At 44.4% G+C, this 118,839-nt stretch overlaps 2 protein-coding genes across 13 annotated transcripts; both read left to right on the top strand.

Moving 5' to 3' along the window:
• The first annotated feature begins 12,915 nt into the window (after positions 1-12,915).
• Positions 12,916-68,121, top strand: sh3kbp1 (SH3-domain kinase binding protein 1). Of its 6 annotated transcripts, none has more exons than XM_072711430.1 (18): positions 12,916-13,298; positions 18,874-19,031; positions 39,285-39,396; positions 41,776-41,882; positions 44,406-44,538; positions 44,668-44,864; positions 45,661-45,733; positions 45,890-45,984; positions 46,059-46,160; positions 46,246-46,297; positions 46,585-46,680; positions 46,770-46,935; positions 50,655-50,728; positions 50,929-51,038; positions 53,634-53,777; positions 54,076-54,248; positions 54,405-54,468; positions 67,472-68,121. In XM_072711430.1, the coding sequence occupies exons 1-18, from the start codon at positions 13,295-13,297 to the stop codon at positions 67,508-67,510; spliced, it is 1,899 nt and encodes a 632-aa protein (XP_072567531.1). In that variant the 5' UTR covers positions 12,916-13,294; the 3' UTR covers positions 67,511-68,121. The 6 variants fall into 6 exon arrangements, with proteins under 6 accessions (XP_072567531.1, XP_023654092.2, XP_023654093.2 ...); XM_023798324.2 differs by having other exon boundaries at positions 45,658-45,733; XM_023798325.2 differs by having other exon boundaries at positions 41,773-41,882.
• Positions 68,122-70,338: 2,217 nt separating this feature from the next.
• On the top strand, positions 70,339-94,765 carry map3k15 (mitogen-activated protein kinase kinase kinase 15). Of its 7 annotated transcripts, XM_072711426.1 has the most exons (32): positions 70,339-70,587; positions 70,755-71,034; positions 71,409-71,694; positions 72,882-73,021; positions 78,161-78,184; positions 79,462-79,539; positions 80,496-80,689; positions 81,090-81,258; positions 81,332-81,438; positions 81,591-81,761; positions 81,860-81,972; positions 82,066-82,225; positions 82,583-82,733; positions 82,957-83,064; positions 83,359-83,408; positions 84,446-84,541; positions 84,900-84,987; positions 85,073-85,206; positions 85,369-85,496; positions 85,676-85,806; positions 85,986-86,091; positions 87,173-87,330; positions 87,577-87,760; positions 88,523-88,700; positions 89,325-89,499; positions 89,598-89,783; positions 90,275-90,380; positions 90,888-91,125; positions 91,292-91,404; positions 91,528-91,661; positions 92,802-92,878; positions 93,030-94,765. In XM_072711426.1, the coding sequence occupies exons 3-32, from the start codon at positions 71,451-71,453 to the stop codon at positions 93,124-93,126; spliced, it is 4,038 nt and encodes a 1,345-aa protein (XP_072567527.1). In that variant the 5' UTR covers positions 70,339-70,587; positions 70,755-71,034; positions 71,409-71,450; the 3' UTR covers positions 93,127-94,765. The 7 variants fall into 7 exon arrangements, with proteins under 7 accessions (XP_072567527.1, XP_072567528.1, XP_072567525.1 ...); XM_072711427.1 differs by having other exon boundaries at positions 70,339-71,034; XM_072711424.1 differs by lacking the exons at positions 70,339-70,587; positions 70,755-71,034 and having other exon boundaries at positions 71,091-71,694; positions 83,362-83,408.
• The last annotated feature ends 24,074 nt before the right edge of the window (positions 94,766-118,839 follow it).

Genomic DNA, 118,839 nt, shown 5'->3' with positions numbered 1-118,839 from the left:
TCTTCTTAGATAGCAGGCTCATTACTGCTTTAAATAGTACCTAGTTCAATATTTCATTGCTGTTTGTAGCTAATTGTACTCTGATAACAGCTTTTGGCCCCAACATATTTGAGAAAGCTGTACACATAACAAAGTTGACGCCAAATAGCAAGTTTATGTAAATGGTTTTGTCTGTTTTAGCAGCGTTATGAATATTGTCATTCTTTCTCCGGTGTCTTCATGCTAAAACCTAAGATTTTAGATTTTTACTTTCATGCTAAAACAAGAATACATTTAACCTCGGATCTTTCAGGACATTTTGGAAAACCTTGTAGCTCTTTGTTGAAAGTTGCTGTAATATGATGAATTGTTGTGTAGAAAATCTGATAGGTATTCTTCTATTGGAGATGAAGATTTGGATGCAATAGTGCTGGATATTCAGCATCGTCACCCAAATGCTGGCTGCAGAATGATGATGGGACATCTATGATCCAGAGACATACACATTCAAAGTAAGGTGATATTATTTGGATATCTAAACACCAGTTTCAGGCTTGGGTAGCAGGTGTCAGTGTAACCATGATGTGATATTTTACTTTCCATCAAAAATGACTAGCATGTCCTTATCACTGGTTTGGACACACATTGCAGTTATGTTCCTGTTCTCTTCCTGTTTTAACCAGTCAGTACACGATTCTCTCTTCTCAATAAACCTGTAAAACACCTGGATACCTACCTGAAGCAGTGATGATCTGTCCCATGTGCAGTGTTGATAATATGACCTTTTTGTGGTTGCTAAACAGGATTTCGACTGATGGATTCAATGAGATGAGTCAATCCAGGAATGGTCATGATGCGACAGTTTTCTATTCAGACTGCAAGGCGCCGTCAGTACAGTGTGCCAGCACCAAATCACCTTTGGCATATAGATGGAAATCATAAACTAATTCGGTCAGTACTTACCATCACTTCTTTCCTATTCCATGTAAGTATTAGGATGCATGTATTGAATTGTAAAATTAAGTCTTGAGTTGGTAAATGTCATCTTAAATGTATTGTGGTATAAGGCCATTTATAGGATAAGCTGTAGTCATGTCTTAGGCTGTAACATTGTGCATATTAATGCACAGTTATATACAATGTATGGGATTCCTAGCACTACAGATCTTTCTGTAAACCGTTTAAGTCACTCTGCTATTATTTCTTTTGCATCCCTGTTTTATAACATATTGTCACCACTTGTATACACAACTCAAATTTTAGTCTTATTATTTTAACGGTAATATTTTTCTGTAGAAATTAAAAATGTAACTGTGGTGACATGACACTAACGATCCTTTTCTATTCCTGTATATTTTTGCCTTGACAGATGGTTCATGGTGGGATAGATGTTTTTTCTAGGTTAACTGTCAACCTTAAAGCTGCCACCAACAACAAAGCCACAACAGTTTTTGATGGTTTCGGTTTCCTATCAGTAATCAGACACTATGGCATAACATCACGAGTCCGGTAAGTAGTGTTACAAATACAGCATGCCTGAAATTCTGTATTGGAAAGTAGATATATTCAGAATGTTACTCTAACTCAGATCAAAACTTTTTTTTTCCAGGTCAGACAAAGGGGGGGGGGGATGTGAAGGTTGCACATTTCATGGTCCAGACAATGGGGGAGAACTGGAACTCTCACATTACAGGCAGACGTGTTCACAAACAGCGGTATGGACAAGTAAATTGATGGCCTGTTTTACATTGTTTCACACATGCACTTGTAATAAAACAAAAATGGCTTATGAGCATAATTGATTGGTTTCATAACACATGGGTTAACACTACACTAATCATTGCCTCAGAAGGCTGGTGACCTAGAAATACCTGTTATGAAAACCTGTAAATGAACAATTTCCTTCACTGTGTATCTTTACAGCATTGAGCACCTGTGATGTGTATGAAAATGTCCTTGACCTTTTCTACACAATGTTCACCCAGCTGGAGATTCAAGGACTGCACCTCTTCAGCTTATGTTTAAGACGTGTGGATGCTCTTTCAGTTTGAGACGGACTATGATGTGGACTGGACAGGACCATATAATCACCGCCTATCAAATGAGATCACCATTCCTGAGATTCAGCTCCCACATGCACTGAATGATCAAGAGCTTTCTGTGGTACCAAACACCAACGTTTCACTCAGTCAAGCTTTGGACGCCTACTGTGAAACTGTTCACACACTTAAACTTATGTTTGATACCACACCTTAAGTCTTCAAACTATGTGGGTGCAATGTGTTCTCACCCTTTTCCTTAGTGCATAAACATTCATAAATATACTTCAAAATCACTTAAAGACACTATCACGTTTAATCAATTTCTGTGTCAGGAATATTTTTTATTTCTACATCTATGGCTACAGTGCAGACGGGAACCTTTGTAGCTAATACTGACTCTCAAAACAGCATCACCAAGTTCATTTTCAACAAAAGAAAACCAGTTAGTGACTAAATAAACTTTGTTTTAAACAGCTGTCATTTATCACTGTCAGATGTATTAAAAGGAACTAGAACTCACTAGGCTGTCAGTGTCTTTGCACATTGAATAAAGTAATGCACACCAAAAACAGTAATGTGCTGCAAGAAAAGACCTTACTACGTGGTTATGGAATCGGTACAAAACGTAGAATCAGTCCTAAATCAAACCATAACCTGAGTCAGTAGATTTGAGACACACCTGAATCAAAAATGACTCATAGTTACAGTAGTGTGCAGGAAGACGTAGTATTTCAAAACAGGCAGAAGACTTTGGAAGATTGCCATTGACCACTTCCACAGTCATTTCTCTTGGCAGGACTTGCCATCCTGTCCAAAACTTGAGGAAGGCTTTTTGTTGTGCACAAGATGCTGCAACAAAACATTGTTTTGAACAATAGTGACATCCTATATTCATTATTTTGTCTAAGAAATACCATGAAAGATGACCGCTTACATACAGATATAAAAACACAGGGCACCAGACATTTTTGCCCCACTCTAATCCACATAATGCAATATTATGGAAGTAAATCTGTCATCCCAATTTGAATTTTATATGCCACTGAAATTCTAACATTGAATATTTACGCACTGGAAATATGCATCGGAAATTCGATGGTCTGGCAGTGCGGCCATTGCAGTCAGGTCTTGCACACTATGAGGAGTAGAAGTTGTCTGACTTGGCTGCAGTCAGTTTATACTCCACCCCTGCAGCCGCAGCCAGATGCTCTTGTCACGTCAGCCGCAGACAGACCTAAGCCCAAGTCGAACGCAGCCGCAGATTCGATTGTTTAGCCTTGGTATCCCGGATGTATAACTCGTATTTTTAACCTCGTATTTTTGCATGTGAATTTGGATCGTCGAATTGGAGCAACTTTGAAATGTTGTCTTTGTATTTTTAACCTCGTATTTCTGCATGTGAATTTGACCATCGAATTGGAGCAACTTTGAAATGTTGTCTTTGTATTTTTAACCTCGAATTTTTGCATGTGAATTTGGACCATTGAACTTCCGATGCATATTTCCAATGCAAAAATATTCAATGTTAGAATTTCAGTGGCATATAAAATTCAAATTGTGATGACACAGATTTACTTCCATACAATATATTTCATAATAATGAGCTTCAATTTCAAAATATGTTCAATTATTTCACAATTTTATTGTTATATTATACAGTGGTACCTCAGAACTCAAATTTAATCCATTCAGAACTCCGGATCGAATCCTAAAAAGTTTGAGTTGTGATCGAATTTTCCCCATAAGAAATAATGGAAGACCAATAAATTGGTTCCTGGCCCCAAAATAATTACACCTAAATATGTTTTTTTTAGCATTTAAACACAAAATGAACCAGATAAAACAAGAAGAGCATATACTGTACTAAACACATCTAAGCACATTTATCAAAACAGTAATTTGTAAAGTAAGAAAATAAATGTATCCAAACAATGTGTAAAGTTAAAAAAAACAATGTGTCCTGCTCCGATCGTACGCTCCTTCCGTGTGCCACGCCCCCTCGTTAACCCCGTGTGGAATCCCCGTGTGATCAGCTGTTTCTGGTTGTTGTCATTAGTCCTCTGTATTTAGTCCGCGTTTCAGTTTATTTCCCCAGTCCGGTCATTGTATTGTCCGTCTGCGTTTTGCCTGCCTTACCTGTAATTAAACCCCATATTCCCCGATACCCTGACGTCTGCGCCTTTGTCTCTGTTCCGTCCCTGCTTGGCACGACAATATTATTATAATTAAATGTATTAATGGTTATTATTAATATTAAATTAATGAATAAGAAATCTTTATTTTTAAATGTATTTTATTATATAATAATTACTGTTACTGTCTATCATTGTCTAAATGTATTTTTGCTGTCTAAATATATGTATTCAGCTAGTGTAAACATGCATGATGCTATCACAGCGCATGCGAGGCTTAGACTGAAGCGTTACCCTATGTTTCAGCTGAGAGACATGCGGCGTGACTCATTTCCCCGAGCGTACAAGTTATCTTAGGTCGGCGTTCACGGTTTGACTTCTGAGATTCAGATCGAGTTCTAGGTAATTTTTTTTCGAACTGGTTGGTTCGACTTATAAGAAATTCGAGTTCTAATGAGTTCGAGAACTGAGGTACCACTGTATATCTGTCTCTTATTTATTCATATATTAATTTATTTCATTATGTCATATTTATTTATTTAATTTTGAACATTTTGGAGTTCCACAGTTACTGAGAAAATTTGCAAATTTTGCTATCGACACGCTTTGCATTGACACCAATGCATACAAATTCTAAATGATTTAAATATTGTAATTTTTACAGTTTCAGAATCCAATTCAACCCAGAACACTTTTATAACTTCTAATTGTTAAATTGTATGTGAGTGTTGTCTTTACAGTGTTAACCTTTATTAACCCTAATAGTGTTCAATTTACACCATAGGGTGTAGTCAATGACTCTCCACCTCCACATATCTGCCCCATTGTAATATGCACACAAGACGTCATGAGGATCAGAAGAGCCACCCCAGATTTACCCACCATCATGAGAAAGACTCTGACCAAAAAGGACCATACAGCTTTTTCTTGTTTTATATTGAAGCTTTACAGGCTCAGTTCTGACTTTACCTTGACCTGACTTGAACCAACATCCTAAATAAAGATTAACACTGTAAAGTGTTAAAGGTAACACTCAATGTGGAGCCATACACTAGAACTATACTATCCTGCGCAAATTTGCATGAATTCCCTAGAACTCCCTACAGCTCTTCCTAAGCCTGCGCAGGCCTTCAACCCCATTGTCCTCCTGCTTTTGTTGTGCAAACACACCAATTACCTGTGAACCCTGGCACATTTGCACTTGTGTACTCAGACTGCTAGCTGAAATCCAAGGCAGCCCGAACCTGTGTGTGTGACATGGGAACCTTCACTGAAGCCTGTCATATCTATTCAAAATATCCAACACACTGACTGACCTGCAAAATGAAAGACACACATTCACAAAGTATATGGAAACAAGGTGTTTTATTTATAAGAAATTAGTGAAAATAGAATGTTTCAAGGCCTGTGTTTGCAGTGTTTGCAGCCCCAGTATCCATCGTCCCTGCATTTGGCGCACGTGAATCTGTGACACTTCGCGCAGGCAAACTTGCTGCGATTTCTGTTGCAGCTCTCCTGTACCTGGCACTGAGTCGTCTGTACAGGCCTTGGCACAGGGCAGAGGGCAGCTGCAGCGGCGTCTCTCTCTTTCTTCATTGCCTTTTACTGCATGAATCGGCAATGGAGTTCCTTGGCTAGAAGACTGAGGAAGAGTCTCCTTTTGCCATTCCACCCTGTGCACGCCTTGTACAGTACGTAGGCACTGACTGCCGCCAGGTCCAGCATGTTATACAAGACAGGCACTGGCCACCTGCGTGTTGCTGCTCGCACTGAATACATGCACGCCATTTGGTCCAACACATCTACACCACACTGTAAAAAGAGAGAGAGAGAGAAACAAGAGTGTTTGTGCTTTTTCTCTCCCGACATAGGCCTATGCTACACCATTGTGGCACTGGCGTAAAATTATATACACATTCACATACCTTCATGTTGTTGTAGTCTGTTATCGTGTTGGGTTTCCTCTTTCTGCCGTCCCCGATTGCCACGACTGGATGTAAGGAACTCAGCAGACACACAGTTTTCTTTTTTTTGGCACATAGATTGTCAAGGACACACTGCCACTTCTGAGCACTGACGTGGAGAATTTGTCTCGCTGTGCAGTGTCCTTCGCTGAAGGAGGAAGTTCACGACGAACTTTATTCACTGTGCCCAGACTTTGAAACAGACAGATAGACAGACAGACTGTGTGGGAGAGTGGCCACTGGAACTGAGTGTACGGGCATGTCATCAACCATGGACCATGACTTCACGCAGCTTATGACATTTGTGTACAAACATACTGTACATTGGAGACTGAAGTGTTAGCATGTTTTCATTCTATTCATTTCATTCTATTAGCAACTTTTCATTCTATTTTCACTCTATTTTCATTCTATTTTTACAATAAAACAGACTTGTGTTTCCATATACTTAGTGTCTTTCATTTTGCAGGTCAGTCAGCATGTGGGATATTTTGTATAGATATGACAGGCTTCAGTGAAGGTTCCCATGTCACACACATAGGTTCGGGCTGCCCTGGATTTGAGCTAGCAGTTTGAGTACACAAATACAAATGTGCCAGGGTTCACAGGTAATTGGTGTGTTTGCACAACAAAAGCAGGAGGACAATGGGGCTGAAGGCCTGCAGAGGTTTCGGAGTATTAAATCATGCAATATTAATTCAACATTGGTACATTTGCTGTGTAAGGTTTAAGGCAATGAGTTTCCTTAAATGAACTGAGTAGCCACAGCTAGTTTAAAAGTTGTCACAACTAGAATGTAATAATAAATCTTAAAGGAAGAAAACAGAGTAAATAAAACTTAAATAGCAGCATTTGCTACGGAAGAGGATTAGGGCCACCATGAAAATATTATTTGAATTCTGACTTTAATCTCAGAATTCTGACTTTTTTTTCTCAGAATTCTGACTTTAATCTCAGAATTCTGACTTTTTTTCTAAACTGAGATTAAAATCAGAATTCTGAGGAAAAAAGTCAGAATTCTGAGAAAAAAGTCAGAATTCTGAGAAAAAAGTCAGAATTCTGACATTAAAGTCAGAATTCAAATAATATTTTCATGGTGGCCCTAATCCTCTTCCGTAATTTGGATAAGGAGGATGCATTTAAGTTATTGTTACTCAAGTCATTTAAATCAAACTAATGAATGCAGCTGATGCTCTTAGAGTTACTAATCAAACAATTAATTTTTGAGTAAAGTCAAATTTGTGGAAATGAGTGAATTCAACTTATTAAAATTAAGTTATATTAACTTCTTTTATTAAGAAGTACTGTTAGGTTTTACAGTGTAAGCTTATATTTTAAAGCCGACGGTCACACGGGGAGCCAATTGAATAGAGCGGGTGCAGCTCCGCAAAGTGTCACCATTACACACATATAACGCAGTGGTCAGTTGTTGCGGACGGGCGGCTCTGGGAGCTTAAGTCCGCAAAGAACACAAAGCCTGCAAGTCTCATCTGGGTGCAAGCGACGCTTAAGAGGATACCGAACTTACGGGAGAGATTTTAACACCATGCTGACGAGCTTAATTAATTTATTTTAACTAATTTTTTTAAACTGGGACACACACTTTGTACTTCTTAAATATAATGACGGCGTTCCCTAAGGCATCAAGTATAAAATTAAATATTATAATAGGTAATTACATCTGTCATGTTATATAAAATATGCCTTACATGCTTCCAAGGAAGGCTGTATCACTGCTACAAAATTCTGCATATTTTAACACAGAAGTTATGAAGGACAACTGTATAAGTAGCATTTTTGGTAGGGAAATTAATATAACAGAACATAAATGTCCTAATAGGTACATCAAACATAAAATTAAACCCAGTCCGACTATTTCTGTCAGGATCAGTTCCTGGCTGGTCCTGTCTGTTTCCCTGTTTGGACAACTGATGTTGCTGGCCATCCCATTCCGTTTCCCCTAGTCTTGTGCGTTTCACAGGTCCTAGTGTGTTACCCTATGAACTGGGCCACCGTGTGGCTGAATGGGGTGAGCCTGCGGCTGACCAGTTAGCATTTTGTGTATACAAACACCATACCAACAAGACCACAGATAGCGGTTGGACAATACTGTGCATGACCGATTTAATGAGCCACAAATAAGACATCAGTGCGAATAAACAGTATTAAATTACACTGTTCACATCAGTTGATAAAGGGCGCAACCATGTTGAATTCTGAGGTCGGAGTTGACTCAGAACTCCAACTTCAAAGGACATTCCAGTTTAAATTTCAGAGGAACTGGAAACTCTAACATCTGAGTTCAAATTGAACACAACATGAAATTCAAGCATCTCTTACCATTGTAGGCTGGGCTTTTGAGTTTTGATTTCCCCTTGTTTTTTATCTTGTGTTGTAATTCCTGATTATTCCCGTTTCTCCTGTGCCAGCATTTTCTGGTGTTTGATTCTTTAATGCCTTATGATTGTTAATGACCCTCAACTATTCATTGTTGCCCCTAGTCCTTAGTGATTGGTTAACTGGTTATGGCATTTGGAACACAAATTGTGGACAGTAAAGTTTGTTCTGTAGCACAGCTTTTTATGATACTGGGTAAATTTTATTCATATTCTCAAGATAAAATGGTCTAGAGGTAAGCCAAACTGGTTCCATTGTATTAATATGTTTAAACTACAGTATATAGCACCACTTTAATGATTTACTTCTTAGTTATAAATTATTATAACTACCAGTGAGAGGTGGAGTGGTGGCGCAGTGGTTAGCATCTGCCCAGGGTTGGTTCCCACCTATGCCCATTGTTCCCAGGATAAGCTCTGATCCCCCCCCCCACAACCCCAGTTGGGATTAAGCAGTTTCAGGAAATGGATGGATTGATGGATAATTATCAGTAAGTAATTAGCATAGTAATATTCTTTCCTTGTTTTTTGGTATTATGCTGGTTTATATATGTATTGTACTTCATTGTTTGAAATATATTATTGCTTGTTAATTAAAATGTTTCTTGGGGAAAAAAAAGCTGTATACTGTATGTATCACAATTAAGCTTTTTCCTGTTAGACGTGCTTGCCGTAATTTTTGCCAATAACTAAATTTTGAGTTTCATTAGGGTGATATTTACAAAGATTTAAGTTCCAACAGGTTATCAGATTAGCTCAAAGGGTTGTGTGAGTGGTTCAGAACCTGACACCCCTCCCGGTAGAGCAGCAAGGCTGGCCTGTGGCCTGTATCATTTTTGGTAGTGAGTGGCTCAGTCTTTATGCCTCTGGTCAGAAGATTGCTGGTTTGAGCCCTGCCTTGGTAGAACAGCCACATGTCCATAGGCCCTTGAGGAAGGCCTTTAACCCCCCAGCTCCAGGGGGTGCTGCACTGTGACCCCCAAGCTAAGGAAAGCAAGATGGGGTCAGTGAAAAAAAGAATTCCAATGTACCTATACTTGTGCAAATGGCAAATAAAGCATGTTTGTTTGTTGTATATTTCCCTTTGGTGGATATTCGGTGGAGCTCAAAGTAATTTCCAAATCCGATTTGTATATTAAGTCCAAACATGACCCTAGCCTTAACCGTAATGCCAATCCTAACCCCAATCCTGATGCTGAATCTAACCCTATCCGAGCCCTAACCCTGACCCTAATGCCAAGCTACAGTATTGCAATAGTAGACACCCCACTCTGTGGCATTCTCTAAATGCCAATGTTGGTGCCTAATGAAGACTAGGAGTAATGTATTCATATATGCAAACATGTATTTACACGAGCGTCTGTACATATATGAGCATATTACACACACTATGTACAGAATAAGCTATGTATATACACACAATATCCTCCTGAGACCCCACCCATTCATTTATGTCCATTGTAGTGGACATTTTATTTTTGCATTTATCTTTTCACTCATGTAAGGAAACGTATTTATTCATGTTGTACACTAAAGAGGACATGCTGTGAAATTAAAAATAAAAATAAATTTGAAAAAATCTAAATTGTAAGATGTCTTATTTCCTCCAAAGACAAATAACCTAAAATTTAAGGACACTTTTTCCCTTGGGTCTCAGGAGGATATACCATGTTGTAGTACTGCATGTATTTTCTTGGTTCTTTAGTGATTTTTTTTTTGCTGCTGCTCTCATAATTCATCGTAGATTCCATTTTTATTGTTATTAGTTTATGATCATTAATTGATTTTGTCAGTATTGGCCTCTTGTTTTGGAAATAGCACCAGCTGCACTGCCTTACTGATAAATCATCCTTGTATTAAATTGAGCAACAAACACAGAGAGATGTAAAGTCCAGGACCTGGGCAGGTGATTTTTGGCAGGTGAGCAGGGATACAGATTAGGCTCAGCCTCCACCTCACTGCAGCACTTCACAAATAACCTCTCACTTGGCAGGCTTGAATGTAAACTAGACACACACATTTAATGCAATGGTTCTTTAGCATTACCTCTAGTCTAGATGATGAGGGAGTACCCTGATTTTCACTTTTGGCAAGGCTATAATGCCCCCTTGTGGCCACTCTGAGATACAAACTGTGCAGGTTTGACTAAATTCTCTGACTTTGAATTTGTGATAGAATGCAGCTTATTTACCCTACAATAGCCCACTTACAATAAGTACATGACTGCCGTCTTCTATGATTTGTATCCCACCACTAATTTCAGCAATGGCTTCCTCACACGGAATCTCCCTTGAATATGCTGCCTTACCCAGTCTGACTGCAGGGGGCAGCACAGTGTTTTGCTCTGTGTGGTTTTTTTCTTTCGCCTTTTGCAGATAAGATGTAACTGATTAAAGTGCACAGATGTCTGAGCAGAGCTGTGTGATTGAGGGGCTTGATTCTTAACCCAGCTCCTTATGTCCGCATGTAAAGTTCGCATTTAAGATCCCCATGGGCTTGTGCAACTTTCTTTTGGGGGATCTGGTTTAGATGAAGCAGTGTCTCCGAATTGCACTTATTGCTTGTGAGCCCTGTGATGCACTGGCATCTAGTCCCCAGTGATCCCTGACTGGTGTCTTTTGTTTCCTGGGACAGACTTGCAGTGTTTCAACAAGTGGTTATGTGGAATGGATGCCCCGTGAGTCTTACTAATCATGCCCTCCGTTCCCCTCCTCATTAAAGAGCTCCCTTATCATTGGTGATGGGACAGGGCTTACCGCTTGATTGACACGGATGTAGCATGCCCACAGTCCACCTGCTGCCCTGCTGCTTCAGCGAATTCAAGGCACAGCAGCCCCTCACCCCCCTCCACACACACACACAATCTCTCCAATTGCCTCCAGCAATTTCCATCTGGCATGCGTTGCTAACGCCGTTGACAAAAATGAGGGGATTACCAGTAAAAACAACAGAGCGGCTGTGTCTGTGTGGCTCTATCTGCCATCTGCACACACACACACACAGACAGCCTTGGGCCTGGTCAGCCAGGACTCTCTCATGCTAGTAGCAGTTTTGAATTTTGTCTATTTTCGGAAATTTTACGAAAGCCAGTGAGACATGACTGTTCTTTTACTCCGGGTTGCTCACTATTTACTTATTGCAGACCATCTTAGCGTACCACCTGCAGGGATGCTGGTACATCTCCCATCTTCTTAAGCAAACCGGCTTTTCTGGGTCATGATGGCAACCAGAAGCACAAACAGAGCATTACCATGCAGCAGACAAAACTCTGGCAACAGTGAGAATCAGGGGTATAAAATGTGCTTGTTTTCTTTTGCAGAAATAACCTACCTGTGACGGTGTGCTCTTATCAGTATGAAGAGACACCCCTGTAGACTTTGGTGCTGTCCATGCAGACTGTAAATTTTGGCAAAAGAATACAGGGGTGCAGCAGAACTGGGAATCGAGGGGTTACCTGTTTTTTTGGAATTCTGTCTCATACGAGATCAGCTTGCTCTGTGCGTCACAGGCACTGCCAGGTGTCTGGTGAAATGCAGGTTTGCAGCATGCATTTCCGCTGTGCTCTTCTGCTTTGTAAGTTGGAAGAAGAAAAAAACAAAAATTGAAAGTGAGGAAATGGTTTTCCTTTGTTTGAGAAAGTAGTGTCACAAAGTGTGTATCAGACAGAGCCAAGATGTGTGATAAACCACCCACTAACTAACAGCAAAGCCTGCATGTCACAATGCTAATTTAGAGGTGTGTGATTATGAAATGCACACTGTTAAAAAGCTGTGTTTAGTCCTGGGGAGGGTCTGATCAAAGTCTCCCTCCAAAGGGTCCTGGCTCATCACAGGACAACCAGCTGAGGTCACTCTGCAGCCCACCTTGAGGTGGCCTCTGAGAATATGCTGACTGGCCAGAGGGGGCAGCACAGAGCGTTAAACCTGTGGGATTGAAGAATTTTCTATCTTTAGCCTTACAGGTGACAAAACGCCACAATATATTACTGGCGTTACAACACCGGGTGAATAACAGTGTGCATAAAGTGGTTGATGCCGCTCTTGTTAGTTTTGTTAATGTTGTTCTTGTCATTTTACACTAATACTGATGTTATTTGAATTTAACCCCAAAAGAAAAGGCGTATTTCATTCTGTACCTAAGTCACACTGGGAATGTTTCCTACAGTGTGGAGTACTGTATAGCTGGGTTCTTCTGGGACTATTTATTCAGCCCGCTGCTCCCTCAAAGCGTCTCTGGCAATTAAAACTCCGTTATTAACTCACAGAATACGTTATTCAGCGAAAAACTGTCTCTTCTCCATCTCCTTCCAGATGACCGGCCACTTGCGTCTCGTGCAGCCCTGACGCGCGCGGGACTTCCTCGGCTGCTCTCGCGAGACTCTATTTCTCCCCCCTTTTCTTTCTTTCCTTTTCTTTTTTTCACGCGCATCTCCGTGGGGGGGCAGGAGGGGTAGGCGAGCTGCGCTCCTGCTTACGTGCATAGCGGTACACATCCGCTGCGCTGTCTCCCCTGGTATACGTCTGTTCACGCTGCACCCTCGCAGGGTGACACGGTCTATGTCGGACGGCTGTAGTGCAGGGCTGCCCCGCCACTCGCCGGCAAGATAGCGGTACAATCTCCCTCCGCCGAGCCAGGGCTGGGTCTCAGAGTTCGTTCCCTCGGTGCGAAGTAACGCATACCTGCCAGTTTACATTTTTCTTTCATTTGCAAAGCATCGCATTGTGAAAAATAGGAAAACGAAGTTCATCCGGGCGAGGATTTGAAGGCTGCAGTGAACATAAATGGGTAAGTTTTAAATTCCACCTTTCTGTAAATCTGGATTTAAGCCCATAAATTCGTGAATATTTGTGCTTTTTCCGTGTTGCGGACGTGATGGAGGCATGTTAATAAGCGAGCATTTTATAGTGGCCGCAGATGGGTAATGAGAGGCGCTCCCCCGTTTAGGCTGAGCGCTTCGCTGATCAGTTCAAGATGTTGACACGTTTGCATTTTCACGTTGCGGCCGGGACGCTGCGAAGCGTTGGGAGGAAGGGGATACGCCGGGTTTGCACACGCCGACCTTGCATACGGCCATTAGCTATTTTCTCTCGTCTAATCACGCTATTTAATGCATTAATTTCATTTATTGGTCGTACGGGTATGCATGATTTCCGCTCCATCACCGTGCATCTTGGGCTGGCAGGGCACAGGGGCGCCTGTCACTCTTTTTTTCCTTTTGGGTGGCATCGTCGCTTGTTATTTCCTCTCACGCGAGGTAACTGTGGTGACTATAATTAAGCCCCCGGAGCTGCGTTGCCCACGTACAATAAGTGTATTCCTGCTTTTTCCCCCCACGTCTGATTACCTGGTGAAGCCCCCCTAGGCTCTCTCTCTGCTTTGTCGCCCCTCGGACATTTTTTTTCTGGGACAAACCTCAGGGAGGAAATATGTCCCGCATCGACGGGGAAATGCACATCCATGACACCGTGTTTACATTATTAATGTGCCCCAGCTGGTCTGCAGGATGCCCGTAAGTGCTTATCTGCGTGTGAACCTGCATCCTCCCCGCCTCCTGTATTTTTAGGTGGCAGCGCCGTGCGCTCGGTGACCCGCTTAGCCTGTGTCGTGCCTGTTGCGGTTGATGCTGCACAGAGCCACGGCATCGCACGCTTCCCGGTACATGCACAGGTCCGTCTGTTCTCCCACGCTCGTGTACCCTTAGTAGTTAAATTCTGTTGTGGTGGCTACACAACGCGAGCCCTGGAAACCCCTCCCAGCCCGCTTGCTGGGTTTGCTTTGGCTGAAGGCTTATTTTGCAGGGACGGACACTGCGGTACATGGCTGAGCATGGAGGGGAAGGTCCCTTATTGTGTGCTATCGCTGCTGGGGCTACCCGGAGCTCTTTTCGTCTTCACACAGAAAGGCTGCATGCCCGTTAACGCGATAGGCTGGCAGCAATGGGTCTCCGTGGGGGAGTCTCTCTGCACGTCACCGACCCATCCTGCCTCTCTCCGGGGGGTCCCAGCACCCCCGTTGCCATTGTCCTGGTGTGGGGGGTGTCACTTCTTCACATTTGCAGAGGAAGGGCACACTAGCCCCCTGGGTGATCTCACACCTCCAGGGGTCTGGCCACTGGATTTGTGCATGTCAAGGCTGAATGTTCTCCTGGTGTTTCCTTCAGAATCCTACAAATACACGAGGGGTGTCTGTCTGTGCATGTGCAGATCTGTATGTGTTTCTGTATGTGTAGGTCTATGTGTGTGTGTCTCTCTCTGTCTGTCTCGTGGGGTGTATGTGTTTGTATATAGTAGGGGCAGTGGTGGGTAGGGGCAGTGGTGGCTTAATGGTTAGGGAAGCGCACTCGTAATCAGAAGATTGCAGGTTCAAATCCCCAACCAGCAAGACACCACTGAGGTACCCTGAGCAAGGTACCGTCCCCAAGCACTGCTCCCCGGGCACTGAATTAGCTGCCAACTGCTTTGTCACGAAAGTCACATATGGGTTAAATGCAGAGGACACATTTCGTTGTTGTGTGCTGTGGTGTGTCAACAATGACAAATAATCACTAATAAAAATAAAATAAAAATCTCTGTGTCGTTATGTCTGTCTCGGTGTCTCTGTATCTCTGTGTCTCTCTGTCTCTGGGTGTGTGTGTGGGTGAGCCCTGTGATGGACTATCATCCCCAGTCTTGTGCCCTTGGCTTCCTGGAATGGATTCCAGTCTCACCGCAATACTATACTGAATAAGTGGTTATGAAAGATGGATGGATGGCTAACAATTTAAACAAATCTGCTCTTAGTCTTGAACTGGATTTAATAATATTAATAAGGACAGAAATTACCTCAGTGGGTGGATTAGCCAGGGTTGAAAAGTGAAGCTCAGAGTGTAATGTAACTGACCACACATTGCTGTGTGGGGATTCAGGATGGTCTGAATCAATTCTGTGAAGCTGTATTCTCATTGGTTAATGTGGACGCCCTGATTCAGTCCCGTCTGAAGAAGTGAGGTGCTGAAGGTGAAGTCGGTGTGCGTGTGTGTGTATCTGTGTGTGTGTGTGTTTTCACCATCATGGGCTGCTCTCATCACGAGCATCATCAGCTCAATAAACAAGGCTCCTGATTGTAGTGTTGGCACAAGGTCCCAGCACAAGGCGCATGCTTGTTGTGCGCCGTAACGGTTTTTGGTGTAAAATTCAGTCCTGCCCTGAAGGTCACTTCAAGCTAGAGCTCGCAGCCTCTGCCGCTGAGCAGGGATGCAGGGCCTGTTTTTGCCAGAGGATGTTGTAGAGCAGACTTCCCCTTTCCATAAAAAACTCTCCCCTGCACTTCTGCATTTCGTAGTCATTTCCTCTTTATTTTGTTCTTCTACATCTGATAATTGTGCGGCCTGAGTGGCTGTAGGTCCGCATTACTCAGGCAGCCAATCAGGTGACTATACTGCTCTCTCTGATTGTTTGTGAGAGTGTCCGTTTTCCGCAAATGCTGAGGGTTTGCGGTGGCCTTTAGATTCCCGGAAGAGTGGTGTGGGGTTATTCAGTGAGAATTTATCTGTGTAAACCCTGACCCTAAATGCAGTGGAAGGAGGGGACAAGGAATTGAGACAGCGTGGTTATCTTGGGCCAGCTGGCCTGTGACTCACGCCAGAGGGATGTTCCTTTGAGAGTACTGTAGGGTGTAGGCTCTAACCCACGATGTCATGATCCTCTTCCTGGGTTACAGACTGCATCCCTGCTGAAACGTACGTACACGGTGTAGAGTCGCCGCTCATTGCCTCTTGGACCGCGAAGCTTGAGATGGTGGCCTTTCGCTTCCTGCCCCCCGACTCACTGAGCCACCTGATACCTCTGCTCCTTGGTGACTGTGCGAGGGCGTCATTGGGGTCTGTGCTTGCGGAGAGGCAGACCATGCAAAAGGTTAGGCCCTGTCAGTCTGGTTACCTCAGATGGGTGCGTATTCAGCATGGCGTCATGGAGAACCTGGAACCTGTCCCAGCAACTGCTGGGGACACCCTGGGCAGGATTTGAAGTTGTTTGGAAGATTAATATGGTAAATGGTGAATAGGTGCTCATCACTCAGAATGCTTGCGTTGTCATGGTGATGTTTCCATGACAACTTTCCATCTGCTGGGAGAGGACTGGCTTTAATGGTCATCTGTAAGACCAGACCAGGGGGTCACCAGAATACGCCATGGCGTGTCCCTATGAGGGGAAAGGCCCCCGTTATATGTCCGCAGGAAGGCCGGCTCACGTGATGGCCTGAGTGTGAAGGAGCAATCGCAGGAGCTTAGTGTGTTGAGATTTGTTGGGAGGGAGGGGCTGGTTTGGCATCTCTTAGATGACGGAGGACCTGCTGTGTGTCCTGACAGCTGTCGCTGGTGGGGTCACTGCGGTGAGAGGTGGAGCTTGCCTGCAGTCCCATCACTTCCTGGGAGGGTGGCATCGCGGGGAACAGTGGGGGCCTGTGCAGCGTGAAAAGGCAGCTGGCAACACTGTGGCAGTGTGCTCTTGTACAAGGGAGGCGCTCATCCCGCAGCGGCTGGGGGCAGGTGGGCGCTGCACCTCTGCATGGCGACCCGCGACAGGGAGCCCCACATTCCAGGCTGCAGATGCATCACCCCCCCCATGGTTAAATGTGTCTTTCTTTAGCTCACACTCTGTATCTGTATGCCTCCACAATGAGCCGGCGAGGCTCGCAGACGCCCCCAGAGAGAGGAGCAGTGTCCGTGAGGCAAGAGCAGGGGGTTGGACAGAGTGCCCAGTGACGGGATCTGGCAGGGTGTGCGGTGATGAGGCCTCGTGCAGCACTGTTCACCGTCACTGAGTGCTGGGCCCCGCAGGTCGGAGGGTCATGGAGCACAGAGCAGCAGACCTGAAGGGTTCAGCCTGAGTGTCAATTTGAAGCCGAACCGCATCAGGCTTGGCGGCCCCCTTGTGTTTCTGTAGGGAGGGTGCCAGATCTTTGCACGGGTGGGTTGGGTTTGCCGACCTCAGATTCCTGCTGATAGAGGATTTATAGCCTCTGGAGCTTCCGCAGGGAGCTGGCTTCTCATAAGAGGAGCAGGAAGAGGAAGTGAGGACGCAGGAAGAGGAAGTGAGGACGCAGGAAGAGGAAGTGAGGATGCAGGAAGAGGAAGTGAGGATGCAGGAAGCTCTGGACTGCTGAGATTTATTACGGGTGGATCAGCTCCTCACTTGCCTTTGGGGGGTTGAGGTGGCACCATCATACCCTCACACACCCCCCCCCCCCCCACCCCCTATGCAGTGCACTGTGTATAAACCAACATGCCCTTCTCCGGGCTATGTAAATCCCCAGGGGAGGTGCCATGCTGGACAGTCTGTGGTCTGATGGGGGGGAGGGGGGTGACACAGCATACAGGGGGGGGGGGAGTCTGTAAACACTGGCCATCTGCAGGACACTTCCTGTTTGTTACTGAGACTGGCCTCGTTTCAGCTGCAGGCCATCTGAGAACCTTTCTGGGAAGAAGGCCTGTGCCTATGTTTGTGCCTGTGTGTCTGTCTGTCTGCCTATCTATCTATCTATTGGTGGTTTTCCACTGCCACCAAGAGCCAAGCCGTGCCTGCACTGGGACAGCCCAGCTTACTATCAGGGTCGAAAGCGTGACCAAACTGAGCTGGTTGTGTGACCACCATCTGATTGATTGCATGGATTATTTGAAGGCAAAAGCATATATTCTATGTATCATTCAATATTAATAGTATTGCGCATGTATTGTACTGATACATTCCCAATAATTCAGATCTTTAGAATTTCCAACTTCCTACTTAAAAAGTACTATGGAACAGCTGAACAGAATGGATTTGTAATGCAAATTTACGCAAGGGAATGCTAATTCCATTAGTGTTTGATGCTAACATAAGACAGTGATTCTCACTGACAGTTCTAAGGGAAATTAGCACACAATAAAAAAAATATTATTAATAATAATTGCACATAGTATGATCATGATGTACACCGTATGAATAGTACACAAGTGTCTCTTAGGCTTTATGTCACTGTCACTCTCCAGTCCAGGCAACACCATTACCAAGCCGAGCCTTCTGCAATGGAAACCCAAAGCGAGCTGGAACCATGGTGTAACTAGTCTCTCTTTGCGGTACGGCTCGGGTACAGGTCGGTTCCTTTATGCCGTGTGTGTGTGTGTGTGTGTGTGTGTGTGTGTGTGTGTGTGTGTGTGTGAGGTGAGAAAGTGTGCGTTTTCTTAGAACCGTCTGAGCTGAACACGGGACCAGAACCGGATGGGTTTACGAGAGCCATGGAGCTTTGTTGGGGTTCCTGTGATGGTTGGGGTTGGGTGTCGGGCAGGCGCTAGTTAGGTAAATCTCAGTAAATAAGCTGCTCTGTTCCTGACGTCCCCCTCCAGTGGAGGCCATTGTGGAATTCGACTACAGGGCCCAGCACGATGACGAGTTGACCATCGCCGTCGGCGACATCATCAGCAACATCCGCAAGGATGACGGCGGCTGGTGGGAGGGAGAGCTGGCTGGCCGCAGGGGCTTCTTCCCGGATAACTTCGTCAGGGTGAGTCCTGTGACCTGTGACGACCTTGACCGGACTGAGGGCAGTTCATCATGGAGCTGGTAACCCAGTGTGCTGCTTGACCACATTCTCAGGTGCTCATTGAATCTCTTAGATTTGTGAAATATCTGAGCAGCAAGGAGGCGATAATGAGACTCTCTTTGCACGCACCCACCTCACCCCCCGCGTGCTTGTGTGGCCGATGGCTCGCTAACACTGCCGTCACAAAGCCCTCCGGCTCTGAGGCCCCAGGCGTCCTCACTGTGGTGCCACCCTGCATTTGGTGCGGTGGCAGCTTGCTGTGTTTGGTCCTGGTTCTGAATTAACCAAGCCTTGGTCTGGTCTTAGTCTGGGTCTGGAGACAGTTCTCAGTATGTGTTGCGTAAGATGCGCCTCCCCCCTCACGAGCCGGAGGCCGGACGCCAGCCTAGGGTCGATGTAAGGCCGCACTGTGCTGATCTGGCTCCACCCCCCTGCAGTCGTGTCTCTGCCTGGGCCATGTGGGAGGTGTCAGTTCTTAGTGAGGAACCTGCTTCACAGACTGTCCCTGACCCCCCCCCGAGCCCACAGTGCCCCCCCAGCCATCCTGTTCCCCCATTAAATGGGCCTGTGGAGTCGTCTGGGCCTTGGCCCACCTGTGCAGTTCATGGGACTATGAGTTTCAGGGCGTCATCAGCCCGGGAAGGATGCTACCCCCCCCCCGAAATCACCGAGCCGGGGGCTTCTGTTCCTGTTAGGGGTGTGACAGTACACAAAATTCACGGTTCGGTACCAACCTTGTTTTTGGGTTTATGGCTCATTGCAATTTTAGTACACCATTAAAAATGATTTTTTTTTTAAACTGCAGCAACAATTAGGAACAGTTGTTGTACAAAGACAATGTGTCTCTCGACGTGTGTGAATAAAAAAAAGCTGCGACACTTATCTGCACATTGAAAAAATAATGTAAAATAAATATCATAATATCATATCGTAGAATTAAGGCAGTTCTGAAGGCGAAAGGGGGTCAAACAACGTATTAGTATGGTGTTCCTAATAATCCTTTAGGTGAGTGTGTGTGTGTGTGTGTATATGTGTGTGTGTGTATATGTGTGTGTGTGTGTGTATGTATATATATATATATATATATATATACACACACACACACACACACACACACACACACACACACACACACACACACACACACATATATATATATATTGCACTGCGGTCTCAAGAGGAAACGCAGCTTTTTGATATAAAGTATTTCTTGTTCCCGAATACAAATATTTTTTAAAGTATTTGTTCGAAATAAGTATTCGTAAAAAACACATTATTTGTGCCTTTCCGAATACCGTATTCGGGTTCGGCTCCACTCCTACTGTATATCTATACTGATATGGACTGGGTAATGTGTTAGGAACGAAAGGATGCCACATTGTTTGATGGAAATGAAAATGATAACAGAGGGCTGAATTCAAAGACACCCCAAAAATCAAAGTGAAAAAATGATCCGGTAGGCTGGTCCATTTTGCCGAAATTTCATTGCAGCAACTCAAAATCGTACTCAGTAGTTTGTATGGTCCCCACGTGTTTGTAGGCATGCCTGATAATGTCGGAGTATGCTCCTAATGAGATGACGGATGGTGTCCTGGGTGATCTCCTCCCAGATCTGAACCAGGGCATCACTGAGCTCCTGGACAGTCTGAAGTGCAACCTGGTGGCGTAGTATGGACTGAAACATAATGTCCCAGAGGTGTTCCATTGGATTTAGGTCAGGTGAGCATGGGGGCCAGTCAACGGTATCCATTCCTTCATCCTCCAGGAACTGCCTGCATACTCTTGCCACATGAGGCCGGGCATTGTCGTGCACCAGGAGGAACCCAGGACCCAACGCACCAGTGTAGGGTCTGACAATGGGTCCAAGGATTTCATCCTGATACCTAATGGCAATCAAGGTGTCGTTGTCTAGCCTGTAGAGGTCTGTGTGTCCCTCCATGGATATGCCACCCCAGACCATCACTGACCCACCACCAAAATGGTCTTGCTGAACAATGTCACAGGAAGCATAATGTTCTCCGCAGTTTCTCCAGACCCTTTCACTTCTGTCACATGTGCTCAGGGTGAACCTGCTCTTATCTGTGAAAAGCACAGGGCATCAGTGGTGGAAATGCCAATTCTGGTATTCTATGGCAAATGCCCATCGAGCTCCACGGTCCTGGGCAGTGAACACAGGGCCCACTGGAGGATGTCGGGCCCTCAGGCCACCCTCATGAAGTCTGTTTCTGATTGTTTGCTCAGAGACATGCACACCAGTGGCCTGCTGGAGGTCATTCTGTAGGGCTCTGCCAGTGCTCTTCCTGTTCCTCCTTGCACAAAGAAGCAGATACTGGTCCTACTTATGGGTTAAGGACCTTCTACGGCCCTGTCCATCTCTCCTAGAGTAACTGCCTATCTCCTGGAATGTCCTCCATGGCCTTGAGACTGGGCTGGGAGACACAGTAAACCTTCTGGCAATGGCACATATTGATGCACCATCCTGGAAGAGTTGGACTACCTGTGCAACCTCTGTAGGGTCTAGGTATCACCTCATGCTACCAGTAGTGAGGTTCGTTGTTTTGTCTGATATGCTGAATATTATGTCTAAATTGGAAGAAGTGAAGTATACAGTAATGATATGTGTAAATTTATCATTATGTTGTAAAAGTTTAAGACAGATTATTTATGCATGCAGTTATGTCTGCACTAACGTGACGTAAGCGCAATATATGGTATTCCTAATAATCCTTTAGGTGAGTGTGTGTGTGTGTGTGTATATGTGTGTGTGTGTATATGTGTGTGTGTGTGTATATATATACAGGTCGGGGCCGGGAGGACATTTTCCACTTTTTTTCCCGCTCCGGCAGTAGCCTGCTTTGAGAGGGTTTTTGTGGTTTTTTGGCCTCCCTAGAGCAACTTCGCTTTAGTTTAAGCTAAACGTGGTTCAGCAGGAAGTTAATCTCGGGTAAGTAATTGTAAATTTGGTTATTTTAAAAGTTAAATTTAAAGGTTGTTATCGCTGACGCTGCTGGATAATTTATAATAAAGTACCGATTTAACGCAAGTGTTAATTTAGTGTTTTAGTGTACTCGGCACTTTGTTTTAACTATACGTTAATTAGATCAACTAAAAGTTTAAATATTCTCTTAATATACTGGGCTGGGAGTAAAGGACGGGGACATAGTGAGTTAGGTAATTATGGGGCCAGCTCAGTGTTGTGTTTGCAAGATGTTTGCCCTTCTGGATGCTTGCGTCCAGTCGGACTTCGTCTGCGAGCGATGTGGGTTAGTTGACTCACTCATGGTCCAGGTTCGTGACCTAGAGGAGCGACTGGCTCTCATCCAGCATAGCAATGAGTTAAAGGAGAGAGTTAATACGCCTTCTAGGGAGACTATGTGTACGTCACAAGCGGGGAGGGGGGAGAATGATGAACAGGTAGGTCGAGAGAGCTGGGTGAACGTAGGTCCTAGACGTAGAAAAGGGCGTACACAGTTCACAGAGGCGGCATCACCTGAAGTAACGGTTTCTAACCGCTTTCAGGTGCTTCCAGCTTTAGAGCCGGAAGAGACTGGGGAGGCAGGTGGGCCCTTGGGCACCAAGGAGCCACCTAACCCCAGTAGGAGGGAGGTTGTGGTAGTAGGGGATTCAATTATAAGAGGTGTAGATAGTTATGTGTGCACCCGTGATAGAGGGTCCCGTACGGTGTCTTGCCTGCCTGGTGCCCAGGTAGGGGACCTTCCAGATCGAGTGGACAGGCTTTTGGCCCCAGCCGGGGTGGATCCAGTGGTCGTGGTGCATGTTGGCACCAATGACATAGGAAAGGGCAGAAGGGCTGTTCTGCAAGATAAATTTATAGAAGTCGCGGATAAGCTTAGAAGCAGAACATCCACGGTGGTATTCTCTGGAATACTTCCCGTGCCACGTGCAAGTCAGGCAAAATTAGCTGAGATAAGGGGATTAAATGCGTGGCTAAAATGGTGGTGTAGGAAAGAGGGGTTCAGGTTTATGGGGCACTGGAAGACCTTCTGGAACAGGTGGGACCTGTTCAAGCCGGACGGGTTGCATCTGAACCATAGGGGAACCAGTGTATTGGGGAGGCGTATGTGCAGAATAGTTGAGGAATGTTTAAACTAGGGACTGGGGGGGCAGGGAGGTCAGTTAAGAATTTATGTGGGGAGAGACGGAAAGCCCAATTAAATATTAAAAGTAGACACTGTAAAAGGCCTACCATTAGTGGACTGTATTTGAATGCTAGGAGTATTAGAAACAAAATTAATAACTTAGAGGCTTTAATTTCTTCAGACAATTACGACATTATAGGAATAACTGAAACATGGATGAGTGACAATGATGGTGATGAATATAATATGGATGGTTATACGTTGTTCCGTAGAGACCGGATAGGCAAGAAGGGAGGTGGTGTTGCAGTATACGTAAAAGAAAACTTGCAGGCAAGGGATCTCACTGATAAAAATAAAAATTCAGAAGCTGTATGGATCAAACTTGATGCTAAAGATTCAAATGGCCTAATTGTCGGGGTTTGTTATAGGGCACCTAATGTAGCTGTAGAGGAAAGCAGAATATTATATGATGATATCAGGATTATGAGTAATAAAAATGATGTGGTGGTTATGGGTGATTTTAATTTACCTGGGATACAGTGGGACACAGTCTCTGGCTCTTCTGTAAATGAACTTGAGATGGTGGAATTAGTACAGGATTGTTTTTTTACTCAGTTTGTTAATACTCCTACCAGGGGAGAAGCCCTTCTTGATCTCGTTTTTTGTAATAACCAGGATAGGATTGGAAAATTAGAGGTTTTAGACCCATTGTACGGTAGTGATCATAACATGGTTAAATTCGAGGTTAATTTTAGTGTACGAAGAGCAAAGTCTAAATTAAAAGTATACAATGTTAGGAAGGCTAACTTTAATGGTATGAGACGGAAATTAGAAACTGTAAACTGGACAGAGTTAAATAGCAAAACAGTTGAAGAGGCATGGGAATTTTTCAAAAGCACATTGTTGCAAGTGCAAGAGGACTTCATACCTGTTTCCAGCAAAACTAAATCTAGGAAACGACAACCAAGGTGGTTTACTAAGGAAATTAAGAATAAAGTCAGGAGGAAAAGGGCTCTGTTCCACAACTGGAAAATAACTAATGATTTCAAAATCAAGCAGGAGTATCTAAGTCTACAGGCAGAGTTAAAAAATGACATTAGGCTATCAAAGAGGGATGTAGAAAGAAAAATTGCATTGGAGGCTAAGCATGACAGTAAAGGTTTCTTCCAATATTTTAACTCCAAGAGAGCACTAAAAGCTGAAATCACTAATTTGCAGGATAGTAAGGGCCTTATAATTGATAACGAAATTGATATGGTAAACGAGTTTAATGATTATTTTTCAAGGGTGTTCACAATAGAGAACACAAGTAACTTGCCACCAATTAATACAAATACAGCATCGTCTATGACCAATATATGTATAACTGAGGTTGATGTGATACTAAGCCTAGCTAAACTCAAAATAAATAAATCGCAGGGGCCTGATGGCATCTTACCTATAGTCTTGAAAGAGATGAGGGATATTATTAGCCAACCTTTGACTTTAATATTCCAGAAATCGTTATCTGCCGGTGTGGTACCATCAGATTGGAAGCATGCTAATATAACACCCATATTCAAAAAAGGGGATAGAAGTAATCCAGCAAACTATAGGCCAATCAGTTTAACTAGCATTACTGGAAAAATAATGGAAGCTATAATTCAAGTGAAAATGGTAGATTACCTAGATGCAAATAACATTATAAAGGATAGCCAACATGGATTTAGGAGAGGTAGATCCTGCTTAACGAATCTGCTTGAATTCTTTGAGGAAGCTACAAGTGAAATTGATCACAAAAAGGCCTATGATGTGATTTACTTAGATTTCCAGAAAGCCTTTGATGTTGTCCCCCACAAACGGCTCTTGTTAAAGCTTAAAGCTGCAGGAATTTTAGGAACTGTGGCAGCTTGGATCAAAAACTGGCTAACTGATAGGAAGCAGCGAGTAGTTATTAGAGGCACTATGTCACAGTGGGCCTCCGTTTATAGTGGGGTACCGCAGGGTTCAATTTTAGGACCACTATTGTTCCTAATTTACATTAATGATATTGACACGAATACATACAGTAAACTGGTTAAATTTGCAGACGACACTAAGGTGGGCGGGGTAGCAGATACTAATCTAGCAGCAGAGAGGCTTCAACGGGATCTGGATTTAATTAGCGAATGGGCTGATACTTGGCAGATGAAATTTAACACAGATAAATGTAAGGTAATCCATGCAGGGAGCAGAAATATACAGTACAGATATTTTATGGGTTCCACTGAAATAAAGGTAGCTGATTACGAGAAAGATCTCGGTATGTATGTTGATGCTTCCATGTCCCACTCTCGCCAATGTGGGGAAGCAATAAAAAAGGCGAACAGAATGTTGGGTTATATCTCTAGATGTGTGGAGTTTAAGTCAAGGGAGGTGATGTTACACTTATATAATTCCTTGGTAAGACCCCACCTAGAATACTGTGTGCAGGTTTGGTCACCACACCTCAAGAAGGACATTGCTGCCTTAGAAAAGGTGCAACGAAGAGCTACGAGAATGATTCCTGGTCTTAGAGGAATGTCTTACGAGGAGAGGTTAGCGGAACTGAATCTGTTCAGCCTTGAGCAAAGGAGACTAAGGGGGGATATGATTCAGGTCTATAAGATTCTAACGGGTCTGGATGCTGTTCAGCCAAATGACTATTTCAATATTAGTCTAAATACTAGAACTCGTGGCCATAAGTGGAAATTAGCGGGAGAACATTTTAAAACAAATTTGAGGAAGCACTTCTTTACACAGCGTGTAGTCAGAGTATGGAATAGTCTTCCTGCTATTGTAGTGGAAGCTAAAACCATGGGTTCCTTTAAATCAGAGCTGGATAAGATTTTAACAACTCTGAGCTATTAGCTAAGTTCTCCCCAAACGAGCTTGATGGGCCGAATGGCCTCCTCTCGTTTGTAAATTTCTTATGTTCTTATGTTCTTATATGCATTATAAATGTGTCACAAAAGGATGAAATAAAATGTCACGTTGAAGTGTACCCAACCTGTTATAAGAATGTGTAAAGTTAAAATATTAGATGCTATAAACAAATAAAAGGGGTGTGTGTGTGTGTGTGTGTTAACATCATTTAGTGTGGTGTTGTGGACAATGCTAAAAGAAATATCTGTTAACTTGAGTACAATGTGTACAATGTGTAAATACCATATGAAGTCCAAATATCAGATGGTACAACCTGTACAAAAGAAAGATGTGAGCAAGCATGTGTGCAATTGTGTGTGGTCTTTTGAGACACCACAGTGCACTTTGCATATAAAGACTTAGTGTGATACCTGTGAAAAAGATTGCTCTTCTGTGAGTACAAGCTAGCAGAGAAATTTAGATACAGATTGTGTAAAGTTCAATTTTGAGTATCCGACAGTATGAAAATAAAGTTGTGTGTGTCTGTGTGTGTGAGAGAGAGAGTGAGTCGTGTCATTCAAGTGGTTACTGGAAGGAACACATTTAATATATAAAATAAACACTTTCACAATGGTATGGAGTCTTTTCTAGCTTATAATTCCAAGCAGATGCTAACACACATCCAAGGACCTACCATATTTATAACCACAGCAACAATAATAACAACGATAATAATAATGTTATGTCTTATATTTCAACTTTACCTAACATGCTATAGACTGTGTATACGTCAAGTTAACATTATGCAGACCCTATGCTGTAGCCAAGCATAGAGCCTACAAACAACTATAAGTTTGCATGTTGCTTGCATGTTGTGTGGAGTTTGCATGTTGTGTAAATATTAGGGGTGTAACAATATACTCAGCCCACGAGATGAGACGACACACGATATTGGGTTCACGAGAACAAGACGATATTTTAACTATTTTAAGGAAAGCTTCAAAGAGGAAATATATTACTGGAAAGCAGCCTTTTATTTGATTAATTTGAAAGACAAATAATGCAGATGTACAGTATGGTGAAATGTGTTAAATAATCACCATCATCATATGCAGTAAAGAACAGAACAAATATCTAGCACCATAAAATATTTCACCACAAACTCAAATGACAGGCTTCTCTCGTATTACTCAATTGAACATAAAATAGAATATAAATAAAACAATATAAATAACAAACATAAAACATTTTTAATGTTTTCTTCACCGGTGCAGTGCATTTAAGTAAATGATGGTGCTGCAAATGGCTTAGCATTGTAGTAGCGTTAGGCGCTGTGTACGGCATTAATTTCCTGCAATGCTTACAGATCACGAGGTCATACCTAGACCCTACAGAGGTTGCACAGGTAGTCCAACTCTTCCAGGATGGTGCATCAATATGTCTTGTCTGTCACTATCTCGCTGTTTATATTTTCTGCCGGGTACGCAAAATGCTGCCACACAAAAGATTTAAAAGTGTCTGGGGCATCTACTGTGGTAATTTCGTCAGATGCCGACATGCTTATGTCAGCTGATGCTTATGCAGCGCCTTCGCGAGACCGTTTTTCACTCAGACGAGAAATCTCATGTCGTAATATCGCGAGATCTCGTGACATGAGATCCTGTTACACCCCTAGTAAATATAGATGTTTTATATAAAAAACAAATAAATAGAAATTAACAGTTCAGATGTGTCATAAATAACCTATTAATGAATCCTACTGATTAATCTTCATAAGGGAGATATCGCTTAAGCCTGTTGCCAAATTATTCCTGTACCTGCGCTAACAAGATCATTGGGCCTCATTCACCAACCGTTCTTATGAACAAATTTGTTCTTAAACCCCACGTGCGCACTTTTTTACGAAGATTCTGACTTTCACCAATGTTTTCTTATCTGAATTTGTTCTTAGCTAAGAACAGAATCTACGCACACTCAAGACCATTCGTACGCACATTTCAGTAATGATAGTTTGTTCAAAATAATCGGTTATAGCAGTTTTGTTCATTCTACAGTTCATAAAATGATAGTATTTGAATAATTTATAGAAGTAAAATGTAAAAAATCATTTTAAAGTGTAAAAATTATTTTCATGGTAGTAACGGCGATCATGCGGAATAGGTCTGTTTCTGTGCATTGGCCTTGCTATCAAAATGGCATTTCTGTTACTTCTTGAAGAGCTTGCCAATCACGCTCTGAGAAGGGAACGCATGTTTGAAGATCATTTGGCACACAGCGTTCACAGAGAAGGTGATATCTTTCCATGTATCAGCTTTCTTGGGGGCCTGCATGTCCGTTATAGCGAACAAAACTACAGTTAAAAGTGGCCCTGGGGACGAAATTGTTTGCCTGTTATAAGCGAAATTCCATTATATGTGAGTCTGCTATATCCAATGCTTTTTCTGCATGTTCTTAAAGGCGCACGCCCGGGACCAGCGGACCTCGTCCGTTATAGACGATATTCTGTTATAAGCGAGCACGCTATAGCGGGATTTTACTGTATTAATACTTCTACTTCAGCATTACTGAAGTTTTTTTTCCTCTTAGTGCCAAGCGGCTCACAGCCTGTGCGCCTCTTCGCCATTCCTTGCACATGACCCTACAGTCTCATGCGCTTTTATGGGAAATTGCAGGGCGTTTCCCTATGCTAATTAGGACAAACTGGCACGAGCTTTCAGTTACGAAGACGTGGGATTCACCATTCTTAAGAACATGTCATGAATCCGACGTAGGTTGTTCTTAACAAATTTCGCAGGAACACATTTAAGAGAGTTCTTAAGAAAATATTGGTGAATGAGACCCATTGTTAGTAAGTATTTGTTCAACAAAGTCACTTATTGTGGAATGTATTACTTGCATATTTGACATGGTGTGTGTGTGTGGTGACTGTTGATCAAGAACATCCATTTAAATTTCCAACTTTTGTTGGTACATTGAATGTGTTTCCAGCAAATATATCCAATTTCAGACAGACAGTCTCAATAACTAATCTCTCTCCGGTGCTGATGTAATTTATTGGGAAATCGAAATGTTCTCAAACCGCCTGTAACCACTCAGAGAGCATTAGCCATAACCAACTCAGCCACAATTAGCATAATGTGTTCTATGTTGAACATCGACTTGTGAATTTAGGTTCCATCTGTGTCAGTAAATGTATTAATTCATTTTATTGTGCATACCGAACAGAAAATGGTGTACTGAACCTCACACGATGAATATGTGTACGATTACAGCTAGAGATGCAACAATTGCAATTTTCTTGACCGATTCCGATGTTTTTTTGCAAGTGTGACTTGCTGATATTATTTTTTTCTTTCTAAGTACTGTAATTGACATGCAATGCAAAATTTAATTTTCATAATAAAATAAATTGTTAATGCAGTTTCCCCCAAACTGCATTAAGTTACAGGATCTTCTCTAACTTAAACAAGTCGCAAAATAAAGTGCTCTGTGACTGGAAAGAGTCACAATTAACTGAAGTTAACTGAAAATGAGTTGCTGTACACCCAACTTTATCTAACATATTTTACTTTAACAAACAAGAGCAGGTGCAACGGTTTTAAATAACAAAACAAAAGTCAGTTACCTATATAATTTTCCAGCATGTTCAAATTCACATTGATATATATTTTTTTATTTGTCTTAAAATAAACAAGTTCGTAAGTTACAAACTTCCAAATAAAACTGAAGTGTACTATACTCTTCCAAATAATTGATACAGGGTAATATTAATATCAACAACGCATGTTATGTACATACAATTCTTACATTGCTAGTAAGCTAGATTAAGATCAGGCTTTTTCATACCTTCAATTTTGTATGGACATTATAGCACAGGGGGTTAAAGTTTCGCTAAAACATTTTTACTCTTAGGAAAAAAACTTTAGCTAGCTTTGCAATTTTAATGAATATTCCTTTTCGGGATTATGTAGTATATTTAATAATCAGTTTAAAGTTTACCTCCAATGTTTCACCACGTTATCGTGGTGGTTCCCCCACGGTTTGCTTTGGCTTTATATGTATTAAAAATTGCAAACTTTCTGTCATCTTCACTCACAGTGAAGAGCGTCCAGACAAACGACATGTTAGCGTCTGGCTCTGAGTGTGCAGACAACTGTAAGGCTATTGCCTGCACCGCTGTGTGTATGATGTGTGGTGTATGCATAAAACGGACTGGTTTGGAATTGGAAATGGATGATACTGACCGGCTGGTCTCTAGTCCAAGCGGAGGGCTCTGAAAATTGGCTGATTTCGGTCCTTGGCTGGTCATTTGGTGAGTCTCTGATTACAGCCCTAGGTCCTGTTTGATCAGGCCCTCCAATGTGGATGGAAGGGGGTGGGGGGGGTTGCCCAGCCTGCTTTTATGAACTGGTATTATGAATGAATGCAGGCATGGTCTGGGCCCCTGCCTCTGGCTGTTGGATGTCCCAACATGTGGACATGTCACATCAGCACACTGTAATACCTGCCTCCAGGTGAGAGCACACTCAGAGTGCAGAGTCTCCATACATGTTCAGCTGATTAAATCTTATCGTGGTCTTAACAATCGATATATCGATCAGAATTGATAAATTGCTACACCCCTAGTTTATACCCCGTTTATCTGGTTTTCTGTACTGGCATAAGCTGTATTAACAAACATCTCCACTGGCTGTGATCACCGGGCAATAAAGCTGCTATTCTATTCTAATAACTGTATCCATTCCAACATCTGTACCTCTTCTGATAACTATATGTGTTTTAACCCATTGAACCCAAGAAACAGAAAATGTGTTGATTTTCACACCCATTAATCTCAGGCTTGTAGCTTTGGATCGGTATAACACACGGACTTAGAGAAGGATCGCATATCTTTGGAATTGAGAGAACTTGCCTGATGTGGTTGTCCAAGTATTTCAGAGTAACCCTGTGCACAATGAGGCATAAATATTTAAATATTTTCCACTAAAATGTACCCCAGAACAGAGCATGTGAGCGGAGCGGAGCGGTGAGAATTTCCGCTCCTCGCTCACGAGGCTGTTGGCTCCGCCCGCTCCTCCGCTCTAATTCGCACTAAGCCGCTCCGCTCAACACCGCTCCTCGCTCCACTAAAATGTCCTCCCGCTCCAGTCAAATCGCTCCACGCTCGCTCCAATTTAACAGAGGAACAAATAATCTGCATGCCTAACAAATGTCACCTTAAACCGAAGCCTTATGTCATAAAGAAATATGAGCAACGGCAACATTGCAAGTCAGAATAGAAAATATTTATTTTTAAGCAACCTATCGGCAACAACGGACAGGTTTGGAAATGGCATTCCACACAAAAATAGGCTTAAAAATAAAGGAATCAGTGTGTTTAATAGCCTAAAGAATATACAGACACGTTTTAAATTCCTCAATTTTTTTCTGTTGATGCAGCACGTCTCTAAAATAAAATTTTACGTTACGTGAAATTTTAAAAAAATCTTATTAGACCTACTTTGAATGACAAAACGAATTTATTTGATTACCAATATTTACTTTATAGGCTTTTATACTTTAATTTACTTTATAGACTTGATATGCTACAACCATATAAAACTTGCACGCGTTTTGCGCTGGCTTCCGCTTGTTCGCGTAGCACACTCATGTTTCTGAGAAAAGTGATTCTAAAGTGAATCTTTACTCACTGAAACAGTTTCACCACATTGTTGTTCTTGCTGTACATTCTTGTCATCTATACGTTTGATAAGAATAGTACATTTGTATGATTTATCAGTTTCCTTTGTGAAATACTTTGCGAATTCCATCTCGGCCAATTTGTGTAACAGTCTTGATAATTGTACAGATGAATTCTGGGTAGATTTGGGCACGCCTCAGAATTGTAGTGTGAGCGGTATCGGAGCGAAATTGGAGCGAGACAAAGCGACCGCTCCAGCCTTAATTAGAAAACCCGCTCCGCGCTCTGACCAAATTCCGCCCGCTCCGCTCCTTGCTCACGCTCCGCTCCGCTCCGCTCACATGCTCTGCCCCAGAACACAAAGGGCATATTCGTTTCAGCAATTATCCACGAACTACCAAGTATCATCAGAACAGTAAATATAAGCAAAACAAATCCATGGCACTCCTAAAAGTATATCTTTTGAGCTTATATTAGACTTGAAGTTTATATTATGTTTAAGATAGTGTTGTGTGTGTGTGTGTATTAGGTATATATTACATTGTGGGGACCAAATGTCCTCCACAAGGTGATAAAACCTATTTTTTTTTTTACATTGTGGGGACCATTTCTCAGATTTCAAAGATCCATGAATGCAGTCAAAAAAGTAAAAATGCCAAAAGCCTCATATTTTGTTTGGTTACTTAAGGTTAGGGATGGGTAGGGGTTAAGGTCATCATGCTAGGATTAGAGTTTTCTGCATAGAAATGAATGGAGAGTCCCCACAAAGAAAGTGTAGCGCTGGCTGGGGTCCACATATCCCGGCATGCTCACAGGCAATGTAAATAGTCACACAGGTATGCATGCGTTATTGGGTAAAGTAGTGCTTTCTCAGAATGATCAAGAAGTCATTTTATAGGCCAAAATTTCAGTATTTCTTCACTTCAATGGATCATCAATTAAGCAATGCCTTTCTATTTCAATTTCTTTCAGTTATCATAAAGTAATAAAAATTAAAAAATATAAAAGCGTGCATTGCTGCTTCAAGAAGTTACCAAATGGATGCAAAATCAAAGCTATTCATTCCCACCTTTTCACTCACCATTCCTTCACAATATTAAGCCATATATTTGTACTGCTTGCAAATTTTTATATTAGATGACATCCAAAATTTAGAAATTTCATTAGGCGCATGTAGTTTTTCCTCATAAGAAGGATATCAAGACTGTGTCAGCATTTACACATCAAATCATGACCTGAATTAAACATCAAATCATGACGATCTGAGTAGCCCAGAATGTCCTGAAAGCAAAACCATGAAGCATAACGTTACTGTTTGTGGTCACTTCGAAATGTCCTTCTTTTCCATGAAAACATTCATGAAATGAGTTTGAATAGGAAATACAGTGGTACCTCGGTTCTCGAACTCACTAGAACTCGAATTTCTTGAAAGTCAAACAAACCAGTTTGACCTGGAACTCGATCTGAATATCAGAAGTCAAACCGTGAACAATGATCTAATATAAATTGTACGCGCCAGGAAATGAGTCATACTACAATGCAATTCTTACTTGAATGCCTTCTTCACAGACTGGACGATTAACCAAATAAAGCAGCGCAACATTACAGTAACTAACAATAAATTAACCACTAACTTACGTGTACTATTAGAGCATTTATGTCATTTATTTAAACTTTATTTTACCAGGTAAATGAACTGAAAACCAGTTCTCACTGCTTTACGTGATATTCGGGAGAAATAGCAGATTACGCATCGGAACTGCCTGGAATACAAACGTCATGTGTGTAACTAAACTCTTCAGCCAATAAGGGCAAAGGTGTCGTCACGGAGGCGGTTCCAGTTTGTGCAGCCGGGTGAGAGGTCGCAATGCATCTAACCGTAATGCATTGTGTCAGGATCAGAATGCGTTGCTTTAAGCCAGCGCTGTAGCCAAGTCGAACGCACCCAATGACCAGACTGGGGAAACAAACTGAAACGTGGACTTAATACAGAGGACTAATGACAACAACCAGAAACAGCTGATCACATGGGGATCCCACACGTTAATGAGGGGGCGTGGCACACGAAAGGAGCGGACTATCGGGTCAGGACAGGGGTAATGTTGGGATAATATCTTTATCGTTTTGGAAGACATTAAGAAAAAAATGCTCTTCTTGTTTTATCCTGTTCATTTTGTGTTTAAATGCTAAAAAAAAAAAAAACATATTTAGGTGTAATTTTGGGGGGCCGGGAACCAATTAATTGGTTTTCCATTATTGCTTATGGGAAAAATTCGATCAGAACTCAAACTTTTTAGGATTCGATCCAGAGTCCGGAATGGATTAAGTTCGAGAATCAAGGTACCACTGTATAGTGGTCATACCACTGTATACCTATGTTTTGAATTTGAAAAAATCATATTTTATTTTTCCAATTAAGAAGGGTTCGGTGAACGCGCATATGAAACTGGTGGGGTCAGTACCTCCAACAACTAAATAAATGGAAAATAATAATTGATATACTTAGAAATAATCATTTTTGAAAATAATAATTGTGTTCTTCAAGCTTTACTTTCATTAAAGAGTCCTCCATTGGCAGCAGTTACAGCCTTGTAGAACTTGGGCATTCTAGGTGTCAGTTTGTTATGGTAACCTGATAGAGATTTCATCCTGTGCTTCCTGAAGCATCTCCCACAAGTTGGATTGGCTTGATGGGCACTTCTTATGTACCATTCGGTCAGGCTGCTCCCATAACAATGTCATCAAGCACTCCTCCAGCATCTTTTCATTTGATCTGCGCTCTTTGCTAACAAACACCTCAAATTTAGGCTTGTCTATCCATGGCACTTTTTCACAGTCTTCCTCTGCCTAATATCCGTGTTCATTTGCCCATCTCAGTCTTTTCTTTTTATTGGCCATTCTAAAATACCGCTTTTTCTTTGGAATTCTGCCTAGAAGGCCAGCATCTTCATTGTGGATGTTGAGACTGGACTTTTGCGGATACTGTTTAATGAATCTGCCAGTTGAAGATCTTCTTGCTTACTTGTACACCGGGGCCTCCCTCTCCTCTTTCTATTGTGGTTAGAGCTGGTTTGTACTGCTCTGTGAAGGGAGTAGTACACAGCATTGTACCAGGTCTTCAGTTTCCTGGCAATTTCTCGCATGCAATAGCCTTCATTTCTCAGAACAAGAATAGACTGTTGAGTTTCAGAAGAAAGTTATTTGTTTTTGACCATTTTGACCTTGTAATCGAACCCACAACTGGAGACTCAACTAATCCGAAGAAGGCCAGTTTTATTGCTTTTTTAATCAGCACAACAATTTTCTTCTGTGCATGTCTGAGTGAATGATGTGTCAGTGTGCCCTGTGATGGGTTAGCACCCCATCCTGGGTTGTTCCCTGCCTTGTGCCTGTAGCCTCCGGGATAGGCTCCAGACCCCCCATGACCCTGAATAGGATAAGCAGTTACAAAAAATAAATGGATGGAGTTCAGCATAAAGTATGTAAGCAACACCCCATTGTTGTTCTGTGACATGATCTTGGTTGCCCAGTGTTTGCTATCTGTTTCTGCCTATGTGACTGTTTAACTTCTCCCAGGAAGTAAGACATTCATGTCTTGGTGCAAACAGGACACAGGAGTGCAGATCCTCTTCCTCTCTCGTTCCAAATCCTGTTGCACACAAATGCCTTTAGAAACGGGCTGTAAGATGGACAAATCCTGGCTGCTTCCAGAACTCGCCCACAGTCTCTGGATTACAGCCGCGCTGCTGCTTTCTGTCCGAGGGCCAGACTCTGCTGAGTGAAGCGTCTTCCCATAGAAACTGTCTCCTGATTGGACATCTGCACGTCATGTGAAATGGGGAGACATGCATAGGGATTGGCAGCCTCAGTGCAAGTCCCTGCCCACATATTCCAGTGCTGTGCCTCAAGATGGCCTCCTCCAGATGGGGCCATATGAGAAAGCGATCAGCACCTGCACGGATGGTCCAGAATGCAGCAGGCAGACCACCAGTGGGCCTCGTGACATGGAGGTGTTTGGCTAGGTGATGATGGGCCCCCAGGGTGAGGTCTGGCCTCTGGGCCCTGATGTGTCACAGTGTAATATCACGTTTTGTATACAGACGCACTGAAGTCTTCTGTCCAGTCGTGCCGCTGTGCATCTGCGGGGGTGGCGCATTATCTGCACGTCCATCTGTCCTTGGTGCCCATGCCTCTGTCTGATTCATGTGACAGGTCTGGAAACTCGTCAAAGCTGAAATGCTTCAGTTATACACCAACGTTAGTGTGTGAAAGTGCAATATATCAGTATATATCCAGATAACACACACTGTGATCATAGACCAAGGGAAGTCAGTGGTTACCCTTTCATAGTGCTCTGTTTAGAGTCTTAATGTTTCTGTGTGTCTGTCTTTGTGTCTCTTGTCTATCTGTCTGTTTGTGTACATCTGCGTTTGTGTCTCCGTGTCTGTGTGTTCTGGAACTTGGGCTATTCAGGAAATTGGGCTGTTTTTCTTGAGCATGCTGGGAGTTCCCGAGGCCACACTGTGTCATCAAGGCCACTCTCCTTTAAGAGCATAGTAGCCTTTGTTTTTCCGCTTAACATGTTTCCTTTTGGCCCAGGTTGCTGTCGCGCTGAACACTTTCGTCACTTAGCAGTGGAGTCTGAGCAGCCCACTGTATAGCGCAGTGGTTCTTAACCTGGGTTCGATCGAACCCCAGGGGTTCGGTGAGTCAGTCTCGCGGGTTCGGCGGAGGTCAAAACACACACCCGACTCATATGATTCGTGATGACACGCCCCGCTTGTCCATCATTGGCTGCAGGTGATCAAGCAACATCGCTTGGCCTATCTGTGCTGCGGGGAATTTGGTGCGCACAGTAGTCGAATTGTAACTGTCGTGATGGTACGTCATACCACTGTATACCTATGTTTTGAATTTGAAAAAATCATATTTTATTTTTCCAATTAAGAAGGGTTCGGTGAACGCGCATATGAAACTGGTGGGGTCAGTACCTCCAACAAGGTTAAGAACCACTGGTATAGCGTCTTCCACCTCCTGCGGCCGCTTGGCTTGTGTCCTTCCCAGAAAAGCATGATCCCTTCACACCTAGAGTCACTGGCACATTAACTCTCCTTGAGCAAAGGTGGCGCTGGTGTATCTCTCTGCTTGCAGGGGTGTGTTTGCGGGGGTGTTTCTCTCCATCCACCTGTCCTTCTTCTAGCTTCATTGTTAAAGTGTTGTAGATGTTCCGGTTCAGAGCCGTGCGTATGGCTGCCCCCTTATGGCCGTAGCTGGAGCAGTCCTGGGGGGGTCACGCCCAGCGGACAAAAAGCAGGAATGCAGCAGCTGGGCTGGGAGGAGGTGAAAAGGAGCCACATTACAGTGAGAAATGGGACACTTCCTGCACACGGAGCTCTAGGGGAGCCGGCCGGAATATGGCCAGGAATTGAAATAGCCAAAGCAAAGTTCCCATAACCGTACAGGTCCCCCCCACTCCGCTTTCCTGACCGGGAAGCAAGGGACCCAGTGTGGGGGCATGGCAGATGTTTGGTGAAAAGATTCCAGCAGCCTGACCGTAAATGGCAGTGAAGCATATGCGCTCAGATTCTAGTGCCCCCTACTGTCAGCAGAGAGTCCTGTAGAGAGATTCCTCCGAGTTTGTCCGGTGGGGGGGAGGGGTGGCTGCTGGAGCAGGAGCTGTCTCCCAGCATACTTCCTGTCTGCACCCAGTTGGAGATGCCAGCTCGCTAAGCGTCCGCACCGCAGTCCATAAGGGGATTTTTCCGCTGCACCAAGTACCTTACTTTTGGTATATGGTCCTTTTGGTACTTTTCCTTTTCCATTGACGCCCGGTTGAGCATCAGTACTAAAAGTGCCAAACCAGGTGGGGTACTGTTTTGGTACTTCGCTACTTTGGGGTGGCACTTGACACACTTTCTTTGTCAATTGGTTATCTTGGCTCTGAAACACAATACAAACACCACCCTGAAAACAGTTGTGAATTCAGAAAACACTGAAAACACAAAAAAAAAATTGCAGTCTCGTTGGAAGAACGGATACAACAAAAAGATCAGGATGGCATGACAAGAAATGTAAAAAGGATTTTGTGTAAAATACCAGGACAGCAAACTAGTCAGGGTTTTTTTCTATGAAAGATTAAAAATGTTTTAAACTTGAACTCCCTGCACTATAATGTTCGTACAGAATTGAAAGTAAGAAAAAGCCTGATCTTAATCTAGCTGACTAGTGATGTAAGAATTATATGTGCATAACATGCGATGTTGATATTAATAATATTACCCTGCGCTTATTATTATTTGAAAGAGTATAGTACACTTCAGTTTTATTTGGAGGCTTGTAACCTATGGACTTTCTATTTTAAGACCAATAAAAAAAGAAAAAGGTCAATGTCATGTTATCTGGTGAACTTAAACATAGTGGAAAATTATATAAGTAACTGACATTTGTTTTGTTATTTAAAACTGTTGTGCATAACATGCAATGTTGGTATGAATATCACGCATCGTCCAGCCCTATAATATACTACAGCTATTTTTTAAATTCAGTACAAAATGCCTTGCCTTGCATTGTGATGTCATTCGACATCGGTACCAGTTTTTATGCCAGTGGAAAACCAGCACCTTAAAGTACTGCAGTATTGGTACTTTCTTTAAGTACCAAAAGTACGGTACTTGGTGCGGTGGAAAAGCGTCCTAAGATCCATGCCCTGCTGGGCTCTCGCCAAGCCTACCTCTCACTGGCGGAGCCCTGAACGACTCTGAGGGCTGTCGGGGCGGGGCGGCACGTGAGATCTGCGAGTGCTGCTGCCATGGAAATCATGAGCAAAGCGGAGGTTGGTGTGACAGCAGGTCTGTCCTCAGGTCATTTTGGCCTAGGGTGGGTGAGAGCCATCGAAACGCACCACCAGCTGCGGCCTCTTCTCTTGCTGCAATGTGCTGGGTGTGTCCTCATCCTGCTGGGGGGGGACGGGTGCTTGTCAGCCATCAAACAAAACGTGGTTGACGGAAACTAGTTTATTTTTAAATGTGTCGAGCACATGTGTGTCTCTTTCAGCCAAGTGAGGCGCTGATCCCTGACAGTACGTGTCTGGGTGGTACCTGTCTGAATGTGCATGACATCTGCATGTGTTTGCAGACGCATGTATCACTGGGCTGCGTGCATGTGAATGCCCTCTGCATGTGGTTGCATGCAGGCTGTGTGTGTTTGGGCACTGGCTGGGTGTGTTTGGGCACCGGCTGCGTGTGTCTGGGTGCCGGCTGTGTGTGTCTGCATGCCATCTGCGTGTGTTTGCGCAGCCTAACCTCAGCTCACTCACTGACAGGAACAGGAAGTGGATGCGGCAGCTGGGTGGGCATGGCTGCATCTAGGGGCCCGTCCTTCCTGTCAGATGGCCCTGCTCCTCTAGCTGTCATCACGCTGCTTTGCTTACTGAGTGCCAGCTCCCCCAGGGTCCGATGCACAGCTGAATTGCCCCATGCCAGTGCTGGGAGGGAGGCGGACGGGTCTGGAAGGCACCGACTTTGCAGGTTAGGTAGGGTTTCCCTGGGATTGAACACTCTGCTCCCTCTGTAGGAGATCAAGAAGGAGGTCAAGAAGGAGGTCAGCAGCGGAGCTAAGAAGGCAGAGCTCCCCAACGGCACCCCCAGCCCGGGGTCTGAGCCCAGCATGCGGGCCGTCAAGAAAGGTACGGACATGCCCCGGGGGAGGAGGTGGTCTGCAGCTGGCCTGGCTGAGGCAGCTGCCTCTGTCTGCCGATGAGATTTAGCTGATGATTATGTGTTGCCATGGAAAGGACTCTGCTGAGTAGCTGGTGCAGGGCGGCATCTAGTGGCGAATGGGTGTAGTAGCAGGACACATAACTCATGTTTTGGTACAAAACTTAATTTTAGGTTTATTGTTCGGTGCAATTTTGGTACAGCAGGAGAAACAGAATTTGTTTTGAGATTATTTATTACTAAAACTGCAAATGAACACAATTAGAAATTATTATATACCAAACAAAAGGCAATGTGTCTAAAAGATAAACCTAAAAGATTATAAGGAACTACAGCCTGTATGCATATCTGTAGCACTAAACACTAGGGTTATGACAAATCTCAAATTTATTAGCCTGGGGTTGTAATTGATGAAATTTTACCTAAAACTCACAAAAATGACTTTGGTTTTGCCATAACATGAAAAAACCTCCCGCACATTGAAACACCTAGCGGCTCAAACATGTAAGTTTTACATACAATACACATGAGGAATACATGGAAATGAGTACATATAGCATTTTTAGTGTTTTTAATAGTGTTTCAGATTTGTGTATTAGTGTTCATAAATTTACTGTTAAGATATTTGTCAGTTTTGCAAGTAGAATGAACCTCCTCCGTCAACTTTACAGCTCTCTCCGCTACTATGTTGGAGCGAGGCACATCAAGCACTGATGGTTCATTTTTCCAGTGAGTAGAGAAGCATTTTACAGCTTTGGGACACTGAATATTGGATATTGCTGACAGCAGGTCTTCATAATCCATCTGAGTAGTGTTGGTTAGAAAACCAGACCCGCGACCATGTAGTTGCAATGAAATCACAAGTTACCCTCAGCTGTTCTCCCCAATTTGGAAGAAGGAAAAATGCAATAAGTGCAAAAATTACTGCAAAGAAAGCAAAATTGTATGAATGATGTGATTTGAACAACTATATAGTATACATTTACAGTTTTAAACCTCAAATCTGTTTGGTCAAGTTCCTGCTTGTTGCAAGGTCTAAAGCAGGCTGACTGCAATGGACGGCACATACAGTCCTTTTAAAATTCAACAATTTAATAAGACAAAACAGCAATAGCAATTACCTTACAAATAATAATATGCAGTGCAATGATAATTGAACTACTTACAGCCTTTGGCCAATTAAATGTGAAAGTCCACTTTTCACAAATCCGGTTTGTTCCAAACGTTATCCAGGTAAAATTGAATGTCTACTGGAACAATTCTAGAAGTTCCGGAATTTTCCATGGATCCACATTTCTAGACAGTTTTGTACTCTCAATGGAGCCACAATCTTCTTAGATTGGTAGTCTCTCTGACTACCCACACATGATTAGGAAATGCCAGATGGGGTGTTAGGTGCGGGAGGTTTTTCCATGATCCAATAAAATTAACTTCAAAAAAGTGATCTATGGGTAAAAGTTCATCAAATGCAACATCAGGAAAATTCAAGCTTTGGAAAAAAATTTGTAGTCATAACCCTACTAAACACTCATATAGCCTATAGTTATTTTTCAGCCCAGTTTGAATTTACTGGTAAAAATTGGGGAGACTGACTTTCCGAGGCGGTTTGCCTTGCTCTGGTAGTAAATACATTCACTTGATGTCACCTCAAATGAGTTGGCATGTTTGCTTGTGTTTTCAGTAGCATGTCTGAGCTCAGTATAACAGTATTAAGTACTCCCTCTTCAATGCTAGAATGTTCTCAAAGTGCCAATTATGACTCACTGTAACCAGCATTAGCCGTAACTCTCAGAAACAATTAACATAATGTTTCCGTGTTGAAGAGCTACTTGTGAATTTAGGTTCCGCCCGTGTCAGTAAATGTATTCATTCATTTCTTTGTGCATACTGAACTGAAAATCATGCACAGGAACTGACATTTGTATTGCACAATGCTTTTCTCTGTTATTTTTAGTGTACATTTTTAATAGAATAATGTTATTATTAATTTTTAATTTTTATGCTTATATTTTGGTTACTTTAATGCCAGATATGAGAGATTTTACAGTTTGGTGGTTTTCAAAAATCCTTCTGGCTCTCCATGAAAGACATGAAGTGTCTGTGGAAGGCTTAGGGTCAGCCAGCAGGTGGCATAACAGGGGCCTCATAGTGAGAGGATTCCTCTGATTTAAACCAGCAATTTTCCAGGTCATTGGCACTGATCCCTAACCTGCTGATGTGACATGCCCCCCCCCCCATAATACACACTCTGTTATTGTTAAATGGGGGGGCATTTACCCTCATTATGACCATGACAATATCTTGACCTGCCAACCCGCCGTCTCACCCGTCGGCCCCGTGGCCAGCAGGAGACGCCATCCGCAGGAGGAGATGTAAGGTGGCCTTCAGCTACGCCCCTCAGAATGAGGACGAGCTGGAGCTGAAGATCGGGGATGTCATCGAGATTCTGGCCGAGGTGAGTTAGCTGGCTACTTGGTCACCCATGAAGGCCATGTGTGCTATAATACGAGTGTGGTTTCGCTAGATCAGGGGTGCCCAAAGTGGGGCCCGCGGGCCAAGGTTGGCCCGCCGTACTATTTAGATTGGCCCGCCAATGAATATCTAAAATTTTAAATTATACTGTACTAAAATTTGTTTCAAAAATTCTTAAAGCAAGAATCCCAATGTAGCTATCAGTGCGTTTACTTTTTAGTGTACGTTGGCCTAACTAATATACAGTCGAACCCGGTTATGTCGCCGGACTAGGGGGTTCCCAAAAAGCGTCGAGATAACCGATGATCGAGATAACCGAAAACCAATATGGCGGCAATATACTGTATTAAGATATATATGCTTGAAATGTATTTATGTGCGTTAATAAATTAGAATGTACATGCACGGGTTTTTGGCGTTGCCGTGATTTGTTTGATGACGCGATCGGCATGCTATAAAAATGCACATACATGTCGGCTAACAACAAAAGGCATATGTGCACCAACTAAAAGCGGAGATTTACCAGTATACAATAAAAACCACCGTCGATTCTCGATACAAACCTTTAATTATATTATCCAACACTGCAAACACAAAGATCGCTCACAAAATCACAAAAAAACCTGCGGGGTGTAATTCGTTGTTACAAAAAGCAAATCTGCAGTGTCAAAATTACATTCACAAGTCATTTCGCTCTGACAGCTCTGAAATGTATCGTAAACGCAGTTAATATGGTTTCTTTACAAAGTCTAAAATGCTTAGTTGCTTTTTGCCTTTAACAGTCTGCTTGAAAACAAATGCTTCGATATTATTTATGCTGTCTAAAACAGTCCATCCCCTACAAAAGAACCATACTTTCAAATTTTTTGTAGCATTTCTATCACCTCACCGGCAGAGGGAATTGGTTCCAAATCTTCGTCCGCATCTTCTTCATCTTCGTTGTCATTGCCGCATGCAGATATGCTTGGCTTTGATTTTGATGGGGATTTACCTAGATCGCGTTTCACCTGCGTTGTTCAGCGAATTACCATGCGAATGCGATTTGAATACGCGCTGTTTAGCACTTGTGATACATTTTAAAAAGCCGGCGATTAGTTACGGGGATCGAGATAACCGATGTTAAGTGGCGATTTTGGCCCTCTTTCGTGCTCGAGATATTAGGGTTCGGCGACATAAAAGAATCGACATAACCGATGAGAAATGCTATTGCAATAAGGGAATTTGGCGGTTCCACTTCAAAAACGTCGACTTAATAGGGTTGGCGGGTTAGCTGAGGTCGAGATAAGTGGGTTCGACTGTATATTATACAGTCCTCACTCATGGTGCTTTGATTACATTTGAAATATCTAAGACTAAAATTGAAATACAAGCAACTATAAGGGTAATGTAGAGTATATCTGTGCACATATGTACATTTCCACACTTCATAAATAGTCATATTTTAACAATTTACAAAAAGTCCCATGAGTCTTTGCTTATATTGTTGCTACTGTTGTTGTGTTGCTGTTGGACATGCACTCTTTGACATTTTGCACTACATGTGATTACAAAAGTTTAGACATGCTCTAAATGCCTATATATGACTTATTTGTCATATTTTGTTTAATGTTATTTACACAGAAAGGAAGGTTAGATAACTGTTTGATAAATAAAAGTAGCCTACTTTACTTTACTATTAGTGTTTGTATTTTGTGTAAAATATTACATTTGGCCCGCGGTCCTCCGATAGATTTTCATTTTGGCCCAATAAGGGAAAATGTTTGGGCACCCCTGCGCTAGATAGTAGGTAGGGACGGTGGGAATCTCGTTCATCCATCTATGCTCGTCACTAATTAGATGACGAGGCATTTGGCTACATTAAGAGAGTCATAGTTACTCCGGCCGTTTACCCGCGCTTCATTGAATTTCTTGACTTTGACATTCAGAGCACTGGGCAGAAATCACATCGCGTCAACACCCGCTGCGGGCCATCGCGATGCTTTGTTTTAATTAACAAACTGTGTGGGAGATGTGCATGTTAATAAGAGGGCGTGGCCACGTGACTGTTTGGGAGGGGCACATGTTAATAAGAGGGCGTGACCACATGACTGTTTGGGAGGGGCACATGTTAATAAGAGGGCGTGGCCACTTGACTGTTTGGGAGGGGCACATATTAGTAAGAGGGTGTGGCCACGTGACTGTTTGGGAGGGGCACATGTTAATAAGAGGGCGTGGCCACGTGACTGTTTGGGAGGGGCACATGTTAATAAGAGGGCGTGACCACATGACTGTTTGGGAGGGGCACATGTTAATAAGAGGGCGTGGCCACTTGACTGTTTGGGAGGGGCACATATTAGTAAGAGGGTGTGGCCACGTGACTGTTTGGGAGGGGCACATGTTAATAAGAGGGTGTGGCCACGTGACTGTTTGGGAGGGGCATATGTTAATAAGAGGGTGTGGCCACATGACTGTTTGGGAGGGGCACATGTTAATAAGAGGGTGTGGCCACGTGACTGTTTGACCGCAGGTGGAGGAGGGCTGGTGGGAAGGCACTCTCCATGGAAAGGTTGGCATGTTCCCCTCTAACTTCACCAAGCTGTTGCTGGATGAGGCTGAGGACCCGCCCACTCCCCAGGAGGACAGCCGCAGTGGCCGCACCAGTGAGTCCCACTGCTCTCATGTGTGGGTCTGTTCCCCTGCTAACGCCTTACATAAGAGACTAAGGCAGATATGGGGAGCAACCAACTGTGCAATGGCGGCACCGTGGTAACTCTCTTTGAACCTGGCAGGCATGAAGGACAGCACAGGCTCGGAGAGCGATGGCGGAGACTCAGGCAGCGTGCGCTCCGACACGGGCAGTGTGGCGTCCGGCAGTGGTGGGATCCAGCCCAAGAAGGTCCGTGGTGTTGGCTTTGGGGACATCTTCAAAGACCAGGCCATCAAGCTGCGGCCGCGCTCCATGGATGCTGACGCCGAATTGGAGAAGGTCAGCAGCCCTCCATGCTCTCACTGCAACCCAGTGTCCTGCTGTGACTGAGAGTCATGGAGAGTGACAGAGTGATGGTGGTGAGAAGGAGAGTGAAAGGGAGTGATAGAAAATCATTGTGAGGAGTGACAGGGTGTGACAGAGTGATGGGGAGTGATAGAGAGTAATAGAGCGGTGAGGTGCGACAGTGACAAGGTGTGATGAGGAGTGACAGAGAGTGACAAGTGATGGAGAGTGGCTGAGAATGACGCTGAGTGACGGAGAGTGACAGCGTGATGGGCTGTGTGCCGTGACAACAGCCGCCAGTCTCTCTTGTCCCCACCGGATTTACATTGAGATGTAAAGATGCTGCATTTGCATGGCGGGGCGAGCCGAGTCTGCTGGAGGAATGGGAGTAAGAAACATCTCTCCGTCTATCTGTCTCTCTATCTTTTTATCTCTGTCTATCTCTCTGTTTCTCTATACCCTGATCTTTCTGGCTCTCTGTATCTGCCGTATATTTTTACGCATTTTACTGCTGTAGACACTGCTCCCGTGTCTCTGCTCTCTGTTGCTGCTGCTTCAGCTCCCCTCCCTGCTTCCGGATCTCTGATAAATACGCTGCCTGCGTTCCTGTGTTCGGCTTAAAGGTGTTTAGGGGCCCAGGAGGCTCAGCAGGTTGTGGCGTTGGGATGTTTTACATGTGGGTTCTGTGTGTCGCCTCCTCGCTGCGTGTCCCTGGTATGTGCCTGGGCTGCTGACCGTGTGCCACTTTTGGATCTTTATGTGTGTCTGGCTGTCCCCCTGCCCACAGCAGGCTGTGAAGAAAGCCCCTCCCCCCGCAGGCGGCCAGGACGCTGTGAAGTCTGATCCTGATGCCAAGGCTAAAGGTTAGCAGCCTTACGTCGTCACACTGGGGGCTATGCTGGGGTGGGTTTGGGGGTGCGGTGCTGGGTCGGGGGGATGCTGGACTGTGTTTTGATTGGACGGCTGTGTTTTGGGGCCTGGCTTGGTGATTTTGAGCCGCTCTGATCTCCTCTCCGCAGCAAAGGAGTTCTGCAAAGTGCTGTTTCCATACGAGGCACAGAACGAAGACGAGTTGTCCATCAAGGAGGGCGACATTGTAGTAATTATCACCAAGGTGAGTGTCAGGTCAAGTCTCGGGGCTGTGCCCTGTGACCCTTGACCCCTGATCTGTGACCCCTGACCCCGCAGGAGTGTGCGGACACCGGCTGGTGGCTTGGCGAGCTGAATGGCAAACAAGGCGTGTTCCCAGACAACTTTGTCAAGCTCTTAGTCCCTGAGGTGGAGAAGGAGGTAGGCTGCCCCAGCACCAGGTCTCAGCAGCTCTCTGTCACCCCCTGGAGGCTTCCTGAAGATTAACCTTTCCCTGTCTTCACAGAGGCCTAAGAAACCGCCCCCTCCAGCTGCCCCCTCAGCCAAACAGAATGCAGGTAATGGCCTTTTCCATGCTCTTCTTCCTCCAACATCTCGCTCTCTGTCGTGTCTCTCTCGCTTCCCTGTCAGTGTTGTTCCCAGGTGTCTTGATCATAAGTGTGTCACCTGACCTTTCCTGCGGGAATCAGCCCTGGTGTGTCAGGTGCATACTCGTGTGTCTGCCGTGTGTGTGAGTCAGGGCACTCCAATGCCGGTTGCCCACGTGCCCTGAGGCTGCTAGGAATGGGCGCCAAGGCTGCCACGCTGAAGCCAGTGTTGAACTTTCACCCCTCTGTGTCCTCAGAGAGGAAGCCAGACAGCAAACCGGATGGCAAAACAGACATGAAGAAGGTCCCCCCCGAGCGGCCCGAGTGCCTGCCCCAGCGGGGGGAGGACAGAGGTAGGCATTGGCCCGCTCTGCCCTGCTCTGTCCCTCTTCAGGTGGTGCAGACCCCAGTGACACACTCCCTTCCTGTATGCATATGCCAGGTGACGAGGTGAAGGTGGTGGAAATCCCAAAGCCGGCCCTCCCTGGGATCCCCCCGAAGAAGCCCCTGCCCCCCAAGGCCACCAACTCGCTGGGACGTCCCCCCCCCGTCTCCTCTGTGCCGAGGAGGCCAGAGCGACCCGAGAGGCCAGCTGTGCCCAGCGCCCAGTGAGAGAGCGAGAGTGGGACAAACAGACAGTCAGAGAGAGAGAGTCACAGACAGAGAGACACTCAGAGAGAGTCACAGACAGACAGAGAGACACTCAGAGAGAGTCACAGACAGAGAGTGAGACAGAGCATCATAGACCTAAAGAGACAAAGATACAGAGAGAGACAGAGGGCACTTTTCCAACTTACCAGGTACCGTACTTTTGGTATTTCAAGCAGTTCGTTTTCGAGTGACAAAAAAACTGGTATCAGCGCCGAATGACATCACAACGTGAGGCAGGGTATTTTGTACCAAAATCAAAAAATGGCTGTAGTATATTACAGGGCTGGATGATATGCGATATTAATACCAACATCGCATGTCATGCACATGCAGTTCTGACATCATAAGGACTCCATAAGCTCGTTTGAGATCAGGCTTTTTCATACTTTCATAGAGTATGGACATTATAGTGCAGGGGGGTTACGTTTCTCTAACATTTTTACTTTTTCAGCAGAAACAAAACTTAGCAAGCATTGCAATTTTAATGATTGTTCCTTATCAACATTATCTAGTATATGTTTAAAAATTCAGTGTAAAGTTTACTGCCGCTGCTTTTGCATGAGCTCTGCATGTGCTTTCTGAACCATTCATGATAATTTTCATTCTTGCAGTTTAAATTACTCACATGGGTTTGAGAGAATTTTATTTTTATCCCCTTGTCAGTATCCCAGTTTTTATTACAACAAAATCACATGCCGATATTTGATTTTTTTTCAATATCATGCAGCTTTATTACAGTACTTTGAAAAAGTATTCATACCCCTTAAACATTTTGTCACATTACAACCACAAACTTAGATGTATAAATAAATAAATGTATTTTATTGGGATTTTATGTGATAGACCAACACAAAGTAGCACATATTTTTAAAGTGGACAGAAAATATTATATAAATGGAGTCCACCTGTGTGTAATTTATTTTCAGTATAAATATAACCATTCTGTGAAGGACTAAATTTATTGACAATTTCATAATACAGTACAGCAGTTTCAAACGCATTTCAAATTACAGTACTGTACAAATTAAATTACTGAACTGTGTATAATTCAAATACACTATAATACAGTACAGTACTGTACATAAATATTCAATTCAGTTTTATTAATACAGCGCATTTTCACAACGTAACATTGTCTCAAAGCGCTTATTGTAGTTTCGCTTCTGCATCTCAGTGACTCTTTTTCTGGCAATTTATCATAAGCTTTGAGGAGTCTATATTTGTCATTGAGAGAAAATGCCTTTCTTTTACCCGTCATGTTTTCTATGCATACAACATTAGCCTCAGGTAGCTAGCCAGAAGCAGACGGGTTACCGCAAGACAAAGCTAGGCAATCACATGAAGTAAAAAAAAAGAAGAATTAGTGTAGTCTTGATTTTTTCTATATGTTCTCATGTTTAAAAAGACCCAAAATGAACACTGTAAGCGGCGGACTACTTGATTACTATAAGCAAAGTACAGTGATACCTCAGTTCTCAAACTCATTATAACTCGAATTTCTTAAGTCGAACCATCCAGTTCGAAAAAAAATTACCTAGAACTCGATCTGAATCTCAGAAGTCAAACCGTGAACGCAGACCTAAGATAACTTTTATGCGCGAGGAAATGAGTCTCTCAGTGGAAACAAAGGGTAATGCTTCAGTCTCAGCCTCGCATTCGCTGTGATAGCATCTTACTTGTTTACACTAGCTGAATACATACATTTAGACAGTAAAAATACATTTAGACAATGATAGACAGTAACAGTAATTATTATATAATACATTTTAAAATAGATTTCTTATTAATTATTTGAATATTAATAATAAACCATTTAATTATAATAATATTGTTGTGCCCAGCGGGACAGAAAGGAGACAAATGTGCAGACGTCAGGGTATCGGGGAATACAGGGTTTAATTACAGGTAAGGCAGGCAAAATGCAGACAGATAATACAATGACCGGACTGGGGAAACAAACTGAAACGCGGACTAAATACAGAGGACTAATGACAACAATGATCACATGGGGATTCCACACGGGGTTAACGAGGGGGCGTGGCACACGGAAGGAGCAGAGGATCGGGGCAGGACACATTATTTGTATACATTTATTTTCTTACTTTTAAAATTACTGTTTTTATAAATGTGCTTAGATGTGTTCAGTACAGTATATGCTCTTCTTGTTTTATCCGGTTCTTTTTGTGTTTAAATGCTAAAAAAAAAAAACATATTTCGGTGTAATTTTTGGGGGCCGGGAACCAATTAATTGGTTTTCCATTATTTCTTATGGGGAAAATTCGATCTGAACTTGAACTTTTTAGGATTCAATCCGGAGTTCTGAACGGATTAAGTTTGAGTTCTGAGGTACCACTGTATTTAAATGGTATTTGTACAGGAATGATCCTATGCCGAGCTTGTTGATCCATATAAGCAGTTGATCAGTATAACTGTGATCACTATAAGCCATTTCCACTGTGCTTTTTATTTCTTGTCATGCCATCCAGATCTGCTTCCGGTTCTCACACCCAGATCACAAATAAAGCTTGGGTCTTGTCCATGCATTATTATTACTTCTTTTTTTAAAAATTTATTTAGTTTATTGTTGTTTTCTGAGTTTGTAATTTTTTTCAAGACAGCAGTATTATTGTGCTTAGACTGGGACCTGGTGCAGTGGAAAAGTGTCCAGAGAGTCACAGGGCCCTTTTCCACCGCACCAAGTATTGTACTTTTGGTACTTTCCCTTTTCCATTAACTTCCAGTCAAGTTCCAGTACCTAAAGTTCCAAACCAACTGAGGTACTTTTTTGCTACTTCAGTACATTGGGGTGGGACTTGAAAGCACTTTCTTTGCCGATTGGTTATGCAAATAGCCTTTCTCTGAAACAATAAAATTGCAATCTTGAAAAAAGTTACCAACTCAAAAAACAACGATAAACTAAAAAAAGTCCCAGCATGGTATTGGAAAATTTCTAAATATAATAATATTATTTTGTTGTAAATATTGGGGTATTTATAAAGCAAAAAGGATTTTAACATGAATCCTTAATCCATAAGTCTAGGAGTGATTTCAACAGCCACAATAATATGATTATGATTGTCTCGGAGAACGTATGCGGCACCCATGCAAAAGCAGTGGCGGTAAACTTTAAACTGATTTTTAAACATATATTGGATCATTTATAAAATGAATAATCATTATAATTGCAAAGGTAGCTAAGGTTTTTTCCTATAAGATTGTAAAAATGTTTTAGCAGTATGAAGGTATGAAAAAACCTGATCTTAAACATGCAATCTTAGTTTTAATATTGCACATTGTCCAGTCCTGTCATATACTACAGCCATTTTTCAAATTCAGTACAAAATACCCTGCCTTGCATTGTGATGTCATTTTGCGCCGGTACCAGTTTTTACATTAGTGGAAAAAGCAACGCCTTGAAGTACCATACTTCTGGTACTTTCTCAAAGTACCTAAAGTACAGTATCTGGTGTGGTGGAAAAGCACCCACAGATTGTGGGGGGTGTGAAAGACATACACAGAGTCACAGACACAGTCAGTCAGACATAGTCATAGACAGAGTCACAGACATACAGTTAGACACACGTATGAAAACACATCTGAACACATTACATTACATGCCCACACTGTGGTCTCATGCATACTCTACACCCTGCCTGATCTCTGACCTCCCCTGCAGAAGCGACAGCTCCAAATCAGAGGGCGGGACCCCAGCATCAGATCGGGGGTCCTCAGAGAGGTCTACTGACATAGGTGAGCTGTCTGTGGGCTGCCTGACATTTCTGGGGCTAACACACTGTGGGGGTGGGGGTGTTGTCAGGATGTGTTGCGCACTCATCATGCTTTACAGATCAATTCACAAAAACAAAAAAGATGCCTGTTTCTCTCTCTCCCACTCTCTGTTCTCCCACCCTGTCCCTGGTTCAAACTGGTACCGTGGTCACACCCTGAAGATGTGGAAGACCTTGACTCCATAGTGTCATCCACGGAGCGGCTGAACCACCCGACCGCGTCTCGACCGCGCATGATAGACCGTCGTCCGCGCTCACAGATCTTCACCTCTGTGAGTAGGCCTGACCAGTAGGGGGCACTGTAATTCAGTCCAGGGTTGTTGTCATTCATGAAAACTAATGAAGTGACGAAAACAAAATAGGAAAAAATATTTTCATTAACAGAAATAAAACAAGGCTTCACAAAAAAATAACTACACTACCGTTCAGTAGTTTGGGGTCACTTCGAAATGTCCTTGTTTTCCAAGCAAACATTCATGAAATGAGTTTGAATAGGAAATATAGCTGAATAAAAAGGAAATAGTCATTGACAAAGTTAGAAATAAACATTTTTGAAAAAATGAAATTATTAAAACATTCTTGAAATAATGAAATAATAATTAAAATAGAGCATGGCATGGTGTTGCAAAATGGAGTGATATCCTTTTTCTTCAAGATCCTTTTTACCTCCAAATCTCCCACTTTACCATCACCAAAGCAGCCCCAGACCATCACATTGTCTCCACCATGCATGACAGATGTCGTCAAGCCCTCCTCCAGCATCTTTCCATTTGATCTCCGTTCTTTGTGATCCGAACACCTCAAACTTAGGCTCGTCTATCCATAGCACTTTTTCCCAATCTTCCTCTGTCCAGTGTCTGTGTTCATTTGCAGATCTCAGTCTTTTCTTTTTATTGGCCATTCTGAGATATGGCTTTTTCTTTGCAATTCTGCCTAGACGACCAGCATCCTGGAGTTGCCTCTTTACTGTTGACATTGAGACTGGTCTTTTGCGGGTACAGTTTAATGAAGCTGCCAATTGAAGACCTATGAGGCATCTGTCTCTCAAACTACACACTCTAATATATCTTTCTTCTCACCGGGGCCTCCCTCTCCTGTTTCTATTGTGGTTAGAGCTGGTTTGCACTGCTCTGTGAAGGGAGTAGTACACAGTATTGTACCAGATCTTCAGTTTCCTGGCAATTTGTCACATGGAATAGCCTTCACTTCTCAGAACAAGAATAGACTAATGAATTTCAGAAGAAATTTCTTTTTTTCTGACCATTTTGAGCTTATAATCAAACCCACAATTGCTGATGCTTCAGATACTCAAATAGTCCAAAGAAGGCCAGTTTTATTGCTTCTTTAATCAGCACAACAATTTTCATCTGTGCTAACATAATTGATCAATTAATCTTTTAAATGATAAACTTGCATTAACAAACATTATTCAACTGGAATGATGTTTCACCTGGCACATGCATAACTGAAACTGTAGTGTATTTATACAAAACAAATTAAAATAAACTGAAATTACAGAGAAAATGTCTTCAGTTTTCATTTTTGTAAATTTATTTTATACATTACTTTAGGTGGATGATTTATTTTTTAGCTGTGCCAGTTTTACGTGTGCAACTGTACGGAGCCCTGGAAGGGACATGGAGGTGAAAAAAATTAATTGGTTTGGAAAAAAAGATTGACTTTTGCAAGATCCTGCAAAACCTTTGCGAGACCTTGCAATACATTTCTTCATACTGTGTGCGTTTAAAGTACAAAAGATAGAATTAATGGACTAATTAGTGTAAACCATATACTTATTATTATACACATATATATATATATATATATATATATATATATATATGTATATATATATATATATATATATATATATATACTTAAAGGTATTACAGCCAGTAAACTGAATATAAAGCTAACTTTACTGCGGTGTCTCGGTTACGTTTTAAACTCGAACCCGCTTTCTGGAGTATTTCAGTAGCTTATAGATCCTGATATCCCCACATACATCATCACGCGAGAATACCAGGGAGGTATCCCCGAAAGTGGGTTCGGTTAAACCATAACTATACACCATGGTAAAGTTAGCTTTATATTTAGTTTTCCAGCTATAATATATTTGGCGAAAGGAAACAATACCCCTTGGTTTTACAGATTTCTGTATGGGCGAATTTTAATCAATATTTCAATGTTGGTGTGTGCGCTTCACATTCAATATCCCAGCTGTCTTGCTTACAGTTACTGGCGGTGAATGGACATAGTGCAATTGTTAATGAATACGTTTAAAAACCCATAATACAAAAATGGCATCATGTGCATTGTCTCCCATAGTTTAATGTTTAAAGCACACTTCAATGGACATGTCTGTATCGTTTAAGTTTATAAATATTAGCCCATTAAATCTACCTTTTGTACTTTAAACAGAAACAGTAAAGTTGTTAATGGAAAAGTATGGCGGGATATTGCAAAAGTCCATTTCAAACTTGTGAAATCTCGCAAAAGTTTTTTCCCCTCCATGTCCAATCCGGGCTCCGTACAAACGACAGATGCATGATGTCACATGCCTGTCACAATACAGTTTCTAACTTGATTGAATTGAGCCTCTGACAAATGCCTAACATTATTAAAACTAATCCTAAAACTAATAAAATCTGAACTAAAACTAAGCATTTTCAATAAAATGAAACTGAACTAAATTAACAACCCCACTTTAAAAACTAATAAAAACTAAACGGAAACTGAAAACAAGTGAAAATAAAATAGAAATAAATCTATTGAAAACTACTGCGAAACTATTATAACCTTGATTCAGTCCTCAGGATGTGCCTGGTGTGCCCGTCATCATTCCCTCCATTTTCTCCCTCCCCCAGTCCTCACTCTCCAGCCCAGACCTCCAAGACTCCCTGGTGCTAGATGATGAGAAGCCAGAGAAGGAGAAGGAGGGGCAGGATTCCTCCTCCTCTAAAGCTCTCGATGCCACCAGGAAGGTGCCCAAAACTGCCCCAGTCCTACCAGTAAGCTGTCCCACTAGGTCCCCTCTTCCATTGCTACCACTTTATAATGCCCCATTACTTCTATGGAGGTTGCTTTCATAGCATGCAGTTCTTGGCGCTGCCACGTGCTACTTTTTTGTGCAACAAGCCTCAAAAAGCTCTCTTATACTACAGTTTGAGGTTTAGGTTAAAAACACGTTGTTGACCCAAACGGCAGTATGGACTGTCACGGTCCACGGTGTCCATGTCACATGAGCTCTACATGTATGTCCAGTCATCATGGTGACCAGCCTGTGTGTGTGTGGGGGTGCTTTTTCAGACCAGTGACAAGTCAGCCTTGCCCCCCAAGCCTGTCGTCCCCCCCTTGTCCTCCGGCACCGCCCCCCATGCCTCGGCATCAGGGGGCTCTTCTGAGCCCCCCAGCATGGAAGAGCTCAAGGCTCAGCTCAGGGACCTGCAGGCCGCCGTGGAGATGATGAAGCTGCAGCACAAGTATGGGGGGGTGGATGCAAGAGGGTGGATGGGGAGGGGGTGGGGGGGAGCCCGCGAGTGCTCTGTCTCCTGTGTGTGCAGTGTTACTGAGATTTTCCAGATACTCCCGTGATAATAAATTATATTTCCTGCCCCCCCCCATCCTCCCCCCTGCAGGAGAGAAATTAAGCAGCTGACGGGGGAGCTGGATGAGGAAAGAAAGAGCCGCCTCACTCTACAGGTGAGTCTGGGGGGGGGGGAGGCTGCCCAGATCATGCTAGCACTGGGTTACTCTGCTAGTTCAGTCTTTGTCAGCACTAGTTGGATGTTTCGTCACACTGTTTGGCCATTTTGTCATATTAGTTAAAAATACTACTCTTACTAGTCACTCTTTTTCAGTAAGTACTTAACTAGTGACCTATAAGTTTCCATGCTACTTAACTGGTGAGCTAAAATGCTCGCAAGGCCAAAATGCACAAAATGCTCAAAATATGTACTGGCCGAACTAGTGAAAGCCAAAATGCTCATTAGTTAAACTAAATTCTAACCAGAAGGAAGGAAAAGTGCATAAATTGAATCTATGGGCTCTCCAGCAAGAATCTCACCCAGTGAAAATGTAACCCTATAAAGCAGGGGTCTCAAACACCAGTCCTGGAGGGCCGGAGCCCTACACAGTTTTTGGTTCACCCTCATTTAACACACCTGATTCAACTCCTTGTGCTAATTACTACACAACTCTTGAGCTGAGTCATTTGTAGTGGAAGGGGGAAAGAACTTAATTACACAGGGCTCCGACCCTCCAGGACTGGAGTTTGAGACCCCTGCTATAAAACATGATGAGTGAGGTATTACTAGTGCTGAAGAACTTTGGGAAAATATCTAATCTCAGTTTATCTGACAGATACCGCGATATGTGATTTGAATATTAAGTCAAGCTTCAGTTCAATATTTAGTGTGTAATGAATTTACCACATGTGATGCAGCATTACTACATGAGATTATTAAAATATTAACTGGTCTATATTCCAATGCAAGGATGAGAACTTAAACATGTGACCTGCTTCCAACATGCATGTATTACTTTTTTACCCTTGTGTGCATATCTCAGGTCTTTAGTGATCAGGCATATACATATTTAAAAATCAAGCCACAGGTAACTGTGGCTGTGCAAAGCTTTACTGAATACCTCATTCCTGAACACTAAGAACCACTCTTAATCAAACGGAACTTTTTACATGGGCATATGATGAAGATGGTCATATGATTCAGTGAGGACAATGTTCCTAGATTGTCACATACTCTTCATTAACAAACAACAATTTGCTATAAATTTGAGGCAAAATAGCTTATTTATTTGTCAAAAAAAGTGCTGTGTTGTTAGCAACCTGAACAAGGTAAAGTGAACAGCTCGACCGCTTTTTCACCCTTTTGTTTCCTGGAAGTCCCATGTACACAAGGGTTAAATTAGCAGAGAACAATCAAACATAAAACACTGTCACATAAGCTGCGACTGTGTTAACATAAAGTGATAATAAAAATAACACAATTCCGGTAAGAGATAAACAATAGGGATCCTGCAGCTGCATGGACCCCTAATATTTACGGAGTGATTATTACGACAGAATTCCTTGGTTGTGTAAAATAGATTTGCGCACTCAGAATTTAGTTTTGTACACCCGTGCAGAGATTTGCACACTTGTATTTTAGTTTTGTACATCTGTTCAGCAAAGTTTGTTTCCAAAAAAGTATGCACAAATTTGTAGCTTTAAGGTTCACATATTTTCAAGTGCGCAAACTTAATATACAATGACGAATCAGGATTATAAATTCACAAACTTGCGCTTGTAATGCTGGGATATCAGGCTGCTTTGTCATGTACACAAAGTTTTGTAAACCCATAACTGCCAGACACAGAGCAGCAAGCGGGTGGGATCTGTGCACCTCAAACTAGAGATGCACCAATACCGAAATTCGGATCGGTATCGGGGCCGGTCCAGACCTATTTGACGGATCAGGTATTGGCCATGCGTGACCGATCCACATCCTATACTTACTTATTTAGTTTTTGGCAATCAATCACATGACAGCTCTTTCCTATTTTACATGTGTTTTTTTGCGGCATTGAAATCGAATGCTATCGCTGCCCCTCAGTCTTTTTTGCTACTCAGTGGGTGTACAGTGGGTGTACAGTGAGTACAGTGACTTCCGCCTGCTGTGACGTCATGCGCATACCCTTCGCAGTACGAGGAGCGTAAGATAAGATGTGATGATCTGGGAGTATTTTACGCTTTTAACAGAAGCCAGTAGCACAGCGATTTGCAATCTATGTAAAATAAATTTTTGAGCTGGGAATAGCGTTTAATGGACAATCCCATTTAACAAAGTGCACGCAACTGCGAGACAAAACAAACCAATGGATGATTTGGGAGTCGCTAACTTAATTGGACTGTTTTGAGAACTCGCTGCAGCTTGTGATACAAGAGAGGCTGCCATCGCAACAAAAGTGTAACTGCGCTGACGCCAATGGGAGAAAAACTGTTAAAATTTTAAGCATTCGCAATTTGTGTATACTTGCTTTGAAGATATTCATATTGAACTGCAAATGCCTTAATAATATATAAAGTATAACAAAGTAAAAAGAGCTCTTGTATCGGAATCTGTATCGGTATCAGCAGTTGTGTATCGGAATCGGATCGGAACTGAAAAAATGTGGATTGCCCATCTCTACCTCAAACAATGACAGTCAGTAAAAATTGTTTGACTTTTGTATCGGGAATTATTGCCTGGATTCTCCTGACTATCAAAATGCTGCTCCATTCACACGCCTTCAGGACAGGAAGAAATCTAACCCTGCCTTCAAGTCGTGTCAGAAAAATCGTAAATACGAGATGAGCGCACGTGAATGCCACTACAAAGTCGTATTTACCAGTGGGAAACTTGGGACTTTATTTAAGCCCCGAGTTCCCAAATTGGAAGCGTGTCAGTTACGGCAGAGACAATGAATAGCTCCACTGTGAAAGGCAACTTATTTTGAAAGCAGACCATTTTATGTCGCGTGTCACTGCAAAACTGTTTTGAATGTTTTTCATCGTGTACCATGAAAAACATTTTGACAGCCTTTTGTCTCAATATTTGATATGTAGCAGTTGGCCACCTGTTGTTTGAGCAAGGGATTACGGAAAGTAATCTAGTCATTTCTTTTGTTTTGCATATTTTGGCATTGAAGGAACGCAAAATAAAGCAAAACAAGAACTTGCTTTCTTATCACCTCCATTTTTCACGGACTTAACCGATTGAACGCGCGTCATGTTATAATTACAATTTTCCAACTCCCTAGTTGGATCTTCAGCATGTATGCAGGGTCTCCTTCCCTGTTTGTGCACTTGTAATGCCGATTCATAGTTGTAACACAGCTTCTAAAAATGTTAAAATGTGAAATTGCATGAAATACATAGGTAATTCACTTATAGCTCAGCAGCGGAATCAGTATTTTTTGCACCGAGAATGTAACGTTTTCCATGGGTTTCATGTGTTTTTTGTGGGTGTATGGGGAGTCGCCTTGGGCCACTTCTGATTGGTGAGCATGACTGGCACATGAGGAGCACGGCACTTCTGATTGGTGAAAATGACTGTGACACAAGGAGAACAGCATGAATTAGTAAAAAATATCTTCAGAACAGTTTGAAACTTTTGGTCAGTCAAGCTGTAGAATGCATTTCCAAAATTGCAGTCTTTGCGATTTGGAGATCACATTATTTCGATTTGAAGTTGATAAATCGTTCTGCCCTAGGTTCTACTGTTTATTCATTTCCCATTCTAAAATATCCTAACTTCACTATATAGATCAGTCCCTCCAGGATTTAACGATATTTTTTGTGATTTTTGAATGACTAATTTGTGGCGGTGTTTTCTCAAAATTTGCAAGAAATTTTGCTATTTTTTTTTTACTTTGGTAAACTCCATCCAAGGTCTACATAGGCTAGTGAGACTCAAAATGAGTGAGAGAATAAGAAAACCAACAGGCAGACAGATTAATTGCATGAACATTTTTTTTTTTATTTTCTGTTCTTCAGTCTTGATGTAATTGCCTCAATAAATCCCAAGATTTGTGAACACAAGCCCACACAGACATTGCCCACATCTTTCCACAAATGTTCAAAATGAGTCATTCAAAAATAACTTAAATTCTTAAATTAACTTAAAAACTTAAATTAACTGTTATTCTGAAAAACTTAAATATAATAAGCTTTAAAGCTGAAATAATAGGTAAACACCAGAAAATACTAAATTTGTTGTGTCTTCTCTCAATTGCCTCAAAAACAGAGATGCCTTTAACTTGTAGAGATCAGCTAACATCAACACGGCCCAAAACTTTTCACAGCTAGAAAAAGAGTGATCTGAATCAAACTGATAGACACAGAAACATTTTCAACATTTCAGTGTAGCTGCCTTCAAACACCACATTTTCCAGAAATGTTAATGTGACTTTACATCTCAGTTTCATCAAATGCCTCATCATCTGCTTCCGAAAAACATACTCAAGTCGCTGATTATAGTACAGTATAGTATAGTACTTACTCACAAGAGGATGGTCAGTCTTTGAAAGAGGTATGTTGAGTGCGATGCACATGCGGACCCAATCTTCACGTCTGCGAAAACACAATTACTTATTCTAATGACTTTACATTATTCTGAGCAACCACCACCACACACAACATCAGATCCGCATCAAAATTATATGCCTAACAATTTTTGGGTAATTTTTTGCAAAAATTATGTGATAGGATACAAAATATGCAGCATCGTGAAAATATGCGGAAAATTGCTGATTTCGCGAGATTTGATGGGATCGCAAAATCACGAGAAACTGGAGGGACTGATTGATGCAATAAAGATACGTCTAAGTGAGAAGGAGTGCAATCTCTCTGTTTGCAGATGGGATCATTGCCGTCGTTTTCACTGCTTATTAAGTATATTTTGTTGCTAACACAGGCAACTGACACTAATCGACGTTTCTGCGAATCCATCCAAGATCAGTAAAGTTAGCAGCCTAACACGAAGCACGCAAAGCTGATAATATGCAAATACAATACAAATACTGTATAGTCATTGTAACAGTGATAATAAGAATAGCTTCCAACATACAGTATAGGTAGCCTGGTAATAATTTATTCTATGTCCGTATCATGCAGAAAGCCAGAAACAGAGAGCTTGGTCAGATGCTCAGACTATTTCCTGTATTTCGCTTCACAGTCAAATCTATCAGATTAAATGTTCTGTGTAAATGTCATTTCAGATTAAGAATGCAACTTAAGTGTTTGAGAAAGATGAGCCATGGCAGGCAAATTTCCATCCCTGTCATCCACTTTTCACTGCCATGCACCTCCTTGAACTTGGAAGTGCAAAAAGAGAATTAATTGAGGTAGACTCTGAAACAACTCAGCTGATAATTTCGCTCCGCTTGGCTTACTGGCCGTTTTGGAGTAAACTATTCACTTTGTTCGGAACATGAATATTCATATCTGTGTGTCATGGATCTTTGTGCTGTTTCCAGAAATAGAGTAGCCTAAATTATCACGAGTCACTCCATTTCGATAGTTGTTGTGGGACCAATACTTTTCTCTTGTTTTATTCTGTTGGGGATTGCATGGGACAGATTGCCGTTACTCAGCGGGTATTTTGTTATTCTTGCAAAAAAAATCTTCACAAAGCATCTTAAGGCAAAAATTCACAAAGCCCCCTTAGCAGTAAAACTAGCACCTAAGTCTGGTTGAATTAAAAAGTAATTAACAGGACTCCTAAGTCACTAAGACAAATTCACAAACAGTTGCAAAATTTCTGCTGTCAATCCACGTTGCAATGTCATGGAAACATTAAACGAAAGCTGAATGACTTAAAGCAGGGGTATTCAACTAAAATTTAAAGCAGTCCAGTTAGAGAAAATTTCTTGAAGCAAAGGTCCAGAAGATCATAATGTCTAACTATTTAGTGTGATATATATTTAAGTAACCTTAAAAAAAAAATAGGTTTAGGTTTCTTGTCATGTCCTGCACGTGTCTATCCTTCTGTGTGCCACGCCCCCTCGCTGCCTCATGTGGAATCCCCGTGTCATCAGCTGTTTCTAGTTGTGTTTCATTAGTTCTGTGTATTTAAATCCATGTGGCCCTGGGATGGGTGGTTGGCCTCTTCGGTGCGGGCCTGGGTGGGGGTCTGGGGCTCTGGTGCCCGGGGCCTGGCCGTTTCCTCGGTGGGTGCCTTCCTGCGCGGGGGTGGCCTGTGCTCCCTCTGGGGCGCCGCCGGGGGGGGTGGGATGGTCCATGTCTGGGGGGCCGGCCTGCGCTGTTTGGGGGGTGGCATGTCTCGAGCCCGGGCTGGTCTGCCACTTTTTGTCGTCGAATGAGTGGGTGACTGAGTGCGGGCTGTCCTTCGGGGTGGGGGGGGATGGGGGTTAGCTCTTGGCGTCGGCGCTGCTCCGGGGGGTTGTCGCCGGGGGCCCCCCGGGTCCGCTCCATCCCGTGCCGCGGTGGGGAGCTGGGGTGCCTAATGAGCCAGCTTGGTTAGCTGGCTCTCTTCTGCCAGGGGGTAGTGATCTTCCCCCTGGTATCATGAATCCCAGCCCCTCTCCCCCCTCACTCACATAACATGCCACGCACACATGTAGGATCTTGGGGTGGGTATGTGCCGCGCACGCTGCAGTGAGGGGGGCCATTCACATGGCCTTACTCGCTGTGCTGCGCGGCCCTCTGCCTCCCCTTGTTTTAATTACACTTTAGTCATCACATATCAGTATACACACAGGGCCTTGGGGGGTGGGGGCACTACCTAGAGGTTGGTGGGTGGGGCCGCTGAGGTGGTCTCACTCACCTCTTCACTGCTGCCCGCCCCTCAATTTTACTTACACCATATACATTGAGGGTCTTGGCGGGGGGGTGATGAGGAGGAGAGCTGTTTGCAAGCAGTGCTCCCCCGCGCTTCCCCCGTCAATTTTAAATCCATCTTAAGTTTCTCAACAGTCATACTCACTCACTCCTTACACCACATACATTCACCAACACATGCATCCAACACTCCACTTCTCACACAGGTGCGTGGGGGAGGAGAGTGGGCGGGTCTTCCTACACCCCCGCTCCCTGCCCGCGATGGTGGGGGGGCACTCGGGCGGGCGTCCGGCTGGCGGCGCCCTGGGGTTGCGGCTGGCGCTGGGGGGTGGCGTCCGTTCCCCCGCATGGCGGAGGGCGGTCCGGAGTGGATGGGCTTATGTCTTTTTGTCTCTGTGTATGTGTCTGTGTATGTTGTGTGAGTGGGTGTATGGTCTATGTGTATGGCTGAGAGGTGTGTCTGCGAGGTGTCTGCGTGGGCAGTGTGGGCCTGGGTCCGGGGCTAGCTGCTCCTTCCTGGGCGCGGCTGCCTCCTTGGCATGGTTGCTGTCCCTCCTCCCCGGGTGGTGGCCTGGGGGGGGCTCGGGCCTCTCCGGCGCGGTGGGGCTCTCTGCCGGGGGCCGGTCGGCTCCCGGCCGCCTGGGGTCCTGGGGCCCTGGCTCTGGCCCGTGCGGGAGCGGCCGTCCCCCTCGCGGGGTCGGCTGCCTGTTGCCTCTGGTTCTCTGGGGCTCGTGCCCTTTTGGCTGCGGGGGGCTGCGCCTGGGGTCTCCCCCCTCCTCCTCCTGCTGGGGTGGGGACGCGGCTGTCGTGGGAGCGTGGGGCCTTGGCTCCTCTGTGCTCTTGGGGGGCCGTGGATGCCTTGGGTCTCCTGGGCCTGTCTCCGCTGGCCTCTGGCTCTTGTGGGGTGGGGTTGCGGCCCCCCGCCCTTGCTATCAAGTACATTCCATGGAGAAATTCACACGCACCCAACACACGTATACCCCCACACAGAAGAACACACATGCAAACCCACTTCCACACTCCCTTCCAAGCACATGCAACAATTTTGGATGTCTGTATATCTGTTTTATTTTCTTTAATTCTGGTTGTGTCTTTGTATTTGTCCATTTTTGGTTGTATTTCAAATGCTGTTTTATTTTTTTTTATTTTTTTTTCTCCTTGATATGTGCTTTTTACGTTACTGTTGTCTTTCTTAGCCTCTCTCCCACTGTTGTCTCCCCCTTTGTTCGTGTTTTTTTTTTTTTTTTTTTTTTTTTCCTTCTTTTCTCCTCTCTCGCCTCCTCTATAATCTCTCTCCCTACCCCTTTTCTTCACTATCACTCCCTTCCGGACAGCTCGGCAACTGGAATATTTCACATGTGTTAAAAATAAAATACAATAAATATACAAATAAAAAGAAATCAACCAACATGAAGGGCCTATACAGAGTCTATAGAGCCCCTCATGGCAAAGCAAATATGTCTGACACAGCAGTGCATTCAGACCATTATTCTGCTTGCTAAAGCTGCCGGACAGGACACATTTAAAAAAAAAAAAAAAAAAAGAAAGAAAGGAAAAAAAAAAAATAAAAAAAAATAAATAAATCCATGTCTGTGTACCTTTAGGAGTCTGGTCATTAACGTTATGTAGTGGTTGCATGTACCTGAGCGTGGTTTCCTAATTACACCCTGTGTTAACGCAACTCCTAAGAACATAAAAACATAAGAACTATACAAACGAGAGGAGACCATTCGGCCCATCGAGCTCGCTTGGGGAGAACTTAACTAATAGCTCAGAGTTGTTAAAATCTTATCTAGCTCTGATTTAAAAGAAACCAAGGATTCAGCTTGCACTACGTTATCAGGAAGACTATTCCATACTCTCACTACACGCTGTGTAAAGAAGTGCTTCCTTAAATCCAGTTTGAAATGTTCTCCCGCTAATTTCCACCTATGGCCACGAGTTCTTGTATTTGAACTAATGCTGAAGTAACTATTCGGTTGAACAGCATCCAAACCTGTTAGAATCTTATAGACCTGGATCATGTCCCCCCTCAGTCTCCTTTGCTTGAGGCTGAACAGATTTAGCTCAACTAACCTTTCCTCGTATGACATTCCTCTAAGACCAGGAATCATTCTTGTGGCCCTACACTGCACCTTTTCTAAGGCCGCAATGTCCTTTTTAAGATATGGTGTAAGATATTCTAGGTGAGGTCTCACCAAGGAATTGTATAATCTTAACATTACCTCCCTTGACTTAAACTCCACACACCTGGAGATGTACCCCAACATCCTATTGGCCTTTTTTATTGCTTCCCCGCACTGGCGAGAATGAGACATGGAAGCATCAACATACACACCAAGGTCTTTCTCATAATCAGCTACCTTTATTTCAGTAGGTCCCATAAAATACCTGTACTTTATATTTCTGCTGCCTACATGGAGTACCTTACATTTGTCTATGTTAAATTTCATCTGCCAGGTGTCGGCCCAGTCACTAATTAAATCAAGATCCTGCTGAAGCTGCTGAGCCGCTAGTTCAGTATCTGCTACACCACCCACCTTGGTGTCATCTGCAAATTTCAGCAGTTTACTGTATATATTGGTGTCTATATCATTTATGTAAATTAGGAACAATAGTGGTCCTAAAATTGAACCCTGCGGTACCCCACTATGAACGCAGGCCAACTGTGACATTGTGCCTCTTATAACTACTCGCTGCTTCCTATCTGTTAACCAGTTATCAATCTAGGTCGCTACAGTTCCTAAAATACCTGTCGCTTTGAGTTTAAGTGAGAGCCTCTTGTGGGGGACAACATCAAAAGCCTTTTGGAAATCTAAGTAGATGACATCATAGGCCTTCTTATCATCAACTTCCTGAGTAGCTTCCTCAAAAAACTCCAACAGATTTGTTAAACAGGATCTACCTCTCCTAAATCCATGCTGGCTATCCCTCAAAATGTTATTTGAGTCCAGGTAATCTACCATTTTCTCTTTGATCATAGCCTCCATAACTTTACCAGTTATACAAGTTAGACTGATTGGCCTATAGTTTGACAAATTACTTCTATCCCCTTTTTTGAAAATGGGCGTTATGTTGGCATGCTTCCAATCAGAAGGTACCACACCTTCAGATAAGGATTTTTGAAACAGTAAAGTTAAGGGTCCCCGTTCCATGCCTCATGACATTTATAATGGAATAATATTGATTTGCTGCGTTAGTCTGAAAGTGTGAGTGTCATGTCAGATGCTTGAGATTTGGCAACCCTGAAAACATACATTTTTTGTTTCACCTGAGTTGATTTATATAACAAATAACATTACTTTTAGTTTATACAGTTGTTTAAAAAGCTGAAATTTCAACGAACATGAAGTCACCAATAACCTATGTCTATTTATCCAACATGTTATATAATAGGCCTACACACTGTGTTTGAAAACTTTTCAGCTTTACAATTTCAGGACAGACCAGCCACTCTGTTAGGAACATTACGCTTTTTGGTTGCGGGTGTTGCACATTAGCGCAAACGAGGGGCTGCATACGCCGAACTACGTCTTGCTTGGAGGTCAAAGACGTTGGACGTTCATTGACGTGGGAAACGGAACCGCCAATGTGCCAAACCACTACCGAAAAGACTACAAAAGCTGCGCCGGTTAAAATAGAAGTGCCCTGTCAGGTTTAAAATAATAACTTTCTGTTTTGGCTATCAGTCTGGGTCCGTATGGGACAGCTTCTGGGTCCGGATCCAGACCGCAGTCCGCCTGTTAGTGACCTCTGACTTAAAGGATACTGCGTCCGTCAGGAGGGAATAATGATTGTTGTGGAGCTTGTGAGAGATGCAGTAACATCTCCAGCAAACAGAAACAACCGAATCATATGCATTGGAAACTGCTTACAGTGATCATTATAACCATTCTTCTTTTTTTCTTTTTCTTTGTCTCAGGCAGATTACCATCTACTGTAATTGACATTTGTATATTTATTACATGGATATAAGGTAATAAAACGAACAACGTCGCTATGCACTGAATTTTATTGATTTTAAATACAGTACAGCTGTTTCAAACACTTTTCAAATTACTGAACTGTATAATTCAAATACACTAATACAGTACTGTACGTAAAATATACCTTATTGTAGTTTTGCGGCTGCATCTCGTTGGCTTGGTTTTGGCAGTTTGTAATAAACTTTGATGAGTCCATATTTGTCATTGAGAGAAAATGACAAACCATGTTTTCTATGCATGCAGCATCAGCCTCAGGTAGCTAGCCAGGTTACCGCAAGACAAAGGTGGGTGGTCAAATGAAGTTAAAAAAAAAAAGAAAAGAAAAAGAATCAGCGTAGTTTTGATTTTTTTTCTGTATGTTGTCATGTTTAAAAAGACCCAAAATTAGCACTGTAAGCGAACTACTTGATTACTATAAGCAACATATTTAAACAGTATTTGTACAGGAATGATCCTGTGCCGAGCTTGGTGATCCATATAAGCGGTTGATCAGTATATCTGTGATCACTATAAGCCGTTTGCACTGTGCTTTTTATTTCTTGTCATGCCATCCAGATCTGCTTCCGGTTCTCACACCCAGATCACAAATAAAGCTTGGGTCTCTTCCGTTGTCCATGCATTATTATTACTTCTTTTTTTTTTTTACTTAGTTTATTGTCTTTTTATGAGTTTGTAACTTTTTTCAAGACAGCAGTATTATTGTGCCTAGACCGGGACCTGGTGCCGTGGAAAAGTGTCCAGAGAGTCACAGGGCCCTTTTCCACCGCACCAAGTACCGTACTTTTGGCACTTTACCTTTTCCATTAACTTCCAGTCAAGTACCAGTACCTAAAGTTCCAAACCAACTGAGGTACTTTTTTGCTACTTTGGTACTTTGGGGTGGGACTTGCAAGCACTTTCTTTGTCGATTGGTTATGCAAATAGCCTTTCTCTGAAACAATACAATTCTGAGCACATAGCGTTATCTTCAGGTAGCTAGCCAGAAGCAGACGGGTTACCGCAAGGCAAAGTAGGGTTATCAAAGTAAATAATCATTTTTAAAAAACCATAGTTTTCATTTTTCCATATGTTGTCATGCTTAAAAAGACCAAAAATGAACACTGTAAGACTGCTTGATTATTATAAGTGAATTATTTAAACTGTACTTGTACAGCAATGATTCTGTCCCAAGCTTGTTGATCCATATAAGTGTAAAATAATCATTATAACGATGATCACCATAAGTGATTTCCACTGTATTTGTGTTTATGGAATGTTGTGGCATACATTTTCAACAGCACATGCTGGCCCCTTATCCACCAGTCCCAGTGATTATTGCAGGCAAGCTCATGCATGAGAACTGACGTCAGCCATAGCGAAGGAGTTGGCTCTCTTCCTAACTAAAAGTTGCTCTCAGCTACTTTGTGAATAGGTTTTAGGAAAAAAATATTTGTACTTAAAAACTTTTAGTGTGAATTAGGAGTACTGTAAGTGGTAAGATAAAATGCTTTGTTAATATGGGCCTTGAATGTTATTGATTAGTTATTGTTTGATATACGCGTTTATCGCACATTCTTTTCTTATGGGAGGAAACGGGACTTCAGAAAATTAGGCTACACATCACTACTAACCTCTTCACTATATCCTACGTAAATAAATTCCCAGATATCTATAGCACTAGTTAACGGGCACCTGGGCCCGTAGTCACAAAGCATCTTAAGGCTAAAAGCAGCTCCTAACTTGCCTGTTCAGGAGAAACTCCTAAAAATAATGGGCATGTCAGTCCTGCATGTAGGACTCCTACTTTCTTTGACTAAGAACAGACCTTGATTTAGAGACCCAGACTTTCTGTATTGAGTTTGCAGATCCAATCATCTGCAACGTTTTTATTGTGTTCCTCTCAGCTTTTGTCCAGTTTGATGCCTCATAGTTGAACGGAAAGAAAGAAAAAGCAATGAAGCAGAGCTGTTTTTATGTTTTACTTGCACAAATGCATTTTCATGCTTTATTCTGCATGGATAGTAAGAAAGGAGCTAGCAGTGAACATCAGTAAAACCTCATTAGGCTTTATGGGGTTACATTTTCACTGGATGGGATTTTTGTTGGAAAATCAATAGATTCAATTTATGCTTTTACTAGTTTTACTGGTAAACATTTTGAGCCTCACTAGTTAACTGGTAAGATCAAAAGAAGCTTTAACTAGTTCACATTTTGGCCTTCAATGAAAACTTGTGACAGGCTGAATCGTGATGTATAAGTTCATTGCAGTATTGATGCAGTCATAGACCACAGCCCCCTTAAAGATTAGCAAGGTGCAATTATGCCAGTGTGGCTAACTTTTTAAAGTGGGAAGTGATTGTCAGCTACCGGCCTCAGCTGCCTCGCTGTGTGTGTGTTTCAGATGGAGGTGGAGAGCATCAAGAAAGCCCTCTGCAAGTGAGGGGGGGGTGGGGGGAGGACACAGCCCACCCGGCCCCATGGGCCACAGACTTGAAGACACGTGACAGCCAAAACCTTCTGTGCCAAAAAACAAACAAACAAATCATGGATAAGTCCTGCCCCCTTACTGTTCTAATAGCTTCCTTTGTTTTTATTTGTTATAAACTCTGCCTGTGGAAATGTAGGGTGTCTGAGGGGACAGGGCCAGGCCACCCGGACACCACGCGGGTTCTGGGTGCTGAGCCTCACTGGTACTGTTCCCTATCAAATGAATGCAGCTGTTTCCCACTGGACTGTGGTCCCACTGCATCTTTCCCTGCGCCTGGGGGCTCCTGCTCGTTTAATTTCTGTGTGGGGGAGCCGTAGAGGGACTTGACACACACTAGCCCCGCACGTGACCTCCATGGCGACCGTACACCGAGGCCTTCTTGGTTTTCACCGTCCTTTGCTTTGGTCCTTATGGTGATGACAAGGTTTCATTTGCAAACTTAGTTATTTCTTGCAGAAATCTATTATATAAATATATATATAATTATATATACTTTTGTATTTTGATGTACTAAAAATGCAGTTATGTGTGGAAAATTTTATTAAAAAAACACACTAATTGTTTTTTTTTCTTCTCATTTATTGTAGCACTTGTTTCTGTGGTCCTGTTGTATGATGTTTTCCCTGACAGCAGCCCAGCTGCTTATCAAGTTTCTGCCACCAGGTGTCACCCTAGAGCCATCTTTGCAGTCACATGGCTCTCCTAAAACTGGCACTCAGACACAGCTCACTCAGTCATGATTTGTGAATGCTCAGGAGGTCAGTGGGACGTAACAAAACAACGGCAGACATTCACCCACAAAACAGCAGCTGTTCATGCCAAATGTTTGGTCATGTGAGCATAGTAACATTTCTGGTAATTCTTGGCCTCTGGTTTACAGTTGAGAAAAGGCATTGCTTCATATCCAGTTGTGCAAAAGTTCTGCAGCCAGTGAGGTTGCGCCTTATGCTCGGGGCCCCGAGAGCAAATTCCCATCACTGGTTGTTTGCACAGTTGTGCTGCATAACCTGCGCTTGAGCAGACATGCAGCCACATGCGGCGAGTTAGCCTGCGTGTTATGATTGGGAGTTTACCCTGCATTAGCTCACAGGGCCAGGCCTGTGCACATCCCTGCTGAAGCACACACACATGCAGAGAACATCAAAGCGTGCGCTTCAAAGAGTGGCAGTCATTCTCATCTGGACGATCCACAGCAGCCTGGGATTGAGCAAGAATGGTAGGATTATTGGGGGATGGGATTTGCGAGGACAGGACAGGACAGGGAGAAGGTCAACAGTGCAGAAAATAAACATGGAAGATGCAGGGGAAAAAAACAATGGACCCAGCACAGGTGGAGACTGTATGGGACTAGGGGGTTAAAGACACACATTTGAACACTCCAGTTTATATACTCTGCCAGGATTCAGAGTGGGGTGAACAAATCAGCATGAAGAGCCCCTGTACCCACAGCTGACCCTGTCTTCAAGATGGCTGGAGGGGCACCCCTTCACCTGAGCCAGCAAACACACAGCAACTTAACAGCCCAGCATCCTGGCCCTATCAGGAACAGGCAATTGCCCTTTACTGTGTTTGTTGTGGGTGAGGGTGCCCACAGAGACACAGGCTCGTCTAGCATGACCAGCCACATGCCCCGGTCACTGTGGAGATGACAGGGTGATGTCATTTATCTAGAGCGCCACAAGTACCCGGCGCGATTCCAGAGGGCGCTCGAAGGGCACGGGCACAGCTGGCATCGCCGATCACGCGGCACACTTTTCCTGGCAGTTAGCTTCCGGGAAAAGGCGTAGGCATCGCATGGACCGCAGAGGGTGCCTGGAGAACCGGGAGCAGCAGGGGCAGCACCTCTGGACGTCACTGGCACTGGCGCGGGGACACTGGGACCTCAGCCCTATACACCTCCGTCCCCATTAGAGTACGTCTGTGTTTCACCGGGGTTTGGAGCAGTAAAGAAGAGAAATAAAACGTAGTTTTATATAGTAACATCAACAGGCGCACTGGAAGTGCTGACGCTGGCTCTGTTGATTTTCCTAATCGCGATCTGCTTCGTTTCATATACTAAATTTGGTAGCCAGGTTTATTTGCTTTTAAAATCCACTCCCAGGGAGGTGCTGTAGACACTCCAGTCTTGTGTTAATAGCTCAGTCCCAATGGAAACCTGTCATTTTCACCACGTCCACCGCTGGACATGTTTTAATGGCCCTCGACATTTCTGTTCGACAATGACAATGTTAATATTGTTTAAATGATTCAGTGGCATATGCCTTTGTGTGCCGTTGTTTTGGGGCTATTGAACTTACCCGTACATGGGAATGACTAACCTTTCTGACTGGGGTTTTTACATGCATATTTCTGTCGGCCACATGTACAGGCTTGCTAAACAGAAATACAGGAACGCAGCCAAAACCCAGCGGTTTCCCCTTATCGGTGTATGACACTGTCTTAACATAAGTGCTGATATGACACAAACAAAAACATTCACCAATCTGAAATATTGGCTGGGAAAATTCATTTTTTTGCTGCCGAAGTAATCTGTTAAAGATATCAAGATTGTTTTGTTTTGAAAAAATATTAATTAAAATGTAGAGGGCTGAGCCAGAGTTCTACATTTTGTTCCCACGAGATAAACTAAAGCTGACTTCCCTTTTTAAAATACATTTCAGAAAATATCGATATAAATCACCGTCCCTGACGTCGCGGAGCAATGAGAAATCCATGACTGCAAAAAAAAAAAAAAACTTCATATGCAAGATGAAAAATTAGGCAGCGAAATACACATGAACTCTGCCGGGCAAGTCCCGACAGCCACCGGAGAGGAATCTCATAACATTCCCAACATCTTAAGCAGGAACAGCAGGCGTGGGGAGCGCGCAGACACTCGTCTCCAGGGCTTGGGATCCACGGGAGCGTCCGGCGGCTCAGCGGCCAGGCAGGCAGCCTCTGGCTCGGCACATCGGCTGTGCATTTTTATATTTAGCGCGCCGTGCTGATAGTGTTTCAGCGCAACCTGCCAAAGCTCGGAGGGGAAAACAGTGAGTTCAACAGACTTACTTTGAACACAGGCTTTTAAACCAGAAACTGCTGAGCAAGATTTACAAAAACCAACATTCATATGAGTAGCGTAATGCATAAATCAGTGTCACCATGAGCACAATATGAACAATGCTTACTTACGCCGTATGTCCCCCTCCGCGCGCAGGAGCGCCGGCAGCGCCCACATGGCAGTGAGGCTCCGCCAAAGCGGCTACGCATCTTCCGCTTTCGCCGCACAGGTCACCGCTGCCCAAGACGCGACACGGGGACCCTTTCTGCCGATTATCTGGGTCGCATAAGCTGGTGAGCTGGACCGGCGTGGCTTTCCGCAGCAGTCTATTAAACTTGGGAATTTGCATTTGGAAGAGTGAGTGGGGCGCAGTAATTAAGGAACCTGGGACAAAGGAGCCCGGAAAAGCGACACTGCGCTGACATTACCTCGCCAGGTGAGCGGTGTTGACTTTTCTAGGGTATTGTGGGAGATATTTCATACTTGTTTGTTTTTTTTTTTTTTTTTGCGTAATTACATAACGATCCTGGACCTTTAAGTTTTTTTCCCCGGGAGCGCAAACTAGTTAAAACTGGACCGAGCAGTTAAGATAAGCTACCTGACCCGAGAATAATTGAGATGCGCACCGAGATGATTAAGCAGGAGATGCGAGGCGGCGCGGAGACGCGCCTCCCCCGGCGGCAGGTGCTCCCACCTTAGACCCAGTGAGCCCTTTCCGGTGGACCATCGGCGCTTATCACCCAGACAGACGGTCGGGAAAGGTAGAGCTCACTAGAGGTGCGGCTTACCATGGAGATCTCTCCCTGCCAGCCAGCAGCAGACCCCGGGGGCGATCATGCACCCGGTATACTGATGGCTGCCAGCACGGAGAGGGCGGATGTTACCAGCCCCAGCCAGCTGCCCAAACAGCGCTCGCTACGGGCTGTCTATGTTCTCAACGATGGGCTGAAAGCTGTGGCAGCCAACAGCCCCGAGTCGGGCGCCCTGCAATGCCTGCAGCGTGCCTGCGACGCCGAGAGCGCCATCCTCACCACGGTGACCTTCGGCCGGCTGGATTTCGGCGAGACCACGGTCCTGGACACTTTCTACGACGCGGGTGAGTGTGATAGCTGGCTCTGAAATATGCTTGGGAAATGGCAGCCCCGGGCGAAAGTCTGTCCCCTGAAATGTTTCATAACTTTTATACATTTTATCAGCTAATTGCAGTCAAACTTCTTTATTAACAGAGCAATTAAGCTCATGTTCCCTACGTGGTCAAATGCGGCACGTCCAGCGCCCCCGTCCCATTTTACAAATATTTACAGTTCATTTATACTTCGGAAATGTACATAATTAATATGTGTGATGTTTCAATGTGCCTGAATGTAACTTTATATTCGTCAGCTTACGGAAGGAGGCTCTGGTATTCTTCTATACGTGTTTGACAGCTGTTTTACTTATGAACATACATTTTTCTTACACGTTTTAAGTAATTTACAATTAAACTTACTGCACGAACATGATCACATAGGCCTAGTATTTCCAATAAAGAACAACGGATTATGCTTCACTTCTCTAGTCTATGAATACAGGTCTGGTAATTTTGCCAATTTTCCTGTGTTTTTTCAAAACAAAGGACATTTTGACTGCAGCTGGACCAAAGGTTTCACAACGCATCAGTGAATGGTAGATGATCAGTTGCTAATATTGGAGTTATTAATTTATAACGCAAAATAAACGTTAATTTTAAGACAGCCTATAGTTGACCTATATTAAGTACAAGCATTTAAAGTATAGTGTAAACACTTAAAATCATACATTACAGTACCCCTTACGAATGGAAAGCAGGAATGTGGCTATATGGAATTCACTTTGATCTTAATACGGTATCCTGCGGACCTGCGATGCTCTCTCTGCCATGGACATTTGCCATGGTAATATGAACACTGACAAGCCGGCCGCTAATGACTTTGGCCGTGTGTTTATCGCCCGTTCTGCGCCTGGTGCAGCTGCTTCCGACTGGATTGTCAGCGTCTGTAAACCTACACGCCGCTTGTCCAAAAGCGCCTCTATTTATACGCAGCGGCGACCAGCGATTTGAGCCTCAGTGGCGTTTATGCGCGGTGGGTCTGTTAATAAGCGGCGCTTCATTTTAACGGACACGTGAAAACAGACGGGTCTCGGTCAGGTACTGCGCTGCATGGAGAGCCAAGCAGGTGATTTGTGGAAGGAGAATCTGTGCACGTGGGTCTGGAGTTTGTGTGTGTGTCTGCCTCATGGTACCCCTCCCCCCACTCACCCCAGACATCGCTGTGGTGGACATGAGTGACGTATTCCGACAGCCCTCTCTCTTCTACCACCTGGGTGTACGGGAGAGCTTCGACATGGCCAACAACGTCATCCTGTACCACGACACGGACCCCGACACTGCCCAGTCACTCAAGGTGCGTCTGTACAAGGCTACACGCCCCTGACCCGCACGCGCGCGTGGGCACACACACACACACACACACACACACACATAAAGGGTCAGGGTGCTCATTGACTCTGATGAGTATGGAGCCTCTCAAGTACCCAGCATCAAGTTGCTGCTACATTTTGTGACATGCAGACACAGCGGTGTTTTTGAGATGTGGGGTTTTTTTTTTTTGTGAAGCTTATTTTTTTTAGGCATCTATTTGTAGGGATAGTAATAGTAATAACAGAAAAAACAGCAGGTTTGGACCCTATGTGGGCTTTATAGCAGGCCTTAGATCAGTGTCCGGTACAGGTTTGGACCCTATGTGGGCTTTATAGCAGGCCTTAGATCAGTGTCCGGTACAGGTTTGGACCCTATGTGGGCTTTATAGCAGGCCTTAGATCAGTGTCCGGTACAGGTTTAGACCCTATGTGGGCTTTATAGCAGGCCTTAGATCAGTGTCCGGTACAGGTTTAGACCCTATGTGGGCTTTATAGCAGGCCTTAGATCAGTGTCCGGTACAGGTTTGGACCCTATGTGGGCTTTATAGCAGGCCTTAGATCAGTGTCCGGTACAGGTTTAGACCCTATGTGGGCTTTATAGCAGGCCTTAGGTCAGTGTCCGGTACAGATTTAGACCCTATGTGGGCTTTATAGCAGGCCTTATATTAGTGTACAGCACAGGTTTGGACCTTATGTGGGGCTTAAAGCAGAGGTGCAGTTGGAGGGGATACAGGGGACACATGTCATCCCCAGTTATATAAGGACCTTGATCTGCCCCCCACTTTTGAGAGGGAAAATTGCAGGCAGTCCGCAGGTTATGAACAAGATTCGCTCCCTAGGTTTTTGTAAGTCAAATTTGCAAGTAAATCAGAAATATGACAAATCAGTACATAATAATAATACTAGTAATTATTATTATACTGTAATAATAAAAGAAATTATGTATAGTACTGTACTTCTGGCTGACAGACCACTAAAGACAGGCAGTGTTTTCATAAGCATCACAAAGCAGTGCATGCGTTCATTATCACGGACCATTGTATTTAAACCAAATTTTTAAAGTGATATGCATTAGGGCAGTCCATTTGTAGGTACAAGTTTTCTGTAAGTCCGATGTTGTTAACTGGGGACTGCCTGTAATAAATAAATAAAATCCCTAAATAGGGTTGGATTTCTAAACGTTTCAACTCATCAAACTGTGTCGACCATCACAAACTACTTGACCAACTACAAACTATATGTCAGGTAAACATATCTTTATGTTATGAATATGTTTATATTAATTTCTATGGGAAAAATGCTAACGCTAACTATGACAACCTTAACCCCTACCCAACCATAACCATAAGTAACCAAGCAAAATACAAAAGTTTTTGCATTTTTAGTTTTATCATTGCAGTCATATATTTTTATTAAATTGAGCTTTTCCTTTTGGGGACCAGGAAAGGTCCCCATAAGGGAAAAAAAAACGGGTATTCATCATGTTGTTGGGGACATTATGTCCCCATAAGGTAAGGTACAGTATACCTGCTCTCTCTCTCACACACACACACACACCCTCCCACTCCCTCCCTTTATCTCCGTTTGGTGGTAGACAGAATAAAGTGTGCTCATTCCTATTAGCCTACACATGGCTTTAAAATTTTCCATTTCTGTGATGACCTACCGATTTAATGAAGGATAACTCAAACACGGATTTCACTTTGTAAAATACACTGCTCAAAAAAATTAAGGGAACACTTTGGAAACACATCAGATCTCAAAGGGAAAAAAAGTCATGCTAGATATCTATACTGATATGGACTGGGTAATGTGTTAGGTACAAAAAGATGCCACATTGTTTGATGGAAATGAAAAATATCAACCTATAGAGGGCTGAATTCATAGACACCCCGAAAATCAAAGTGAAAGCAGGCTTGTCCATTTTGCCGAAATTTCATTGCAGCAACTCAAAATCGTACTCAGTAGTTTGTTTCGCCCCCACGTGCTTGTTTGCATGTCTGACAACATCGGGGCTGCTCCTAATGAGACAACGGATGGTGTCCTGGGGGATCTCCTTCCAGATCTGGACCAGGGCATCACTGAGCTCCTGGACAGTCTGAGGTGAAACCTGGAGGTGTCAGCTGGACCGAAACATAATGTCCCAGAGGTGTCCGATTGGATTTAGGTTAGGCAACTGTGGTGGCCAGTCAATGGTATCAATTCCTTCATCCTCCAGGATCTGCCTGCATACTCTCGCACCATGAGGCCGGGAATCGTCGTGCACCCGGAGGAACTCAGGACCCACTGCACCAGCTTAGGGTCTGACAGTGGGTCCAAGGATTTCATCCCGATACCTAATGGCAGTAAAGGCACCGTTGTCTAGCCTGTAGAGGTCTGTGTGTCCCTCCATGGATATGCCTCCCCAGACCATCACTGACCCACCACCAAACCGGTCATGCTGAACAATGTTACAGGCAGCATAATGTTCTCCACAGCTTCTCCAGACCCTTTCACGTCTGTCACATGTGCTCAGGGTGAACCTGCTCTCATCTGTGAAAAACACAGGGTGCCAGTGGCAGACCTGCTAATTCTGGTATTCTAATGCAAATGCAAATCGAGCTCCACGGTGTCAGACAGTGAACACAGGGCCCACTAGAGGGCATCGGGCCCTCAGGCCACCCTCATGAAGTATGTTTCTGACTGTTTGGTCAGAGACATTCACACCAATGGCCTTCTGGAGGTGATTTTGTAGGGCTCTGGCAGTGCTCATCCTGTTACTTCTTGCACAATACCGGCAGATATAGGTCCTGCTGATGGGTTAAATACCTTCTACAGCCCTGTCCAGGTGTCCTAGAGTAACTGCCTGTCTCATGGAATCTCCTCCATGCCCTTGAGACTGTGCTGGGAGACACAGCAAAACTTCTGGCAATGACACATTGATGCGCCATCCTGGAGGAGTCGGACTACCTGTGCAACCTCTGTAGGGTCCAGGTATCACCTCATGCTACCAATAGTGACACTGACTGTAGCCAAATGCGAAACTAGTGAAAAAACAGTCAGAAGAGATTAGGACGGAAAAATGTCAGTGGCCCCCACCTGTTAAACCGTTTCTGTTTTGGGGGTCGTCTCATTGTTGCCCCTCTAGTGCACCTGTTGTTAATTTCATTAACACCAAAGTAGCTGAAACTGATTCTACACCCCCCTCTGCTACTTAACTGACCAGATGAATATTCAAGAAGTTTAGTTTACTTGATGCCATACTTTGATTAATAAGCATTCCTTAAATTTTTTTGAGCAGTGTATTTTATTTAAAAACATATATACATTGTGCTGAATGCAGTTTTGGTCACATGGACAAAAGCAGTATGCAATACAGGAAAAATGCAATCCGGAAAAAAAACTAAGATCTATCACAGCGTTATTTCAAATAGCAAGCAATGAAAGTGGACAGAAATTCTATATAATCTATACCAGGTTTATGTTGGATGCAATTATGAACATATTTTTGTCCCATATTCTCTAATTTGTAACTGCAACTAAGCTAAAGATTTCATTTAATTTTGACCTAACATGAAATTATGTCTGTTAGAATTAAGCAGTAAATCTATGAATGTGTCCCCATATAATATGTAACATTACAATGTATTTATACTGTGGTTCAGTAAATTTGAACTTCCAACACACTGTAAAGAAGGATACATGTTGTTTAGGTTATTGTCCAATAGGCCATTTGTGGATGATTGGCAATACCAGACAGTGACTGGATGTATGTCGACCAGCGTCAGGGGGCATTTAGTGTAGAGAACCATTATCCCAAATCACGCCAAATCAAGCATGGCTGGATAAACTTCTAAGATGCTCATTCTTGGGTTCCCCCAACTTCACAAATCTCTCTTGTGCTCCTAGTTTAAAACAGTCCTTTGATCAGTGTGCAGCACAGGTTTGGACCCTTGTGCGGTTTATAGCTGGTCTTAGATCAGTGTGCAGCATAGGTTTGGACCCTTGTGTGGTTTATAGCAGGCCTTAGATCAGTGTGCAGCACTGGGTTTTAACATCCTCATCCCCTTAAGTACAAGCTGTGCACTGGATGTGCGTGACCTTTAGAGGGACATGCATATATGCACAGAATTTCATCTGGAATGCAGGGTGCCTTTCTCCTACTCCAGCCTGGCCTCCGCCTGGCCACCTCCTGTTGTCTTTGCGTGCAGAAATGAATGTTCCTGTGGGCCCTGCTGCATTTCCTTCCTGAGAGTCTGACCTTGAGCTGTCCCTCATGACAGATGTGACCCCTCCCACACAAATATCTTCCCCAGGCATCCCCAGCCTCCTGATTACGCCAACATTGCAGCTCCTGTCCAATAGGAACATTCTGTTAAATCGAGGGTTCCGTCACAGGAGTGATCGTGAAATAGGACCACCTGACTCCCATAACCTGCGTGCCATTTGCATGCTTTTCATTATCGTTGAATTGCACCACTACATATGCCACCACAAAGATAAAGATCAGTTTGTAGCTGTACTATGCACAGAACTTGCAGAATGCAGCACTGGTGGTGCCTGACCTGCCTGTGACCTGTTTGGTCACAAACAAGTAGTTTTATTTCGTCGCATGTAGTAGATTTCAAAATGAGGACCTCAAACATGGTGAGAACATCATCAATTGTGTAATATTACTGATAATGACTAACCTCTGAGCTCCACAAGTCTGTAGTGAAATTCATGTCAGTGATGTTACTTGTTAGATCCAGTGAATGGGTATAACACATAGGCACTGAGACATCCACTAAGTAGCGCCGACTTGCGAACCTGTAATAATGTGGTAAGTGGTGAATGAAATTCCTTGTTTTCCACTATTGAAAATGCTTGACCATCCAGTGCAGTCATTTTCTTTATTTTAGCACTTATGCCTCCGGTGCTGCTAACTTTGAATACTGACTAAAGTCTAAATATCGGACAGGAATATCAGCCTAGATCGACACATAGGACTGATGCTGATGTCCTGATTTCTAATGTAATCAATATGTTAACCACAATATCCTGCATCTGTAGTGTCTCTCTCATGTGTTGCTTCCATGACTTTAACATGGAATGTACCATCGGTGTGTCTGTGCTAATTGTCTGATCTGTTTCCCTCTTTTTAGGACATGGTGACTCAGAAGAACACAGTAAGTATCAATTCGGAGTAGGATCCCGATTTTCTGTCTGCTTGACCTGCAGTAAGGGACAGTTAAATCTATGAGTAATAGTGTACAGAATGCTGGGAATGGCTCCAGGGGACCTGTCATCTAACCTCAGCATTGCCCTGATATATTAATACCATCAGTGGCTGGATGATCCCTCCTACCGTGGTCAGCTCTACCACTGTGCATCCTAGACTAGGCCACCTAAGCCGGTAACAGCTGGTCAAGTTTTAATGGCAAGTGAACTACAACTGTTGCTATGCTGACAAGTTTGCCTGGATCGGGGGAGGGGGAGCTTTGGTTGTCATGGATAGGTATGTGGTAGCCACAGCAACTGGCCAGATCCCATGCCCATGGCCAGTTGGCACGAAGAGCGGATCCATGATCCAAGATGTTGTGGATATGGGGGGGGGGGGGGGGCTCCGGGGGAGTTCTCTGCATCCTGAAGCAACAGGAGCGATGCCTTCTCAGGTTACCTTACTTTGATCCAGGCACTGGATCTATTCTCTCTAGTGTCAGCCAGATACGTTGTAATCCTGCAGGAAGTAAGAAATGCATCGTCGTCACTTCCCTGTGGTGATGGGAGCTTGTTGTTTCTCTGCATCAGCTTGATCCCTGTAGCCATTAAGAAGGTGACCATCAGACCTAAGTCTCACCTCTACAGGAAGCATATTCTGGCTGATCCCCCAGTCACCATTCTCCAGGTGTAATATGTACACCCTGCATGAAGCTCCATAGATGGAATCATCCCTAAGCAGTGAGACTTCTGCAGTGCATTTGTAGCCGTAGTGGTGACTGTGCCCCTCCATCTCCTCCCCTCTTTGCTCTCCTGTTAACAACAAGTTTTCCACCATGGGTGTAGCTCATTCAGAGGTTATGTCAATGCCCTGAGGGACTTAGACTGCAGGGATTCCATTAAATCTCTTTTGTTGACGGACAGTCTTTGAACCTTGTTTTGCCGTTTTCATTATGGCTCTCTAGTCGGCTAAAATCCCTGCATATGCAGTTAAAATGACAGCACTTGTCAAGGGCAGATATAGGAATCGGGAGCAGATCCCTGGTCTTCCATAGAGCTTTGTATGATGGCAGCTTCACTGACTCAGCTGTTGTCTGACCCAGATGGACATGATTTGGTGAAGTCGTGCCAAGGCAGTTCTTCACCATGGCGTCCCAGCGCTTGACGGGCGCCGTCCGAAGCCTCCCGTTTTTTTGTGCAGTCTCTCCCCCCTCATCTGGTCTCTCTCTCCTGCTATCTGGAGTAGGCCGGAAAGCCGTCCACCATGGGCTTTCCCTGGGTGCATCTGCCTCCAGAGTATCGCGGCTCAGGCTTGAGAAACAAAGTATGTGTTGTCCTGTAGCAGTGCATGCTGGGTACTTGCCTAGGGGCCATGATGCTGGTATGCTTGATTCCCACAGCTTGCACCATTTTGCAGTTTCTGCATGGAGATGTTAATAATATTAACAATGTTTTTGTAGTTACAGTATCATCTGTGTCTTGTGTAACTAGACATCTTAATACAATTCAATGTTGTACTTGTAAGAAGCACTAAAGCAGGAAACACGTCATGAAAACATTACTTGGTGCACAATTAGTCCTGTAGCTTTTTAGTTTTCACCATGTTGAATATCATCTTTCCACTTACTCTAACCTGGGGCTTCAAGTCCTGTTCAGAAATGATAATCATTTTATATCTGAAGTCCCCCCCATCTGCATCCAGCTTCCACACAGTTGTTCCAGAACCGTTACAGTGGTAACTTGATCCCCACTATCGAATAGCATGACCTCCTACATTTACGCACTGGTACGCCAGGCCCTCTGGGTGAGCTGTGTGCTAGTTTCAAACTGAGCTGTTCACAGCCCATCGTGCAGATCCTGTATGAGATGTGATGACGATTTGTCATTTTATATCACTGTGCAAGACAGAAGACAGTGAAAATTAAAGCCACATGTTATTCATATGAGGATGTCTGGTGTTGCTAGTGTGCTTGCATGGGCTGTATTGTGTTTCACAGCATGAAAGAGGCTTCCAATAACAACTGGGTATGTATGGTTTTCAACAGTCCCAAGGCAAGTGATAAAATCTAGCCAAACATTATTTTTAGAGCATTAATAGTCTGGAAAACATTTTTGGTGTTTTGGCTGTTTACACTGTCCCACACTGCCCCCCTTGATTTTGCCCCCACAGCATCCCCACTGGATCACTAGATTGACCCCAGCAGTTGGGTGCGATCGTTTAGGTGGACTTGACATAGACTCTTTGAGAACCAAAGCCATTGGCCTCCCCTACCCCCACAGGCATCCAGTGGGAACTACTACTTCATCCCCTATGTGATGACGACCAACCACGAGTACATGTGCTGTGAGAATGATGCCCAGCGCCGAGCCTCGGAGTACATGCAGCCTAGCTGGGACAGCCTGTTGGGGCCACTGTGTCTCCCTCTGGTGGACCGCTTTACCAGCTTGCTCAAGGACATCCACGTCACCTCCTGGTAGGTCGGAGCCTCACGTTGGGTCAGCTGGCACACGTGGGAGTTATGTAGTTTGCGTGTTTAACTACTTCCTGCCCACGTGGAGAGGTGCACACATCATGTGCTTCTGAAGAAATTAACTTTCCATTAGTCCACTCAACTCAAAGACCAACAAGTTCTTAATTTATTGGCAGGGCTGCTTTTTATTTCCTGATGGTCTGTTTACCCATTGTTGGCATCCTGCCTGGTGTTGGTTCCCTGCTTCGGGGAGCAGCGTCTTGAAAGAGAAGACATGAGCCACAGCTTGATGGGAGCCTGGCTGTTACAGCTCCCCAGGATGCCCATACTGCCTTCTGTAGCCTAAGTAATAAATGGAGCACTCCTTTCCCTCTCCTGTTCCCTACCATTGCTTCCCGCCCAGTGCATCATTCAAGGACACACTACTGAATGATATCCGGAAAGCCCGGGATAAGTACCAGGGCGAGGAGCTGGCCAAGGAGCTGGCCCGGATCAAGCTCCGCATCGACAACACGGAGGTGCTGACCCAGGACATCGTCATGAACCTGCTCTTCTCCTACAGAGATATCCAGGTATGACCTGAGGATTCTGGCTTTTACTTGCACCCTCCTCTGTGCTGTGACCTCTGACCCTCCTCCCCATCAGGATTATGATGCCATGGTGAAGCTGGTGCAGACCCTGGAGATGCTGCCTACGTGTGACCTTGCAAACCAGCCCATGATTCAGTTTCACTATGCCTTTGCACTCAACCGGTATGGATAACACACATCATCATGCATGCTCATACACCTTCAGATATCTCATTATGTGAATGCTCACTCTCGGGTTTACTTGGTCTGAGGTCTGGACACTTGTAATGTAAGATGGTGGTTCCCCATTCTGGGATGGGGCCTTTTGTGTGCAGGAGGAACAGCCCGGGGGATCGGGAGCAGGGTTTGCGTGTGATGCTGCAGGTGCTGCAGTCATGTGATCACCCCGCCCCCGACATGTTTTGCTTATGCGGTCGGATCTACAAGGACATCTTCCTGGACTCTGATTGCAAGGACACCAAGAACCGAGACAATGCCATCCAGTGGTATGAGGTGTTCCCACACCCATCCTGACTCATTAGAGCTCTCTGCTGTCCACGGCATGGCCCATGACCCTCTGTGTCCTGTTATCAACACCCCCCAGGTATCGTAAGGGCTTCGAGCTGCAGCCCACGCTCTACTCTGGGATCAATCTGGCCGTGCTGCTCATTGTGGCTGGCCAGCAGTTTGAAAACTCCATCGAGCTGCGGAAAATCGGTGAGGAGTCGTGTTGGGGACAACTCCACTTCCTGCCACCTCTGAGGATCTGACTCGTGTGTCTTACCCTGGCACCCCTGGCTGCCTCCCCAGGTGTGAGGCTGAACAGCCTGCTGGGTCGAAAGGGCAGCCTGGAGAAGATGAACAACTACTGGGACGTAGGCCAGTTCTTCACTGTCAGCATGTTAGCCAACGACATTTCCAAGGCAGTGCAGGCAGCTGAGAAGCTCTTCAAGCTCAAGCCCCCCATCTGGTACCGGTTCATACTCACGTGCTCTGCCTTGCACTGCTTTTGCACTCCCTGGGACCAGTGTGGTATTTGTCTGTCCTTTAAATTTAAATGACTTTATTCAAGTAATTATTGGGATACCAAAGCAGATGGTGTTGGAGGTGTGAATCAAGTCCTAACTAAATCATGCTCTGCAACACAGGGTCCAGGTGTGAACATCCATTCAAAAACAACTTGGATGTAGTTCAGGATTTAATCAAAGCCATTCAGGTTGGGTACGGTGCCTCAGGACACGCCATCAGGACCTTTTCCAGGGGCTGAGACCTTCCATATTTTCTGCTTTACCACCTTCTGCTTACAGCCTCACTGCGTGTTTTCCAGGTACCTTCGTTCCGTGGTGCAGAACCTGCAGCTGATCCAGCGTTTTAAGAAACAGAACCTGGAGCACTCACCCCAGAGAGAGAGGCTTAACTTCTGGATGGACATCATTGTGGAGGCAACCCAGGGAGCCACCAACGGGCTGCGATTCCCGGTACTGACAGTCTCTAAGCTCTGATACCGATACTGTGCAGCTGTCCCAGGCGTGGGTATCATACTGATAATCACATGGTATCAACAGTGCATGTTGTATTTGACGATACCATCACACCACAGCTGATTACACCATTCAGCTGGTGATACAGCATATTTCAGCATCTGCACCCAGCCCAAGCAAGGGTTCAGCCTCGCCACCTCCTCTCTCTCCCCTCCGCCAGGTGCTGATCCTGGAGCCGACCAAGGTGTACCAGCCTTCGTATGTGTCCATCAACAGCGAGGCGGAGGAGAAGAACGTATCAATCTGGCACGTGTCTCCGGCAGAGACGGTCAGGCCCCCCTGCCCGCCATCCCCTCTCTGCCCCTCATTCTAAGCCTCACATTTACTGTGAATCAGTACCAATCACCCTCCTCACACTGCAATCTGATAAAACTGATATCCAGTGCTGGCTTGCCAGACTGATATATGAAGAGCTGTAATCTACTAGAAATGGTAATACAGTAGCAATGATAATAATAATAATAACAGATCACTGTAATTCTCGCATCTTCTCTCTCCCTCTCCTCTCCTCTTCCTCACTTCTTCCCTTGCTTTTTCTCTCTGAACTCATCCTGGGACCCAGAAGGGCATTCACGAGTGGATCTTTACAGGCACGTCCATCAAAGGCATCAGGTAGATGCTTAGTCTCTACCACTGATCTGATGGGAGCTTGCAGTCAAAGAGGCCCACAGGTCAAGCATGGCGGGAGAGTCAGACTCCAGCTGACTTCAGCTTGCTTAGACTATACATACTGATTCCTGTTAACTTCACACCCTGTGTACTCCAGAGGGAGGGGCTTTAGGAGCCCTGATGTGTACAATAAGCATATTAGCCGATAGAGAGCATTAATGCAAGCGCATGATATCTAAATTGCACTGATGCTCTTTTTGTGATATTTAATCATATTAATTGAAATGTAAACACTACATTTCAGGAAAAATTATGCATTAAATCACGTAGGTCTGTATCTGTATGTGTTTATGGCTTACAGTTTGTGGGTTGGGGTTTCGCTCAGGGTTTGTGGGTTTTCTCTTACATGCTAGTTGAGAGTTTGATGTTGCTCAGATGCTGTTTCTGGGTTAGAATCCTGTTAATTTAGCTGGTAAAAACTGGTTCAGTAAGCAGTTTAGGTTTGAATGTTGAGATCCTCGAAAGACCCCTTGGGAAAAACAATGTTTTTGTTGCTGTCGTCTGAAATAATCAGATGGTGATTTAGCACTGCCATAAAATGTCCTCCCTTAAGAGTGGGAGGCGTGGGAAGATGGATCGTGGGGCAGAGCTAGTTTGTTGGGGCCTCTCAGGTTACTGTGGGTCGGGATAGATGCTTTATGAACTTTGACTGGTTTTCCTGGTTACCATGGGCTGGCACACGCAGCCCTATTTAGTTCTGTTAGACTGAGACAGTTACCTATCAGTCCATTTGAGTTTAATAAAGACCTTTAATCCATAGAGGCTCCATACTTTTAGTGCCTCCTTGTTGCTCGCACACACCATCGCCCTTGGCTGATGTGCATGAGTACACGATGGCTTCTGTTTGGAGATACACTCAGGACCAGATACTAGCCACAGTGGTAGCTACCTTAGCTATTGAGGTTAGATAGAGACCATGAGTGGGCCTTTATCTACCAGTTCTGTCTTTGATGGGCCCTCCCTATGCTTCCCCTCTTCAGTATCTCCAAGTTTGATGAGCGCTGCTGCTTTCTGTATGTCCACGACAACTCAGACGATTTCCAGATCTACTTCTCCACTGAGGACCAGTGTGGCAGGTGACCCAGATCCTCATTGATGGGTTCAGCTGAGAGTGGGGTGGGGAACAGATGGATTTTCTTCCAGTTAAAGGAGACATGACATTGTTTCCTTAAAGTGCTGCCCTATACTGAACACCTGGCCAGTCCCTTTAACTGTGTGTTCAGCAACCTTGTTATCGTCTTTGACTCCTTGTGTTGAATCTGCACCATCTGTTGAGTTGGTCTTTAGGGTTTGAGTCTGGGCTGCATGGTTGTCTGGTTTTACATTGCTTTGGGTTTGGACAGGATGTTCAGTTAGTGTTTTAACTACAGTAGCTAATCAGTTAAATTGCTATTGTTGACTAGCTTTAAATCACACTGACTGATCTATGTCTAGGTTCTGTTCCATGGTGAAGGAGTTGATTTCAGATGGGTCGGGCAATGCTGTGGAGCTTGAAGGAGAGGGTGAAGGAGACACACTAGAGGTAAGTGTCACATTTGTCAGTCTTGCTCATTGTGTGTCTTTGCACGCACATTATGGGTGTGTTAACTACTGCCTTGGTACCACAGTACGAGTATGACTACAACGAGAACGGGGACCGGGTGGTGCTTGGGCGGGGCACCTACGGAGTGGTGTATGCTGGGAGGGACCTGAGCAACCAGGTGCGCATTGCCATCAAAGAGATCCCAGAGAGGGACAGCAGGTAAGGCTATGCCTGGGACTTGGCGCCCTCTGCAGTTTTGTGTCAGGAACGGCACTCCAGGGAGCTAAATTGAAATGGACAGTCTTGAATTTTTCAAAAGGGTTTTATCACAGAAAATGAAGAGCATGGCTAGAGGCTATCAGGATGTTCTCACCTTGCCAGGTATTCCCAGCCGCTCCATGAAGAGATTGCCCTGCACAAGTACCTGAAGCATCGCAACATTGTGCAGTACCTGGGTTCTGTGTCTGAGGATGGTTACATCAAGATATTCATGGAGCAGGTTCCTGGAGGTGTGGATATTCATGAGGCTCTCTGCTGTGGGTCTTGGGACTGCAGTATAATTATTGCTTTTGCAAGATAAGATACCAATAGATGCATATCTGTGAAGCTTATAGCTTGTTTTGATAACAGGATTGGAGAGTAGGTTAACCATTTGGCTGTGTTAACCTTTCATCCTGACTCTGTTTAGGGAGCCTGTCAGCCCTTCTGCGCTCTAAGTGGGGCCCCCTAAAGGAGGCCACCATCGTCTTCTACACACGGCAGATTCTGGAGGGGTTGCGGTACCTGCATGAGAACCAGATTGTCCACCGTGACATAAAGGTACCATCTAATGGTGTCTTCATGCGACCTAACCCTCACTGACCTAAGCTTAAGCCTTGGACAGTCTCCTCTGCTTGAGTGTATCTACCTAATTGATTTGATTACGGGCAAGAGGGATTATGATACAGCCATCAAACGGAGCCTGGGTCTGCTTCTACTACGTGTTTGTTCCTCTATAGGGTGACAATGTCCTGGTCAACACCTACAGCGGGGTCCTCAAAATCTCTGACTTTGGTACATCCAAGAGGTTAGCTGGAGTGAACCCCTGTACAGAGACCTTCACTGGTAGGTTCTGGTGGTCTTCTCCATCTTCCTTTCTGCAGCCTCCAGCCACCGTGCTAACTCTATCTGCATTGTGCTGTACTCGCTTATCCTCTCTGACCATCATTAGGTAGGTATAGCCATGTCAGCTCATGTGTTGCTGCAAATGACAAATGAGTGTGAGATAATGTCTAATAGTTCTTATTGTTGAGCAGCGGTTCTGTAAATGTGATCTTCATGCTACTAAAAAGTCTACATGACAGTAGGACACATGCTTCCAGGTTACTGATACTATGGCTTGGTAGCCTCTTTGTTTTTAACCCGTCTACTCAAATAAAACCAGCCTGGTTAGTTGGCAGAAATTCCAAAGAGGACTAATTTGCTCCCACATAAACACTAAGGCTCTCTGATATCCATCACTGTTTCTAGCTGATGGGCCCCACACTTCCCTATTCCTCTAAGCCCATGAAGCGAGAGCCCTGTTGCAGCAGTAACATTTCCCACTTTGGGTTTAGGGAGCACCCATTTTGTCCATCCATGCCCGTCCTCGCTGTGTGCAGGTGTGATCTCGCTGCCGGCTGAGCATCTATAGAAAGATCAGCTGACACTGGGCCTTCCTTCGAGCCTCTTGTTGACCCATGCCAGGCCTCTGGCGTAGGGTTAAGTGGCCCTCAGCGGTTCACATCATTAGGATTCTGTTAAATTACATCTGCCTGTGCAGCGAGTAGTAACACGGGCTATTAGAGCAGCATCCGGGAGTGTGTTTGCATTTAATGAATGTGTGTTGAAGCGTGAAGACAGGTGCCTGGCACCCCACGGCCCACCCTGGCTAGCTTGCACTCCCACAAGTGCCTCTGCCACGTGGAGGGCTGTGTGAGCAGACTATTTACTCTGAGAATTTGTGCTCACTGCTCCAACAGAGCACCAGCAAAAGTTCCCCACCTTGGCCCGTGGCCTCTGGGATAGGCTCTGTACCCCCGCTACCCTGAATAGGACAAGCGGTTTCAGAAAATGGATGGATGAACAACTCCTGTCGTATTGATGGCTATTGTACTGAAGTAAGTTTATGTTAGTAGCTTGTGTTTCTCTATACTGCCCCCCTCAGGCACCCTTCAATACATGGCCCCTGAGATCATCGACAAGGGCCCCCGGGGTTACGGAGCCCCTGCCGACATCTGGTCTCTGGGCTGCACCATCATAGAGATGGCCACTGGGAAACCCCCCTTCCATGAGCTGGGTGAGCCGCAAGCGGCCATGTTCAAGGTGAGTAGGGTACGGTGGCATCAACAGCACATTGGGGGGACAGTGTCTACACGTGCAATCCCCTCAGCCTGTCATCTAGTTCCTCTTTTACAGTTGTAACGTTAATATTTAGTCTTCTGTTCTACTTCAATTTGTATATAAACTTTGTAGTAGCATCCTATGGACATTAATCCGTCACATTACATTCTGTTCCCACGTTTTATCAGCCACTTGGTCTGTCCCACTCACAGCTCTGTCCCGCTTCAGGTGGGGATGTTTAAGATCCACCCTGAGATCCCAGAGGCTCTGTCCGCTGAGGCCAAGTCCTTCATTCTGCGATGCTTCGAGCCAGATCCCAACAAACGGGCAACAGCGGGTGACCTCCTCAAAGACGTGTTTGTGCGGCAAAACGTCAAGGGCAAGAAGAGCAAGATCGCCTTCAAGCCATCAGGTAGCCGCAACGTGCCTCTCCTGGAGGGGACCATTACAACGATGCTGCACGCTACAGCTAATATCCGTCTTGTGACTCATGAGAACGTGGCCTTTTGGGTTGTGGGTGACCCTAAGCTCCCCACCAGTCATCATGAACATCGGCATGCGGCATACTCAGGACACTGAAAGCCTCCTTCTGACCACTCAAGATGTCTTGATATACCTGTGTGTCGAATGCTGTTTGCTGGGTGTGTGTGTGATTGTCGAGGGTGTTTGAATGCCTTTCATGATGATGATAAAGGAAACGATGACAAGCTGGTCAGTACAGGGGGATGCTGCGATGGCCGCTTTGGTGGCATCTGGGATTAACCCCTTGTCTCCCTCTCTCCTCTCTGGGGCTCGGACATACTCCCCTTTTGCTGGTGCTCTGTTGGGGCAGTGTGGCAAGGTTTGTGCCAATCAATTAATCATCTGTAGCTCTTTAGCCTTCTTACTTTGGAAATGCTGCTGTCTCCTTCTCTGTGGTGGTTTTCTTGCTGAGCTGCATCCCTGTCCCTTGGAGACTATGAGACCATGTTTCTCTTTCAGATTTCCTGTTACTTTTCTTTACATCCTGATCTTTGTGCTTCTGATGTCTGTGGGCCTTAAAGGAAGTGGTAATCTCTCACTTCCTTCACTTTTTGTGGGGAAGAGAAGGTGGTCCATCTGCAGATTGAGGGATGATGAGGTGCCCTGCATTTGGCCGGCCTTAACTTAAAGGTGCCCGCTTGTGCGCCTGCAGATTACCTCCGGAGCGTCTCATTCCCGGCGCAGTTACAGACAGAGGCCACCGGGAGCAGCAGCAGTGAGCACGGCTCCATCTCCCCTGAATGCGACTCAAAACAGGACGTCTTCTTCGAGAAGAAGAAGCGCTCAGCCTCAGAAAACCTCATCAAGCCGCCAAGCTCTAACTATCTCAGGTGAGGAAAGCTGTTCCCGGTGGGCAGATGGGCCAGTCTTCCTCAGGTTACCTCTGTAATGTGACCCCCAAAGAGAACTTGCTGACCCCAGCCAAGGTGGCGCACCCTCGTTGGCGGTATTTATTGTGCGCTGGTATTTATGCAGCTGTGTCCTCAGTTGTGCCGGAGAATTCCCCGGTAACTGTGTTTGCACAGCCGTGTGTGTTATTGGCAGGGCAGATGGGATGGCATGGCACTCCGGCTTTGTGATCCGGATCTAATCCGATAATGTGCCCAGCTCTTACAGTTACGGGATCTTTACGATACTGCACGCCTGCCCCCGTGATCCTCCCAAGCTGGGAGACCCTTGCATGTGTCAACACTGTGCTGCCCCAAACGGCGCGTATGTCACAGGCGTACACAAAGGACGCTTCTGCCCCTTTAAATGCACGTGATGCTGCCTTTAAGGCTTTTTACGGCATTGCTTCCTGTCACGTTCTGTGCTGTTCTGGGAAGGACGCCGCACTTTGAGCAGAGTTCCATACCTGCAGGAAGCGCAACCTTTTGTTCCTCTCATTCCAAAAGTTTCCACTCGGGCCGCTGTGTGGTGGGCATGTGACACTTTGCCGCCCCCCTTCCTTGCAGTGTCCCCGACGAGGTTTCTGTCACCGAGGACCGCAGTGCACCCCCATCCCCTGAGGACCGGGACTCTGGGCTCTTCCTGCTGAAAAAGGATAGTGAGAGGCGGGCCATCCTCTACAAGGTCCTCAATGAAGACCAGGAGAAGGTCATCTCCAACCTGATGGAGAACCACATACAGGTAAGACACCCTACCCACCATGTGCGCTGTATGTAAGGTTTCTGTTTGACTCTGATTGGTTGACTGACTTCTTGCCGTGTACCATGCACCATGCACAGGGCAGCGAGGAGCTCAAGCTCTCTGTGGATCACATCAAGCAGATCATCTGCATCCTGCGTGACTTCATCCGCTCCCCCGAGCGACGCGTCATGGCAACCACAATCTCCAAGCTCAAGCTGGACCTGGACTTTGACAGCACCTCCATTAACCAAATCCAGCTGGTTCTTTTTGGCTTCCAGGACTCGGTGAGTAGATGCACTGGGGGGGGGGGGGTCAGTGGGAGATAGGCACAAGGCACAAGATTAAATTGCAGGATATTTTTGGCTGCCACTAATTACCCATCCATTCATCTTCCATTACCACGGTCCACCATGCCTATTACATAAAACAGTCACACACAGTTCAGGAACCCAAAGGTAAAGGGAAACAAAGCACCCAGTGGGAGATCATGGCAGCGACATATGGACAAAGCCAGGCAGCTACAGTACGTATGGGCAGGGCTGGGTAGGGACTCGAACCTACAGACAGTGGGAGAGCATGGCAGCTACATATGGACATGGCTGGGGCAGGACTTGAACCTAAACCCTGTGGAGGAATTCCAGTTGAAAATGATGTGTGGAGATGTCAGTGGGCAGCATAGGGGCAGGAGGTCGCGGGAGACTGCATAGGCTTTGTAAAGGAAATTCCTATGGGGTACAGATTCAAGGATGAGGAACAGCAACTCTGCTCTCCTCAGGTAAACAAGGTCCTGAGGAACCATCACATCAAGCCCCATTGGATGTTCGCCATGGACAACATTATCCGCCGCGCCGTGCAGGCAGCCGTCACCATCCTCATCCCAGGTGAGGTTTGTAGTGCCATGGATGTCTGCCTGGGTCAGCTGATGGTCAGCATATGAGCAGAATTGGCTGTGCGTGACAGAGGGGAGGCGTGCCGGGTGTTTGTTTGGGCAGCCAGGAGCAGCGGCAGCACAACAGCCTGAGGCCCTGGGCGGTGCTGCCCAAAACAAATGGAACAGGGCTCCCCCTGCTGGCCACGGCGGCAAGAAAACAACCTCTCATCAGTATCGCAGTTTCATTCGCATTTCATTTTCATTTCGCTTGTTTCCTGCGCTTCCAGGCCAGGCTGCATTTCTGCTTACATCATGCGGAAAATGCGGCACCGCTATCAACTGTCTGTTATTGAGATTAAGGACAGAATATGATCTTTAAAAAAACTGAAATTATGGCAGCTCAGTAAGGGCTGAGATTAAATCGGACAGGGACACTTGCATGCGGCTGTGATGTAACCCACCCCATGTAAACACAGATGACCATGTAATGCTGTTTCCTGACCTCTTCCTGGCTTAGAGCTGCAGACGCACTTCGGTCCAGCATCAGAGAGCGAGGGAGCAGACAAGGATGCAGACGAGGTGGATGTGGAGGAGGATGCCGATTTCGGGACGGCAGAGCCGGCAGCGCCGGAGGATCCGGGTCTCACATCGGGCGTTAGCACCCTGAGCTCTGTGCTGTCTCACGAGTCCCAGCGGCAGAACCAGCAACATCCACTGGGGACGCAGCTTGGCCGGATGAAGCAGGAGACCAACCGGTGCGGGGGGGTCCTGGGCGCCGAGTTTGGAAATCAGAAATCAGTCACATGATCCTGTCTTTGGCAGTCTTGTGTTCGGAGTCTAAATACATTTTGCAGATAAAGTGATGAAATCTATGTCTATGGTGTGAGTGGGATTGTGAGATGACTTGGTCCCATCTTGCAGGCTGCTGGAGGACCTGGTACAGAAGGAGAAGGAGTACCAGCAGGTGCTGAGGCAGAGTCTCCAGCAGAGGGCGCATGACCTGGAGCTGATGCGAGTCAAGAGCCGGCCTATCGGTAAACACACATACAGGCAGAGCAAGAGGCTAGAACATGACAGGACACACATTCAGCCAGAATCTCCCACAGCGTCCAAACTGACACCAACACCGTAACCAACACTGTAACCAAACCCTCCAGCACATGAGCCTCTCCTCCCCACCACAGACATCCACCCGCCCTCCATATTTCACATCCCAGCTGATGTGGAGCCTGACAAGGAGCTGACTGATTGGCTGAAGGAGCTGGGTGTGGATGCAGACACCGTAGAGAAGGCAAGTATGCTAGAGCGGCCTGCTGGGATGCGGCCTTGTAGGCGGAGCCTGCATGTCCGTTATAGCTGAACAAAACTACAGCTATAAGCGGCCTTGGGGACCAAATTGTTTGTCCGCTATAAGTGAAATTCTGTTATTCTGCATTTTCTTAAAGGCGCGCGGCTAGGACCAGCGAACCTCGTCCATTATAGATGATATTCTGTTATAAGCGAGTCCACTATAACGGGATTATACTGTAGTGTACAGTATACTGTAATGAACACTGTACTCTTCCTGCTACATGTTTTAACATATTTGACAGGTGAAACTGTAATAAACAAATCACAGAAAAGACTTAGGAGATCTCATATCTAGCATAGCAAAGTTACAAGCTAGCTGGTACGTGTTACCTTTAATCGTCAATGGAATTACAAATAAATAATATGCTAACATATAGGCATGTATCGCAAATTAGCAGCACTGCAATCCAATGAGCATTAGTGGACTTTGGCACATTACCGAACTGAAACAACACATAGAACATAAATGTGACTTGTACATATTAACTAAGATATGAAACAAGTAAACAAAAAACTAAGAGCTATTGCATTCGAATACATAAGAAAAGTACAAGACACAGGAAAACTTTAGCCTTGCACACATCTGTGCTTTACTCGCTACTAGAGGTTCCCTATCCAACAATACAAAGTATACGCATAAAACTAAAGGCAACGTATCAAAATTAAAGCGTGAACTGATATGGCATATCAAAATAAAGGTCAATTACTGTAAACTATATACAATCTTCCTGCGCTGACCCAAATAAATCAGAGACCAGAATAAACAGAACAGAATAGAAACGGCACACTGCCGATTTCACGACCAAAGTTTTCATACAGCGTACAATGCCGACTGGCCTGATAGCTGGTCCTAAGTCCGGGCAGTTGTTAAGCAGGTAGGTCGTTAATTGAGGAGTATCTATACTTAACCCAGCATCACTGTAGTGTGTGACTGTCTAGAGCAGGAGAAATGGGTTTATATGGCAGGAAAAGTAGAGAGCGGCTTGTTAGGACTGAGACCTGCACCCCTTTCTCTGGCTGTTCTGCATCCGTCCCGAGGAGCAGAGCTTAGACTACCTGCCCTGTCATCTCTCTGCTGCAGTTTGTGATGGAGGATTACACTCTGAATGACATCCTCAACGACATCACCAAGGAGGACCTGCGGTTTCTACGGCTACGGTGAGCCATGTTCCTGCTGCATGTGTCTGTGCTGAGGAGCTGTGAGTGTGTGTGTGGGTCCATGCTGTGTGAGTGTGTCTCAGCAGGCTGATCCCCAGTGCAGACTGTTATAAACCTACATCTGTGGCCCATGGGGGTCTGGGTGGAGCAGGGGCGGAGTCCTCTGCCGGATCTGGAGGGCCATCCAGAGGCACCGTGGGCGGGAGCAGAGGAAGCAGCTGAGGGCCGGCGAAGTGACAGATGGCTGAGCTGAATGGCCCATGCACAACAGCGCCCCCCACAGGACTGTGGACCGAAAAGCTGGACACTCCCACACGCACACAGGAGTGCAGCAGCTTTATTTACGCACATGGACACACGCTGTCTGCTCTGCTAAACACTAAGCATTCAGTCTGTGTGTTTTTGCTGTGACCTTCTTGGTGGAAAGGGGACAGGACTCTTCAAAATGCAACCTCTGCTAAAGGGGAGAGGTCCGAGTTTAGCAGCTCTTACACTGTACACTATTTTTAAAACATTATGCTTTGATCGGACTCAACTCATAAAGATGCTCCTGATAGGATGTGCTACTCTTAGGAGTCAGAAGGGGGAGCCAAACCCCAGCATGCTATGTCCTGTAGTCCCTCTTCAAGCCACACCCACTGGCTGCTTCTCTGCAAAGCAGAGGGACCATCTTATATGAGGTCAGCGCAAACCGGAAGTTCACTGTGGAACCATGTGACTTTATTGGAGGCCATGTTTATATGAGTGGGGGGGGGGGGTGCCTCCCTGGACAGCAGCACCTAGTGGACAGACCAATGGACTTGGTGATCCAGGATGAATCACGTGTGCCTTATTAACTGTCTGTTTTTGAAAATGTTCTCAGTTTCTGTCCCTGCAATTTCCTGTCAGCTCGACTTGTTGCTGTTTTTGACTTCATGCCCCCCTGAATGGCTTCGTCGGGGGGTAATTTAAAAAAATCCTTACCGAGTTGTCTTGGTCACGAGAAGCCTGGAGCTGATCCATCACTAAATGTTGCTGTACCGATGCGGGACTGTCTCTGTAGGCAGCAGCAAACTGGACCATGTGACCCACGGCTCAGCGGACAGAGTGGGGGGTTGGGGGCGTCGACAACTGAGCTCAGCCATCGGGGTCCGGAGGCCAAAGACAGACTCTGCCCCCCTAGGGTGGCTCAGCTCCTCCCTGTTTTTATTTATGTGGTTATTGTTCAGGCTCATTTTTAAATGCCCTGCGGTGACTCAGTAGGTTCGGACGCTGCACTTGTCATAGGAAAGTCCCTCGGCAGTGATGTCACCATGGGGGCCCTGAGAAAGGCCCTTAACACTAACTGCAAGTGCACTTTGCTTTCGATTAAAGCATCTGTAAATAAGTAAGTAAATAAAGAATTTTTTTCTTCTCTACCGGTCAGAATGGGATCATGCCAACTTAGCGGAATCCCCCCCCCCCCACCATCATCCGAGCAGAAAAATTCTTTATTAATAATAAAACCATACAATAATCTATAACATTATATCTATAAAACATCCAAAATTCACATATGCAGTCAAAATAACAAAGGCCATTAAAACAGTCAAGATGTCATCTAAAATGCAAGCCAATAAAAATCTAAACTAAGTAAATAACTTTGTGTCTCCTGAATGTGAAACAGGAGCCCAAAGCCCACGACCACTGGGGAGAGCTGAGTTTGCACACAGACTCGCTGATGTTTAACTCAGAGGTTAACAATGAGGTTTAATGCTGCAGAAATGCCCAGCAGCTTTCTGCACCACTTCTGCTGATATGTGACGTGTCTTTGTTGTTCTTTGTTCAATTTTACTCACAACATCAATGTGTGAAAAATTCAACCAGGTATGTATCTATAAAACTAATAAAAATTAATATTTTACCAAAGTCTCCATGACTATGGGCTCTATTTTGGCGATCTAATGTAAAGTGCAAGGTACTAACATTTAACTAACATTTAAGGGCATGTCCAAATCCATTTTGCTATTTTGATGCTGGAAAAACCAGACTTTGTTTGAGTGCAAGGCGCAAAAACTATGTTCTAACTAGATAAGTTTTCGGCCAAGGGAACGGACATGCTCAATCGGTGCATCTCTAGTAATAAGTTAACCATAAGCCACATATTGGGGATGGGGGTACATAATTAACATTACAATAGCTCTTTTAAAATAAATGTTACTATCTTTATTAACAGCCACTGTCGGCCAGTTTGTGTACTGCAAGTTGTTAAAAATACAGCAGCAGCTCTGTAGCAGCGTAGTTGCTAGTTCGGTTTTTTCAAGTAGGACAAAGTTGGTCTTTGGCTTGTCATTACCCTCGCAGCGCTCATGACAACAATGGCTGTAAGTTCTTATATTAATTTCATGTTTAGGAAGTATAAGGATTGTTTATTTAGAAAGTACTGTAATTTAAAAAATAAGATCTCCGAGGGTTTGCTGCAGAATGCGGATTTATTAACAGTAAGCAGCTGCGGTTATGTCCACAGACACTAACTCAATAGGAATAATAATCTCCACACCCAATGACAGGTTCAGGACTCACTCAGCTCTCAACCCCGACCTTCCGGACTCCGGCTCCCCCTCCCTCACATCCCACGTCACACGCAATTCCATAACCACACCCTTATAAGTACAGAACCTAAACTTAACAGAATAACATGGAACACATAATACCTGAAGGTATTACACTGCCCCCCCCCCCCTTAAGAAAACCCTCGTCTCTTGATGGTTGTATGAAGTTTTCCCGCCAAATTGTGCTCCGGAAATGTCCTGCTGATGTGGGAAACATGAGGGAGCCCCGTACCACATGCACAAACCCACACACACAGCAAACTGAACCAACATCAGAAGGTTGCCAGTTCAGGTCCCATAGTCGAAAGACTGATCTCACCGATGAGCCCCTGAGTAAGACCCTAACCCCCAATTGCTCCAGGGCCTGACTGACCTTAATTTCTCCAATATGTGTCACTTTACATAATTGTTTCTGCTATATAAATATATGTAAATGATCTCATTGGTAAGTTTCTCTCTTTCTTCTAATTGGTTAGTTGGAATACTAATATTTTTGGGTTGCCACTTTCAATCTGAGGAAATGTAGGTCACCCCCCTCCTCCTCCCAGGTTGCTAATGATGAAAATTTGCTGCGGAGGGCGGTGTGTTCAAAAAACAGAACTGAGCATTTTATTTTTCAATAATAATTGATACTATTATTGATCCCCGTGGGGAAATTGTTTTTACGCCTCCCTCAACTTGCTCTTTGTAGAGTAAGCTGTCCGTGAAGGGCAGCCACCTGTTGGGGCACCCAGGAAGCTGGGGGTTAATATGAATTATGATCATGTTGCAGGTGGTAAAAATAAAATATACAGAAAAAAATGTTGTCTCGTTTTGATTGTGATCACTCTCCTCAGTATCTAACAATATGACTGGTTCATCCTCCATTGTTTTTGCGGGGGGGGCAGTTTAGTTTTGTATCAAATTATCTGTGAAATTTAACCTGTGAGCTTTTTGTGTCTCCCGTAATTATGTTGCATGAAGGTCCTAAAGTGGCCAGAAGCTGTAAAGGTTCATGGTCCCAACTGTCCAGGAACTTGTTAACAGGGACCAGGTTCTGGAACTTCGAATGAAGTGTCTCTTATTGGTGAAAAGTACACATCCATCCATCCATCTATCCATTCATCAATTTTTCTCAGTTTATCTGATTCCAGGTCGTGGGGGCAGCAGTCTGGGGAAAGATGCCCAGTCCTCCCTCTCCCCAGCCACCTCCTCCAGCTCCTCTGTGGGACACCCATGTGCTCCCAGACCAGCCTAGAGATATAATCTCCAAAGCGTGTCCTGGGTCTGCCCTGCAGTCTCTCTTCTCTTCTTCTTTCTGTGCTCCTGTAAAGTTGGTTGTAGAAATCTAAAGCTGGAGTCTTGGTTCATAAATGAAGAGAATATTTAATATGAATGATTGGATTAACAATCACTGGAGTGTAAGAAAAAGCATAAGTCCCACACTGTTGAAACACGGACCACACGCACATCCAGCAAAGTCAAGGCAGTTAAGTTATAGGCAAAGGTAAACAGTTTTGCTCAGGGAAGATATAGGGCCTGAACAGAGTGGATTACATCATCTCTAAGATGATACAGAAAGAACTTTCTCATAGACAGAACTTCCCTATAGACTCAGGCCTGGTCCAGCACCTGGCCTGATGACAAGGTGATCCTCCAGACCAACGGGAAATGGAGGGAAGTTAGTCATAACAGGGAAGGAAAGTGGCCCACTTTCTCAGGGCCACTGCTACAAGACAGCAGAAGGAGAAACTACAGGGAAAGACAATTTATGGCACTGAGCTCAAGGCATGTAGGCACACAACAGTGATGCATACAGGCTGTATTAATTTCTAGTCCTTCACACATTTTCTCCACACCATATTGGTGGAAAGTACATAGGACACCTTAAAATGAGGACTGTGTGGGTCCCTCTGGATATTCCGGTTTTCCTCCCAAAGCATAAGGTCATGCGTGTCATTGTCTCTAATAGCGTGTGATTGTGAGTGTGATCCGGGTGATGGACAGACGTATCGTCCATCCTGAACTTCCTGGGACAGACTCACTGTGACTGGGTACCTTTTCTCTCCCTCTGTAAATACAGACAGTTCCTGGGTTAAGGACGTCTGACTTACAGACAGCTCATACTTACAAATAGACTGTTATAGAGCTCAGTTAAGCATTGTTTGGCATCAGTGGTGCATCGGCTTCAGATACATTACAGCACCCTATTTAGTTAATTTAGTTACGTATTATTACTGTATTATTATTCTCATTATTATTATCTCAGGGTCTGCATCTGTCTGCCCCAGCCTTTCGTGGCTCCTCCCCTTTTGGCCAGCAGGTGTCACTGGCCATCCAGTTCTCCCTGTGCCCACGTCCTTTGTGTGTTTCCTCAGCTCCCTGGATTGCTGCATGGAGCTAAGGACTGAGCGAGAGGCTACTAATCTATCAGTCATGTGTACAAGTCCAGCTGCCTTTGTATTTAGTAGATTTGTTCCCTAGTGTGTCTTTTCTAGTAGTTTTCTTGTTCCAAGTTTGTGGTTTGCATTTTGGTTTTTGCTTTGTGTCTTTGGTTATGTATTACTTGCCTTTTTTATATTGTTCTGTTTCTTAGTTTCTCTGTTGGTCTCTTGGGTCCTTGATTAAGTTTATGTTACTCGCCTGTTTCCCTGTGTATCATGATTACTCTGCTTGATAGCTTGTTGTCCTGCACCCTCTCTGATGGGTAGTTGTTTCATGTCTCACTCCTCCTGCTTCATTACCCGGTTTGGTTTATGTATTTATGTTCCTGCCTTAGTTGTGCTGTATTGTGCTATGTTCCATAGCCTGTTCTCGCTCCCTGTGTTGCCTTGTTCCTGGATCTTGTTTCCTTGCCATTTTTTGTAGTTAGTTCTTGTTTTCTAGAGATAGCAATTTCGAATCATTAAAACAATTTCGAAACATTCGAAACAAACAATGTTTCAAAACGGTTCGAAAAGTTTCGAAACACTAGTTGTGCACAGCCTGCTGGCAAAAACCGGAACAGCAGATATAGCAAATGCGGCAGAATAAAAACATACATTGCTGGACGTTTCGAATGTCACAAAGCTCGAACTGTCAAAAATGTGCATAATACAATATAATTTCTTTTTGATTATTCTTATATTCTGTTATAGGTATCCTATATCTGCAATTAGCGTGTGATAACTTTTTGGCAACCGTAATTCAACTAGTACAAATCATAAAAACATTTCTAATATTTTTCTAATAATAAAAGTGATTAATGTCTCTTGTGTATGGTCACGAAACCTTACCTGCACTTATATCAGAAGTAGAGAACAGGATGTAAGCAATATTATGAACAAGTCTGCACGTCCACTTCAGGGTCTCTACAGTGGTATGAAAAAGTTTGGGCACCCCTGATCATTTCCTTGCTTTTCCTTTATGAATCACTAGTTGTTTGGATCAGCAATTTCAGTTAAATATATCATGTAGCAGACAAACACAGTGATATTTGAGAAGTGAAATGAAGTTTATAGGATTTACAGAAAGTGTGCAATAATTATTTAAACAAAATTAGGCAGGTGCATAAATTTGGGCACCCTTGTTTTTGAGGCAGGAGCCTCAAAACAACTCACAAATGACCTGAAAACAATGATACTAACAGATATCCGGCGCCTTGAGAACGAAGCATGGGGGGTTGTATGAGGTCAGCAGATCACTAAGGTATTCTGGTTCAAGGCCATTCAGTGCTTTATAGGTTAATAGCAGTATTTTATAGTCAATCCGAGACTTAACTGGTAACTAATGAAAGAAGGATAAGACTGGTGTAATGTGATCAAATTTTTTAGTGTTTGTGAGAACTCTGGCTGCTGCATTCTGTACTATCTGAAGTTTATGTAAGGATCCAGACGGGTAACCAGAAAGGAGGGCATTACAGTAGTCCAGTCTGGAAGTTACAAAGGTATGTATTAATTTTTCTGCATCACAAAGTGAGACCATCTTACGAAGCTTGGCTATGTTCCATAGATGATAAAACACAGTTCTAGTAATACTTCTTATGTGAGCATCAAAACATAGATCTGAATCAACTAGAAGACCAAGATTTCTAACCACCGTGTTAGGTTGTGTAGGAAGGCCACTAATGCTGAGGTGGTGAAACTTGTTTCTTGCAGCCTTGGGGCCAATTACCAGTACTTCTGTTTTTTCTGTGTTTAACATTAGGAAATTGTTTGCCATGCAGCACCGGATATCTAACAGACAATCTTCTAACCGAGATAGGAGTGATGTATCATCAGGGTTAACAGATATATATAACTGTGTATCGTCTGCATAACAATGAAAACCAACACCGTGATTTCTAATAATGTTACCAAGAGGTAGCATATATAGGGTAAACAGTAGTGGGCCCAGTACTGATCCCTGTGGGACACCATATGTGACTTTGGTGGCCTTGGATGATTCATTGTTCACATGGGCATACTGATAGCGATCAGTTAAATATGAGCGGAACCAAGAGAGTGCTGTCCTCGTAATGCCAACTACACCTTCTAACCGGTCCAAGAGGATATTATGGTCCACAGTATCGAATGCTGCAGTTAAATCTAGTAATATCAACAGCGATATACAGCCATGGTCAGAAGCCATAAGTAAATCATTCATTACTTTGACTAGAGCAGTTTCTGTGCTATGGTTTGGTCTAAAGCCAGACTGATATAATTCATTAGTATTATTTTTTGTAGGAAAGAAGACAACTGACGAACTATAACCATTTCCATGATCTTTGAAATGAAAGGATGATTTGAGATAGGTCTATAGTTTCCTAAAACACTAGGTTCAAGATTTGGTTTCTTTAGGACGCGTCTAATAACAGCCATTTTAAAAGGTTTTGGAACATATCCAAGCTTAAGAGATGAGTTTAACACATTTAACAGGGTATTGCTAATCTGCGGTGCAATTTCCTTGAAGAATTTTGTAGGAATTGGGTCTACAAGGCTAGTAGAGGATTTACAGGAGGAAATTAAGCTTGAGTTCTGAGTGTTTAATAGGAATGAAAGATTCAAAGGTCTCATTATTGATAGGCATAAGACTGGCAGGAGGCTGGCAGACGTAGGTAGCTAAGGACGTGCACTGGATGGTCTGTCTAATCTTAGTTATTTTACCATTAAAAAATATAATAAAGTCATCACTCTTAAGAGCTTGCGAGACTTGCGAGTTTAATGGAGAATTCTGTGTTAACCTAGCCATGGATTCAAATGGGAATTTTGGATTGGTTTTGTTCCCGTCTGTTAATCTGGAGAGATACACAGACCTAGCAGTCACTAGTGCTTGTCTGTATTTAGACAGGCTCTCTTTCCATGCAGATTTGAAAACTTCTACACTCAAAAAAAAAATGTATTGGGTCTACTCAAAAAGGTGTAACTATTTGCATTGATCTTTTTAAGTTGTCCCAACTTAACTGTCCCAATTCAGTATTATTAAGTAATTGTTACTAAACTATCATTATTACACCAACAGAAAACATTAAATACACTAAAAGCTATATTAAGTTGAATCTACTCGATATTCAGTGGGCACTATTTGAATTTTCATATTGGTTGTACTGAATGCATGTGTTAGTTACACCATTAAATCAAGTACAATACACATGTTTTTCCTTATATATCCAAAAGCTAAATTAATACCATTCATTGAAATATTAAGTTACCTCATCATTCAAATAAAGTTCCATCCATCCATCCATCATCTGCCGCTTGTCCGGGGTTCGGGTCGCGGGGGCAGCAGCTTCAGGAGAGGCACCCAGACCTCCCTCTCCCCAGCTACCTCTACCAGCTCCTCGGGGAGGACACCGAGGCGTTCCCAGGCTAGCCGAGAGATATAATCCCTCCAACGAGTCCTGGGTCTTGTTGGAGTCGAACTCTGCCGGGTCCATTGATGAGAAGAGATTCACAGCACAGTCGAGGAGTAGTTGCAAGTCACCAGTTTATTTCTATTCAGATTATAATCAGGGAGCGACCATCTAACATACATTCAGCATGTACAGAAAGAAGCTCGAACCATAGGTGTCGGCTCTAGGTCTTTATAGGCCTTTTGGGGTGTGGCCCCCCTTTTCTGTACTTTTCCACCTACGTGACTACATTATTTTTGACATTTACTCTAGTTGGCCAGTGAGTACATATCTTCCCCCCCTTTTCTTATGTTATGCAAGAATTAGAAAAAGTATTAGTTCGACCTGTTCTCTGGTGCGAGGTCATCTTGACCTGTTCTCTCGCTATCAATTCCTGATTCCTCCCAATTTTATGAAGTGAGATCACCCCATCCTGCAGGCCTAGTATCAGTTCCCATTTCTAGTGTCTGCATTATATTAGGCACTATGTTATTAGACATTAGTAAATTGGTATTTGGATTATTTGTAAAATTACCCCTCATTATTGTATAATTAACCCCTCAGTCTGGCCCGGGGCCTCCTCCCTGTAGGACATGCACGGAAAACCTCTCCGGGTAGCCGCCCAGGAGGCATCCGCACCAGATGTCCAAACCACCTCAACTGGCTCCTTTCGACGTGAAGAAGCAGCGGTTATACTCTGAGGCCCTCCCGGATATCCGAACTTCTCACCCTATCCCTAAGGGAGAGCCCAGACACCCTGCGGAGAAACCTCATTTCGGCCGCCTGTATTCGCGATCTCATTCTTTCGGTCATTACCCATAGCTCATGACCATAGGTGAGGGTAGGGATGAAGATGGACCAATAGATCGAGAGCTTTACTTTTTGGCTCAGTTCTTTCTTAACCACGCCGGACCGGTTAAGCGCCTGCAAAACTGTGGACGAAGCTCCGATTCGTCTATCCAGCTCCCGATCTCGCCTACCCTCACTTGTGAACAAGACCCCGAGATACTTAAACTCCTCCACTTGAGGCAGTACGTCTTCCCCGACCCGAAGAGGGCAAACCACCCGTTTCCGGCTGAGAACCATGGTCTCGGACTTGGAGGTGCTAATCCTCATCCCTGCCGCTTCGCACTCGGCTGCGAACCGCCCCAGTGCCTGCTGGAGATCCCCAGCAGATGAAGCCAACAGGACGACATCGTCTGCAAAAAGCAGCGAGGCAATCCTGAGGCCACCAAACTGGACACCCTCAACACCCTGGCTGCGCCTAGAAATCCTGTCCATAAATATTATAAACAGGACCGATGACAAAGGGCAGCCCTGGCGGAGCCCAACCCGCACTGGGAACACGTCCGACTTATTACCGGCAATGCGGACCAAGCTTCTGCTCCATTCGTAAAGGGACCGAATCGCCCACAACAGCGGCCCCCGGACCCCATACTCCCGAAGCACCCCCCCACAGAGCACCTCGGGGAACCTGGTCGTAAGCCTTTTCCAAATCCACAAAACACATGTAGACTGGATAGGCAAACTCCCAGGCCCCCTCCAGTACCCTTGCAAGGGTATAAAGCTGGTCCAGTGTTCCACGGCCAGGACGAAAACCGCATTGTTCCTCCTGAATCCGAGATTCGACTATCGATCTCACCCTCCTCTCCAGTACCCCGGAATAGACTTTCCCAGGGAGGCTGAGAAGTGTGATCCCCCTGTAGTTGGAACACACCCTCCGGTCCCCTTTCTTAAATAAGGGCACCACCACCCCGGTCTGCCAATCCAGCGGCACCGTCCCTGACCTCCACGCACTGTTGAGAAAGCATGTCAGCCACGACAGCCCCACAACATCCAGAGCCTTCAGGTACTCCGGGCGGATCTCGTCCACCCCCGGGGTCCGGCCACCACGGAGCTCTTTAACCACCCTGGCCACCTCAGCCCCAGTGATGGGCAAGCCCCCCCCAGCACTCTCGGGCTCTGTGCCCTCAGATGTCTCAAAGGCAGTGTCTGTAGATGTATCTGTGGCAGGGTTGAGGAGGTCCTCAAAGTATTCCTTCCACCTCCGGGTGATGTCCCCAGGTGAGGTCAACAGCACCCCCCCCCCCCCACTATAAATAGTAGGAACAAGGAGCTGCTTCCCCCTCCTGATACTCCGGATGGTTTGCCAGAACCTTTTTGAGGCCGACCGAAAGTCACTTTCCATGGCCTCACCAAACTCTTCCCACGCCCGGGTTTTTGCTTCCGCGAGCTGCGTTCCGCCTGGCCTGCCAGTACCTGTAGCCCTGGGCATGTTCGTACCATGTCCACTTATGGACACCCTTATGCTCAAACATGGTGTTCGTTACGGACAAACCATGCATTGCACAGAAGTCCAATAACAGAACACCACTCGGATTCAGATCAGGGAGGCCGTTCCTCCCAATCACCCCCTTCCAGGTCACACTGTCGTTGCCCACGCGAGCGTTGAAGTCCCCCAGCAAAACGATGGAATCCCCCCACGGCACGCCAAATAGCATACCGCCAAGGGAATCCAAGAAGGCCGGGTACTCCGAACTGACATTCGGCGCATAAGCACAGATGACAGTCAGAGACCTATCCCCGACCCGAAGGCGCAGGGAAACAGCCCTCTTGTTCACCGGGGTAAACTCCGTTGTTAATGCACCGAGCTGTGGGGCCACCAATAGCCCTACCCCAGCCCGTCGTCGCTCACCCACCGCAACTCCAGAGTAAAAGAGCATCCAGCCCCTCTCCAGGAGATTGGTTCCAGAACCCAAGCTATGTGTTGAGGTGAGCCCGACTATATCTAGTCGATACCTCTCAACCTCACGCACAAGCTCAGGCTCCTTCCCCAGCAGAGAGCTGACATTCCATGTCCCGAGAGCCAGTTTTATCAGCCGGGAATCGGACCGCCAGGGCCTCTCTTGGCCGCCACCCGATCCACAATGCACCGAACCCCTGACATTCCCCCTGCAGGTGGTGGGCCCACCTGGGGACAGTCCCGCGTGCCTCTTTCAGGCTGTGCCCAGCCGGGCCCCACGGGCCAAGGCCCGGCCACCAGGCGCTCGCCACCGGGCCCCTCCCCCAGGCCTGGCTCCAGGGTGGGGCCCCGGTGACCCTAGTCCGGGCGAATAAAGTTGCTCTACCTTAATTTTTTTGTTGTTTTCTACTCAGAAATGTCCATGCAAATAGTTAACACACTTTCTTTAGTATTAGTACCTTGTTTTGCATAAGTCAGGGGAAATAAAATACAAGAACCACATTTCACAATTACACATTTTGCACCGTGGTGAACTTTGATGCAAAATAGAAAACACAGGCTGCAGAAGTTAAGCACAGCCACCATACACTCACCTAAAGGATTATTAGGAACACCTGTTCAATTTCTCATTAATGCAATTATCTAATCAACCAATCACATGGCAGTTGCTTCAATGCATTTTGGGGTGTGGTCCTGGTCAAGACAATCTCCTGAACTCCAAACTGAATGTCAGAATGGGAAAGAAAGGTGATTTAAGCAATTTTGAGCGTGGCATGGTTGTTGGTGCCAGATGGGCCGGTCTGAGTATTTCACAATCTGCTCAGTTACTGGGATTTTCACGCACAACCATTTCTAGGGTTTACAAAGTATGGTGTGCAAAGGGAAAAACATCCAGTATGCGGCAGTCCTGTGGGCGAAAATGCCTTGTTGATGCAAGAGGTCAGAGGAGAATGGGCCGACTGATTCAAGCTGATAGAAGAGCAACTTTGACTGAAATAACCACTCGTTACAACCGAGGTATGCAGCAAAGCATTTGTGAAGCCACAACACGCACAACCTTAAGGCGGATGGGCTACAACAGCAGAAGACCCCACCGGGTACCACTCATATCCACTACAAATAGGAAAAAGAGGCTACAATTTGCACGAGCTCACCGAAATTGGACAGTTGAAGACTGGAAAAATGTTGCCTGGTCTGATGAGTCTCGATTTCTGTTGAGACATTCAAATGGTAGAGTCAGAATTTGGCGTAAACAGAATGAGAACATGGATCCATCATGCCTTGTTACCACTGTGCAGGCTGCTGGTGGTGGTGTAATGGTGTGGGGGATGTTTTCTTGGCACACTTCAGGCCCCTTAGTGCCAATTGGGCATCGTTTAAATGCCACGGCCTACCTGAGCATTGTTTCTGACCATGTCCATCCCTTTATGACCACCATGTACCCATCCTCTGATGACTACTTCCAGCAGGATAATGCACCATGTCACATCGAATCATTTCAAATTGGTTTCTTGAACATGACAATGAGTTCACTGTACTAAAATGGCCCCCACAGTCACCAGATCTCAACCCAATAGAGCATCTTTGGGATGTGGTGGAACGGGAGCTTCGTGCCCTGGATGTGCATCCCACAAATCTCCATCAACTGCAAGATGCTATCCTATCAATATGGGCCAACATTTCTAAAGAATGCTTTCAGCACCTTGTTGAATCAATGCCATGTAGAATTAAGGCAGTTCTGAAGGCGAAACGGGGTCAAACACCGTATTAGTATGGTGTTCCTAATAATCCTTTAGGTGAGTGTATATATTGGGGGGATTCCCCCCCTCTGGTCTATACATCCCTGCCTCTGCTGAATTATTTGTATTTTTTTTTTATTTTAATTTTTAATTTATCCCGGTGGGGATAAAATGATTCGCGAAACGCGCTATGAAGTCCCGTTTTGAATCAAATTATTCGCGAAATGTGTTTTTTTTTACGCTTGAACCAAATCCCAGTCAGCAAAAATCACTGCCGACAGATTTTTGCTGACTGGGGTAATGTTATCAAGTTATGATTGAAAAGTCGAAAATTTTGACTTATACAGAGCATTTGTGAAGTATGCAAATTCTAGGTTAATTGTGTGTTATAAGAACATTGCTAGTTTTGCTACTATAGCTGAGACGAATTAGGCTAGCGATTTTTTTTTTATAGATGGTGAAATTACAGACCATCTTCACACTGGTCACCAGTAATTGGTTACACAGTTAACAGCCATATCTTTCAGTTGTACCTTCCATCATGATTGTCACTTTCAGAGCCAGAGACCTTTATTTGCACAATTAGGTTTATTTTGAATAACATTGTAAGACTACAATCTGAATTATAGTGTTTTTTTTTTGTTTTTTTTTACCACCTTTAAAGTGAAGATATAACCTTATTTACATTACAGTATAGTGTTTACTGTTTTCAATAATATTGTGACATTTTGTCAATAAAAAATCTAAGATTAAATATGCTGTTCATTGTTTTATTTCAGTTCGGTGTGCACAAAGTTTGCAGTCAAATATAAGAACATTGTTTAACAGTTTTAAGTTACATTTTCATGTTGAGTTAACTTAAATATATAAGTACACTTAAAAAAATTAATACCAAGTGAACACAATCGTTTAAGTACATTAAATAAGTGCTAAGTTTGTTGAACTGAATGATTTAAGTACAGTCTACAAAACCGCCAAGTTAAATAAACTTAAATATGCAAGTTTTGGAAGATTCCATTACTCAATTAAATTGAGGCAACGAGTTTACTCAATCAATTTAGTCCAATTAACTTATTAGGGTTTTCAGTGTAGTAACCATTTCGATGGAGTCGATGTTATTTACAATATAAGATCCAGTCATTCAGTTAATAAATAGTGTATTTAACTTAAGCTGGTTTGTTTCACTATATATTTTTGTCAGATGAACTGTGAAGGTTTGAATTTGCATTGTCTGACAAATTGCCATCTATAAGGATTACTGGTAATTTTAAATCTAATTCCCCTGTTTCTAGCAGAGCCTATCGGTGCCCCCACTGTGCATCATAGTCTACAGGGAAAACCTGATGAAGTTGGACTGCCTTAACAAGATGGACTTGCTGGTTCCTGGGCCAGATGAAAGAGGAGGGAGGTATGCAAATTAGTCTGACCTTCATCCATCATCACTGACCACTGTACTGCTGTGGCAGTCCTCATTACTGCATATGTGTGTTCATCGGCTTTGCGCACATCAGTGCTTCCTGGTTGTGACATGCGCCTGCCTGTCATCACTTCATAGACTCTCAGTCTCATCTCCTTGTTAGGTGTTATTTGGATGCTACAGAGCACAACAGGCAGAGCTTCTGGCCAAGGGGGTCCCCTCTGATGTAACTTTGATAAGTGTTTCTTGATAACACACATCCTGATGCATGTGGTGTAGTGACCACTGAATGTCCATCATGCGAGACACATCCTTACAGAGTCCTGAATGTCCACTACAACTACATAGTATGTAGCTACACTGTAAACAAAAAAAAATACCTTAATAAACGGAAATATTCTGCCAGCAGGGGCGGCAATAAAATACTGTGAAATTACAGAAATTAACCAACTCATAAAAATACGATATTTTTCCATTATTAAAGTTTTGTTGCAGTAACTTTACATTATACCAATTTTATGTCTCGTAATGCTTAAAGTATTTCGTATGTATAAAGATGTACTAATACTGCAGTGACACAATAATGTTAGTTGCTTAAAATGACAAAACCAAACCCTTTTGCCTTGCATATTACTACATAATACTACAACATAACAACTTTGTATATTTAATCAGTACTTAACGTAATAAAATCTTATGTTACCATGAAACATTTGGTTTACCTTTAAAAAAAAGTCTAAATATTGTTGTAAAGAGGTAACTAGGTTTATAAATACAACAAACAAGTGTATTTTTACCAACAATACTGGGTATTTAACTTTTTTGTTGAAAAAGGTGAAACCTATAAAAACAACAGATTTATCTGGAAAAAGATAAAAGGTAAGTGTAATAATTACAATACACTGCCAATGAGATTATCAAAGAACTGTTTATTTATGTAGTGACACATGAATTGAATTGACATTGTGTTGAACAGTCCAGAAAAGAAAACACATTCTTAATTCTTTGTACCTGTTTTTACATACAATATACAGGCCTATTTGTCAAAATATCAATATGAAATATCAACATGAAATTGTCATGAATAAAAATTAAAAATTTTTAAACACCACAGAAACATTTTGAAAAATCAAAAACATGACCAAAATGAAAATGTGCAGCTGGTGCCACTAACACCGCATGAATGTCAATTACACAGCCATTATGAATAATGTTACAAAAGAAACCTGAAACACAACCATGAGGTTTATATGAGACAAAGAGGGGTAAAGAATGATAAAGAACCAGTCATGAACAAGTGGTGAGACAATAGCACTACTTTCTATACCACGGATGGGGAACCTGTTCCATGGAGTGTGGTTGTGGGTACGGGTTTTTGAGATGGCCTCTCAATCAGCCAATAACAGTGAGTCCCCATGACTGGAATTGAGAACCACTGCTTTATTATTGGCCGATTGAGAGGCCATCCCAAAAACCTGCACCCACTCGCCCTCCTTGGATCAGGTTCCCCACCCCTGTTCTATACAGAGAAATGTGCCGCATCAACTCTTCAGAATATAATTCTAGATTCTAGAAAAGCAGAAAAAAATCTCTTTGGCCAAACCTGGCTATCAAATATATTTTAGTCAAATTCACTTTCTTTGATGAAATTAAACAAGCCTATCTGTCAATGTATTGTTTGACTTTAAGGACTTTTACAAAATAAATAAATATGGGAAAAATAAATGATTTCCAAAACAGTTCTTTTTACTTCCTCTATTCATAATCTGGATTTTTTGTAATAAGGAAAAGAACCTTTGGACTGACAGCCAGCTGCTTTTTAGAAGTAGTCTTCTCAACTTTTGATCCCTTGAACTTGAAAATGCATTTGGTGAATAAAAAAATCTGCGATAATTTCAGTAGTAATATGGAATATTGTGTAATATACTCATGTTACCAATAATAGTAGAACAGCATAAATTTATAATATTAAAAAAACAATCATTCCAGTTCAACACCAGCACAATCCCCACCGTTTAATACTGCCGAAGAATTAACATCCCTCATAACTATGTAGGGCAGGGATCTCCAAGTCCGGTCCTGGAGAACTACCTTCCAGTAGGTTTTCTATCATACCCGGCTTCTGATGAACCACACCTTTTCTCAGGTAAATACCAGGAACAGGTGTGGCTCATCAGAAGCCAAGTGGAACAGAAAACCTACTGGACAGTAGCTCTCCAGGACCGGAGTTGGAGACCCCTGACATAGGGTTTATTGCAAGGCAGTTTTCATTAGATTGTACAGGAGCCACCATTTTTCTAGTATTTCTATATAACATTAAGATGGTGGTATATTGACTTCTGCTTTCTTAGCTCTGCAAGAACTCCAGTGTTGCTCCATGGGCTGCTGGGCAAGAGATGTTTAGACAGTAATAGGAAGCAAACATCAACACAGCAGCATCGCTGAAGACAGTGATTTGGTCATTCAAATTGGTTTGGTGCAGAAATAGCATGAAGTGCTCTGCTTTGAAAGGAGACATTCCTGTAGTAAATACAAAAGAGGGTATCACCATCTTCTGAGCCAAACTGAGACCAGTTGTTGTCCAATTACTGGAAATCAGACTACTGGTGGCACGGTGGCACGGTGATTAGAGCTGCTGCCTCGCAGCCAGAAGGTCCTGGGTTTGATCCCAGGGTCGGGTGTAGGTCCTTTCTGTGTGGAGTTCGCACAATCTCCCCATGTTCATGTGGGTTTCCACCAGGGGCTTCGTTTTCCTCCCCTAGTCCGAAAGTGTGCTGGGCAGGTTGATTGACGAGTCTGAATTGGCCTCGGTTGGGATTAAGCAGTTACGGTTATGGATGGATCAGACTACAGCATGAGATAATGTACATACCAGAGGTGTGACCAGAACATCATGTGTGGGTGGGCATTTGGCTTGTCTGGGGGAGCAAAAAATATCCATCCATCCATCCCCATTTTTGTAGGGGGGTCAAATAATAATAACAACTTCGTTTTATATAACATATAAAAGCAAAAATTATGGCATAAATCATAACCCATTGTTCAATAAAAATTAACAGAGGCAATGGAACTTTTATTATTTTTGTGATTGTGTAATCAAATAACTTAAGGAAAAGTCCCTCCTCCCCACCTGCGTGATTGTGACCACGCAGAGCCAGTTCATTAACTGCAAGGAACTGAACGGCCTCCCCAATGTTTTTCACATAATATCTATTCTTTTCTATCTGGGTTGTACCCAGTAGTTGAACTATGCTTTCACCCGTCTCTGCCCGGCGCCGATATGCTTGCCATGTAGCCATGGCTCTGACGTGCGGGATACTAGACGCGTGTTTGTGGAAGCCACCGTCTTTTTCTAGAGCTTTTTTCATTTAGTGTAGCCATGTTTGGTGACTATGTCCTTGCGGTCCGAATTGGAAACACTAAATTTGCGGCAGGCAAAGCAAAAGCTGGCATCACGGACAACAGAATATTCAAGCCATGGTCGAGACTGATACCAGCTTGCACTAAAACATCTGAGTGTCTTTCTGAATGCGCGCTTGGGATAATTAATTAAAATGGGCTGGGATGGGCTGTCCATATTTAAATCAGGCAGACCGGACTGTATATTTTGTTGTAAGCAGAGGTTTGGAGTAGCCGACACAGGCGCAGAGCTGGAGGATCGTGTAGGAGTTTCAGTTCCCGACGTGGGTGCGCTGTGCTCCGTGTTGGTAGCAGCGGTGCTGGGCTCAACCGTGGAGCCAGCAGCTTGCGGAGGGACAGAGGTTGAAGGAACGGATTTTTTAATAAGCCACCTATACATAGCTTTTGCTATTACCAACCAGAAGATAAAAGAAGAATGGAGCGTATGCGCTGTTTTAATTAAAGATTGCGGTCAACAGTTTCAAAACGTGCTGCAAAATGCGTAGCGAAGTGAACTGTGAGCAGCACGAGCATGTCTAGTGGAGGAGGCACTGACGGATATGCCCCTAATTCAAACTCAATTGGAAAGCAGCTCAGTTTTGAAAATCAAATGTTTTCATTGGATAGAGTATTTCGCAGGGTGGGCACGGCTTGTCTCTGGGGGGGCAGTGCCCACCCCAGCCCCCCCGTGGTCATGCCTCCGGTACATACATGCCTGAAAATGAGAACTATCATTTAAAATTACCAGTATTATACAATGGTAGTAGAATAAGAACACCCGAAAAAGAAACTTCATCACACCAACTTGCCACACAGAATAAGGCATGGTGTACTCAGAAGGTACATTCCACTTAAGACAATCAGTCAGATTATTTCAAGTTTCTCTTCCCCTTTTGTAGATTCTTGATGAATGCAGATGGCATTTTCTCCCAAAGAATTTCAAATCTGAAATGCCAGTTGTCAGACAATTGACAAGGTGTGAAACCGGCACTTGAAGTTGATGTTCATATGGCGAGTTTGAGTTTGTTTGCTTGCTGTGCTGCAGTCACCAGATGTGCAGCCAAAGAACAGTTGAGGCTTGTGTATTTATTTCAAACCATAAAATACATATTTGATCCACACCAAGGTACGGTAAATGGTGAATGTCACCATTAGTCATTGAACAGTACGTATCAGTACAATGTCCCCAAACTACCCAAATAATTCTGTGAAATTCAGGTATATATTCACCAGAAGTCAACATCCTAGGTCACTGTTCTTAGTGGTCTGTAAGTTGAATTCTAAATTAATACTTTGTAATAGGTACAAGGGCCATGAATGCCGCTGGTAGCTTAATAGCTTAGTTAACATTACATGTAACATATTAGTTCTTTGTACAGGGCTGGTAATTAGTAATGTTGTCACTGCTAAAATAAAATAGCATCAAAGTCATTGTGCTCAGCTATACCTTAAAGGATTGATTTTAGCAAAATAACACTTTAAAGCTCCAATTCAGTGCAATTGTCTACGATCCCGTGGTGTGACTGTAGATTGACTTTTTCCTCCAGAATTCGCTGATGTTGTTGGCTGCTGTTATTTTCTTGCATTTTGGATGCTCCTGTAATGTCAGTTGTCACCTTAAATCTTTGGGTCTAGTTTGGTTCGTAACTGTTAGTCGTGTTGTGGTAGCTTAAGATTATCTTGTTGGCGGGCTAAACTATTTAAGGCTAGCCTAATATTAATGGAACTTTTTTTAAGCGGGAACTGTTGAAATGTTAGTCCAATTTCGTCTGTCTCTTGATCAATCACAAGCCTTGACACACAGAAAGTCATGAAATGATGGAAATGATTTTCAAGACTTCACTGAGATGTCCATGTTCACAGCTCATTGATACTAAGATACTTAAACCATCTTTTTCACTGCCAGATATATTAACCAATAGCATACTATGAATGTAGTTTGTGTTCAAACTGTATCCCTTTAAACAGTAAACTCATGAACCCTTTGACTGATTTTCACCTTTTACAAGCAGAGTGGATGCAGATGGAGAAACAATAAAAAAAAAAATTGCGTAAAACACAAAATGCCTCTTTATCGTCTGTTATGACTGTATTTATCCTACAAAGCACAGGTGCTTGTTCAAACACTGGTCTGGTGCTGGTGTGCAATATGTCATCCCAAATTGGTCATACTGGGGTCAAATGGAGCATGGGTGTTTAGGTAATGTTGTGCACACTTCCAGAATGGTAAAAAAAATGTTAAGGTCATAACTTAAATATATATGTACTAGTGCTGTCAAACGATAATTTTTTTTAATCAGATTAATCACAGGGTTGCTGTGGATTAATTTCGATTAATCACGATTAAATATCATTCATTTTTAATCTATATTAATTGCATTTCATTTTGCATGAGCAAACAGACTCAAGAAAAAAGGGAATATATATTAGGGCTGCACGATTTTGAGAAAAAACCTAATTGTGGTTTTTCTGACAAATATTGCGATTGCGATGCAATTTTCGATTTTTGCTTTTGATACTTTTAAGTGCATAAAACCTAAAATTATGAATAAAATATGTTGTTACTTTTACGACACAGAGGGTTAAATAAACTACATACATAGTGATTGAGGTAATGAGATTGTTTGATGCTTCGTGATTATTAAATACCTGAACCTAAATACATACATGTATACATATTTTACATTTAGCACTCTTTTGCTCCACGTCGTTCTTTGCGAGTCCAAACAGCTGAAGTACCACCCTTCTTGTTAACCAAGTGCTCCCCCGCTTCCTCTCCCGTCACCGAAGAAGTGCCTTCGGCCATTTCTGCGCAGTTACAAGCTTTTTCTATTGGCACAATTCGAGGTACACGTTGTGTGTTAGCTGCTTTGCTGCTGACAGAAAGCCGGTGCACTGCATACAACCTTGTTTCCATTGCCATTTCCAATTGGCCAGCAAGCCAGGAACGCGAGATTCGACCATTTTGATTGGCTAATAGGTTGTCACTCAAATGTCAGAGGCGGGGGAAAAAACCTCAGACTCCTGAGGTTAGGTTATTGCGGGAGTTAAAACCTCAATATCGATGCGATAAAGGTTAATCGTGCAGCCCTAATATATATGCACTTAACATGTTTACTGAACATCTTGAACACGAGTCGGATGCATTATATCTGCCACAGAAGTGCAATACCATGGACCCATATCAAAAAGCAAGATTTTTTTGCTTAGCCGGACAACTTGTCGGATTTAAGGTACCTCAGTTTAAATGGTCTTTATCTTCGTTCACTTACAACTAGCCCGAACTACTGTAAATCCGACAAATAATCTGACTAAACATGAAATCCAATTGTAGCCTGGTTAATTGCCATTGTTAGCAATATCAGTTGATAACACATTACGCACGGTGCTTTACGTATAAATCTCCGTAGCAACACGTCCACAGATAAGTTGGACAGTATAGTGTGTGCGACCGATTTAATGAACCACAAAAGAGAAGTAGTGCTTAAACCATAAAAAACTACAACTTTCCCTTCTGTTGATAAAAGACACAGCCATCTTGGATTCTGAAGATGTGCTGATCCGAGATTTTTCTCGGATCTCCGAGAAACAGGAGCGCGCATGTCGTTACTTCCGGCTTCAAAACTCGGAATCCGACTCGGAATACGAGTTCCCAGGGAAAATGGAATGCACCAAAACTGCCCGAAATGGGTTGCCAGAGACATTTCAGGGATTTTGAGTCATTCTGCGCTGCAGATGGGTTAATTGCGCTAAAAAATTTTGAATCAGATTAATGATGATGATGGATTGATCCACATTAACCCGTTAATTTTGACAATCATCATTTTTTCAATATTAGCTCTAGTGCTGCTTACTTTGAACACTGATAAAGATTAAATATCTGTCATTTCACTGTGTTAACTGATATTCCATGCATGTAATACAAATAATAGTAATAATAATAATAATAATGAAAATGCTTACATTTTCATGTCACACCAGTCTTTCACATAGGGCATTGGAGGGTGGGGGGAGCTGTGCAGGTCCTGGGTCGGCTGCCAAAGCAGCCCACAGCTGGACAGCGCGGCTCCCTTCCCCTCTATTTTAACTCCACTTTAGACATTGAGGGCCTGTGGGGGCTGGGGGGGGAGGACCGCAGCTCTGGCTGGGGTATCCATCCCCCACTTGTGTCCCCTCCACATTTTAACTGCACCCTAGCTCCACACACACACCCATTCCCACTGACCAAGGGGGGTGGTGGGCGGACCGGGGGAGTTGGGGGATGGCGGGGGCGGCGGGTGTTGGCTGGCGGGCCCGGGTGCGGGGCGGCGGCGTCCGCGGGAGGCTGCCGGCCTTCGGCGGGGGGCCGCTAGCCTGCGACCTGGGGGGTGGGGGAACAGCCTCTGGAGCCGTCCACTGGACAATTCCAGGGCATCTGCTGTTGGGCCTCGAGATGAGTGTGTGCGTGTGGGCGTGCGTGTCTATGTGTGTATCTGGTGTGTGTGCGTGTGGGCGTGCGTGTCTGTGTGTGTATCTGGTGAGGGTGTGCGTGTTGGGCGTGCGTGTTTGTATGTGTGTATCCGGTGAGTATGCATGCTCTGTTTGTCTGCAGGTATGGCCTGGGACGGGGGAGCACGTCGGTGTTGGGGTGGTGCGGGTGTGGTGGGGTGCGAGTGTTTGGTGAATGTGGGTATCTGGGTATGAATGGCTCGTCGGCGATGCCGGCGCAGATGAGGCCCCAGACACCTCCTTGGGTTGGGGCGGGGGGGCGCTGCGGCGGGGGGCGGGGGTGTCCCCCTGGGTGTTGGCGCTGCGCGTCCGGGCGTGCCTTGCCTGGCGCCCGCTGCCCTGCGGCACTGTGGGCTGTCGCCGCGCGCCCCCCCTGCCGGCCCGCATCCACCTACACCACACATAGGTAATGGGGGGTGATCAGCTATTCACCCCCCATCTTACACATTAGACGCCACATCTAGACATCACACCGCACCACACAGAGGGAAGGGGGGGCGATTAGCCACTCATCCCCCCCTCATTATCTTAACTGCATTTTAGACATACATCCACGTCACACCACTCCTCCACATAGGGCCTTGGAGGGCGGGGGGAGCTGTGCAGGTCCTGGGTCGGCTGCTTCTGCAGCCCGCAGCTGGACTGCACAGCTCCCTTCCCCTCTATTTTAACTCCACTTTAGACACTTAGGGCTTGGGGGGGGCGATGGGTGTCTTTTCCCCATATGCTCCCCCATATCTCAACGACACCTTAGTTCACACACATGTACACCATCAATGATCAAGGTGGGTGGGGGGCGGTTGGGGGGGGGGCGGGGTGGGGGGTCCTGGGTGTGGCGGGGGTGGCGGGCGCCGGCGGGTGGGCTCGGGGGTGGGGCGGCCGCATCTGTGGGGCGCTGCCGGTCTCCGGCGGGGTGCCCGCTCGCCTGCGATCTGGGGGGGTGGGGAACATCCTCTGGGCCGTCCACTGGGCAAGTCCAGGGCATCTGCTGCCGGACTTCAAAGACGAGCAGGTGTGACTGGGAGTGTGTGTCTGAGTGTGTGTATGAGTGCATGCATGGATCGGTGTGTCTGCATGTTTGTCCTGGTACGGGGAGCACGTGGATGATGGGGCGGTGTGGGTGCGGCAGTGAGGGGACTTGGGGGAGGGAGGGTGCGGGGCTGGGGAGGGAGGGTTGGGATCTGGGTGGGGGAGGGGGGGTCGGGGTAGCCAGGGGCGGGTGTGCTTGGTGGCTCTCGGGGCGTCCCCCTGGTCCCCCGGGTGGGGGTTCTTGGGGGGGGGGCGGGTCTCCCCGGGGCTGGCGGGGCCCTCACGGGGTGTGCGGGTGCTCCGGGCTCCGGGTTCTATCCGTGCCTGCGTGGCCGGCCCCCAGGGGGGGCCGGCGCGCTACCGCCTGTGGCCGTGGGGTTCCTGCCTCGTGCTTGCCGGTGGGGGGCGCCCGGTGCCTCCTTCCCTGCCTTCCTTGGGTGGGCGCGCAGCCTTCCGGTGGCGGGGGCCCGGGTACCTGGCCACTGTGGGGCGGCTGGGTCCGTGACCCGTCGGGGCTCTCCCGGCCGTCTGGGGGCCCCGGGGCGGCGTTGTTGTGGCCTCGCACACACACTGGGAATCATTCCATGTTAACCTGCACACTCATACATACACTCACAACACACAAACATACACACATACACATATGCGTACACACACACATGCACGTACATATGCACACGCACACACATACACTTAGAACGCACACACACATAGACATGCACGCACACGCACACACACGAGCGCCTGGGGCTCTCTTCCCCTATTTTATCCCTCTTTCCCCTTGTCTGGGTGTGTGGGTGTGTGTGTGTGAGAGTGTGTGTGGGGGTTGGTGTGTGGCTTCCACTCCCTCCTCTCGGATGCGGATGCGGGTACGACAATGTTTGGACGGTGTTCCTGGTGGTCTGCTTGTGCCTACTGTATATATTTATTTTCTTTCGTTGGTATTGACGTGTTTGGTTCCAGGAGCGGATACTGGCACAGGCACGGTCCCATGTCGTGGCGGTACCACTGGTTTCTTTGTGTGTATACTGTTTGTGTGTGTCCCTGGATCTTATCTTTCAGATACAGCAGCTGGTGTGATGATACGGTGTAAAGCAGCAAGATGCAGAAGCTGTCCTCATCACTCTTTCCTTTTTTGTTCTATTGTTTGTTGTGTATTATTTCTCTTTCCCTGTCTCTCTCTCTCTCTCTGACCCCCCTCCTTATTTTATTTTTATTATGCATTTATTTATTTTACTGTCTCTCACCCCTTTCTCTCCTTTCTCACTTTCTCTCTCGAATTTTTTCCCCACTAACCCCCCCTGTCAGCTCCGGCTTTGTGGCGCATTGACATATAACTGATTAATAAAGAGTATACCTCAAGTAACAAGAGGAGCTTAAATCCGAAGCTCCACTTGTTAAAATAAAAGTGTTGGCACAATAAGGCACCCAGACTAACATCCTGCTTGCTTAACTGCCGACACGACAGGGGGAAAAAAATAAAAAATAAATAAAAAATAATGAAAATGCTCAAGAATTGAGAGAAAATCACAATCTGGATCCTGAATGAAAAAAAATATACTGGACTTGGTTTACACAAACACTAAAGCTGCATACAGAGCAGCCCCCCGCCCCCACCCTGGACTTTCAGACCACACTACATTAATGCTCACTCAAGCATACAACCCACTGCTGAAAAGGGCAAAACCTGTAACCAAGAAGGCCAGAACATGGCCGGAGGGAGCGATTGAGGCCCTGCAAGACTGCTTTGAATGCACAGACTGGAGCATCTTCAGAGAAGCAGCATCCACCGACCAGCACACGGACATTAACCCTCTGGGGTCGACGGCATTGTCGACGATGCCATGTATCTTTCTCGTGTATTTCAGTTCATAATTTCTTATTGTAGAAACATGAAAAAATCTGACTAAATCCGTAATCTATCTGACTTTTCAAAACGTCCATTGTCGGAAGTATTAAAGTTTTTAAAATGAGGTTAAATAGGCAAAAAAGTAAACCATGTCACCTTTCTTTGTTTTACCTGCGTAATCTAAATGGTGTAGTTGATCACCAAAATCTAAAGACTTTGGTGATCAGATATCTGGGATCAAAACAAACTGCCAGCATTGCTTACTATGTACTTTTATAATGTTTCTGCAAGTGTTCCAAACTGCATTTTGCAATGTCTATACTTTGATATCAAATTACAAACTTCACATAAATCTGACCTTAATTAATTAAGATTAATATGAGTTTAATGTCAAAACAAATATATAAGAAATAATTTATTTGCCATAAATTGGCAAATAAATTGAATGAAGTGTGTGACCATGCCCCAGTAAGTGAAAGTGTGTTCCCTACCCCTTGACCCGAGAGGGTTAACGAATATGCTGAGACAGTGATGGGATGCATCGACTAATGCATTGCAGATGTTACTGTTATCAAAACTGTCACTACACGTGCCAACCAGAAGCCATGGTTTACAGCAGAAGTGCACAAACTGCTGAAAACACGGGATGCTGCTTTCAGAGCAAAAGACGCTCAGAGCAGCAAGAATTAACCTCTCCTGGGGCATCAAGTTGGCAAAAAGGGAATATGCGGAGAAAATCAACAGAAACTTCATCTGTTTGAGAGACGCATGACGCATGTGGCAGGGTATCCAAGCCATCACTGACTTCAAGACCCCGCCACGTGTGTTTGAAACCGACGCCTCTCTTCCAGATGCACTCAACTACTTCTACGCCAGGTTTGAGGCCCAGAACACCGAGCC

Source organism: Paramormyrops kingsleyae, chromosome 4 (genome assembly GCF_048594095.1).
Source record: "Paramormyrops kingsleyae isolate MSU_618 chromosome 4, PKINGS_0.4, whole genome shotgun sequence".
NCBI classification, from domain to species: Eukaryota; Metazoa; Chordata; class Actinopteri; order Osteoglossiformes; family Mormyridae; genus Paramormyrops; species Paramormyrops kingsleyae.
The sequence above is the reverse complement of the archived record's forward strand: the minus strand, read 5'-3'. Positions and strand labels throughout refer to the sequence as shown.

Excerpts from the sequence above, each read along its gene's own strand:
- sh3kbp1 (XM_023798323.2), top strand. Across the intron at positions 19,032-39,284 it reads TCCCGGATAACTTCGTCAGG|GAGATCAAGAAGGAGGTCAA; the intron begins GTGAGTCCTGTG and ends CTCCCTCTGTAG. Across the intron at positions 45,734-45,889 it reads TCCTGATGCCAAGGCTAAAG|CAAAGGAGTTCTGCAAAGTG; the intron begins GTTAGCAGCCTT and ends TCCTCTCCGCAG.
- map3k15 (XM_072711423.1), top strand. The coding sequence starts at position 71,388 with ATGGAGATCTCTCCCTGCCAGCCAGCAGCAGACCCCGGGGGCGATCAT. Across the intron at positions 81,973-82,065 it reads CATCGAGCTGCGGAAAATCG|GTGTGAGGCTGAACAGCCTG; the intron begins GTGAGGAGTCGT and ends CTGCCTCCCCAG. Across the intron at positions 89,784-90,274 it reads TTTTTGGCTTCCAGGACTCG|GTAAACAAGGTCCTGAGGAA; the intron begins GTGAGTAGATGC and ends TGCTCTCCTCAG.